This window comes from Odocoileus virginianus, unplaced genomic scaffold (assembly GCF_023699985.2).
Source record: "Odocoileus virginianus isolate 20LAN1187 ecotype Illinois unplaced genomic scaffold, Ovbor_1.2 Unplaced_Scaffold_5, whole genome shotgun sequence".
Taxonomy (NCBI): Eukaryota; Metazoa; Chordata; class Mammalia; order Artiodactyla; family Cervidae; genus Odocoileus; species Odocoileus virginianus.
Window position 1 is genome coordinate 2,184,973 of NW_027224267.1, and position 144,179 is coordinate 2,329,151.

A 144,179-nucleotide genomic window follows, 5' to 3' on the forward strand; every position below is an offset into this window, starting at 1 on the left:
CTGACCCAGGTTTCGAACCTGAGTCTCTGTGTCTCCTGCATTGGCAGGCAGATTCTTGACCACCGCACTACTTGTGAAGCGTGTAAAAACATGTCTGCACATCCCAGAAGCCAGAAGGATGGGCCGAGCACAACTCTAACCCTCTGTGCCGATGGAAGGCGAGTGCTCAGCGTCCGGAGGGTGAGAGAAAAGGACGTTTGGGTTCACACACAGGTCCACGGGACCGCGTGTCCGTGTGGATGTCCGTCCAGCGGCAGGCGTCTCGAGGGCTGGAACTGACCTCCCAGAGCCACTGCCCGGGGAGGCCCGTGGTTAAAGGTTGTCAACAGAGAAACGTGACTTAGGGTACTGAACAAACATGAGGGGAACTTTCTCCATGTTGGCAGAACTTATTAAATCCATGTAATAGAATCATAAGCTGTAAAAGTGACATAGATTGTTACTGACGTGAAAAGATCTGAGGAAAAACCTATTTCTGAAGCTACAGAAGAGCAAGCATAGTACAACCCTTACTATAAACTTCTCTTTATGTACATATATCCACAGAGACACTCAGCTGTCTAGGAAGGTGTTTCGCACAAAGCTTAGAAGCTATCCTCTTGGGGTGATGGAGGTATGGATGAGTTTTCTTTTATACTTTTAAAATAATATATTGATTTCTTAAAATGTACAGTCATCATGTTAATATAAATACACATTCCCCTAGCGCTCCCCCAGAACAAAAAGATTGTTTTTCTACCACCACAGGACAAAAAGGTGTTTTTCTTTGCAAGATTCAGGCAGTAGTTCCTAGGGGTGGGAATTGGGGGGGGGGTGGGGGGGTGGGCAGGGTCGGTTCTTTTCTCAGCAAGGCCCCACCCACTTTCTCCTCCAGCAAAGCAAATGCCAGCACTTTCAACAGTGCCCCTAGGAAGAGCTAAATAACCTTCATCTGGAATTTAACACATTATTGACTGGGGGTGATCTTTGCAGAAATTAACACCTGTGGGTGTTACCTAAGTGGGAGTTACCTAAGGTGATTTGTTACATTAAGTGAATATCCACATGATTTCTGGTCAGTAAATTGCTAAGAGGAGGCTGGTTTTCTTTTATAAAAGAATCTTTGCTACGATAAACAAAGGCAACCAACTGCTTTTTTTAAACTTTTTTATTTGGTGTTAACTCCACAAGAAAACAAAACAAAACAAAAAAAAATCGGTTACTCTGGTGTACGTGAAATCAGAACGATACAACCACGGGAAAAGAATCTCAGCCCAGGAATGGGAAACTGGTGCTTCAGTGCTAAGATGTGCAACGCGCTTCATACCACAGTGCGTTTCAGCGTTTTGCCAACTTTTTAAAGAGATGCTTTTTCTTTGTGATCACTCACTTACAAAACTGAAAACCACAACTTTCAACTCTGTCGCTGAGAGCCTCCGGGCTTCAGCCACTTAGCTACGAAAACAAATAAATACGTAATCTGTTCACTCCCTCGCCCTCGCTTGTAATCCATTCCTGTTCCCCGTGGGAGGTGCATTGCCTTCCTGCCAGTGTGAGGAAGTCTGCACCGTGACCACCTGGAGCCTTTTCATGAAAAAAAAAAAAAAAAAAAAAAAGCAGCTGTCCGAAATCACCGAGCTAAAGGTTGTGTCTGAAATCTATTTATTTGGTCTCGGCTACACAAGCAACGATTTCTAGGATGATCGTCACTGTAGTGATTTTTTTTTTTTAGGAATTTTACAACTTCCAATTCTTTTTTTGCCTTTGCTGTTAAAAATTATATTTCAGTGCAGATGCTAATCAATTTTTAGGAAGCTCTGGAAGAAAGGAAAATACATAAACCCTTATAAAGTCTGTAAATAAATAACAGCAACATAAAAACCTTACACACGCGCGCGCGCACGCGCACACACACACACACACACACACACACACAAACCCACTTTAAAGTGTCAAAGATGTGCTGTATAAAAACAAACCCTGACGTGTGGTGAGACCAAACCCCACGGCCCATCAGGTTTCCCACAGTGAGGACAGAGAGTGCCGGGGGGTGACTCCACGGCCCTGGAGGGAGTTTCCTGTGTCATCATGAAGGCAAGGCAACGAAACCCAATGCTTGAAGCAAACCACGTATTCTCTGCCAGCTCAGCTCCCAGCTAGTACATATTACGTGTCTAGTGCCTGCCAGAATCAATGGTGGTGCTGTCTCATCCAGTTAAGACTTCCCGACGTTACGGACACGCTCAACTGATCTCACACGTCGGTTAAAAAAAGAGAAAAGTAACTTTAAACGTTTAGGTTTTGCAAATATTGCTCCTTCTAACTTCAGCCTGTTGCGCAGTGATGTGAAAAGCTTGAGGAAGTGACCGCTGTGAAACGGATGGGCCTGGACGAGACGGATCGAGCCCTGGCTTCCCGACGACACGGGCGGGCAGGCCTGTGGAGCCCTCACACGGGTACGGGAGAAACCAGGACTCTGCTCTCCGACCCGCCACACACAGAACTTGCCCAGAACATTCTCTCAAACACAAAAGGAGATCTAAGCTACGCTAAGTCAGAGCCACGAGCGCAGCCAGCTGCTGCAGCCAAGGTCTCTTTGGGGTCGTGAGGTGGCCTTTGTTGCAGGTCAGACGTTTACAATCTCAAGTTCTGGGGGGGCTTGGATTCCATGTTGGTCACCGTAAGACTCTCACCTGCAACTCAGGTCCTCACCGAGTATTGCAAGACTCACCACAAACAGCCCTGACCGGTGTTTGGGCGGGGGGGGGGCAAAGAGACTGCGACACAAGAGCAGGCTGGGGTGCGCTGCCCCGCCCTCCGCCCCACCTGGCCTCACATGCCACCCCGTACCTCCAAGTCCTTGGCTGCCTCAGCTAGCGAGGAGGTCACCGACCATGGCACTGTCCATGGTACGTACTCTAGGGGAAGATCCTAAGATAGAAAACACAGTATTTTTGTTAAGTCTCTAAAAGCACACCCTTGCAGTTCCTACGTTAAATGTACATGAGATTTTTTTTACTGAATGGAGACCCGGGATGAGCTACCCGGGCTGCCCTCTGGCCTCCAGAGACAGGCACTGACCCGCTGCGGGGGTAAAGCGTTCACACCCCAGTTCAGAGAGGACAGAGCCTGCGTGTCCCCGAAGCGAGAGTCTCTGAGGAGTGGACGTGGGCGCTGACGCTGCGATGCTAGCAAGGGGGGGCGGTGACGCACTGCGGCCGGAAGGGGGCGCTGCGGCAGCGAGAGGACGCGGAAGGCAGTGATGCTTCTAAGACGAGCACATGCACACCCGTTCTAGTCTAGTTCAGAGAGCCAAGAATTTTAACAGCTTGGAAAAAGAAGGAAAAAAGAAAGGAAAGAAAGAAAATTTTCAACAGGACAGCTGTCCTCAACTCTAAAATAAGCAAGAGAATTACTGATCTGAACCAGTTAATTGAAGAAGAAACCTAAGTTGTTTTAGATTAACAGGCCTCACAAAAGGGTACTTTCCCCCTCACATAGCAATTATAAAAAAATAACTTGTACTGCTCTGCGGGGGGGCGGGGTTAGAGATGAGTTCGGGAGAAGAGCTCCTCCTCGCCGGGGTCCGCCCACTCGCCTCCACCTTCCGAGCCCGAGTCCTCCACGGCAGAGCCCGCGCTCGAGCGCGGCGTGCGGTGGAAGCCGTTGGGCTGGGCTCCGGCGTCCCGCTCCGCTGCGCACCTCGCTTCATAAACAGAAGACACCTGAGGGGAGAGGGACACGGTCACAGAAGGGGCCGGGGGAGGCGCTTTTCTCACATACAGAGATTAAGGAACAAAGTGATGGTGGATAATTTCCGGTGGAGAGTTACCAGACTCTCAAGTTCTCCTGTTTGAAAGCAAAACGAACCACCTCTCCCTCCTGACCTGTAAAGGACCCCAGACCCTGATTCTCCCTGTTCCCGTCCTCCGGAGTCTCCGAGTGCGGCCTCACCCTCCTGGGGCTCCCATTCCAGGGGCGGACAGCAAGCAGACCGATCCACCCACAGCCCTCCCAGCTTCCTGCTGCGCTGACCAGCTGGGGCGGGCAGGGGGGGCGCCGATGGGGCTCCAGACAGGAGTGGCGGGGACAGCGTTTCTTTTGAGGAGATGCTGAGGAGAGCTGGGCCACATAAAAAGCAGAGCTGGCGGGACCCCGGGGGTGGTGCTTCTGAACTGGGGGCCCGCTGGCATGGGGGACTTTTTAGAGAAACTCTCGGTTGTATGGGACTACCCCCCCGCCCCCCAGCAGACGGGCAACATCTCTGGCCCTCGGGACACTAGCTGCAAGTGGTGGCCCCTCCCCAGTCACAGCAGCCAGCAATGCTTCCCTGCACCGGTCACAGTTAATTAGCCACGTCACCCCCCCTCCCCCGACAGTGACTGGGTAATTCCTCCCACTCCCCCAGTGATAAGCAATGCCCTGTCAGTCATAGTAACAAGACCCCCCCTCCCCAGCCCCAGTGGCTAGCAAAGCCCCTCCCTCGTGGTGATCAGCACCCACTACGTACTACAGTATCTAGCAATGCCCCCGCCAATCATAGTGGCTTAGCAACACCCACCCCGCACCCCAAGCATCGGCCCCCATCCCCATCTCCAGATGGCAGTACTGTCCCTGGTTGAGAGCCCCCGGAGGAAGGAGCACACCAACAGGGGAGCGGAGAACGTGGGAGCAGAGAGGCACGCGAGGGCAGACACAAAGGCCTGGCACGGAGAGAGTGCATCCACGCCGGGCCCAAGGGCGAGAGGACATCGCGGTCCGCGGCTGGCGGGGGTCGAACTTGGGGGTGAGGGCACGGCTCGGGCAGGCACGCAGGCTCCAGCTGCGCGACTTCAGGTGTGTTCGGGAAATCTGTGATCGTGTGTACTCGGTCGTGTTGGACTCTCTGTGACCCCATGAACTGGAGCCCCCCCCACCCCCCAGCTCCTCTGTCCACAGGATTCTCCAGGCAAGGATACTGGAGTGGGCTGCCGTGCCCTCCTCCAGGGACAGGGGGTGGGTGGGGGGCATCTTCCTGACCCAGGATAGAACCTGCATCTCCTGCTTGGCAGGCGGGTTCTTTACCCTCTGAGCCACCGGGGAAGCCTCTCGGAATCTTCCCAGGTCTTTAGTTTTCTCATCTGCAGACTGGCACAACAGCACCCGCCTCCTGGGGGACTGAGTGAGGCAACAAAGCGCAGCTGCTGTGCCTTGCGGTGGGAGAGAGACTGTTGGGGGTGGAGGGGCAGGTGGAAGCAGGAAGCCCGCGGCGAAGCCCACGGCAGCAGCGGTGAGGCAAAGGGGGCGGGAGAGGCCGGAGGACTGGGGTCGGCTGAGAGGTGGGCGGGCACACGGACTGCGTGCGGAGGTGAGGAGGGACAAGAGCGAGGAGGTCTGGGTACTGAAGCTGGGGCGGCGGTCGGGCGGCAGAACGGTCACGGAGCTGGATGCAGAGAACGCTGGGGACCCCCAGATGCCTGTCTTGATGCGTTAAGTCCAGCAGGTCCACGGACACAAAGACCACGGGGGCGCTGGGGGGGGGGGGGGGGAGGACTTTCACAAGACTTCGACTGACACTGACAAATCACGCCGAGAAGCCAGAGGGGCTCCTCTGGACTCATTCAGCTGCCGGCCTAACCAGGCGAGGTCCGGGCCCTCCCTGAGCCGGCCCCACAAAGAGCTCGGGCCGGGCGGGAGTGGGGGGCCGGCGGACACACGGTGCGTTCAGCTAGCTGCTGCGGGGCCGCAGCGGAGCTCTACGCGGGCAGGGGCCGGGTAGGGCACACTCGGGGCTGTGAGTGGAGGGGCTCCTTCCTGCTGCGCATTTTGAAAGATGGAAAGGGTGTCCACCCGAGCATTTTAAGGGGGAACGACAGGGTCAGCCGTGTGTGGGGCAAACACGCTCTGGCAGGAGGGACGGACTGCAAGGAGAAAGGGGACAGGGGGAGGCCTTGGCGGTGAGTGGGAGGCGAGGCAGGCCAAAGGGCCGCAGCCGCAGAGCTCGGTGACGGGAGAGGCAGTCGCGAGACTCCCGGGTTGTGCGGGGCGCTGGCGGCCACTGCGAGTTAGTAGTAAGGAGGAGGACAGTCCACTTACCCTATTAAAATCTAACAGACGCTCTTCATTACTGGGCATTTCTTTAACGTCTGGATACTCTTCTATACCATTCTCTCCCTTGGCATTTGTATAACAGTCTTAAATCATTTTGAATGGAGAAGGGAAAAGAGGGAGAGGGAGGGAGATTTCATTAAACACAGTCATGAAACGCGCCGCTCTTGTTTGTTTCTTCTTTTTCTTTTTTTTTTTTTGCTGAACAGTCAGATCGCTAAAAGCAGACGTGGTCAGCATCAGCCAGCCAGGTGTGCGCCAGGAAAACGTTAGGCCAGTTTTAAAAAATGCTTCTAATGAATTGTTCATGGAGTAAAAAAAAAAAAGAGGCCAACATAATCTCATAGTCTTGTTAATCCCACCACAAGACACACTCTCAACACCACACTCGCATCTCTAGGTGACGGGCCCTGGGAACACAGGACAAAAAAGGCCCGCAGGCCCCGGGGCGGGACGTGGTGCGGAAGGAGACAGATGGCGCGCCGCGAACACTCTCCTGGAACAAGGGGGCAAACGCAGCTCAGAGGAGAGAAGGCTGAGGGAGGAAACGCAGGGCAACACCCTCTCTGCCCTGCCTCAGCTCAGCTCCGAGCTACGCCCTCCGAGGACGGAGGCGGAGGGGGCGCCCGGTCTGACCAGGGAGGGCTCGGGACCACACGCTGGAAGCCGAAGGCATCAAGCCCGAGTCACCTAGTCCTGCGGGTCTCAAGCCTGCTTTCGCGAGCAGATCGCCTGGGGGCCTGAAGACCAGCCTGGAAGCCCCAGTCTCAGCCATTTCCGGAGGGGCTCCCCGGCGGTCCTGACGCGGGGCCGGGGCTGAGGCTCACTTAGCCCAGGCGCCTTCACTCTGTGCGAAGGATGCAGGGCAGGGGGCCTGACGTGACGTGAGTCCGCATCCAGCCAGCCGGCAGTTACTGCGCGCGCGCGCGCGATGAGATGGAACCCAAGGGGCCCACGGCGCCAGGGCCAGCTCGAGGACCGCGCCTTCCTGCCACCCCCGGAGGAGGACCTGTGCACCCTGTGTGGCCTCCCCACGAAAGGCTGCACTGTCCAAAACCTTCAGTTCCGACAGCCTGGGGCCCTCAACCTCCCCGGTGCAGGTTCTTGAGAAACGCCAGGCTCTGTGATGAGACAGGTTGTCAGCTGACTCGGGAGGATTCTACTTAACTGTGCTGTAACTGGGGGCAAATTCCTTAAAGAGCCCCAGTGCTCTCATCTCTAGAGAGACTTCTGTGCAAGTTAAGATGGGTGCGCGGCCTCAAGTGCAAGGCTGGCACAAGCGGCAAATGTCTTCTCGAGCACTGCTACCCACAGCCCTGGCTGTGGGCCCAGCTGTCCTGGGATGGGTTAAGCTAGTTAAGACGCCCCGGCTCCACAGAGGCAGGAACCCAGCACCCGGCCTGGGCCATCAGGTTTTCTCGGCTTGCCTATCAAGCTCTCATCATCCCCGTGCCTCACGGTGCTAGGTTACCCCTTGGATGAGGTGGGATGGTGACTATGTCCTTGGCTGGGACTTGCTAGTAGGTGGAAAGGGTCTCCCCCAACCCCGCCACCGTCCCATTCTCTTCCTACTTCAGGGGTTCTATGCGGACAGAAGGGATCAGTGGATGCCACGGGTATCAGGAGAGGGTGATGCTGACTGCTGTCAGGGTTCTCCATGGTCCCCACGTTCCGGGTGACCACAGGTCAGGCCAGTTCTGGGCATTTTAGCCTTCACAACTATTCTAATTAAGAAAGCCATCACTTTCAGCCTCCTTTTACAAATACAGACTGCGGGGCACAGACAGGCCTGTCATCGCCCGAGGTCTAGCAGCTGGTGTAGGAAGCACTGGGTTCCAGCTCAGCTCTATCTGCTGAACCCCTAACCATCACGTACCCTGAGTCCCGGCAGAGCCCCCTCTCTAAGACCACACGAACACAAACACTTTTCGAACCCAGTGCGTGAGCCCCGCAGACAGAAGCCCGGGACAGCCCAGGGAGGCACCGTCTGCCCGGTCCCCGCGGTGGGCGCCCTGGGCGCAGCAGGTGCACTCCTCTCCCGCCCGGTTGGCGCCCCCGTGTGGGCCTCTGTCCGCACACGGTCTCGGCTGTCAGACGCCACCTGCCGAGGCCCCTGCGTGGACCACGCCTGCAGCTAGTCCCGGCTGTCCCATGCCTGGGTCCTGATTCCCTGGGGTCCCTGCGTTTCCAGTGCCCAGAACAGCGCCTGGCATCAGATGAGTGTGCGAGAAGGCTTTGCCAAGGGAGCGTGTGTGTGGATGCACAGCAGGGCAAGGGGGGTTCCCTCGCGGCCCTCCAGGGCCGTGCCGCCGCCCTCCGGGGCCTCCGTCTCCCGACTCGCTTGGAAAAAGGGACGCTCCTCCTCCTCCCCCACAGGGAGGCCGGGGCTCCCGGGTCAGGCCCTGACTCAGAGCTGCATGGGCTTCTTACGAGGCATGAGTGGCATCAGAAGCTTCAGGAGAGAGGGGAGTCAGCAGGCCTGGCTGCTGAGCGGGTGAGGGGCCACCTGGTCTCCGGGCTGAGCTTCTCCTGAGACTGTGCCCCACCCTCACCGCCGGCCCCCCCCCCGCCCCCTCCCTGGGCTGGAAGAACCAGGCTTTGTGACATCACCACCAGGCAACCACCAGGGGTAGCTGTGAGTGGCAGGCAGGTCATCTGAAAGCCTGGCTACCGTGCTTGTCCACTGAGAACGTTCCTGCAGGCCACACCGCAATTACAGAGAGCCCCGTGTGCCATGAGCTGCGTGCAGCATCTCCAAGGCATGGCACGGGAACCACAGGCCAAGAGCTGCAGCGGCTTCCTCGCCAGTGACAGACCAGGCTGAGGCCACCAAGATGCCCCGCGGCCCGGGATGAAGCCGCCTAGGGTGCTTGGGGGTCACCCCCATGGCCCAGGGACAAAGCCCACCCAGGGCGCTTGGGGGTCACCCCTGCGGCCGAGGTATGAAGCCCACCCAGGGTGCTTGGGGGTCACCCCCACGGCCCAGGGACGAAGCCCACCAGGGCGCTTGGGGGTCACCCCTGTAGCCGAGGTATGAAGCCCACCCAGGGTACTTGGAGGTCACCCCCACAGCCCAGGGACGAAGCCCACCCAGGGTGCTTGGGGGTCACCCCCGCCTGCCCCGCATCTCCTGGGCCTCCTGGCCCTCCCCGCCCGCATTCCCTGTGACCGCCGCTGGGGCTCGCTCAGCCAGGGCGCCAATGGGACTCAGGTCAGGGTCCAGTCTGCACTCCTATTGTCCCCGCGTCTCCCAGGCGGCGCATGTGGAGGCCGCTGGAGAGAGCATGCTTGGACCTCAGGGCTACAGCCTGCGTGCAGGCCTGGGCTGAATAGCTAGTTCTGGGTATGCCATCTGAGGCAAAACCAGGCTTTTTGTGGGTGCTGTAAAGACTGAAGCACCTTGGAAATAATGAAGAGCACCTAAATATTTTCTAATAGCAGAGGAGCTGGCCTTCAATAGAGGCTGTTAAAAAGATGCTGGAAATGAAGACTCTGCTGCCCTCATGACCCTCGGGGAAGGAGGCTGACAGGGGTGGGGAGCAGCTTCTGTGCCCACAGGGCAGAGAGGAGATGCAGACAATCCCAGGTCCCCCGGCTGGTTGAGGCCAGGCAGCGAGGGCACTGCCCTGCGGGCGGGGAGGGGAGACGGGACGCACACGTGAACACGCAAATACCAACCAGAGCCTGGCCTCCTCCCACGGCTCTGTGCGGAGAGACCATGAGGCCAGTGCTGCAGCCGGCAGAGCGCAGGCGACCACAGCAGGCTGCACAGGGTCAGCCTCGAGCTGACTGCTCAGCCACCGCCTCGGTTCTCGCCTCCCCCAGAATGGCAGAGCCGGGCCGTTTATTGCTTCCGAGGCCATCCCTACCAGGAGGTTCATGGACCTTGGCAGGTTCCTCAACCTGCTCTCCGTGTCCCTCTCCCTGGTCTGCCCGAGTGACCTCCCATGGCTCACTGTCACGGAAAGTCACTTGGTGAACTCTGGCCTCCTCCGCACAGCACCCCGGGGCTGCTCTCTGCTCTCCTTCCGCCACAGCTGCCTTTATCTTGTCACCCCAGACCACAGCTAAGAGCCCAGGAGCCCCAGCAGGTGTCCTCCAGTCTTTCCATTCCTTCCCCACTCCAATTCTGTTGCTAGAATTGCTTTAAAAAAAAAAAATGCACCCAACCTGACACCCTCCAACATGAGCTGTTGTAGGTGGCCCTCTCCTCCTCCCTGTTCAAACTCCACCTGATGTGGCAGAACTCGCGAGCCTGCTGACCAGCTCGGCTTGTCCCCTGCTGGTCTCTCCAGCCTCGGCTGGGCCCGGGGGAACCCCCGATTCCCACCCTGACTGGCCACCAACATTTAGGCCTTTGCCCCCCTCACTGGGGGCTTATGTGTCTCCACGGCCCGCCCAGCCAGAGGCTGTTGATGGGTGTAAGAGCAGGGTCCAGCCCGCGCTCACCTCTTGTGTCCCCAGTTGCCCCTGACCAATGCCCACCACACAAAAATGCTTCTGGACCAATATTCACAGCCAAAGGAACAGACTGCTCTTTAAGGAGTTAAGAGATCTGAGCGGGTGAAGGATCACGTCAGGTCTACTTACCTTCACACTCCGAGGCAGGGAAAAGAGGCGAGTACAAGGCTTTTTCCCACCAGGTTTGTTTCTCTTGACTTCGGTTCATTCCATGCACATCAGTGTTCAATACAGGGAACTGCTTAGATTAAACCAAACACAGACCAAGTTTATAAACTTTCAAGATAAAAGGGAAAATTCAGGCATTATTAATAAGTGACTGCAAACCAAGGATTTTTTTAATTGATCTTTTTTTAAAAATTTTTCTCCATTTTACGGGCTTCCCTTGTGGCTCAATTGGTAAAGAATCCACCTGCAATGCAGGAGACCCCAGTTTGATTCCTGGGTCGGGAAGATCCCTGGAGAAGGGAAAGGCTACCCACTCCAGTATTCTGGCCTGGAGAATTCCATGGACTGTATAGTCCATGGGGTTGCAAAGAGTCGGACACGACTGAACGATTTTCACTTTCACTGTTCTCCTAGACAAGGTGAACAACAGCAAAAAAGGAAGTTTTTCTTAAAAAAAGCACTGATACTGGAAATGGGAATACGAAAAATACAACAGGATTATCACAAGACAAAAACAACAGGAAATAACCTCGAGGAAAGCCAGTTTCCAGATTTTGGGACAGCGGAGCTGGAGGGGGGCGGGGTGGCCCTGAGCCCCTCCTCCCCACTCGGACTCTCTTCTTCACACACACAGGCAGGAGGGAGTCAAAGAAGCAATACCAACCTAATGGTCTTTGCAGCAGTGATAAGCTTCAGCGAGAACCAGAAGGAAGCTGAGACTAAAACCAAGTAACCAAAGGGACAGCGATTCAGATTCAAAACAGGAAACGGAGGTGGAAACGAGAGGAGGGCGGGACTCCGGAGCACAGGAGAGACCCCGCAGCCCGTGGAGGCCCCCCACCCCGGCCCCCACACAGTAGGAGGCGCCCACGCCGGGGAGGGGACCAAGTCCGAGCCTGGGCCCCACCCTTCACTGGCAGAGCTCTCTCGCTCCAGCGGGACCTGCCCACCATCCTGGGTGGCGAGGGCTAGGTGCAATGTGGCCATCACGCGTGATCAAGGAGGGCCTACGCGAGTGGTCTTTAGAAGACGGGGCGGGGCCAGTCACAGCCACCACGGGTGCACCCCGGTGTGCTGGGGACAGGGCAACCCCCGCTCCCTGCTCCTTTCCAGCTCAGCCTGACACCAGGCCCTCCAGGGTGAGGCCCGCTTTGGGCATCTCCACACCTCCCACCACCCCTCACAGCCTCAACAAGGGTCTGCTGGATCGATGCACACGCTCTATGAATGCTGCTGCATAGACCTTTGTTTCAGAAGATGTTTCATCAAGTTTAAAACCTGATCTGTTTCAGCAACCAATGATCTTCAAGTCTCTGATAGGATTTTTAAAATTCTAAACAATGTAAATCACTTCATCAAAAAGTTTTCTGACTCAGGAACGTGTGTTTATTAAACTAAATGGAAAATATATGTCAAATCTTGATTTTCATTTACCTTTGAGAAATAGTCTTCAATCAGAAACTGAAGAGAATTTTGTTGTCTGCCCAGAGCAGTCAGATAACCTTTACCATTTTCTCTTGTACCTTATTCTAACAATAATGATTAATAAAGTTATTAGACAAGCAGGTCAATTAGACAAGGTCAACTGCACCGACGAGGCCAGGGTTAATGCAAATGAAGCCAGCAACATGCCAGGTCTGAGGTTAATTCGAGGGGATGACTCTTGCATCAGGCCTGCAGCTCACAGCACGGGAAGGCCTCTCTGGAAAGCCCTGGCCTTGTCTGCAAGGCACACCTGTCTGCGTGCAGATCCTCACTGCCTCAGTGCTAAGGACGGCTCCCTGGACAAACATGTCTCCGTCACCCAAGGCACTACAGAGGGGTGACGGATTTGAAGGTAACCAGCTCCTACCTGAGAAAGAAAAACACCTGGGGCAGCTGTGGAACGACCAAGTGTTTATTCAGGTGGCTGCAGCTGGACTGCTTATCTTTTAATCCTTTCCTGGGATTCGGGGCATGGGGTCAAGAGTAGGAAAAGGGAGAGGACCCATCAGGACGGACAGGACAGGTGGGGAAGAGCAGGCTGGAGGGCGTCAAGGGACAGACAGGCAGCTGGGTCAGCAAGGACGGGAGGAGATGAGACAGACACAAGCCGACCGGATAGTGAGTGCAAAGGCAGGAGCCGTGTCTTGCTGATGGGCAGCCCCCAGGAAGAGGGCTGGCACAAAGCGGGGATGCCACGTCCACTGGCCTCGAGAGAAGCTCCCCTCCCAGCCGGAGGCCCTGGTGGTCCGGCACACTGCCCCCGCGGCCCTCCTGAGACCACCGTTAGTTAGCTCGTGCAGTTTCTGCCATCATCTTTAAGTTTTTTTTTTCCTGCATCCTTCATTCGAGTGTCAATTCCAATGGTGAGGACTTATGTCTCCTGTTTTGTTTACACAATACCTGGTCAGTGCATATGCATTACGTTATTGACATCTTTCCGCTTAGCTATTTCCAGCATTGAAGCCTGCACGCTAAAGATGACCAGGAGGCCTTGCTTGAATAATGTCTGTTTAATGTATTAATTCACTTTCTGGCGTGGCTGAGAATAAGAATGAAGACAGGCTGGAGGAGATGGAGAACAGGACCGAGTACAGCCCTGAACGATCCTGGCACATCTGTCTCAGCTCCACTCCCTCCCCTCCAGGCCGCTCCAGGCTCGCTGGCCACCCGGACACCTCTCTTCAACTGTGCCTCGGCAACGAGGCCTGCCCTGACTCGGGGGTTCACTGCGGCAAACTGCTCCGAGGAACCCCGTCCTGCCACGTCCTCCTCCGCTCAGCCTTCCCACGGCACTGGCGTTCTAATGTACGCACAGCTTCACGCTGCTCACGGAATATACCTCCACGGATGCAGGAGGCGCATCTCTCTCTGTTCCTTTACGGCCAGCACCTAGAACAGTGCCCAGACAGAGCTGGCCCTTAACAAACGTGTGACGGATGAAGGAAACAGTAAAGAGGGAAGATGTGGACACTATCCAGAAAGCCTTTATCGGAAACGTCTGTAGCAGGAGATGGAATGGTCAGTAATTCTTCAGGAGGTGAAGGTTGGGTAAACGCTCGCTGTTTTAAATCCTCACGGAACACTCCTGCTTCTGGGGATGAGAACGGAGTCTGGGGCCCCTGCTCTGGGTTCTGTTTTGCAAACAGAGCGCCGAATGGTGCCCTTGGCCACGGCCAGCTCTCGTTATTCATGTCACAAAAGGAAGAGGAAAAGAGACGCCCTGCGCCAGAGAGCCCCGCGCAGGCACGATTGTCGTAGTCCTCCTTTCCGGTTGGGAAGTGTGCGGTGGTGGAAGGAGCTCCGGCTCTGGCCCTCATGCAGGGGTCTGGGGCGAGCACCCCACCCTCCGGGCCCACATGCCCTGAGCCATCCCCAGGGGGAATGTCACTGCAGGCATTCGGTAGGGAGCTGGTGGCAATAGAGGGTACAGCGTCTGGCGCAGGTGGGCTGGGCCCTAGCGCCCTCCCATCGTCAGAGCCCCTGACCCCCACGGCACTGCTGCCTGTCCCGAGGGACGCCTTCCCCTCCTGGACTGCAAACTCCTGGAGGCACGACGAAGCCTCTTGCTGCTGCTCTGGGCCTTCAGGGCGGGCACGACAGGGAGTCAGCCATAGAGCAGACGATAGCGCGGATGCTCCTGCCACAAGGTCACATGGAGCCGGGCACCGAGGCACACGGCCGCTCACCTGTCCTCACCTTTCCCTCGCTCCTCAGCCGCCGCGACCATGTGCTGGCTGCCACCCTGCACAGGTGAGCCGCTCACCCACGCAACTGCTGCTGCTTCTGCCTGGCATGCCCCACCTCCTCCTTTCCGCCCTGGACACGCAGGTCTGTGTGCCAGCCTCCTCCGCACTCTCAGGCCAGGTCGGTCCTCCCCTGGGTTCCCACGCATCCTGTGTTCACCCTCCCCAGGCCGTCATCCCTGCCACCGCAAATTATGTGGACCTGAACACCCTCAAAGGACTTCCCTGTGGCTCAATTGGTAAAGAATCTGCCTGCGATACAGGAGACCAGGGTTTGATCCCTGGGTTGGGAAGTTCCTCTGGAGAAGGGAATGGCAATCCACTCCAGTATTCTTGCCTGGAGAATTCCATGGACAGAGAAGCCTGGCGGGCTACAGTCCATGGGGTTGCAAAGAGTTGGACATGATTGAGCGACTAACACACACAAACATCCTCAAATGTAAGGAACCAGCTAGGAAATTCTAGTACCTCCAAATGATGGAATAATATGCAGAAAATAAAGAAGGTTGATTCTAAATAAAGTGTCATTTCAGTCAAAAAAAAAAAACAACAAAAAACGGTCGGACCGAAAAAAAGTAGAGAGAACATATGTGAACACGTATGTGCTTCCACAAGCACTCAGGGTCCTCAGAGGCAACACGCTGGGACTCACACTCGTGGCTGGGAGGGGACCAGTGTGCCTCGGACACGCCCTCCTGGAACGCCCAAATTGGAACCACGGCAGAGAATGACCTGCGCGACGGAGAACAAATCAGCTGCTCACAGACTGGTCTTCAGGACCAGGCTGAATTCTCCTGGGGCAAGGACAGCCTCTGGTTCATTTAAGGCACCGGCCACAGGGATGTGGGCGATGTTTAACAACTGTTTGCTGAACTGAACTCAACTAAGGTTTTGAAGAGGATCGTTAATTCATGCCCCTGGGTACCAATTCTATCAGAAATCCTACATTCTAGACCACCTGTGCTCTAAAACAGATGGGCAACTAGTGACTTCTTAAAAAAACAGAGCCATGCCCCCTGCAAAGACTGCCCTCAATCAGGGAAGTGGGGGGAAGATGACCTGGCTGGAGACCTCCGAGACGGAAAGGCAGCGTTGAGAGTGAAGAGGCAAGATCCTGGCCCCAGCTTGGGGCCTTTTGGGCCACCCTCAACCTTTCTGCAGCTCAGATGCAGCTACGAGGTGGGAGCTGTCAGCGACACTGCTGAGACCAGGGCTGCGGGGACCGGCAATGGTGTGGGTCCTCTGAGGACTTAGCGGGTGCCCCAGACCTGTCAGGTTTGTTGGCAAAAATCGAAGGCAGGAGGAGAAGGGGACGACAGAGGATGAGATGGTTGGATGGCATCACCGACTCGATGGACACGAGTTTGAGCAAGCTCCGGGAGTTGGTGATGGACAGGGAGGCCTGGCGTGCTGCAGCCCATGGGGTCGCAAAGAGTCAGACACGACTCAGCAACTGAACTGAACAGACCTGTCAGACAAGCCAGAGCTCTGATAACACACAGAGACACCAGCACGCTAGGAGGCGGAGGCCTGTGGTGGTGGCTCTGATGCAGACTCTCCTTTGTCCCTCCTTTTCTTCCTTTCCCCATCTGGAGCCAGGCGAGACACACAGGACATGCGGGCACTTTTAAGGATGAAAGTGGGCAACCAGCAAGCAGATGGAGGCTAACAGCGTCATACTTTTTTGTTGTCCTGAGCAGCTCAGATGTCACTGTTTTGGTGGGATTCAATTCCTGGCTAAAGATCCCCACGCAAGCGCCTCAGACAGTGATTCTCAGGTCGCTGTGGGGGCTTCCCGCCACCACCTGCACTTAGGGCCACACTGAGGCGCCGACGGGACCACATGGATGAGATGTCATCTGAATCCAGGAGGAGCTCACAACTTAACAAAGAAAGGACACCGAGGACTCATGCAAAATGGCAAATGCAACTAAGAGGAAAGGCATAAAGTGCACGAAAATTAAAAGGAGGGAGAAATGATTTCTGCTGCAGGTGGAGCAGAGAGGAATGGGGGTCACCCTGTGGGTCCAGCTGGATGGAGCCACGTGAAAGGCGGGTGGGCAGAGTGTGCAGGACCACGGAGGCGAGGAAGGGTGACCCAGCTGCTCTCCAGCCACAGGTGGCCTGACTTCTTGACACCTCCACCTGACTTTTTAAAAAGTTGCCTCTGGAAAAGGACCACGGGTGCAGAGCCCCAGGCTTCTCCTTAGGAATGGGTCATCGCCTTCACTGTTACTTCTTGTACAGTTTAACCTCAGACCACTTCTCAGCAATAGTCAAATGGTACAGTGACTCCATTAACAAACATTCCTATTAACTTCATTTGACAGGCTGACCCGCACAGCTGATGTAACCTCAGGATACGTACTTTGTAATAAGCATGGGTATGCCTGCAGGGGTCAGTTATTTTGTCACGTTTGTATTGAGGGTTAATTGCTACATGTACCACAAAAACTTTCAGAGAATTCTACAGAGATGCAATTTATCTTACATGTAAAATGTAACTTTTATAAACTAATCAGTGTTGCAGAGACAGTCAGACAGGCTTCCTACTTCAAGAAACCCTTCGCTGCCACTTCTGAGGAGCAACGGGCCTTCCAAAGAGTGAACAGCCATTTCTGGATTCATCAGTTGTGAACGCTTTGCTTTAAGCATAGCACATGCACACAGCACACCCAGAAACACCTCACACTCTGATTTATTTAAAAATGTCAACTGTCTAGTTCAAATTGATAAACATCAAATCCACGTTAAGTCCTTATGTAAAAATCATACGGATGCTAAGTTTTAAGACGCTCAAGGTAAATTCCCAATAATTTAACCCTATCTTTTCTTTGCCTGAAATGGCTGTTCTTAAAGTCTGATCAAACCCTCTCACCAAGTACCGATCCCCACTGACACATACCTCTTCCAGCTGTCCTGAAGAAACTGGATTATCTTCATAAGCAGGGAACTGACAACCTGCTTTGCAGCTGCAGAAGTGATTAATTTCCTCCTCGCACTGGGCCATTATTTTACAGTTTGCTTCTGGGCTTTCCAGGCCGGTCTCCAGAGGTTCACTCATGCTGCACTCCAGACACGGGTTCCGCTCTCTTGCCGGTAGGACCCCGGCTGACTCCTCCTGGGAATCCAGGGATGTCTGGGCACTCTTCTCCATCCCAGACTTCTTTAGCCTAGGGAGGAACTTCCCAGACTCAAGCTCAGACTTCCCATAGTAATGGCCTTCTTTCTCTGCGTCCTCTTCCAGGGGTTTGAGATCTGCCTGTGGATCTTCAAATGTATCGACTTGAGAAGGAATGGGAATATTTGCTTCATCTCTCTCGGATTCAAATTCTGACTCGCTTCCTCCTCCAGGGGAGAGTTCAGACGCAGAGATGGGGCGAAAATGAGTCCTGGGGGAGATGCGGATGGCCCGGTACTGGGTTCTGTCGACATCGCATATCCTGGGGTGGAAAACTTCGCTGTCGGAATCAGAGCAGAGGATCGATTTCGGTTTGAAGCTAGGACTGAAAGATGCAATCCCTTCGGGTTCAAAGGAACACTCTACATGGAGAACTTGTGAAAACGGATTGCTTAAGTCAAAGGAAGAGAAGGGATATTCGAGTCCAGGATCTTCAACTTGAAAGTTACCACAAGCTCCTAGTAAGTCTTCATGGAAGATGAAGGAAAATCCCTTATTCAATCCGTTTTCCCCGCTCTTCGGCTGGTCGTTCTGTTCGAAGGACACAAAGGGCTTCCATAACTGCCTGTGACCAGGAGCGAAGCTGTTTCCGGGGGTCATGAAGACATCTGTCCCCGCTATGGTCACCACGTCGGAAGCGGCACACTGCAACAGACTTCCTTTGGCGTGACTGGGTGGTGCGACTGCCCACTCCCCATCGCTGTTGAAGGTTTTGAGCTCTCCGTAAACTCCTCCCAGGATGAATGAGTTCTCTTTGTCTTGGGCCACGTCCCAAGGTTTTGAGGGGGTGGTGTAGTCCCCGCCATCCACCTTGGACAGCTCGCCGGACACAAAGGCTCTCTTCTCCAGGGTCTCCTTCTGGCCCTCCCACAGACGGTATTCTGACCTCTGCACGGCCTTGTTGGGCTCCTGAAGGGGCTCCGTCGGAGCCTCAGCATCCAAACAGCAGCAGCAGTTATTTACATCTGTCGGGAACAGCTCATCCTCAGCGCTTTCTATCTCTAGCAGAGCCGCAGAGCTTCTGTCTGCCGTCTTTGTCCAAATGTCTTTAATAACCCCTGAGCGGTAGCCGTCTCCGCGTGGACTGCCTTCACTGCACACTTGCGTCGTTTCGAAGGCTTTGCTCTCTGACTTTTGTTCTAGCTGAATACCACAGACAGATTCTAGTTTAGATTTTTTTTGGAAAACTAATGTTGGGATTTCTCCTAAAGTCCTACTGTTTTGCTGGCAAGTTTCATCCTGCAAAAAATCTAGGAGTTCTTCATCTACATAATTGGACGAGACTCTAGGAACTACGTAATTAATATCCTCTGCGTTAAACTGTGTGGATTCTTCAAACTGGATATTTAACGTCTCATTGTCTGAACGTGTTTCTTCTGAATGGGACCATGGACTACAAGTTCTTGTTGAAAGATTAGAACAGTGTTCATTTTCTTCAAAGGCACTATTTTTGGTCCATATTAGTAATCTAGACTGTGTTTTCCCAAGCATGTTAGCACTAGAATCTGTATTTTCATTTCCCAAGTTGAGTGTTTCAAAAGAAAATGGTAAAACAGAATTACTGCATTGCACTTCAAACACTGAAAAACAAGAGTTTATACCAGATCCTTCATTAATATCTGAAAAGAGCTCTTGATTGCCGGCCAGCAAATGCGGATTGAGCACTGTGCTGTCTAAGGTCGGGGAGAGTCGAACCGGGGAGTCTCCCGCAAAACTCTCCCCATCGGCATCGCCAGAGCTGGACGAACAGCACTCCCAGAACTGGGCCAGGCCGCCGAGGTCTTGCAGGAGAAAGCCCTCAGCACCCACAGAGCTGGTACAGTCTGCCCATATTGCACGTTCCCCTTGCAACTCCATTCCATCTAACACTATGCAACATTCTGCCTCAAAATCTGTCTTCTCTTTGCTTTTTTGTCGAATCATATTCAAAATCCGACTTTCTCCTTGCGTGGTTTCTGAGGCACCGGGATCCAACATGGATTGGTCAATATCCACTTCGTAGAAGTGTGTTAATTCTGACAGATGAATATCATCCAAGTATTTGTCGTCCTCTGGCAGAGGACAGAATGAGGTCCCAGCGAGGTCGATATCCTCATTTATGACTGCAGGCATTTCTACAAAATGACCATCGATGAAAGTGCCTGCCGCGAGGTATGTCTTGTGAATGTCGCTGTTGCTGATGCAGAGGCCGCGCACCGACTCGGACAGCGCCTCCGCGGCGGCCGAGGCCGCGGCGCCCGCGTCCTGGCCGCTGCGGTAGGCGGTCTCCAGCTTGCTCTTCCTGCTCAGGGGCGCGAAGTACTGGGCGATGGGCTCCGTGTACCACAGCGGCTCCTCCTTGTACTGCCTGTCCGCCCCGCTCTCCAGGAGCAGGCCTCTGCCCGCGGCGGCCCCCGCCTCCTTCCTGCCCGGCTCCTTCAGCGGCCGCCTGCCCCGCTTGCACGGCTGTCTGATGGAGCCGCCGCCGCTGCTGCTGCTCCCGGCGGCGTGCGGCTGTCTCTCCGCCTTCTCCGCGTGCTTCAGCGAGAGCCGGCTCTGCGCGCTGCGCGCTCCTTTCTTGTTCCGGATCTCCCGCGCCTTGTGCCTCGCCTTCACGCACTTCGCCGACGCCTTTGGCTCCCCCTGGTTCCCGCTGGAGCTCGAGCCGGCTTCGCTGGAGCCGGAGGACCAGGAGCGCGGGCGCGGCTTCCCGTCGGGCCGGTGCCGGCTCTGCTTCTTGTAGGGCGGCGGCGCGGGCCGCTCTTCGCCGGGCCCGTTCCTGAACCTGTTCTCCTTCTCGCTGTGGCTGCGGCCGCCCTGCGTTCTCTCGTGCAGGCTGGCGGGCGCATCGCCGCTTCTCTCCCGGATGACCTCGCCTTCGCTGTTGCAGTCCTTGGGGGAGGGCGTGTCTGTGCTGGCTGGAGGGGCTGTGGACGACGAGGACGAGCTGGAGTAGGAGCCGACTGCGGACTTGTTCCACACGGTCATGATTTCCTGCAGGCAAACTGGCTTCTCGGACAGCGGTGGAAACGCTTCATAGTACCTGAAAAAACAAGAGATTTCAAAAGCGGGCGCTCAGACGTATCCGATATAGTAAAACAACATCACCCATCAGAGAAATGGGGTATCTCATTTTAACAGTCAGTGTTTACACGTCATCCATGAGTGAGCAACTTAAAGAAAAACCTGACAATACAGTAAAACCTTTAAATTTAGGTCCATGGATCAAGCACTTTCAACGTTCAACACCGGGATAAGCGCTACAGGAATACTTAGAGAATATGTTAAGATGACGACTTTAAACTTTGGATTTTCATAAAGTTACAAGTACAAATGCGATACGGTGGGCAGAATGCTAATATTCTGATAAGGACTATCTGAATGTGAATCTCAGCTCATTTACTCTGCTTGTGACGTCAAGTGACTCATGCAGTGTCACAGGCCGTTGCCTCACCTGGAAAGTGGGGGTACCGTGGCGTCTCTCACATGGCTGTCACGCGCACTAGAAACAGACGCGGGTGAGGAGCTGGAGAGCAAAGCAGCTGCAAGCACACGCCCTGAAGCCACGCTCCCCGAGCCTGAGTCTCACTCTGCCACCTGCCAGCTCCGTGACCTGAGGCACAGCTCCTAAACCTCTCTGTGGCCTAGAACACAGGCTGACCACAGTATCTATGTCACAGAGCTGTGAGGAGTACTAGGTTTATTATGCTTTTTCGGGTTATAGGAGGACTTAACATGCACAAGGAGGCAGAGGGGCACCGGCACAGACTCTCACTGCGTCTCCTTCTCAGGAGCCAAGTGCGACACCCAGCTGGTTAAGCAGGCTGTCAGAAATGGCAGCGATCATGGGATTCAAGGGTTCGGGAAAGGGGATGGATGCCGGTGAGGCCCGGAACAATCAGGTTGTGATTGTTCAAACGAGGTGGGTCACACCTGAGCCTGATGTTCCAGGCATGCTGCGGTCTGCTGAGCGCCCACTGCGCGGCGCGGGAACCCGGGTGAAGATACGAAGATGCCCCCTCCCCGTGCCTCGTGAGAGCAGCAGCTACTGCAACAAGGGGCAGGAAACCAGGGAGGCTGCCGTCGGAGGGCTTGGAAACAGGGTTTCAGTTTTCGAGAAAACTGGTAGCCACGGAGGGTTTCCGAGCCAGCCAGACCAGACTGGCAAAGGAAGACTGGGAGTCAGACCGGCTGCCAGGGTGGGGAGTCACTGCGGAGGCCAGCCAAGGTCACACACGGAGGGAGGGATGGAGGGCTGGGTTTTCACGGGCCTACGCCGGACTCTGGTTTTCTGTCTGCACCAAGCTGCCCGACGGAAACATACTGTGAGCTTTGTGAGTCATTTTTAATGTCCTCGGAGTCCCGTTAGAAGTGTAAGAAGAAACACGTGAAATTAATTTCAACAGTGTACTTTACTTAGCCAGATATGTCCACACGATCATCTCATATATACTCAATAGTAAAAACACTACTGTAATGCTTTACATTCTTTTTTATATGAAATCTTTGGACTCTGGGGGTCGGGACGCAAACAGCTCATCTCCATCTGAAACAGCCACGTGGAGCATGGGCACCAGCCACACGCGGCCACGCCTACCATGCAGGACGGCACACGCCACATGACCAATGACAGCCTGCTTTCCCCTTAAGACTTACAAGTTTGAAGATTCCCCTGACACGTATGGTAAGGAACTCTGCTTATAATGCGGCCAATTTAAATACAAACCACTTATGAAGAAAGCCGGAAAAGCATCTTCAGGAAACAAGTCTGACATGGGTTCCTGACTTGCCCACGTTCCCTCTGTAATCAGGGGGAAGCTGGCTTCCTTGTGTGTAAAACAAGGACAAACTTCATTCCCACCGTTGGCTCAAAGGACTGGCATTGAATTTCAAACGTCATATATGAACGGACCTAAATAATAACCTTGTTCGTTTGATCAGTTTCACAAATATTGATTCAATGTGTGTGGAAAAAGATAAAACCATTTTATCCACCTTTGGATTCTCTGTGTTGGGCACACAGTAAGTGCTCAATAGACTCCTGAGTTATAAAATAGCAAACTAAATAGAAGATGACAAACTAAACCTGTAAACCACGCAGCAGGGCAGTCATTAGAGTGACTTTATCATGGAACACAGTCTGACGTACATTTCCACTTGATCCTTCGCTGTGGGCGATAGTTCTGCCTCTGGAGAGGGAGACCCCTCTAACTTCTTGTGAATCTTCTCTTCTGTTAACGAAATAAAAATTCAGAAAGATCTGTCTTGTATCAAGTTGGTAAATGCTCGTGTTTCTAAAAGTTCCTCAAGTAAATTGAATCAGAAATGACACAGGCTTCTATGGCATAGAAAGAACTCTACACCAGTTATCTCTTTAATAAAAATCTATTTCTTCAGGGGCTTCCCTGGTGGCCCAGGGGTTAAGACTCCACGCTTCCAATGCAGAGGGTGTGGGTTCGATCCCTGGTCAGGGAACTAAGATCCCACATGCTCCGTGGCACGGCTGAAAAGACAGAAACCTCTTTCTTCATTAAGCCAGAGCAAACTCTGCTCAGCCATGAACACTGGGCCGAGCTCTCTCACCTCATCACTGACAGAGCGCGCTAGAGGCACACAGTTACGAGACTGAAATCCCTGGGTGCTTATTAATTATGCCGCAAGGGCAGAACATCTGTTAGGATTCCAAAAATATTTTCTCACAAGATTCTGCACTCACGGACTTTATATTGCCTCTTCCTGATTAACACTGACATGTAAAGAAAGTTACTACAATTAGCTCTGTTATTTAGCATCTAGGGGAGCAAGGGCTGTGTTTCAACTCTTGGCTCACGATCCTGCCCTCAGATTAGAAACAAACTGTGCCTTTAAAAAGGCCTGGGACTTGGGGGCGTGCAGCAAGATGACCATGAAGAGGACAAGCAAAATAAAAGCCCTTAACAGGTAATTCTTATTCTATGGGCCTGCAGAAACGCTGGGGAAAGAAGCTGTGAGCGTTCACTCGATGGGCCTGTCGAATCTGCCTTTCCGAAGCCGTCAGGACTCGAGGCAAAAGCTCCTGCGGCCAACCTGAAGTGACAGGTGATGCACCTCTGCCGGCCTCGCTGTCACCCAGACAAGTATCAGTTTGGGGTGGTGGGGAGGAGGAGGGAGGACGGAAGAGACCAGAGACGACTGCTCCAGATCCAGAGCTTCATCTCCTCTCCGGGAGTGCTCCAGCAGGTGAAGTCACTCCTCTGAGAGCAAGGGACCTCTCTGCAGAGGATGGCCATGGGCTGACCAGCAGCCACCCACAGCCAAAGATGGGGCAGGACACCGGCCTGGTGACACGCTGGGCATGAAGACTTCGGTTTGGCGCTCTTTCTTTCAGATCGGTTCTGAGGCCTGTGCCCTGCGTGGTGGACGTGGACAGCCCGTGGGGACAGCGCTCTCACCTTGCTGGCTCTGCAGGTCCTTCAGCCTGGAGCAGAGCTCCTCCACTAAAGTCTCAATGCCAGAGCTCTGCAGGGACAGAAACGCACAGTGACTGCCAGGTATGGAAGAGTCAAGCTGTTTGTACACTGTCATCTTAACAGGAAAGCTTTACAGATCTTTCATGTTTCAAAAGAAATACATTACCCATATTTAAATGAACGTAAGAGTCTAAAAACTATAGGTTTGTAGATTCAATCCAGTAGACATAGTTTACTAATAAAGCATATTCACCGGCACTTGCTGATAGAATGTGAAAATACTTATGAGACTCCCGGACTGGCCCTGTCTTCCCAGGGGTACAGCAGCTTGCTCACAGGGGAGCCTCAGGACCTAAATGCCTGTCTTACGGCTAAGAGCCCATCACTGTCAAAAACATTATTCAACATCTGTAACATCTGTGTGAGCAAAGGGCTTGTACCAGGCTCAATACAAATTAAAATCACAAAAACTGCCTTCTGGTCCTCTTAGCAGTTCACGGTCTAAAGAAAACAGGTGATTTCTTTTTCTTTTTTCCTCTTTTAAAGTGAACCACTCATGACTGGAACAGAAAGAGCAGATGGAAAACATATGTCATCACTGTGAACAAATGTGAAAGCTGCATTGCAGGGGTCATGGATAGGGTACTGACCTCTGTACAGAATCAGGGTAAAATTTAAGGAGAGGGCGTGGAAGAGTCTGAAATTGGTGGGAGGGTGGGGGGAGAATAAGAGCCTCACTTGACGGAAAAATGAATGATGCAGACAGGCGTGAGCAAACCTTTCACTACGCAGACTTTCAAACTGGTAAAATTCTGTCTCTCTCGAGGGAGGAAAAGGAAACAACCTTTCACAAGGTACTGGAAAAGTGAACACATTTCCCAGGAGCTCTGTGTTTACTCAGCAGCTGAAAAGTCCTACTTAAACTGGAACCGAGTCCCTCTAGGTGGGCATGACCCAAGCGGACGCACAGGACTCTGCTGCCCTTCGCCCTCGCAGGGCCTCGAGGGGCTAAAAATAGAACGTTACCCCATTTGCTTCCCTCAAAATGACTCAGCACGAGCAGCAGAGATATTCCAAAGGAGAAACAGCACGGTCACACAGCTGAGCGAGAAGGGTCACAATATGAACGGCTAATTGTACACACCGATTAAGTTACACGCTACCCACATCACAGCACCGCTTTCGATGGGAGACGGGACAGAAGGAGAAAAGGAGAAAATGGGCCGGGAGAGAGCTGACCTTTCCTGAAGAAGCCCTAGAAACCACGGCAGGGACTAAGTCATAAACACGGCTCCGACTACACAATTCCACCGGGGAGACTCACTTACCATAGCGTTCAAGGTGTGATGAGTATGGCCGCTTTATTCCATTTCCCCCGGACCATGAACCTAACACCAGTGTCAGCTGACTGCCGGCGGCACGCTGCTCTCTGTACAGCAAGCCTGTGTCGCTGTTTCTAAACCCGGCGCCAGCCTCCAGCGCAGAACTCCTAGCCCAGGGCATTGCTTATTCCACTCCGGTCAGTGCTCTGAGCCGGTGGGCACGTACTGTCCTCCACGGGCCAGCCGTGACCAGTCACCAGATGCTACTCGCTTTTAGGCTTTGTCTTGGAAATTCCTTCCGAGCAACTGTAAAATTCAGTGGCTCTGGACAGTAATGCAGCTTAGGAGTGTATCCATTTGCTCTCACGTGCAAATGGGAGGAGCAACACGCATCTCCACAAGGGACAGGCACTGCCATCAGGCCTGTGTGCCTGCCTTAATTCCTGCAGCATCCTAACTACAGTTTCTCAAGAGCAAAATCATTAGACCGCTGGATTATCACATGAGCAGACAGAACAAAAAAGGGTGTCAAAAGCCGCACTGGACCCTGTCATCTCCCAGCAGGCATTCTGAAGTGAGGATCTGGTGCTACTAATGAGAAATCTTATCCTTCTTCCCAATTATATTAACTAGATAATTTTAATTATCATACTTAATAGCATACCATATCCACAAGGGCATTCAAGAACACCCAGAGCCTACAGTATTTTAAGGAAGAAGTATATTATAGTCATGCTTTAGGGATAACTCAAAGGGAGAAAAATGCTGTAGATTAAAAAAAAGAAAAACAAACACTAACGTTCTACCATTTAACTCAAGAACCACTTTCCCAGCTACAAGATGGATAATAGCCATTTACCTCCCAGTATCAAACCAACATGAAAAATTTATCTGGAAACCATAGGATCACTCTAAAATGCAAGTTACAGTATCCAAATCTTTATACCAAGAAACCACACAGCCTGGTGCTTTTCAGGAGAGGTCTGGGAGGCAGTCTTCCGTAACGGTCATTCACTTGTTTATTCCTCCCTCACTCAGAACAGCCTGCGAGATGAACCCCTCGCCCCCACGGAGCTTACACTCTACTAACTCCCACGTCTCAGGAGACGGCCCGGACCGATGGACCTGGGCCTGGGTCCCCGGCCCTACCCACACTTGCTGGGCGGCCGAGTGCAGGCCTGCTCCTTGTCTCCGAACACCCTCATCTCAAGGTTCCTGAGAGTAAACTAAGGTAAGCATGCCTGTCACATTAGTCACTCGAATACTGGTGCCATCTCTAGATGGTAGGTATGATTTTCATTTTCCAGAGTCTCATTTTTGGATTCATCGCTTTTCAAACACCTTGGGATTTTTGCTCCGAGCTTGAGGTTGGACGATTCAGAATGAGAAAGCGACCTGATCCAGAGAACGCAAGGTCCTCTGGGTCCTGCCCGCGCCGCACGGTGGGGCCCTGCCGCCTTCGCTCCCCCCAGGCCACAGGGTGGACCCAGGGGCACCTCCGGGATGAGGGAGCCCAGTCAGACCCTCAGCAGCGAACCGTCCCCCGGCTTCTGGGAAAGCCTTGTCACTGGTTTCCTGACAAACTTCCATTCCCACCCCACAGCACGGGGCGTCTTCCTCCTCTCTTCCCATCCTGCTCAGCTAAGGACTTTGATCTTTAGCATCAAGGAAGCAAAGGCAGTCTGACTTGTCCTGCCTGGTTATCCCTCCTCTCCACAAGGGTTTCTGTGGGTTTCGTGTTAATCATCTCAAAGGCTAACCTTTTACGGACAACTTTTTGGACTGGACCTCCCCTAAATGCTGGACGGACAGCCCCGCACCAGCCCTGTGGTCACTGACCGGTGTGACATGCAGACACACTCAGCTGCCTGTTCCGTGCAGGACCCGGGGTGGGGGCGGGGTCACACAGGTGTGGGTCTGAATTTCGCCTCAGGGTTAGCCACAGAACCACCCGTAAGTTATTCACCTACTGAAGCCTTGCTTTCCACGTCGGGAAAATGCTAGGATACCACTTCCAAACAGCTGGGTTTTTGACTTCTTGTGTGTTAGTGGCTCAGTCGTGCCTGACTCTGCAATTCCACAGACTGTAACCCACCAGGCTCCTCCAACAGCGGAATTCTCCAGGCAAGAATACTGGAGTGGGTTGCCATTCCCTTCTCCAGGGGATCTTCCCAACCCAGGGATCGAACCTGGGTCTCCCGCATTGCAGGCAGATTCTTTACCATTTGAGCCACCGGGGAAGCTGACTTCTTGTACTGATCCCCTAACTTCTTTTATCTTTTCTATTTACTGCTGCTTCATTTTTGGGTCTACTTCTGGGAGACTTCCTCAGCTATACCTTCCCACCCTTCTTCCAGCCTTTCATTCCTATTATCACGTTTAGGATTTTCAGGAGACCATCCTGCCACGGGACTGTTTCTCTGCAGCAACCTTCCCCTCAGTGAGGAGCCCCCAGTCTTCAGAAGTGTGGCAGCCAGGGAGAGGAGAGCCACGCGGATCCACCCGTCAGCCTCCGGTTTTCACTGTGAGATCTCACGCTTCCCTGCAGAGGTGCGGGGCGCTGCACCCTGCCTGGCTCCCCCTCTGCAGAAGTACTGACGGGACGGGGGAGTCGCTCACCGTGCACTCTGGGGACCGGGTCTCGGGGACTCCTCAGTGAGACACTGGCAGGGCGACGCCTGTCCTCTGGGGATGCCGACTCCTGGCTCCATCGGCCATCAGCAGAGCCCCAGCCTCGTGCGGAGAGGGTCTCAGCACTGAGCCGGCCCTGCGGAGGCGCCGGAGGAGCCAGGAGGGCAAGCCCGGATGGTCGGGTCCCCGCTCCGTGGGCGGCAACGGGCTGACCCCTCACACAGGACCGACTCGGGGCCACCCAGCGGGGCCCAGCCCGGCCCACAGCACCGTTCATGAGAAACAGACGGGAGAGCAGGGAGCGCGCCGAGAATGTACACCAGGGCTCAGCGCCAGGCCTTCCAGTGGCTGTGGAGTCACACGAGCGCGTGGCGGGTGTCACACAGACGGTGCCACAGGAAGCAGCGGGACACACGGGCACGAGGATGAGAACGCATCCAAGGGTGCGTAACTTTAAAAAAAGCCCAAATGGCTGTCTGTCTCTGCCCTCCCGTGAGGGCTGGAGTCCCAGCCCTGAACGCAGGGGCATCCACACACGCCCGCCCACGGGCGTCCCCAGCTCTTACTGCTGTGCACTCTAGTCTGTGTTACGGAGGAGGAGAGAGGCGCCTTCCACAGGCCAAGGAGGCATGTAAGAGAAGACCGTCTTTCTGGTGAGGTCCGCAGCTTTCATCAGACACTCAGCCTGTGATGCCAGAAGACGGTGAAAAAACAGCTGACTCGAGTGCAGCAGGCTGACGACGGAGGACATCCTTGAGCAAAAGCGCTGCACGGGATGGGGACTCAGAAACAGTCCCTGCTGTGGTCTTTACCACGGTCAGAACTGGGAAGCCCCTGAAAGGGCCAGGACCCGGAGAAGAAACAGCTTTATAAGTGTTACAATGGACAGTGAGCAGTGAAAGAAATAAGGTCATACCATCAACATAGATAAAATCTCTCAAAACGTTAACTAAAAACAAGTTGTAAAATACATACAGAACGATACCATTCATTTGAAGTTTACATGCAGAACAGTCCGCCTTTGCTTATCGTCTCAGGGAACATTCAGTAGAAGGATACAGACATGCACGGGAAATGAACAGGTTCTGTGTGGCGGTGCCCAGAGAGAGAGACAGAGGGAGCGCACTCAGGGAGGGGACGTGGGGGGCTCAAGCCATGCTCACAGCTCCGTGCTTCCCCAGCCGTGTCCACAGGGGCGCAACGCTGTTCCGGGCTTCACACCGTAACCCCCTCATATGCCTCTTTTTATGCCCTCACCCTCACATTGTTATAGCAGCCCCTCTCATTTGTTTCCTTTTTCACACCCTCGCTTACAGCACTTAATAGTTCAGGAAATTTCCTATAAAAATCCCTACATTTTCCTAAAGAGACAAAAAGACCCGGCACCCCCAGGACGACGCTCCCTGCTCAGATCACCAGCCCCTGCACCCCAGACATGCGTATCCAACTGTGTTTTCAAGATCTCTGCTGGCTCTCCCAGGCACCTCACATTCAAGTCTTAGTTCATGCCCATCCACTCAGATCTAGTGTTCCTTCCCGAATTCCCTCTCCTTGGTAAGGGAAGAGTCCACTCCTGCAGTTGCTCAGGTCTGTCTTCCTTGATTCTGCCCTCCTTGCAGGGGTGGCACCCCCCAGGGCTGGGGGGCCGCAGCAGGAGGTGGGGGGGCAGAGCTTCATCTGCCCTCCCCTTGGCTCACATGACGGCCTGAACCATCCCCCGCCCCCCATCCCATCGGGGGAAAAGCTGTCTTCCGCTAAACCGTTCCCTGGTACCAAAACGGCTGGGGACCGCGGCTCCACCCCACACCCGATCTTGTCAGCTCTGCTTCCAAATATATTTAGAATCCAACCAGGCCTTATCGTCGGCGGCCTTCTGGACTCCTGTAACAGCCTCTCACCTGCTTTCTGGGTCTACCTCTGCCTGGGAACCTGCCCGGCCCATGCACTCTTCATGTAACAGCCAGCGGCACGCTATTAGCAGGTTAAGTCAAGTTGCATTACTCCTCTGCTCCAAACTCTCCAACATAAGAGGCTTCTCAGAGGAAAAGCCGGAGCCCTCCTAAGGGCCTACAGGCTTCCTTGAAGGCCCAGCTCCATCTCTGCCCAGGAAGATAAGGCCTGGGCTTCCAACGGCAGGGCTGGCTGTGAAACACAGCAACCAGGAACATCTCAGCTTTAAAGCCCACGGGCTTCTCGGGGGTCTGGCCTGTGGAGGGGGCACGGCATCACCGTGCATGGGGCACACAGGGCACCCAGATGGGCCCCGCACGTGCCGAAGGCTCAGTAAGCACCCGCTGTCATCGGATGCTCTGTTACCCAGAATGAATTAAGTCCAGATGCTGGCAGGCAAAGGAGCAATGTACCTGGTCAAAATCCACCCTGACAGTAAACCGCCATGAACAGCCTTACGTGTTTTTTATACACATCTCTGTGGAGCATATAAACAGTACATATGCAAAATACTAAGATGTACTATGAACTTTTACCGGCAAGAAGAATGTCACTGGTGAACTTAGCTCAATGAGAGAATATGAGCAACTGCAATGAGACTCCACAGTACCAAAGACATAGATTCTCTACAAGGCTCTTTAAATAACCACAGATCAAGTCAGGGACCTGCAGTAAGCAGCGTGCTGTTACTTTCAAAACTAAGTTATCCATGGCTGATTCATGTCAATGTATGACAAAAACCATTACAATATTGTAAAGTAATTAGCCTCCAACTAATAAAAATAAGTGGAAAAAAATTAAAAATATATGTTGAAAAAAAAAACAACTAAGTTAACTGAACTACCTTATAGTAAGTGATCGTTGCATTTTAACTCTTTTTCTTCCCCAAACAGGGCCCTTGTTGAGTTTCTAATATCCTAATCACTCCCCAAATGGGAGATGAAATACTAGCTTTGATTCAGTTTTAAGTAGCTCAATAAAAATGAAACAAATATAATTATTAAAGACAAAAGCAAAACGATATGGAAAGCTCTAACTCTGCAGAGAGAAAACAAAACAAAGTAAACTTGAGGATTCAAGAAACAATCGCTGGCGCAGTTCAACTATCTATGTTCTGGAAAGGGGGAAAGGGGGTCCGCGTCCACTTAACCACAGCAGGCACGTGCTGTGTCCACCGGTGACAGAAACAAGCAGCTCAGGTTGACATCACGTGCGAGAAACGCCACTGGGGGACATCCAGTGGCCACCACTGTGTCACAGCACCATTCCTCTACGGCCCCGGGACCAGCTGCACTCAGAGCGAATGCAAAATGTTATAGAAAACAATGAGTACCAGAGAATTCCATGCTATCTGCTTGTGTGAATGAAGACTAGCAAAGGCAGTTTCAGCTTGGACCTGACAAACAGCCAAGTCCATCACAGAGCAGGGTCCCCTGGAGGAGTAAGCCAACGGCTCGCACATCTTCACGGTGCTGCCAAACTGTAACCAGTGTACAAAGTTCTGACATAGCTGAACTTGCCTATGGTTCTGAACACTTCTCAGATGACTACAGAGAGGAGCAGGTCCAGAGGCCTGCTGTGATGTGGGTACACCTTGACGCCAGGGATGAAAGGGGGACAAGCATCACATCACAGGGACGCAAAGTACAGTCAGAGAAGGCCGCCGTTCTGCTTAAAGCACGACGCAGTCGAGAGTCTGAGGACGGTGGACGCTTTCACAGGAACAGCCAGCGCTGCAGCTGCAGTGGTCACGTGTGCACACAGGCAAGAAACAAGAACTCATTTCACATGCAACAGGTGACGTCACCGCTACCTATCTACCCCCCTAACAGGGTGAGAGCATCACCTGCGTCCCTGTCTCGTCATTACGTCGCTAACACTGCAATCGATCAGACTGTGAACTTGTTAGTGGCTCTGGCTCTCATTGGTTCGCAGTGACCATAGGGCGCTGCGCTGAGAAGGGCGTGCAGCTGGTATTAGACCTGCGTGGGAGCGAGCAAAGCACAGAACCGCAAATGTCACCGTCCTCGGTACTCGGGGAAGGACCCCCCCCCCCCACCCCGCATACAACATACACTGTGGCCGAAATAGAAGACATCTGTGTTGTAACTCCCCACGAAGGGCCTTCTCCACTCTTTTCTTTTCAGTGAAGCAGATTCTACAAAGAAAAACCAGGGGACTTGCAAACGGCCTACACCAAGCTCCTGGTGAATGCCTGGCGCTTCCACTTCCTCAGCCAACTTTCATTTGATAAGATTAGGGAAAAAAAAATTCCTTGTTAGGAAGAAGCAATGCAACAGTTTTTAATAAAAGAAGGAAAGAAGACATATGTGCTTCACTGGTTTTGAAAACAAAAACCCTACCTTTGACAGCCAGGCTAAAGCAACAATTCCCTGCACTGTCCTCGCTGCCTTATCTCGACCTCTGGTGGGCACGCCCAGACCCCATGGGCTCCTCACTGCAGGAGGACAGAGTCCTATACTGCACATCAGCTGTCTCTACTCCCCCTCTGCCCACTGACCTCAGCTCCTCATCTTTCGCTCCACTTCGCCATGAGTTAAAGGCTAGAGTCATTTCTCAGCAACTTTGCTCCAAAGCAGAAATAAGATCCTTTCCCAGATTGAAACTCCCTACTCAGATTTTCTTCCCAGCCATGACTCAGCAGTAGCGTCTTTGGATTTTGCCCAGAGAATTTACCTGAACTAACCTCTCACTTTTAAAAGCTATCTGCATTTTGAATTCCTTTGAAAGCTCTGAATTCCTTTCCCAATCTACTGCCCTCTTCAGGGTCACACAGGAAACACTTTTTGGGTAACTGTCCAACCACCCCCTTTTCTCTGAGGACTGCCTATCACTCAGCCCCTGCTCCAGGCAACTCTGTCCCCTTGATGCAGATTATCAAGCCAGAGGTGGACAACTGGCCCGAGTCCAGCCAATCAGATTCTCCCTCTAACTGAATGGGCTTGGGTACCAGACTCCAGGTAGAGAAGGAATGACCCAGAAACAGGGAGAGGAGCAGATGAGAAACTGTAGGTCATTAGACACAATAACTTTGGCTGTCAATCTTTTGGCTCCCAGCTCAGGCTGCTGCATTTCCAGCACTGGGTTTCAGGGAGAGACCCTTGTCTCCTTCACGTATATTTCCACTTTGTCTTAAACAAGGTTAATTATGTTTCTACGCTCTGTAATGAAAAGGTTCCTAAGACAGCCACCGGAGCGGTAATTTTCAAACTCCTACCAACAGTCTATGAGGCCACAACTTCAAGAAATCTGAAGTTAGCAATGTCGAAGGGGGAGAGGGAGAGGAAAGAGGAGGACAGGGCGAAAGCCGAACTCTTCACTCAGAGACGGGTTCATTCGGCTCAAGAGCCGGTCAGTACCTTCCACAGGACAGGCACGCACTCTGCTGGGCACCAGGAGAAGCAAAGCAGGGCAACGGGGAACTCAAGCGTCCTGGCACAGCTTCGAAGGCAAGGCGGGAACGCACAGACAGGGCTCCCACGGGCCGCTCTAGGCAGGAGAGCACACGGCTGGGGAGCGCGGAACGAGCGGGACAAGGCACGCGTGGAAGGTGGCAGTCAGACAGAATATGCGGGTTATCAAGTGTAGCAAAGCTGGCTACCCCAGCATCAGACCACTGGATAATTTAGGGAGGAAGTTCCTGAAGGCCGGAAGCCTCTCTACAGAGACCCTGTAGGAATCTTCTCACTTTAACTCTGTATTGTAAAGGCACCTAAAAGCACCTAGGTCAAATAGCATGGTAAAAACAAAATAATTTTCTAAGTAGTTATAGAGATTACTTTTTTTTTTTTAAGAGATTACATCTTACAGTGAGTAATAAAGTAAGAATTTGTAGCACGAATTTAAACAGGTGATTATACTCGACAACTATTCTATTTCAGGTTGCTGAAGGACACAAGAAATATTTTACATGAAATGTTAAAAGAGCAATAACATCATCCTACGGTATTTTCTTTAAAAACAAACAAAAAGTTATGAATCAAGCAAATATAGTGATCTTAAATGTTAGAATCATTATCACACTTTTAGCAATATATCCAAAAGAAATAATAGAGATGTGGAAAAAGCACACATGAAAACATTCTAGATAGTGTAACAAAAAATAAAAAGCCATCTAAATACCCAATAACAAAGAGCATACCAGATGGCTATTGGAATATTACTGGATAATATAACTTAGCCACTAAAAGGTAATGTAATAACAAAATGAAGTATATGTTGAGTGGGGAAAAGATATAAAATGAAGTATTCTCTAATCACAACAGTACTTAAAAAAAAAAACACATTACAGAAAGCTCAATACATAGAGAAAAATGCTATAAAGGAAAACATGATAATGTTTACATAGCAGTGGTAAGATCATGAGTACTTTATTTTTCTAAGTTGTATTTTTTTTTGGTCAAGATGTATTATTTATAAATTTTTAAGAAACACCGCCCCCTTTTTCCTCCCCTAAGTATCAGAAACCAAATGTAAACTCACTTCATCAGAAGCAGATCGAAGACACTGGACAGCAGCCTGTTTTTTCATTTCTTCTACAGTTAGATCTGAGCCCTTTTTCTTACTCTTTCCCCATTTCTTATAAGCTCCTTTTTCCCAGCCCAGGAAGATGTCATTCTCCTGAAATAAAATTAAGACCAGTTTCAATGATCAACATAAAGTTTCAAACACTTATTATTTTCCACATACTTACACACACATTTCCCCTACAAATATCTTCATTCATAAGTTGGTACACATTAATAAATAATAAGGCCATAGAATGCTGTCAATCAGAATAATCAATAATCAATCAGATTATTCAGGATAACCCATCATTTTAGAACCTATTATTGAGAATACTATTAGATTATTATTTAGGATTTATGATCTCAATAAATCTGACCCATTTGTATTAGTAAATGCTAAAAAACAACTCAGACATTCATATGCAAATTTCAGTGTTATTTAAATTTCAGTATTAAAAACTATATACACAAATGTCCTCTTTTCTGTACTTCCCACCTGTCAATAGCAAGTGTTCACATTATTAGCTTTTTTTTTTTTTTTGGCCATGCCTCGTGGCAAGGGGGATCTTCAAACCCATGAACCCCTTCAGTGGAAGGGCAAAGTCCTAACCCCTGGACAGCCAGGAAAGTCCCTTACTAACAGATTTTAACATTTAACAGTTAGATGGTTCATTCTTATTACTATATCTTGCAATCCAGAAAGCAACAGATATAAAATATTCTATGTTAGTATTCTTAGCTTATTTTTCCCTTGATTATATATGCCTGTTATAAACACTAAGGAAAATTTGAAAAATAGGAAAAAAGCAAATCTTCCATGATCCTACCACCAGTGAAAATTAGAACAATTTTCACACAAAGAGAAAAAACATGACTGAATTCACACTATCTGTGTAATTCTGCACTTAGACGGTAAACACTGCTGCTCCTGCTGCTGCGTCGCTTCAGTCGTGTCCGACTCTGTGCGACCCCACAGACGGCAGCCCACCAGGCTCCCCCCTCCCTGGGGTTCTCCAGGCAAGAACACTGGAGTGGGCTGCCATTTCCTTCTCCAACGCATGAAAGTGAAAAGTGAAACTGAAGTCGCTCAGTCGTGTCCGACTCTTCGTGACCCCGTGGACCGCAGCCCACCAGGCTCCTCTGCCCATGGGGTTTTCCAGGCAAGAGTACTGGGGTGGGTTGCCATTGCCTTCTCCATTGTAAACATTACCTGCATGTTACTACAAATTCTTTGACTACATAATATTCCAGTGGGTTTACTTCACTTCCCTAAACTGGGACTTGAATATTTTTAATTGCTCTGCTACTTCACTTTGCCTTTCATTTGGTAAATTACTATTAAAACCAATGGACATATGACAAGAGTTAGAAAAAAAGAGATTAGAAAGACTAAGGCAAATTAAGAAAACTACTCAGAAGAATATCTGGCCTACAGTAAGCCCTCAGGAAACGGATATGTATTAACAAATGAGCTGGAATAAAGAAGGAAAAGCACAATAATAATTAATTCAAAAAATCTTTAAGGATCAAATTCATATACCATCAACTGTCTATCTAGTCTTTACTTTGATCAAATACATAAAAATTACTTTTCTGCCACCAGGTAAAGAGTGGGAGGGCCCTTTTCTCCATACTCAACGCAATTAACATACTTTTTACATAACTTCTTGGGCATGTCTGAGGATCTCATGAACCCAAAAAACATTTACTGGCTGAGTGGTGTCAATTCCATTTGCCAAGGGAAAATGTGCCTGATGGCCAAGTAAGAACTCTCAGTCTGTTTTCACTTATCTACCGTGTTTGGCTAAATGACATCTAAAACCTGACACTGACATTTTTTATCAGCGATATCTTCGGGAGATAGAGCTTGTCCTTTCACAAGGATGGGAACGGAACCATGACAATGTAGAGCCAAAGCTTCTGAAGGCAGAGGATTATCGTAGTCTGGCTCCGTTGCTCACGGTGTAAACAGTAAAAGTAAAGGTAGAGACGTTCTGTGTCGTTACTCAGAAGACGGCTCCTTCCTTTCTGCCTCAGTTGCTGAGACTGGCTTTCCCTTTACTGAGCATTACGAACACGTTTCTCTACTGAAGCCATGTTTAAGCTCAGCAGGATTAACAACACATTTAAAGGTCCAAACAAAGTTTTCATAGACAGACAGAGGGACTTTCAAAGTTCACATGGACACACAGTCCTTCGGGAGGGCACTGTGACCATACACATCCAATATCTTAAACACGTATATGTACTTCTGATCAATAACTCTACTCCTGGGAATTTAGCCTAAAAAAAAAAAATCACCAAAATGTGCACAGATTTTGCTATAGTGATGTTCATCATATAGTTCTCAACAACAGCAAACATGGACAAACAACCTAAATGTCAAGGGAGGAGGACCTGGTGAGTAAGTTCTAAGTGACCAGGCAGTAAGATACAGCCATCAAGGAGATTACGAAGCACATCTATTGACGTGAGAAGCTATTTCCAACACATACAAGAGCGGTAGTTCATACAACAGTATGATCTCATTTTTGGTTCAACTACACACGCACACCTGTTAATGTGCATTCAAATGTCTGAGAGAAACGTACCAAGAGACCACCAAGGAGCCTGACTCTTGGTGAGCGGCAAGAGGAGTCTACAATTTTTCTTGTAACTAGGTCAGACTCCTTGAATGGTCAAAAGTTGTTTTTTTTTTTTTCTTCAAATGGAAAACTTGTAAGTCAAGAATAGAGAAATGAAAAGAGTTCCTATAGCTCTTCGCCTAGAACAAGTGTTTGGTACTTGCTTTGTCTGTCACATACCCCAGAATTTACTTTTTAAATATACAATTCAGGGGTTTTGGGTATAATTCACAGGGTAATGCAAAATCATCATTTTTAAAACATTTTTCATCACCGCAATTGGAAGCCCTGTGCCCAACCAGCAGTCACGTCCCATTTCCTTTCTCCCCCAGCTCACGGGTGACTACTAACCTGTTGTCTATATGGACTTTGCTGTGCTGGGTATTTCGTATAAATGAAATTACACAATCCACTTCTTTTCCCGCCTGGTTCCTCTAGGTCAGTGTAACACTTGAAAGCCTCATGCACGTTGTGGCATATTATCAGTACTTCATTCTCTTTTATGACTAATGTTTCAGTGCATGGATGTACCATATTTTGTTTATCCATTCATCCACTGATGGACATCTGAACTCTTCTCACCTTTTGGCTACTGTGAATAATACAGCTATGAACATTCAAATACAAGTTCTTCTATGGACATATACTTCCAGTCTTGCTGGGGATATATCTAGGAGTGGAACTGCTGGGTCCCATGGTTAACTCTAGGGTTCAACCTTCTGAAGAGATGCCAGGCCTGTCTATTCACTTTCCTGATGCTGTCCTTTTATGTATAAAGCTTCTCACTGTAATGAAGTCAATTTACTCATGTCCTCTGTGGTGTTTGTGCTTTGGTACCTTATCTAGAGAATCACTGCCTAACCCAAGTCATGAAGTCATAAAGATTTATGTTTTCTCCTAAGTTTTATAGTTTCAGCTCTTACATTTAAGTCTGTAATCCATTTTGAGTTAATATTTATATGTGATATGAGACAGGAGTCCAACTTCATTCTTCTACACGTGGTTACCAGCACCTTTCTCCAAAGACTATTCTTTCCCCACTGAACGGTCTAGTTGGAAATTACAATGGTTTATTTTTGAACTCTCAGTTCTGTTACCTACAGCCAGTCACGTGTAGGCCAGGATCAAACGTCTTGTTTACAGGGTCCAAGTAGTAGGTTTTAAAATTGGAAGTGTGAGTCCTCCAACTTTGTTCTTTTTCAAATTCTCTTGGCTATTCTGGGTCCCTTGCATTTTGCATGAATTTCAGGATCAGCTTGTCAATTTCTGCCACAAAGGCAGCTGGGATTCTGACAGGGGTTGCCCCGAACCTGCAGATCAGTTTAGGGAGCACTGAGACGTGACGGGTATTAAGTTTTCTGACTATGAACATGGGATGCTTTTCTACTTATTAGGTTTTCTTTGATTTCTGTCAACGATGCTTGTAACTTTTAGTGTGCAAGTCTTGACCTCTTTTGTTAAACTTATTCCTAGCAATTTAATTCTTTTTGATTCTACTGTAAATTTAATTTTTCTAATTTCCTTCTTTAGGATTTTCTATATATAACGCCACGTCATGTCAATAGAGAGTTTTTGTTTTTCCTTTCCAACCTGATTTTTTTTTCCCCCTTACCTAACTGCCCTGTTAATGCTGATTTGTAAGATTTTATGTATCTCATCTTTGAAAATGTTTTTTCACACAGATACTGCCAAATACTGGTATTAATCAACAGGCATGGGTTTAGTGGAAACTATTTGTTGCTTAGAAGGCATTTATAAAATTCTTCCTCTCTTGATATGTGCCTTTTCAATGTGTTATCACATTGCAGATCACTCCCAAGTGAAAGTGAAGTGGGAGCTCTGCATCGAACAGCTACACAGATTCCGAGATAAGACATTTTCCTCTGCCCTGCGTGAAACTGCACAGCACACCCAGTGCAGATCTGTGTGGGAATGGAGGTTTTGCCTCTTGTTTTAACTTTGGACATAATGAAAATGAATGAAGCAACCTGACATTAATTGTGACTCAAGCAACGTTAGCTGTTAGAGTGAGTCTACCTTATTAAAATTTTCATTTAAGTGCTATTTTGCCTTGTAATTTTAGGCTGAATTCATGAAGAAACAACATCAAGTCTGTAGGTAAAGCTATACGAACACTAGCACATGCGATAACTTATGTATTCTGCTCTTCCCACTTACTGTATTTGAGAGCTCCCTTTTTCTATTTTCAGGCTTCATTTACTTTGTGAATGTATTATGACTTATTAATAACCTCTAGAATTAAACTAGCAATCAGGTTTTAAAAGAACACAGTATTTTTAAAAAAGCTCTATACATCTATTGTTGTATTTTCGATGCTGCAAACTCATTAAAAGTCCACTATAACATTAAGTGTGTGCCGAATATTCACTAGGTAAACAGTGAAGCCTGGCATGCTACAGGCCACGAGGTCGCAAAAGCGTCGGACACGACTGAGCGGCTGAACAACAATGAATTCAGTAAATCAAGTTATGATTTTTCAAAGTCATAACCTTGAAGATAAAATGCAATTATTAAGTCCCCAAAGAAGCTATGGCTGAGAACCTATTATCAGGTACTTGTCCGGATACTATCGCAAGGGAACGAACTTAAGGCTAGAGTTCTGATTGACTTTGTCTTGCTGCCTTCTATCACAAAGGCAATTGAGAGCTGGAGGAAGAAAAAGAACACAACATTCTGAAACACAGCTAGGATCAGTGACGTCTGCTGTCGCCGCCCACTCCTTCCCCTTAGCAGTCCAGGAGCACCAGAACCACCAGCGCCTGAATGGGACTGTTCAGTTCAGCTCAGTTGCTCAGTCGTGTCAGACTCTTTGTGACCCCATGGACTGCAGCATGCCAGGCTTCCCTGTCCATCACCAATTCCTGGAGTTTACTCAAACTCATGTCCATTGAGTCGGTGATGCCATCCAACCATCTCATCCTGCTGTCCCCTTGTCCTCCTGCCTTCAATCTTTCCCAGCATCTGGGTCTTTTCCAGTGAGTCAGTTCTTCGCATCAGGTGGCCAAAGTACTGGAGTTTCAGCTTCAGCATCAGTTCTTCCAATGAACATTCAGGACTGATTTCCTTTAGGATGGACTGGTTGGATTCTCCTTGCTGTCCAAGGGACTCTCAAGAGTCTTCTCCAACACCACAGTTCAAAAGCATCAATTCTTCAGTGCTCAGTTTTCCTTATGGTCCAATTCTCACATCCATACATGTCCACACATAGGACAGGATGTTTGCTAAACCTGATGCTCACCTTCTTCTGCCCTCCAGCCCCAGGGAAGCTCTGCTGAACTAGGCGGGGGTGGTCCTGATTCCGGACTTCTAGATATATGACATTCCTTCCCAATTAAGCCAATGTATGCCAGATTTTTGACTGCGTGTGAATGAAAGATGCAGCTAGAATTTGAAGACAGGCCTCAGTAATAAATTCACTTCTAACAGCTCAAAGGAACTGTAAATTGCCTCTAAGTGAGTAGCACAAATTAAATGAGCATAATGTCACCTTAAGTACATCCTTTTTTTTTTTTCCTACTAGGTCATCAGCCAACATGTTCCTCATGGGCCTTCCTGCTTCCAGTTGCCCAACCCAGCTCACCCACCACAATGCTGCCATTTGGCACTGCTGACTGAATACAGTAGCAGGTCTTCTTGTTTCTGGGACTAAAATATCAATCCCCTAGTGAAACACAATGACAGGTTCTTGTGAACCAGCTTCCTGCTCACCCTTCTCGGTCTGATCTCCTCCCACCCCTCACTGCACCCCCCCTGGCTCCCAGCATCAGGCCCTCTTGTTTGTTTCCTTTCAAGGCTGTTCTGCCCCAAACTCTGCAGCCAGAGTGTGGCAGGGACCCCTAACCTGGCAGCTGTCTCCCAGGGTCCATCCCCAGTCATTGCCACCATCCCGCCATCATCAGTGCCCAGCAAGTCATGGGCACTCATATGTGGTGAGTAAAAACCTAGAGAAGTACACTAAATGCAGTATTTCTAGTCAGACCATTTTCTCTATTCCATGAAAAGATTTTTACTGAAACACCCCACCCTTTTTACTATGATATCTGAGGAAGTTTGTGGACATGAACTTGTGCACCCATCATTATTACTAACCCCTACTCCTTATATATAAAGTTAATTTAATGTCTGTTGAGTGAATGGTTGTTGAAATAAAGTATATGCAGCAAGACGCCTGAGGGACGCAGGATGGGTCAGTTGTTATTGTTAAAGATTATGGTAAAGGAAAACACTGCAGATGCTCGCCTTTCCAAGCAGTGAAATGCTAAACTAACAGGGATATACTGCAAAGTACATTACAAGTGGGCTGAAAGAACAAACAAGTTCTGCTAAATACAGACATGATCCATCTCAACAAACAATTAGTACTCGGATTATTCTTTCTTAACCTGTGGGCAAAAATAGAAAATGCAATAATCCAGCTACATTTCTAGAATGATGGACTCTGAGGGAGAAGATACAATTAATTAAGGGATTTAAAAGAAACTGCAACTGGGACTTTCCTGGAAGCCCAGTGGTCTGCTGTACTTCCAATGCAGACTCTGTTCTTCCAATGCAGGTGGCTCAAGTTTTATCCCTGGTCAGCGAACTAAGATCCCACATGCCACATGGAGCGGCCAAAAAAGAGAAAAGACACTAACAAAGCTACAGAAATCGAAACAGTGAGGTACCGGCATAAAGACAGACATACAGACCAATGACTAGAACAGACAGCCAAGTAACAGACCCTTACAGTCATGCTCAAAATGTTTTTAACAAGGGTGTCAAGGCCATTCAATGAGGAAAGGACACTCTTTTCAACAAATGATGCTGGGAAAACTAGATGTCCACCTGCAAAAGAAGGAACTTTGACTCTTAACAAACATATATAAAAGTTAATTCAAAATGGATCAAAGACCTAATACATAAAAGCTAAAACTAAGAAATGTAGGGCAAAGATTTCTTGGATATGACACCAAAGACACAGGTAACAAGAGAAAAAACAGACAAACTGGGCTCATGAAGTTTTTTAAATTTAGTGCAAGGAAAGACGATGAATAGAGTGAAAAGGCAAACTCCACAGGAGGAGGGGAAAATAGCCACAAATCACATATCTGATAAGGGGTTAGTATCCAAAACCTGTAGAGAATATCTAAAACTCAACAACAACAAAAAGAGATTCAAAAATGGGAAAAAGACTTGAGAGAGTCTCCAAAGCAGATACACGTAAATGACAAGTAAACACATGAAGAGATACTCAGCATCATTCTCATCAGGGAAAATGTAAGTGAAAACAAGGTACTGATTAGGATGACTACTATTAAAAACTAACAAACCAACAGGACAGAACAATGGTTGGTGAGGATGTGGAGAAGTGGAAGCCTACTCACTACTGGTGGGAGTGTACCACAGTGCAGCTCCACCACAGATCCAGCAGTTCCACTTCTGGACAGATGCCTCTCAAAGCTGAAACCAGCGTCTTGATGAGACATTTGCATACCTGTGTTCATACAACAGTACGGCTCACAGTAGCTTAAACATGCAAGAAACCCAAGTGTCCACTGTTGGATGGATGGATATGCAAATGTGGCATATCCGTATGACAGAAGACGACTTGGCCTTAAAAGGGAAGGAAATTCTGACACCTGCTGCAATACGGATGAACCCTGAAGAGACAATGCTCAGTGAAATAAGTCGGTCACACACACACAAAAAAACAAAAACAAGTATCATATGATTCCATTGATAAGAGGTCCTTAAGAGTAGTCAAAAATCATAAAGACAGAAAGCACTGGGTTGGCCAAAAAGTTCACTCGGGTTTATGTTAACATTTTTTTTGGGGGTGGGGGGAACAACCTCAATGAACCTTCTGGTCAACCGAGATGATGGTGGTTGCCTGCGGCTGGGGGAGGGAATTTTATAAAGCTTCCATTTTATGAGATAAAAAGGGTTCGGAGATGGATGCTGGCTGCACAACATTATGAATGCGTTTGATACCATGGAAATGTGTACACTCCAAGATGGGAGAGATGGCGGTGGTGACGAGGGAAGAGACTTCAGTGACTTCTCTGGAGGGCAGGCCCCATGTGCAGCTGTGGCCTCTCACTCACCTGCACCATGACCCCCTCCACCCAGGTCACACGCCCGAGAAAGAAGTGCACGTCTGTTCATTTCTTTAATAAATATCTGAGCCTCTCCCACATCCCACAAACTGTCTCAAGGGCTATGAGTACAGCAGAAAGCATGGCAGGCAAGGTCCCCAACTTCGTGAACTGTATACTCCAGCGGAGAAGACTTACAAATAAACAGAAAGCATGGCAGATAACCCTACAACTCTGGGTCTAAAGAGCATCATGGGCTCCCCTGGTGGCTCAGACGGTAAAGCGTCTGCCTACAGTGCGGGAGACCTGGGTTCGATCCCTGGGTCGGGAAGATCCCCTGGAGAAGGAAATGGCAACCCACTCCAGTACTCTTGCCTGGAAAATCCCATGGATGGAGGAGCCTGGTAGACTACAGTCCACAGGGTCGCAAAGAGTCGGACACAACTGAGCATCTTCACTGGTTAAACAAGTGTTATGAAGAAAAATAAAGCAGAAAAGAAGACTGAGAACGGAAGGCTTCTTTATAAATATGGTGAACAAAGAAAGACTGAGGCTAAGACAAGCCAAATAAACACCAAACCAGTAAACAAACAAATACCCTCTTTTAAAAAGTAAACCAATTCAAGATGTGGCAGGAAGCGGCCGGCGGTTCGTTCTGTACACCACAGGGGCACCAACGCTGACAAGATGAAGGCACTTGCAAGCAGAACATTGACGACTGAAGGAGCGGGGCATAACTGAGTCAGAGAAAGAATCACCGTTTCGTGACCGTCAGAGTAACAGTGGATCCAGGTGGGAGCCATCCTGGACGGTAAACTCATAAAGTCTCCCCTGGACAGGTGGCCTGGAAACCATGCAGCAAGGTGCTCAGCGTCATTGTGCAGAAACCTGGCGGCCGCCGGCAGAACCAGAGTCAGCGTCGACAAGAACCAGACAGACTGCTGTCGTGCGCTGTCCGTCACGCTGTGACGCACCAAGAAGGAAGCTCTTCGCCTGCGCGATGCTACTGCCCTAAGGCCCACGTGCACTCTAAACGGGAGGAAACAGACGCACCCATAATAGGGGACACTCTGCAAGATAACTGGTCTGTACGCCTCAAAAATGTCAACGTCATGAGACACAAAGGAAAGATGAGGAACCATTCCAGGTTAAAAAAAATTATAAAGAGACATGACCACGAAAGTCTATGCTTGATCCTAGGTGAGGGGAAAAATTACAATGGAGGACATCACTGAATCTCAACAGTATACGAGGTCATAATGTGTTGGAGTGAATTTCCCGGATTTTATAATTGTCCTATGGCTTAGAGAAAATGCAATCAACAAATCATATGCTGATTCATGTAGGAGAGACGGGCATCAAAAGGAGAGGGGAGAAATAAGCAGAAAGTGGGAAAATGTTAGCAATGAGGGGCTGACTGAAATTCTTTGCCCTATTCTAATTCTTCTGATGTTTGAAATTATTTTAAAAAATAAGTTAAAAAAAATTTTTAAGATGATTATATGATTTCTGGCATTAAACATCTTATAAATTACTGGGAAAGACACATTCAAATAACCATAATGAAGAGCAGAAATATGGTCAAGTTTGGAAAACAACAATATTGTTTTCATCAGGAATTGTCAGAAGTGCATTCACAGAGAAAGGTGACCTGGGCCTTGAGGGATGGATTAGAAAAGTGGTTTATATTTACAGGTAAAAGTGGTTACAATGAATACCTGGTTTATCTAAGCATACGTTTATCAGAATATGGTAATCTTAACCAAAAAGAAAAAAAAAAAAGAACACTTTGTGGAAGGAAAATGACTGAAGGCGGTTGTTGTCCAGGACTACACAGTCATCAGCTGATGCCCCTGCCCAGATCAGAGGCTTACACTCTGGCTGCCTGTCAGCCTCGACCTGGATGAGGGTCTGATCAGCCGCACTTCCCACCCCTTGGTCCAGGGATGCTAGGACAAGTACAGACCTGTTTCTTAGACCTCAGGAGCTCTCTGTTTCTTTTAACCCAAACTGGGAAAAGCCATGAATTCATCATGACAAATAAGGCCAGTAGTTGAAGCCAGGATCCTAAAACTAGTCACTTTCAAGGTCAGGCTAATTTCAAGGACTGAGGGATGAGAAAAGATATGAGGAAACAAACACCCCCAAAGTGGAGTCACCTGACCTCCAATGGACGGGGGAGGTGAGGCCACCCTGGGTGTGACCCAGGGACCAGGGAGGCGACACGCCCCCTCGCCTACAGCAGGCTCCCGAGCATGCCTGCTGGCCGGAGTCTGAGCCACAGGAGGTCAGCTCAGCACCTTCCCGTGGCTCCCTGCCCTGACTCCATGCCATATACTCCTCCTTGAGGCTCAGAAAAGTTACCAAGAGGCTGGCTGACCCTTGGGTCCTCTCCTGTGAAAGGGCATTTCCAATGTGACCTTCCCCATCAGCACGAGAGTTACGGCCATTGTGCAAGCCTAGGATGAGCAGGAAAGAATTTCAGGATCCCTTTGGTTCCTGGTGGATTCTCCTTGAAATTCGAGACATGCTCTGTTTCCACTGACCTCTGTCCGTCCCGTGTCCTACCTGACCTCTGTCCGTCCCGTGTCCTACCTGACCTCTGTCCGTCCCGTGTCCTACCTGACCTCTGTCTGTCCCCTGTCCTAACTGACCTCTGTCCGTCCCGTGTCCTACCTGACCTCTGTCTGTCCCCTGTCCTAACTGACCTCTGTCTGTCCCGTGTCCTAAGCACGAAGCAGAGCAGGGAGGAGCAAACATGCGGCGTGCTGACAGTGGCCAGGACCCCTGTCCCCAAGTCCCCACTCAGAGGAGGTTCACAAACAAGTCTGGCCATGTGAGTGCTCAGCTGTAATCTCAGCAGCGGTCCTAGGTTCCATTCCTTTCCATGTCCTATAGCATCTAACACTTAAATACTTTGACTTGCTTTATATGAGTATATATTTACAATTGAAGTATATGATTTCTGAGTTAACAGAAACACCTTCCTCACTTCTGGAAATAATAATTCTACTTTGGTTGTTGCTCATTGTTCAGTCGCTCAGTCAGTTCTGACTCTTTGTGACACCATGGACAGCAGCATGTCAGGCTTCCCTGTCCTTCACTGTCTCCAGAGTTTGCCCAAACTCATGTCCATTGAGTCGATAATGTCATCCAACTGTATCATTCTCTGTCAACCCCTTCTCCTCCTGCCCTCAATCTTTCCCAGCATCAGGGTCTTTTCAAATAAGTTGATTCTTTACGTCAAGTGGCCAAAGTATTGGAGCTTCAGCATCAGCATCAGCCCTTCCAATGAATATTCAGGACTGATCTCCTTTAGGATGGACTGATTGGATCTTCCCGCAGTCCAAGGGACTCTCAAGAGTCTTCTCCAACACCACAGTTCAAAAGCATAATTCTTTGGTGCTCAGCCTTCTTTATGGTCCAACTCTCACATCCATACATGACTACTGGAAAAAACCATAGCTTTAACTAGACAGACCTTTGTCAGCAAAGCAATGTCTCTGCTTTTTAAATATGCTATCTAGGTTTGTCATAGCTTTTCTTCCAAGAAGCAAGCATCTTTTAATTTCATGGCTGCAGTCACCATCCACAGTGATTCTGGAGCCCAAGAAAATAAAGTCTGTCACTGTTTCCATTGTTTCCGTATCTATTTGTCATGAAGTGATAGACCAGATGCTATGATCTTAGTTTTCTGAATACTGAGTTTTAAGCCAGCTTTTTTTTTTCCACTCTCCTCTTTCACCTTCATCAAGAGGCTCTTTAGTTCTTCTTCACTTTCTGCCATAAGCGTGGTGTCATCTGCACATCTGAGGTTATTGATGTTTCTCCCGGCAATCTTGATTCCAGCTTGTGCTTCATCTGACCCGGCATTTCACGTGATGTACTCTGCATAGAAGTTAAATAAGCAGGGTGACAATATACAGCCTTGATGTATCCTTTCCCAATTTTGAACCAGTTTGTTGTTCCATGTCTGGTTCTAACTATTGTTTCTTGACCTGCATACAAGTTTCTCAGGAGGCAAGTAAGGTAGTCTGGTATTCTCATCTCTTTAAGAATTTTCCAGTTTGTTGTGATCATACAGTCAAAGGCTTTAGTGTAGTCAATGAAGCAGAAGTAGATGTTTCTCTGGAATTCTCTAGTTTTTTTCTATGATCCAACAGATGTTGACAATTTGATCTCTGGTTCCTCTGCCTTTTCTAAATCCAGTTTGTACATCTGGAAGTTCTTGGTTCACATACTGTTGAAGCCTAGCTTGAAGGATGAGCATTACCTTGCTAGTATGTGAAATGTGTACAATTGTGCAGTGCCTTTTGTGATTGGGATGAAAACTGATCTTTTCCCATCCTGTGGCCACTGCTGAGTTTTCCAAATTTGCTGGCATATTGAGTATAGTACTTTCACAACATCATCTTTTAGGATTTGAAATCACTCCTCTGGAATTCCATTACCTGCACTAGCTTTGTACACAGTCATGCTTCCTAAGGCCCACCTGACTTCATACTCCAGGATGTCTGGCTGTAGGTGAGTGATCAAACTATCACGGTTATCTAGGTCATTAAGACCATTTTGGTACTGTTCTTCTGTGTATTCTTGCCACCTCTTAATACCTTCTGCTTTTGTTAGGTTCATACCGTTTCTGTCCTTTATTGTGCTCATCTTTGCATGAAATGTTCCCTTGGTATCTCTAACTTTCTTGAACAGATCTCCACTCTAATGGTAGATTTAACATTTTACTTGCCCCTAAAAAAGTATATTTACATTTACTGCGAAGATGAAAGAAAATAACAGAGCTTTGGCAAGAAAATTATACCAACTATTGACCACCAAAATAAAACATTTTCTGAGGATTAGGTTTTTACAGGTCAACTCCCTCTAAACCTTACTTGACCCAATTGTCACCAGACAGGCCAGTAACCAATCTGGAAGCAAGGGAAATGTAGAAAGAATGAGCAAACACCAGCAGTGAAGAATACTCTGCACAACTAACGCGTGACAAGTGTTGGGCCTGCTGTGAAACCCCCTGTATTTATAAGACTCCTCTGTGGCTCGGAACGTCCAAGCCAGTTTCTTCTGTCAATGAAACTGTTCCTGCTTTCAGAGTTCCTAACAATGGTTTAAAACAGCAACTAAAAACTGCCCACAAAACACTTGACTCTTTTTTTTGGCTTGTCTGCGCCTCGCCACATGTGGGATCTTAGCTCCCCAACCAGGGATTGAACCTGTGGCCCCTGCAATAGAAGTGCAGAGTCCTAACCACCGGAACACCAGGGAAGTCCCCAACCACTCCCTTTTAGGTGAAATCTGTGCCCCGCAGTCACTGAGAAACCACCCACTCGGTGCTGAGAGCTCTGCTTCCCTTTCAGCAAGCCTCACAGTCAGCAGCTTCTCCTGGTGAGTGAGACCAAAGTCAAGATCTTTGTCAAGAACACGAATTTGCTTGCTTTATTCACCTACACACCTAAGTCAAGTAAAGTGTATAATGGCTCACTTAAGGGCATTTTAGTCATGTCCAACTCTTTGCGACCCATGGACTACAGCACACCAGGCTCCTTTGTCCTCCACTATCTCCCAGAGTTTGCTCAAATTCATATCCACTGAGTATTTAAGGTTATATGCTTTACCAAAATTTTAATCTCCTGATTCAAAACACATACTTGGATTAATAAGCAGCTTATCGTCACTGTCGGAGATAAAATATTAAAGTTTGAAATGTTAAGGAGTGTTAATAGACACAATGATTAAAACATGTAATCATAATGTCTCATTTTCCTAAACCAACATTCTGGAGCAGTGCTACTAGAAGGTCATCTAACTACTACCATCCGTGACAAAATCCAGAGTCTGTGCCAGGACGTCGAGAAAGTCTCAGAGACAGTGACTGACCAGAGAGTATGCTCGGTGACTTGGCTCATCTGTACTCCACTATCAGCTTAAAGGTTTCTGGACCACAGCCGTCTACCTGCTCCAGATTACGAAAGCGCTCTCGGGAGGAAAACGCAGACATGCAGACACAATCACGAGCTCTCACAAAACATCTACAGTAAGTAAATACCTGTTCCTGCAGGTCGTAGTCATAGCTGTCATGCAGCAGAAGACTGAGGACGTATCGGGTATAAATCATGGCGTCAATGCCACATTTCTCTAGCTCTTGTCCCAGCCAGGTCTGCACGGGACCCAAAGCATGAAGCAGAGACATTTCAGAGACAGATACGGGGCCTGGGTAAGAGCTGGAGGAGCTTTCAGATGGTAAACCGTCCACAGCAACTGTACAGACAGGGCGCATGAACTTAGGTGGCTGACATCCTTAAAATGCGAAGCATTTTCTGCAGTGATGTTCTGTTGGTGTCTGGAGGGGATTTTCACTCCAGTAAAAAGGAGAGATGCTGGACATCTAGGGTGAGCATTTATTTCTGCTGGCAGTCAGCCATCTACAACTGAATTTCCCTCTGCAGGCATGACCAATGAATCATCAACATCCTGATATTAACATACATGTAGATACGATTTTCTACTTTAATTTCACATCGAGGCCAAATGTAAGTCTCCAGCAGAACCTACAAAAATAAGAGAGAAAAAAGGTAGCATTATGTATAGATATAAATTATTGATCTTTTGAACAAAAAAATCCAAGTGAACCATTCCTCTTTGACTCTCTGACCACTTGTGACACATTCCACTCTTTTAATAGCTTTTCCCACTGAATTAACACTTTCAACACGTCAAACTAACCTAACGGTGGCTTTATTAAGTCATAATATTCTTTATGCTAGAGCTCTGACTAATTTATGCCACTGGAAAATGAAAACTAACAGTGATAGGTAAATCTCACTGGATCAGCTTTTATATGAGTTTTAGCAGATAATCAGAGGGCTACCAAAAATGACTTTTAAAAAATGTATGAACAGTTATTTCTAGTAAGAGCATCAAGCCAGAAAGACAGACACTCCTTACCAAAAATTTAAGACTCAGCTTTCTGCATTTTATCTAGAACTACATATTAGATGCTACATACATTAAATACAAACAAAATATGCTTAAATCCACCACAGGACGATGTCACTAGCTTAATGTACCACTAAGTTAATGTATTCTAGGCTTCCCAGGTGGCACAGTGGTAAAGAATCCACCTGCCAACACAGGAGACACGAGAGATGCAGGTTTGATCTATGGGCCAGGAAGATCCTCTAGAGCAGGAAATGATAATGCACTCCAGTATTCTTCCCTGGAAAATTCCATGGACAGAGGAGCCTAGCAGGCTACAGTCCACGGGGTCACAAAGAGTTGGACACGACTGACCGTGCACACACAGTCATATGTCTTCTGCGACTTTCTAAAATCTTCTCTACCATACTATCTTTTCTGAATTATAAAAACTAGATAAAGCAAAGATTTTCTATGTTTTTACTTGCTAAAATTTTCCAGCTGACTCTCAAAATTAAAACATCTTCCACAATTCTTTTAACACGTTTGGATCTCAGGATGCCAGGCGGATCATCAATTAAACAATACGTTCAACTCAGGACACCACTTGAAGCAGGTGGACAAGTCAGTACTCATTCAATGAAGGTACCCCAAGACGATGCAGAGACTTGAGGCAGTGGCTCTAGGAAGTAGGTGAGAGAAGGTAAGGCAGCTGAAGATACAGGGAAAATGTACCAGAGAGGGGAACGCTGCCCAGAGGAAAACATCAGACACGGGCAAAGGGCTGCTCCTGCACCTTCAGCAGAGTGTAATCGGGGCATGCAGGCGAGGACCCAGCTGGTGCACAGGAAAGGATCATCACGGAGGGAAGGCAGAGACAGGCGCAGGGCTCAGCAGGGCCGGGCTCGCTGCTGGCTGCCGCCAACCAGGGTTCAGGCCACGTCTGAGGGCTCAGGGGGTCTCGACTGTAACGGGGAGTCACCTGCCCTACAGGAAACACTGCTCTGGATTTGCCTAGTACATCTTAAAATTCAAGGCCCCACAGATCACACTGCTTCCAATTATTTTCACTAAGGTCCCAGAACACAGTTCAAGGAATTTACAGGAATGCAAAAATATCCACCGCCCAAGAAGATAAAATTTACAACATTTGGCACCTAATCAAAATTAGCAGACATGTGGGAATTCCCTGGCAGTCCAGAGGTTAGGGACTCTGCACTCTCACTGCTGAGGGTCCAGGTTCAATCCCTGGTCAGGGAACTAAGATCCAACAAGCTGCACAGTGTGGCCAAGCAATAAAAAAATCAGCAGGCATGCAGAGAAATGGAACACAAAGGGAGTGGAAATGAGGAGGAGAATTAACTGAATCCAATCCAGAATTGACACAACAGTTACAATAAGGAGAAAAAGACTTTAAAACAGAAGTTATGACTATATTCCATAAGTTCAAAAAGATAAAAATCAAATATCTAAAGATAAAAACTACAATGTTTGAGATTAAAAATATAGGCTGGAACTAATGGCAGATTAGACATTTGAGGAGAAAAGATTACTGAATCTTAAACCACACACATATACAAAAACTATATAAAATGAAATATGGAGAGGAAGAGAATTTTTAAAAATTAACAGTTTTAGCAAGCCATGTGATAACTTTAAGAAAACTATATTGGAAGAGAGAGTTGTTACATATTACAATTACATACTGGAAAAGAGAGAAGGACAGAAAAAAAGTTTTTGAAGAAATAATGGCCAAAAATTTTCCAAATTTGATCAAAACCAAAACATGTAGACCCACAAAGTTCAATAAACTCTAAGCACAAGAAACACATAGACATCAACACATTAATGAAACTATTCAAACAGTGACAAAAATCTTAGTGGTGGAGGGTGCAGAGCATATTAGGGAGAACAGAACAAAGATAAGAATGACATCAGATTGTTGGAAACAATGCAAATGAGAAGATAACGGGGCAGAAACTTTAAAGTACTGAAAACAACAACAAAAAAAGCTGTCAACTGAGAATTCTCAACAAAAGCGTATTTCAAAGTGAAGTTGAAAATAAGACTTCTTCAGACATGAAAAAGATGAAAGACAGCATCACCAGCAATCCTGCCCTATGAGAAATGTTAAAGGAAGTCTTTTGGGCAGAAGGAAAAAGAACAGAACAAATGTGAATGCACACAAACGAACAAGAGCACCACAGACAGGAACTTAAAATTGTCTTGTTACTCAAATATCTTTAAAAGATATTTAAACATTATTAAGATATTATTAAGATATTTAAAACAGAGGAGGACTTCCCCAGTGGTCCGGCGGTTAAGCATCCGCCCGCCAGCGCAGGGGACACAGGTGTGATCCCTGGTCTGGGAAGATCCCACACGTCGCGGGACCACTAAGTCTATGCACAGAACTAAGTCTGTGCTCTAGAACCCATGCTCCGCAGCGAGGAGCCAGCGCCCCGAAACCAGGGACTAGCCTCCACTCACTGCAACTAGAGAAAAGCCCACACAGTGATGCAGCGAAAAAGGAAAAAAAAAAGGTAACTGAGGGACTTTTCTGGGAGTCCAGTGGTCAGGACTCCGTGCTTCCATTGCTGGGGGCCCAGGTTCATTCCTGGTCAGGGATATAGATAACGGGATGGTTAACAGAAACAAAGGTAAGGACACGTTGTGAGCCTTATAACATATGCGTAAGTAAAATGTATGACAGTAATGGCATAAAGACCAAGAGTGGGGAAATGGAACAGTATTATAAGGTACTTATACATCACATGAAATGGTATAATATCTCTTGAAGACAGACTGTGATAAGATAGCTGTTAACAACTATAATAGATTTAAATGGCATAAACAACCAATTAAAAGGCAGAGATGGTCAGATGGGATTTTAAAACAGCAAGACCCAACTATAAAAAAAATATGTTAAAAATGCTGGATTAAGAGTAAAGACACAAATAGGTTACAAGTACAAGGGCGGGAAAAGACATACCATGCCAACACGAATGAAAAGGAAACCAGAGTGTTTACATTAATATCTGACACACTAGATCTCATAATGATTACTGTGTCAATTCATCAAAATATTTCTAATAGCAGAATTCCAAAATACACGAATAAAACTGACAGAACTACAAAGAGAAACAGACAAATCCATAAGTACGCTAGATTTCAGTATCCCTTTTCTCAGTCTCTGAAAGAAGCAGGAGACAGGAAATCAGGAAGGCCCTCTACAGAGGACTCAAGAAACATTACCAACCACCTTGACCTCAGTTCAGTTCAGTTGCTCAGTCGTGTCCAACTCTTTGCGACCCCATGAACTGCAGCATGCCAGGCCTCCCTGTCCATCACCAACTCCCGGAGTTCACCCAAACCCATGTCCATCAAGTCAGTGATGCCATCCAACCATCTCATCCTCTGTCGTCCCCTTCTCCTCCTGCCCTCAATCCTTCCCAGCATCAGGGTCTTTTCAAATGAGTCAGCTCTTCGCATCAGGTGGCCAAAGTATTGGAGTTTCAGCTTCAATATCAGTCCTTCCAGTGAACACCCAGGACTGATCTCCTTTAGGATGGACTAAGACAGGCTATATCTTGGACCACAGAAAAAGTTGCAACAAAAGGATTCAACTCATATAAAGTATATTCTCTGACCACATGGGATTAAATTACAAATTAATAATAGAAAGATGCCTGAAAAATTCCCCAAATATTTGAGAACTAAAGAACATATTTCTAAATAACCAAGAGGGTAAACAAGAAATCAAAGGAGAAATTAGAAAGTATGTTAAATTGAATGAAAATAAAAACACAGCATATCAATATTTTTAGGTTGCCACTAACGCAGTATTTAGGGGAAGTATTTTTAGCACAAAGAGCTTATATCAGAAAAGGTCTCAAATTGATTATCTCAATTCTCATCTTAAGAAATTAGAAAAAGAAGAGCAAATGAAACCTAAACTAAGCAGACGAGAGAAATAAAAGATGGGAGCAGAAATAAAAGATGAGGGCAGAAACGAAAGAAACAGAAAATGGAAAAAGAACGAAATCAAAAGCTGGTTGTTTTAGACAACAAAATGGACCTTCAGCCAGACTGCTCAGGAAAAGAGGGAAGACATAACTACCAATATCAAGAACGAGGGCGGTGAGGTCCCTGCAGACTCCACAGACTTAAGAAAGATAACAAGACGATGTGAGAAAAAAACTTCACACCAACAAACGAAATAAAATGCGTGCAGATGAAATGGACAAATTCCTTGAAAACACAAAGCACGAAAGCTCACCCAAGGAGAAACAGAATGAATAGCCCTGTACCTATTAAAGGAACTGGTTTTACGGTTTAAAACTCTCCCACAAACAAACTTCCAGGCCCAGCTGGCTTCAAAGGTAAATTCTACCAGATATTTAAGGAAAGTACAATGCCAAATCTATATAAACTGTTCTCAAAAACTGAAGAGGAGATATTACTTTCCAAATCACATTAGAGGCCAGCATTATTCTCAAACCCAGACTAAGACACTGTAACTAAATTACAGACCACTATGGCTCATGAACACAGATGCAAAAAATTCTAAACAAAAGTTCAGGAAACTGAATCCAACAATATATATCAGATCCATAGTACAGTGGAATCAGAAGAACATCATTAATGAACGGTACGTTAATTGTCTTGGCCAGAGAACTTCTAAAAATCTGTTTCACTGTGAACAACTTAGTGGAAGGCTTTTCCCCATTACTTAAACGCATAAAGACTTTAAAAATTCACACGACACACTCGGTTCACTGTAAAGACCGATTAAAACAAAAAACCATTTTGGTGCACTGTGTTTACTTGAAAACATGGTTGTGGGATTCTCTCTGTTATCGTTAAGAGAGTTAGCCAGGGGGAAGGAACCAGGAAGGAGGTGAGAGACAAAATAAAGCAAAACACACTGAGTGCTCAGAATCTCATCAAAGCCAGTTGAAACCTTGCATCATTACCCCTAAGAGATTTTTGCTATAATGTGTTCAATAGTTGATTTCATAGAAATTTTAAATTGCCCATATCCTTACAGTCACTAGGGGTTATAGTTTGCTTTTACTGTCTACACAGAACAGACTCAGAGGACTGAAGGAGAGAGGGGAAAGGCTGGCGTGTCGGGGGAGGAGGGGCATCAGACTACGTGGTCATGTGGGCTGCGCCGGGGAGAGGACCTTAACAACAAGGGTCTGAGACAGAAGCACACCAGTACCACGACGGCAGGTCTGAACGTTCCCGAAGCGCCTCACTGTGAACCTGAACTGTTAACAGGTGACCCAGGCATAAACACTGGGCTGTTAACTAAGCTTCCCTTCTCCTAAGCTGCAAGCCTTTGGCAGAGGAGCAAACATTTGACCCAATGGAAGCCTTTATATTCTAGTGCTGAACTGAAAGTTACCTGTTTAACCACCTGTTTATGGCTTTTTATGCCCGAAGCTAACAAGCATATGCAAAATCCACTTATCATTCACCTGGCAAGTTCAAGAACACAGCTGGCAAACACCAAAATGCCAAACTGTCTATTCACCTTTACACTCATTCGAGAACATGAAGGTTAGTTAGTGTGAAGGTAAATTGCATTTAGTTAAAATTCTCTAAAAAAAAGAAAAAACACAACAATATATATTCAAAGGATGTTTTGTCCCATTTTCCCAACTTTTTCTTCTACAAAGGTTTACACTGACAAAAAAAGAACCTTCAAATTATCTTGAGCATCTTTCTCCCACACAAAATTAACCTAAACCATCCAGTGGTCATGTATGGATGTGAGAGTTGGATTATAAAGAAAGCTGAGTGCCGAAGAATTGATGCTTTTGAGCTGTGGTGTTGGAGAAGACTCTTGAGAGTCCCTTGGACTGCAAGGAGATCCAACCAGTCCATCCTAAAGGAGATCAGTCCTGGGTGTTCGTTGGAAGGATGCTGAAGTTGAAACTCCAATACTTTGGCAACCTGGTAACGAAGAGCTGACTCATTTGAAAAGACCCTGATGGTGGGAAAGATTGAGGGCAGGAGGAGAAGGGGACGACAGAGGATGAGATGCTTGGATGGCATCACTGACTCAATGGACATGGGTTTGGGGGTGAACTCCAGGAGTTGGTGATGGACAGGGAGGCCTGGCGTGCTGTGGTTCATGGGGTCGCAAAGAGTCGGACACGACTGAGCAACTGAACTGAACTGAACTGATCCTAAAGAGTGGGCTGAATAAATGATAATTTTAAAGGTCCAACAATGATAGTCTCATTTTAGAATTTGTCTTTTTTTACTTTAAATTTTAAATGAATTGAAACCAATAATATATATAATATATATTAATATATAATATTAATAATAATATATTAATATATAATAATATATAGCTAATCAAATGTCCATGGAAGGATGTGCCTTCTTTAATTCTCAAAGGCAAGACAGACGAGTGCAAAGAGCACCAACGTAGATTTGGGGCCCATAACTTATCTGTAAAGAGAACAGTAAATCCTTGGTCTCCCGACCTCTTGACTTCTCAGAAGGTTGCTGCAGTGAGCCAGTGAGAAACGCCTCCAAGCACTTGTGGCCTCTGCATTTCACAAAATGTCCTGCCAAGGGAAGGTGGTATTATTGTAAACTCCCCTTGTCAACTGTCTGCTTACGCTTACAGGACTCTTCACTAATACGATTATCTGAAGAGCAGTAATAATGTAAAATACGTCAGGCTTTTAGTACAAAAAATACTCAATTTCCTATCCTTAAAAAAAAAAAATATGAAATCACCTTCATTTACAGTAACCTAGTTCTAGTCATAACAGAGTCTTTTGCTTTTGTGAGGAACAGTTTGGTCTCTAGCACAACTTCCAATGGGACTGCCAAGAGCTCAGGTGGCATAGTGCAGAGGATGGACGCAGAAGCGCCATGGACCCGTCTGCCCCGTCTCCCGTGTTCTGGACTGTATGCATCCGCAGAAGCGCCATGGACCCCTCGGCCGGGTTCCCGTGGTCTGGACCGCGCGAAGATGCACTGTTAGGCCACACTGTCCCCAACAGGACAGAAGCAGGCGCTCAGCACACACCACTTTCCTTGTGCGGCCTACTGTACTGTTTCCACGTGTTTCAAGGGCTCTAGAATTAAGAATAGTCCTGGGAGTGAATGAACACCACCCTCCAAAGACTTGGGGGTTGACGAGAGCCTCCAGGCCAAGTTATTAATATGAGCCTGGTGGAGTGTGTGTTGGGGGCAGCAGGGGGGGGGGGGGGTCCGTCAAGCCTCGCTCACTCCCATGCCACCCCCGCCCCCCACACAAGAAAACCCGCGTCACCCTCCAGCAGTCTCCAGCAGTCAGGGCCCTGGGGCCTGTGACACCTACGGGAACTAGAACAACAAACTGACTCCTAAAAATGAACGCATTTAATTCTTTAATTATCTGGTCCAAGTGTTTTCAGAGTGATATAATTAGCCCCAAATGATTTCTCTATCTAGGAGAAAGGAAAACACATCTAAGTACCTAAGTCATTACGTAAGAACTTTTTCAACAAACTGCCAGACAAAACTTGGTAATGCCACAATCTTCAAATGAGTAATTTAATGATGAAGCAGGGGTTTTTTTTCCCCCTGCAGGGCTGGCGGTGCTGAGGGGGTGGGTCTGAAGAAGTCCACTGACCTTTCAAAATTTCCTCCCCTATGTAACAATGCTGTAAGAAACAGTGGCCGTCGTCTCACACGCTTTGTACCACCACCAACAGTGATGAGAACAATTCAAACAGCAGCTCCCGTCAGGGTTCCTAGACAGCTACAGGAGACACTCTGCAGATCAGCCTCCTCAGGCTCAAGCAGAAAAGACCCCTGGCAGAAACTAAAACATACCAAGGTCCTTCCCCCCACTCCCTTCTTTTTTTGGTGACACAGGTATTTTTAGGTTTGCTCAAAAACTCATAAAAATTATTTCAAAAAGCACACTCTCTTTCTGACACGGAACATTCGTGTTACTTGTGGGCTGTCTTCTCAGTTGACCTGTGTCACAGCACAGCCGATCAGAGAGCAGCAGACCGTAAACAGTCGTAAACCCGGCTTCTTCAGGGCCAAGTGTAAATCTTGCGCAGCTCTGCTCAAGCAAATATTCAGTTGCTGAAGCGTTCTTTTAAGGTCTCAGAACCCTTTTCTTTACGTGCAAATTTACAATACATATTTTTTGCTATAAAGTTTTTTTAAAGGATTTTTTTAAAATATGGAAACAGAAGAGCAGACATATACAACTTCTCTAGTACAGTTCACTGTTAATATAGTGGTATGATCGTCAGTGTTTGTGTGACTCTTTTCACATAGAACTTAAAAGCTTTCATTACCTCTACACATTAAATATGAATATAAACTTTCACATCCTGCATTTTTCACCCAACATTACGTCACCCCAGTGTTGCTCTAGAGCCTTACTGCGTTGTCTAATACAGTGGCCTCTAGTCACACTGGCTATTTAAATTCAAAAATCAGTTCCTCAGCCGCATTTCAAGTGCTCTAATAGCCACATGTGCCTAGCAGTGACCCTGCAAATATGAAACACAGGACATTTCTCTCATCACAGAAGTTCTACTGGACAAGGCTGGCTTTGACGTTCTTCAGCAGATGACTGTGTTGGGCTAAATGAGAACTGTCGGCTCTTTCTTCAAGAGTGCCCACGCCCCTCCTCACGTGCCTGCACACCGCACAGATACTCCTCCTCATGCCAGAAGATGGGATGCCTACCTGCGCCCCAGAGGAACTGTGTGAGGGAACTGGCAAAGCTTCATCCTCAGGTCTGAGAGGCCTCAAACGTCTCAACAAGTCAGATTTCATTACAGCAGAACATATTCACACAATTATGACTGTGGAACAAAGCCAGACTGTAGAGAATGGTAAGAAGAGACACAGTGAACTGTGGTGTTGGAGAAGACTCTTGAGAGTCCCTTGGACAGCAAGGAGATCCAACCAGTCCATCCTAAAGATCAGTCTCGAGTGTTCATTGGAAGGACTGATGCTGAAGCTGAAACTCAATACTTTGGCCACCTGATGTGAAGAACTGACTCATTGGGAAAGACCCTGATGCTGGGAAAGATTGAAGGTGGGAGGAGAAGGGGACGACAGAGGATGAGATGGTTGGATGGCATCACCGACTCAATGGACATGAGTTTGAGTAGGCTCTGGGATATAGTCCCTGGGGTCGCAGAGTTGGACACAACTGAGCGACTGAACTGAATTGAATTGAAAAGAGCAAAAATAAATGACAAAAGAAAACTGACAATAAACAGGACAGGGGGCCAAGGGCAACATTTGGGAGGAAGGTTATTTAGTCCAAGACAGTGGGTGTGCTGCAGAAACCACTCCCAATCACTGGAGACGAATGCAAATGCCAGTATCTCGCTTGTGCTACATGTCCATCCTGGACGGGTAGGGACGCCTGGCACAATCACTGAGCAGAACCACCCTGGGAGATAGGATGACCCTGGCCGCCAGCCCTGAACCCTGCCAGTCCACAAGTGAGAGAGAAAAAAAAAAAGACTATCTGAACCCAAGTGTGTACCCAAGCTCTGAACGCTTCTCCTGGAGCGAGTCACTCCCCCCTCGTCAACCAAAGCAAGTCTCAGGGGCTCACTTCATTTACACAAGGGGTATGTGTATGGGGGGGGATGCCGGGGAGGAGAAGGAAGGGCAGCAACAGACGTCAGCAGCCCCGGTCCTCACAGTCACTTCAGGGGGCAACGAACAGAGGGCTCAAGAGGCCGCAGCTCTGCGTCTGACGTGCAGAATCTAACGCTGGACCCAGCCATCTGGGAAACTCAGACGGAACAGTCAAAGCCACGGATGAATTAAAACACTGCGAAAAGAAAAAGAATCCATACAGAAGAGACTCATCTTAATGCTCAGAAAGGATTCTGGAAGGCAGCAACGCTGCAGAGGTAAGAAGGGCTCGGCAGTCGCGGAGTGGAGTCCTGCCGCGGGCCCTCTAGGCAGCCTTCACACGAGGCCGCCCTGTGCTCTCCGGCAACACTGAGGGCTCTCGCTGTCCTCAGCAGCCTCGTCCTTCAGTGACCCCCGTCCACATGCTTCTCCAACCGCCTCCAGTGCAGGGGCTCCCTCCAAACGAGGCTGGTCTTCAGGGCCTGGCCGTGACACGGTCCAGGTGCTGTGCGGCAGAGAGCTGAGTCCTTTAGCAGGTGATCAAAACTGAGTCTAGCCAAATACTCCCAATCCAACAGGGGGAATGAAGTCTGAAGAAGAAAGTCTGGGAGATAAAACAATATTCATACACTGGCATGGGAGGGGGGTGTTGGGGGGGGCCACCTGGGAAGCCCCAAACACACACGCCTCCCGGAGGCTTCCCGAGTCCTAGGCACAATACAGACTTCTTCCCATGGAACCCACCGCCCTCCCTGTGACCTGGTACGGGGGAATTTATGCCTTCACCCTATTTTTAATGGGTCCTTCTTCGCTCCCAGTTTCATCAAAAAATTGTTAAAAGTGCTCAGTATTCATCAAAGGCCTATACTACCTGCGACTATCTTTTCATAATTTTTCAATTTGGGTGTCCATAGGATTTTCACATAAAGAAAAGCCTTTGAAGGGAAAGGGTAAAGGGTATAAAACAGAAAAAAGAACACAGAAAAGAGAATAAAGAGACAGATGTTTGAAACACTATGACTGTTCATATTCTACTACTTTCACAAACTTCCTAAATAACTTTTGCCAGGAAACCAGAGAGGGCACTCACATAATGAGGGGGTTAAGCACATACATGTAACCCTTGCCTATTATTTTCAGATCTCAGTACACCGATTTGGAACACAACATACTGCTTATTCTCTTTAGTAGGTAGCCTGGCTCCAGGGCCAATGTATGGCTAGAAGAGAAAACCCACAGAGAACTATGGATCCTACCCCACAGCTGTATCACTGAGGACAGGATCAGGGGCTAAAAGATGGTCATGTACACCTGTTTAGCCATGTAACTGGAAAACTGTATAGAAATGGACAATCAGACTTATAGTCTCTTCCCCATCGAGAAGTGTGTCTAGACCTAGAAAATGAATAGCGCTGCATTATAAAATAATGCAATCAACAAATCTAGTGTGGGACATGAGTTCCTTCTGTGCAAACAGGAAGAACTGCATAACAGATTAAGAAGTTCCACTTTTACTAGCCAGGTAATCAGAAATGATCAGTGTATATTCTCCAGGGACAAACAAAATGGATTTTTTTCATGAATGTAGGACAGTTCTTATAGATAAATAAGACTACTACCTGACAATAAAAGTAACTAGCAAATGCCTTAATAAACCACTGCTGTGTAACAGACCTTGGTTAGTATCTGTTTAGAAGGAAGAACCGACTGTATGAAGGTAAAAAACAGGAGAAAGTGCTCAGTTCTACCTGAGAATCAAAGTACTAAACAGACTCCCATTAAAGCAAAACAGATGAGACGCAGATCAAGTGTGAGATGGGAATGAATAAAAGAGAAGAACTTGTCCAACTGGGATGAATTCTCCTCTACTGACCGTGCTGTTGTCAAATGCTTGTAGAAATCACAGTCCAGACCAGCCTTTACATTCTGATAGCTTTAACTGGGCTGAACATGAAGCAGATGAACTGCTTGCGTCCGGTAACCCCGCTTTATTTCTAAGTCTTACCTGACTGGCAGGCACTTGCTGATTCACTACTCACCACTTAATACTTCTGGTCTGAAAAGCTGAACTGCTTTTTCAAAGATTATAATTTATTTGCAGGTTGTCACAGTACAGTAACCAATGAAGTGTTTAGCTTAGACGTCAGAATTCTTTAGCAGGGCTGTAAAATGGTAGTTTTTATGCCTTTAAAAAAGTCTTTACAGATATTTAGAAAAATGCCCCTTTTTTCCCCTAAAAGGGGCAAATTTCATGTCATACAGTTTACAGGATAAAAAAACATACCTGAAGCCATCTGGGTCAAAAGGGAGACAGAAACGTATATACCTGTATCTGAAGTGAAGTAGTAGTCTAAGAGATTACAATGCAGCTATCAAAGAAAATCCCCAAACTGAAACAAAGGTCACTACTATGAAATTCTGGAAAGCTTTTAGAAAAAATGTTGGAAAAGAGATGGAACAACTAAATTTTAGGAACCTAAAAAATTGTTAGGAGCAAGTTAAATTGATCTTACTTTAAGAAATGCATATTTTCATGAACCCAAAGCGAGTTTATTAGTTTTGTTTTCACAGGGAGCTTCCCTGACCAGGGATGGCAACTGTGCCCCTGCAGTGGAGTGCAGATTCCTAACCACTGGGCCGCTGGGGAAGTTTCAAAAGCAAGTTTATTTGGAAACAAAACAAACTAGGAAGATTTTTGGAATTTCTGAAAATGCAAAAAGCTCCAACATACTGAAAACTACTCTGTCAAGGATGAAACATTCTATCAAGTAAAAGAGTAGATGACTATGAATTACAGTAAGTTTTCAAAGCGATACTGCTGCCCATCAAAATGTCTTACGTACAAAAATTTTACAGCTTTCAACTACTCATCTCAAAACTACAAAGTAATCTATCTTCTGAGTTTCAATGAGTGGGAGAAAAATGGCCGGAAATCCTACAACTCACTGGTAAGATAGTGAGCCAATTTTTTTGTAGTTACTATTAAAAGCCACTGTATTACTTAATACGTATTGTTGTTGTTCGGTCACTAAGTCATGTCCAACTCTTTGTGACCCCGTGGAATGCACCATGCCAGGCTCCCCTGTCATGGATCACAGCCTTGTCATGAAAGAAGCACTTGTATTAACTCAACGAGCTATGAAATATGCCGTGTAGGGCCACCCAAGATGGACAGGTCACAGTGAAGAGTTCTGAAAAAATGTGGTCCACTGGAGAAGGAAATGGCAAACCACTCCAGTATTCTTGCTGCGAGAACCCCATGAACAGTATGGAAAGTAATATTAATAATACATATTACAGTTCTCTAAAATGAACCTAGGTCAGAAGCACTATTTTGGGTAATGTTTTAGGTCTGTCAATGAGAGGTACCTAATTCAGCATGAAAATTTTATACATATTATCTGACTTGTATCTTACTAGTCAGAAATTTTCAAAAATCGAAATAAAATCCTCTATTTGATTTTGCAAAATGATACAGATTTGAAAAGTCAGAACAGGTTTGCTATACATATTTTCACTCTGCATCCATTAATTACATGCTTCAAAGATTAAATCAAGTTTTTAGATGCAACTCTTAAGATAACCATGTATAGCCTCTAGGAAGCTATTTAAATGAACAGTGTCAAGGTTTAAAAGAGAGCCTGCTAGTTTCTCCAAGGTGTATTCCAGGTGACATAAAAATGTATCACTTCTGTTATAGAACTACTTCCTTTTTGCATGAGTTAGGAAAATACCAGGGCTGAAATAAAAAGTTTTTTCTTTTTTAATTTTAGGACATCTTGAAACTTTTTAATATGGTAATAATATGCCGGTGGAACCTCCAGGAAGGAAACAAAGTAGCATTTCCATACTTGCTCAAGACCTGTTTTGTGTTCCTCAGAATATGCTTTGGTAAATATAATCTTCTAACCAGAAAGAATTAACATTTTCTCTAAGGCCCACACTGACATAGACATAGATCACCTAAGGTCCTTACAGCCTCAATTTTCACAGGACTGAAAAGTTAACCTGGGACTTCCCTGGTGGTCCAGTGGTTAAGAATCCACCTGCCAATGGAGGGGACCAGGGTTCAATCCCTGGTCCGGGAAGATCCCGCATGCTGCGGGACAGTTCAGTTTGTGCTCCAGAGCCTGTGGTCTGCAGCAGGAGACGCCCCCACGAGGAGAAGGCCCATGAGAAGCCCCGCACAGCCCAACCAGAGAGCCCTCCCCACTCTCCACAACCAGAGAAAGCAGCTACAAAGACTCAGCGTGGCCAAAAAATCATAAGGTTTTAATTTTAAAAAATTAAAAAAAAAAAAACTGAAGACTAATTTAGGAATAATATCACTAGATATATCCTTCTCCTTTTCTATAAATAATCTGAATAAACTGTACTATTCTATTTACTAAAGTCAATCAGTACTCTTTCTTTGTGGTATCGGAAGCTTCCAGAGTCTCCCTTTTCCCCAGGGCATGCCTGGGTTCTCATTTACTATCTTTGATGACAGACAGGTAGAGGCTACTGGCTGGTGCCCACATCCTCCGTGCTGTGACTATCTACCGGTGCACACGACAAGCACCGCGGGAAGTCAGGCACCTGAACACCGTGGGGGTGTCTGCAGCCACGGAAACAGTCTCGAGTCTGTTTCTATTTCACACAACCACCAAGCTATTTTTTAGGGGATCAAGGCAGACACCCAATGTTAACACAGGATGTTAAGGGCAGAACCACTGCCAAGAGCAAATCCAGCTGGCCAATGGATCCACACTGGAGGAAAAAGGATGGCGCTCAGGGGGTCGACTCTGGGGCTGGTGGAGATGCAGGCAAGAAGCACAGTGCCTGATCTAACAAACGTGTTGAAAACCTCAGAAATGCTACCAAGTGTACTCTGAGGCATTCCTGAATTTGGGAAACAACACTGAGAAGCCCTATGACCCTTGGAGCCCAAGTGACTACCTGTCTTATATAATTCTCCTTAGATCAATGAAACAGATTTACTTTTCAAAACCCAAAATATGAGACAGGCTTAAAGACAGGCTAACAGTGCAACATTCCTAAAAAGTGTATCTAAAATACCATACTCAGCCCTTTCCGGCGGTGACGACCTGCTCATGAGAACATGCCTCTCGCAAAGGATCTCCTTTATCCTCTCCGGAAGAGGAGAGGAGGACACACAAGCAGCGCCTGGTGCAGAGCCCCAATTCCTGTTTCACGGATGTAAAGTGCCCAGGATGCTCTGAAACCACCGCCGTCCTTAGCCACGCACAAACAGTAGTGTTGGGTGTTGGTTTCTCTCCTGTCCTCTGCCAGACTACAGGAGGAAAAGCAAGGCTTACAGAAGGATGCTCTTTCAGACGGAAGCAGCACTAAAAGCACCCTGTATCAAGATGAACGGGAAACCATCCCAATAAACAAGTTTTGGATACAAAAAAAAAACCAAGAAACTAAAAAACCACACTCAGCAAAGTGTGATACTCAACAAAGGTGATACATTATGGATTGGAATTTTACACTAATTAAAACTCTCCGGGATTTCCTTGGTGGTCCAGGGGTTAAGACTCAGCTCCCAATGCAAGGGGTGTGGGTTTGATCCCTGGTTGGGGAACTAAGATCCCACGTGCCACGAGGTGCAGCAAAAAAAAAAAAAAAAAAAAAAAAAATTATTGAAAAAACAAAACCAAGTAACTCCTTCCCTCAAAAGACAGAGTGAAATGATTTATATAAAGGACCCCAATACAGGTCAAAACTCTTTTAAATTTCATGGATGTGTTCAAATCCTAAGCTTTTTACACGGACCGTGGCTGTTAGCTTTATTCCCAGATACCAGGTTCCAAATGCTCCTAGGTCTTCTCCACAGTCGTCATCTGCGCAGGCCGACGGCTCTGTTCCCCGCATCCCACCCCCACTGACGCACGGGCTGGGCTGCTGAGCGCGGGGAAGGGCAGCAGCACCAGCGGGGCGGCCTGCGTCGGGTACATGATTATACAGGAGACGTTTCCACACTTCCTCACTAAGAGGATGTCTCTCTAGGTTTTCCGCAGACATTCTTTACTGGTTAAGCACATTTCCTGCTAGTTGACATCTAAGATCATAGGTACAGCTCAGTCACCTGAATCCAGAATGAGTGAGCAAAGATCCTTTCTCTTCCTTATAACAGAAGCTGTGGTTTTCTTCTGGCAACAGCAGAAGCAGCTTATGCTTACTGAAGCCTTACCATCTAAGCGTTCCCTTTTTTTTCAGATGAGGAAACTGAAACTGAGGAAATGAATTTCCCCAGACAGAAAGAAAAGAGGAAGAATTGGGATTTGAAAGCAGGCTGAGCTGACACCAAAGTCAAGCTCCTCACCGCTGCAGACCATCCCGTAACGACTCACAACAACCCAGAAAGCTCCTTCTGGTCCCAAACGGGACAACCTCAGCAGCACTGGTCTGCATCTAAGTCTGGCTTTCCAGGGATTCCGTCCTGCTTGAACACAGCACAACTGGACCATGGATTCTGTAAGAGATCCTACCATCATCAAAGCAGGATGAATCAGCAGGGGAAAGAGAGAGGCAGGATTAAATGAGATGAGAATTTAATTCACATTATACAGGGTTTCAAATTTTTGAGATGCTGTTGCTCCAAGGAGCTCCATGCGACTGATAAATATTTGAAAACACGCAGAAAATCAAGGAAGTCTAGACCACACCAAGAAAACAGCAGGTCAGCATAGATAACACGTGAAGTAATGTAAGTTTCAGGAAGCCAGTGTGTTTAATCTGAGAAAGAAAAGCTTAATGTGCAGTATCACTCTGTTCACCATCGAACCCCTCCACACGTGCATGTTACACACTCGGTGGGGGTGTCAGCACCCCACATGTGCACATTACATACACGGTGAGGGGAGCCACTCCCACACACATGCATATGTTACATACGGTGGGGGTGTCACCCCCACACGTACATATTACATATATGGCAGGGTGTCACCCACACACATGCACATGTTACACACGGTGGGGGTGTAGCCCCTCTCACACATGTACATGTTACATATACAGTGGGGGTATCACCCCACACACATGTACATGTTACATGCAGAGGGTGTCACCCCTGCACACACATGTACACATTACATACACAGAGGGTGTCACCCCCCACATACACATGTACGAATTACATACACGGGGGTGTCACCCCCCACACACGTACACATTACATACACAGAGGGTATCACCCCTGCACACACATATGTACATATTACATACACGGGGGTGTCACCCCCACACACACATGTACGAATTACATACACAGGGGTGTCACCCCCCACACACGTACACATTACATACACAGAGGGTGTCACCCCTGCACACACATATGTACATATTACATACACAGGGGTGTCACCCCCCACACACGTACACATTACATACACAGAGGGTGTCACCCCTGCACACACATATGTACATATTACATAGACAGGGGTGTCACCCCCCCCCCCACACACACATATGTACATATTACATAGACAGTGGAGGGGTGTTGAGTGGAGTCAGAGACAAACGGGAACAGCCCTATCCTGTATTTCTCCAGAAGGTCAACCAGTAAACCAAGTCACTCAAAAACATTCTAAGAAAAACGCCGCCCCACTGGCCGCCCCATGCCCCTTCCCAGGACTGCCCCACGTGGTGAGTGGCTGGCGCGCACACGGCTCCAATCTGGGGTAACCGGAGCTCCGCGGCTCCCTGTGGCGGGAAGGGAGCAAGGCTGGGCTGGGCTGGGCCTGCCGGGCGGCCCAACAGCTCCCTTCCGCGTGCAGGTGCGGTCCCCTCGGGCACATCCGAATCCCCACGCTGCAGGCTACACTGTCCGCACCTGCTTTCCAGAGCACCCACCCACCAAAGGACTCAGAAAGGAACCGACGGCCCCATCAGAGTCACAGGCCCCTTAGCTGAAACAGCCGCCACTTGGGGTACGTCTACTTCGTGCGAGACACCGTGGGGGACACAGGCAGCCTCACCCGGAAGGCAGTGATGGAGTGCTGCGCAGCAATTTAAAAGCCACGAGAAGTGACTTCAGCACATGCATGAAATGATCATGCCTGCACATCGTTCGCTCTGCAGAAGAGGCCGAGCCCACGATCCCACTCTGCGGAAACGTGTTTTAAGAACATGAGCGCACTAATCAAAGTCCTAGGCGATGGACTCACCCTCAGTCAGTCATTCCTCTTCACCCTCTTACAACCACTATTCATTTTACCATCTACCTCTGCTCAGACCCTGTGTCAGCGACTGATGTCCTCAGAAGGAAGAGGAAATCTAGGCAGACACACTCAAAGGGCGTCACATGAAGACGGAGGCAGGGACCAGACTGGTGCGCCTGCACACTGAGAAATGCAGCCCCAGAGGTCACGGGAGGGGCACGGAGCGGGTCTTCCCACAGCATCTCCAGGAGCCAACCCTGCCGACGCCAGGGGACCTGCTGACTCCAGGACCGAGCGAGAACGTCTGTGGTCCGCAGCCGCCGGGGCAGCGGGGCCCTATTTCTCGGACCTAGCTGTCTGCAGCACGGCCCACCCTACGTGTGACTCCAACCGTGTTTATTCTCCAGCAACTTTTATCCCGGTAAAAGGTGTCCAGGGAGGTGACATGTTCAGAGAGGGGTCACCTAATCCAGGGTTGTTCAAACATTTCTCAAAGTGGTAGATCCCAGGACTAAACCTGAGAGGGGCTGAAGGGGCACAGGTGAGGGAGGGGTGGGGGGCCTGCCCGTCACCCCAGCCCCTGCCTCACGCAGGAAGTCACCTGGGCTAAGAATTCTTCTACCCATTCATTCATTCAGCAAACATCTGAGCCCCTAGGTTGTGCAGATCCTGCCTTCACAGCCTCAGCAAGCACTGAGGTCAGCCAAACCTCCTCGTCTCACGGGTTAAGAAACTGAAGCGTGCACTCAAGGTCCCGGGTCAGGATCGGGGTCACTGCGGGCCCAGGTCCAAAGCTTGTGTCCTCTCCGCCATACCGTTCACCCCTCATGTGACTTGCAGCCTTGCTGGCAGACGATTCTGAAGAGTCAAAGACAAGCCTCTTTACTTCGCATCTAGCCCGTCCTTCTTTTTACTAATCCGCTCATTTGGTTGTGCTGGACCTCCACTGTTGCACCCGGGCTTTCTCTAAGTTGAGGCAGGCGAGGGCTCCTCTCGCTCAGGTGCTCAGGTTTCTCATTGCAGTGGCTTCTCCCGTTGCGGAGCACAGGCTCTAGGGCTGTGGTTTAGGTGGTTGTGGCGAACAGGCTTAGTCGCTCCAAGACAGGTGCAACCTTCCTGGACCAGGGGTCGAACCTGTGTCCCCTGCATTGGCAGGCAGATTCTTACCCCACCTCCCCCGCTAGCATATCCTTCTTAACTATGGTTTCTGGATACAGTGCACTGTCCCCACAGGTCTCGAGGCATCTTGAGAAGCTGGGAGACCTGAGGCCCGAGCCAGACAGAAAGCGAGATGGGCCCTGCTCCAGGGCAGCCGTACAGACGGCAGGGTGCTCCCTGAGCCCTTTCAAGGGTACGGCCGGCCTGCACAAGTAGGGCCCCAATATGTCCCACTTAAGACGCGTTTCGGTTCTGTGACACTGTCTACCGCGTGGTCAGTGAAAAAGCCTAGAAACACTGTTCTTCCACTTGCACGTGTGCTTGTCTGGAGACAAGAAAACGAAATGAAGGGGGGAAAAAGTGTAATATCTAAGAGCAAAAACACTCGCCTGATATAAGTTGTCATATAATTGCTAAGTCATGTCTGACTCTTGGCAACCCCACGGACTGCAGCACACTGGGCCTCCCTGTCTTTCACCATCTCCCTGGAGTTTGCTCAAACTTATGTCCATTGAGTTGGTGATACCATCCAACCATCTCATCCTCTGTTGCCCCCTTCTCCTCCTGCCCTCAATCTTTCCCAGCATCAGGGTCTTTTCCAATGAACTGGCTCTTTGCATCAGGTGGCCAAAATATTGGAGCTGAAGCATCAGTCCTTCTAATGAATATTCAGAGTTGATTTCTTCTGGAGTGACTGGTTTGATCTCCTTGCAGTCCAACGGGCTTTCAAGAGTTTTATCCAGCACCACAGTTTGAAAGCATCAATTTTTCAGTGCTCAGCCTTCTTTACGGTTCTACTCTCACATCCATACATGACTACTGGAAAAACTATATGGTTGTCTAGGTTTGTCAATAACTTTCCTTCCAAGGAGCAAGTGTCTTTTAATTTCATGGCTGAAGTCACCATCCACAGTGATTTTGGAGCCCAAGAAAATAAAATCTGTCACTTCTACTTTTCCCCCATCTATTTGCCACAAATTTATGGGACCAGATGCCATAATCTTAGTTTTTTGAATGTTGAGTTTCAAGCCAGCTTTTTCACTCTCCTCTTTCACCCTCATCAAGAGGCTCTTTAGTTCCTCTTCACTTTCTGCCATTAGAGTGGTATCATCTGCATATCTGAGGTTGTTGATATTTCTCCTGGCAATCTTGATTCCAGCTTGTGAGTCATCCAGCCTGGCATTTTGCATGATGTACTCTCTTTCGAGTTAAATAAACAGGGTGCCAGTACACAGCTTTGACGTACTCCTTTCCCAATTTTGAACCAGTCCGTTGTTCCATGTCTGGTTCTAACTGTTGCTTCTTATCCTGCATACAGGTTTCTCAGGAGACAGGTAAGGTGGTCTGGTATTCCCATCTTTAAGAATTTTCCACAGTTTGTTGTGATCTACACAGTCAAAGGCTTTAGTGTAGTCAGTGAAGCAGATGTTTTTCTGGAATTCCCTTGTTTTCTCTATGATCAATAGATGCTGGGAATTTGATCTCTGACTCCTCTGCCTTTTCTAAACCCAGCTTGTACATCTGGAAGTTCTCAGTTCACAAACTGCTGAAACCTAGCTTGAAGGATTTTGAACATAACCTTACTAGCATGTGAAATGAGTGCAATTGTGCAGTAGTTTGAACATTCTTTGGCACTGCCCTTCTTTGGGATTGGGATGAAAACTGACCTTTTTCAGTCCTGTGGCCATTGATGAGTTTTCCAAATTTGCTGGCATATTGAGTGCAGCACTTTCACAGCATCATCTTTTAGGATTTGAAATAGCTTAGCTGGAATTCTATCACTTCCACTAGCTTTGTTTGTAGTGATGCTTCCTAAGGTCCACTTGACTTCACACTCCAGGATGTCTGGCTCTAGGTGAGTGACCACACCATCATGGTTATCTGGGTCATTAAGACCTTTTTTGTATAACTCTTCATGTATTCTTGCCACCTCTTTTTTTTTTGGATGTCAAGCATTTAATTTTCCATTGAAAGTTTACCAAAACAGCAAATCCAAAGTTAAGGAAAATAGCTACATAAGACGAGCTTAATTTAGATTAAATATGTTGAGGTAGACACACCCATACCTCTTTTTAATCTCTTCTGTTTCTGTTAGGTCCTTACTGTTTCTGTCCTTTACTATACCCATCTTTGCATGAAGTTCCCTTGATACCTCCAATTTTCTTGAAGAGATCTCTAGTCTTTCCCATTCTACTGTTTTCCTCTATTTCTTTGCACTGATCACTGAGGACGGCCTTCTTATCTCTCCTTGCTCTTCTCTAGAACTCTGCATTCAGTTGGGTATATCTTTCCCTTTCTCCCTTACTTTTTGCTTCTCTTTTCTCAACTATTTGTAAAGCCTCCTCAGTTCAGTTACTCAGTCATGTCTGACTCCTCCTCAGAACACCACTTTACCTTCTTTCATTTTTTTCCTTTCGGATGGTTTTGGTCACCGCCTCCTGTACAATGTTACAAGCCAGGCTCCTCCGTCCATGGAATTCTCCAGGCAAGAACACTGGAATGGGTTGCCATTCCCTTCTCCAGGGGATCTTCCTGACCCAGGGACTGAACCCAGGTCTCCTGCATTGCAGGCAGATTCTTTCCTCTCTGAGTCCCCAGGGAAGCCTGGGACACCTACTGACCTACTAAAAAGAAGCCCCTGCGCGGCGCCAGGGGGTCCTCAGCCCGCCTGCTGCCAGCGAGGCCCAGGCATGCTCCTCAGCTCCAGAGCCCTGGGCAGGCCGGAAGTGGACCTGGGGGTGGGGGCTGAGGGGTGGGTGGGAATCACGCCGAGGAGGTGCCAGCCACCTGAGCTACCTGTAAACCAGAAAACCAGAGGCTTAGGCAGCGGACGGTAACACGGTAGCGAGGTTCAGTCCGGGGCTGAGAACGGGAAAAGGAAGGCAACGGATTCTCACGGTCGTTTCATCAGGGGAAGGTTACAAGGTGAGAGGAAGCTTTGGCAGCAAGACTTTGAGGGTTACAGTCACCTGCCTGCGTGAACTGCGTCCAGTCCTCTGAATGTGGGCTCCTTCCTACTGCCGAGGGCTGCGTCCGCAGAGGCCACGTTATAACTCTTGTGGGAAAGGCTGCCTTTTTGTCTTGATGAGACTCACTTAAAACACAAAAACAAAACAGGGTAGGGAGAGAGCCCGCTCGACAGCCCAGCTCCAAGCCTCGCTCACTCCCGGACTCATGCCCGGCTGGAAGAGGGGCTCAGGGCGCCCCGCTCTCCGGCACTATTCTTTCCCTCCAGCTGCAGAGACTACGACCATGCCCACCCCCGCCCCGCCCCTCCTCTGCCCTGGCCTCCCTGGCACTTCTCTATTTACACTCACTTCCTCCTTGGGCACCATCCAGCAGCAAAACCCGAGTCACACCAATGTAATTTAAAATTTCCTAGCAGCCATATTAAAGAAGAGAAACAGATGAAATTCATTTTAATAATACATTTATAACTTGAGAGACCCCAAATTTAAGCACTCCAAATATAATCAAGGTAAAAGTCATTAGTGACCTATTTTACATTCTTTCCCCCCACACTAAGTCTTTGAAATCTGGTGCACAGTTGACACGGGACATCTCAAGTCAATCTAGACCCATTTCCTGCACTCTGAAGCCACATGTGGCTGCGGCGGCTACCTTACTCAATGGCCAGGCCTAGCTGGTCTCCACTCCCATGACTGTAAACACGTCCACAAAGAGATCTTTCCACACTTCCTCTCACCTCCTCCTCTCTCTTGAATCCCAAAATTATAGAACCATCAAGCTACCGGACAGGTGTCTAATCGGTATCTCAACTCACAACGTCTCTTAAAAAAAAAACAAAAAGCCCACAAATTCTTCACCAGCACCACCACCACCAGCAGCATCTTGCTCTGGCCTTCCCAACATCGATCGAGCTCAAGTCCATGCTCCCACTGCTCAAGCCAAAGGCTCTGGAGTCAGCCTGACTCCTCCGGCCCCTCTCACAGTCCACCGGCCCGTCAGCCAATCCTCCTGGCCCTGCCTTCGTGATGACCTAGGACGGGGGCCTTCCACTTGCTCTGCCCCTCAGACGGCTCCCCGCCTGTCTCCCACGTTTCCCCCAGGTCTCCGCTCTAGGGTCCTCTTGCGAGAGAGCCATTCCCTGTCCACCCTAAAAACACAGCAGCCCTCTGGCCTAAGTCTTCACGTGGCCCGTGTATCCATCTGCTGACTCTCCCCCACCCCCAGCACGGGACGGTGTGGTGGGCCACGGGCGGTCAGACAGTCCCGAGACCGCCTGCCATGGGGGGCCCAGCTGACAACCACCTCCGGCCGCTGCACATGCAGCGTCACCAGGGCAAACAGCAGGCCACGTGTCCCCGGGCTGCTCGCTGCCAGCAGTGCTGACCAGGAGGGGGTGCCAGCCCTTGTCTTCCAACAAAGCCCGAAGCCTGGCCAAGGCTGCCTCCAGACTGCCCAGCTCCGCCACCTCTTCTTCCTGCGTGAGCAGGATTGCACGGGGCACGGGGAGCCGAGGGGAAGCCGAGGGCGCCTCCCAGCACCCCTGCTCCCTCCCTTGCCCCCTCGTGGTCGTCTCCCACACGTCTAACCATCCTGGCATCTACGCCTGGGACACTGTGAGCGCAGCCAAGTACTGTGGAAACGAATGAATCTCCAGGAAGAGCCGGGCCATGGAAAGGATGTCCATTTTTAAGTTACAAAGACAGACAGTGGGGCTCCTGCTCTGCCATGCGTCGTGTTAACTTTGGGGAAGTGTCCTGAGACCTCTGGGCTCCAGCTTCCTCATCAGTACAATGAAGACACCGCCACCTGTCTCGAGAGCTGTCACGAGTACAGCAGACAGTTCACCTGAGGCCCCAACAACAGGCCTCACGTGCAGGAAGCACTTTGCCAAGTGTGAGCTCACTCTCCTCTGTAGCTGCTTCTAAGAGTCCCTCGCCTTCCGACTTCACCACCGACTCCGACCACTTGTCAACTAAATAAAGCCCCAAATGACCCTGCGCACCTTCAGGACTGCCACCCTCAGTGACAGACTTTATTTTTTTGGGCTCCAAAATCACTGCAGATAGTGACTGCAGCCACGAAATTAAAAGATGCTTGCTGCTTGAAAGAAAAGCTATGACCAACCTAAACAGCATATTAAAAAGCAGAGACATTACTTTGCCAACAAAAGTCCATCTAGTCAAAGCTATGGTTTTTCCAGTGGTCATGCATGGATGTGAGAGTTGGACTATAAAGAAAGCTGAGCGTCAAAGAATTGATGCTTTTGAACTGTGGTTTTGGAAAAGACTCTTGAGAGTCCCTTGGACTGCAAGGAGATCAAACCAGTCAGTCCTAAAGGAAATCAGTCCTGAATATTCATTGGAAGGACTGATGCTGAAGCTGAAATTCCAATACTTTGGCCACCTGATGTGAAGAACTGACTCACTAGAAAAGACCCTGATGCTGGGAAAGATTAAAGGCAGGGAGAGAAGGGGACAACAGAGGATGAGATGGTTGGATGGCATCACCGACTCAATGGACATGAGTTTGAGCAAGCTCCGGGAGTTGGTGATGGACAGGGAAACCTGGCGTGCTGCAGTCCATGGGACTGCGAAGAGTCAGACATGACTGAGCGAATGAACTGAATTCTCAGGACTACTTCAAAGAAGAAAATGCCCAGGCTAATGTCTAAAATTATTAAAGCTAATAAAGCCACCAAGAAAATGTTTAAAATATGATCATTTAATTGATCATATTATTAATATCATAATCATTAATACTATAATTATGATAATCACTAATATGATCATAATCACTAATATTATCAATGATAATTTAAAGAAATTAGAAGCTTGCTGGTTAGTTTTCTTTTTTCAGGCTGCCTAGAGTAAGAGGGTTTCTCAAGAAAGTTCACCAAAACATTATGTACAAAAATGTTCACAGTGTTACAATAACAACTTGGAAGTCCACTCCATCAACTAAATTCTGGCACATCCACACCATAGAAAACTAGGCACATCAAAGAAAACACAGTGAAGTAGATATATACAAGTGGTAAAGATACAGATGCTGATATGGAAAGCACTCCAGATACAAAGTGTTTGTTTACACATGACATTCTCCACTATGACTCCACAAGTTTCAAGTAGACACAATTTTTTTTCTATGACAGCCAAGAAGTTTATTGGTCATTTTTCAAAATGAGTACAGGATGGGCAGGGGGTGAAAGAGATTTTTCTGATCAACTTAAACTTACTGCTTTTTTAGATTTAACATGTACTTTAAAAAAAAATAGGCTTAAAAAAGTAAGTAAATAAACAGGTTTTAAAAGAGTTGCCTGTATTCAAGACAGGGGCTTCCCAGGTGGCTCAGTGAGTAAAGAATCCACCTGCAAGGCCGGATAAGCAGGAGACATAGATTCAATCCCTGGGTCGGGAAGATCCCCTGGAGGAGGGCATGGCAACCCACTCCAGTATTCTTGCCTGGAGAATCCCATGGACAGGGGAGCCTGGCGGGCTACAGTCCATGGGGTCACAAAGAGTCGGACACAACTTAGCGACTGAGCACACACACATATTCAAAACAATGTTTTGGTAAATCATAGTTTTAATAAATTAAGTTTTATATTTTATAAAAATAAGAAACAGCTTTGATGATACTAACAAAAAATTAACAATATGATCAGTAATCATTATCTATGGGGGTAATCAAAGGAAGTAGTGGCAAGTCATGACCACCACCACCACCAAATAAAGGACCACAAATGCGTCTGTTCAATTTCAGCTTTCTCCTGGTGACATTCTGTCGATGTGTAAAAATAACTGAATCACTATGTTGTGAGACCAAACCTAATACAGTTTTGTAAGTCGACTGTACTTCAATGAAGTATTGTTTTCAACTTTCTCACCATTAAAATCTTCAAGGAAGATGCTAACGAGGAGCAAAAGGTTATCAGACACCTAAGAAAAGGCTTGTAACTGAAGGAAAAATAAATAAATAAAGAGCTTGACTAAAGGCCCAAACTTGGGCAAACAATTTTGAAACAGTTCTGCCCTGGCTATTAAGATACCACAGGTACTTTGGGAAATGTAACTGGGCTAGAAAACAGACTCCTGGCTGGAAGGGAAAACACATCCCGCCCCGCTTCCTACCTCTCCCTGTTGCTGAGGTTAACGACCGTTACCACCAAAGAAGAACCCTGAAGACGCGCCGGGGCCCGCCGCTGCCCCCACACGCCACTGGCTCGGGGGTACGCTGGGCACTGAGCGACCATTGCCTGTGCCGGCACGACAGAGACCGCACGCACACGCACGCCCGCACACCCGCACACACACGGTGTCTGGTCTCGCCTCCTGTCACATAGCCACAGACACATACACACACGTATGCACACACACAGAACTCACATTCTCTCTCCACTCCGTTAGCGAAGAACACAGACACAGAGCAACACGATCGCCAGTGTTTTCTGCAGTTGTTCACCTTCTAAACTGTCCTAGTGCTTTCAGTTCTAACTCTTACTAGGTTCATCCCCTGGGATAGATCACCCTCAATTCTCTGGGGTGGGTTTCAATATAGAGATTTCCAATGTTTTTTTTTTTTTTAAAGCTCATAATCACAAAGAAGGTCAGCAAAGCAGCAATTGAAACACACTCTTATGTGGCTGCAAGTTTAGGGAATTTCATATACGTTAGAACCAGATACCATGCTGGATACAGCCTGTCAATCAGTAATGCATATCATCTTAAGAACAGTAACTCAATGTTTAATTAAAAGTTTCAGAATTACAGCTGGTTTTCAGCACCAAGCTTCTCCCTCTCCAGCCTGGGAGCAAGACTGCTGAGCAGACATAGGGAGACAGAGAACTCCAGAGAAGGCCTGGGGAAAGGAAGAAGCTTCGGAGATGATGTCAGAAACAGAACTTCGAGTCATTACAGATACTGCGTAAGGACGGCCCTCTGGCTCAGTGGCGAAGAAGCTGCCTCTCAGTGCCGGGCCGTGGGTTCAACCCCTCGGCTGCGAAGGGGCCACATGCCGAGAGGCAGACAAGCCCGGGCGCCACAGCGACCAAAGCCGCAGCCCGCGAGCCCCCGCTCCCAGGAGGAGCCCCCGCAGTGAGACGCCTGCGCACTGCGACTACAGTGGCCCCCACGCGCTGCAACCAGACAAAACCCTCGCGCAGCAGCGAGACCCCGCGCAGCAGGAAAGGAAAATAAAATGAGAAACATATATGTAAGATTCTGCCACCAGATTACAACAGAAACACGTGCTTTACTTAAAAAAAAACCAAGGAGAAAATGTGACAATCCCTTTTCCACTTTCCTAAGCTCACTTACAGAAAAACTTACTCGTCTTCAGAATAATTCCGGACCACCACCGTGCATCTGCTTGTGCAAACGCTCCCTCCAACCCAACACTCACTTTTTTGCTTATTCCCAAAACCAGTGGAACAGTGAAGGTGGGGAGACCAGATGATTATTCTTTTTCCTTTACACAGGAGCCAGAAATAAATCTGGGAACACTGTGACAGTAACCAACGTTTACACTCAATCGACACACCGACCCAACCACTAGTGCTCTCTACACCTGCTGCAATTACCAGCTCAAGGCTGCCACTCCCTGAGCGCTGACTGCACGCTGGGCCCTGATCTGAGTGGCACATGGATTCATGAAGCTCACACATGCAGCCGTTCCAACCCCACTCCCCTTCTGCCAAATTCAGAGAACGCAGACTGCTCGAGTTAACTCAGCCCAGCATTCAAACCAGTAAGAACTGCGTGAAAGACTGTATTACACAGTAGCGGGACAGTCAGCCATGGTCAAGAATTTCCTCTCTTTTCTTAAGGAGTTTATAATCCATGGAACGAATAAACTGAAAAGTCAGAAAGAAAAAACAGCTGAGTGGGGGCAGCCTCAAGCACCGTGTGGGCGGATAGTGAGGAGTTGATTCTGAAAGTCAGAGGAAGCTTCTTTCATAGACGCAGCGGCACTGAAGTCAAGCCTTCAGTATTAAGGATTCTGCTAAGAAGGGGAAAAAAAGGCAGAAAATCCATTCCAGAGTAAAGAAGTCGGACAAATAACCATGGAAGTGGCCAGAGGTCTAAGTGCTGAAATACCAGGTGGTGAGAGATGAAGCTAAAAGTTACAATGATGCCAGATGGCATAGGTCTCAATGATTTCCTAACCCTTTAACACTAATTCTCAGCTGGCCAGGTGGTGATGCCTCCAAGGGGAAAATCTTTGTGGGAGTAAGCCTACCAACAGAACTAGGTCATAACCCTCAGGTGTGATAGAATGGAGGGAGATGTTGAGAACCTCTGCTATATACCTGCGGCAGAGTTGGGGGGGGGGGGGCAGGTGTGATATGATCTGACTTTACATACTGAATAATTCTGGTAACAAAACACAGAAGCACTAGAGAAAGGGAGGCCAGTCAGCAGGCCTACCTACAGGAACAACCTCCACAAGGACAGACAGGAGCCAGGGACGGCAGGGACAGAGGAACTGCTGAGGCGGGGGGGAGGTTGATGGAAAAGACACATGGAGACAGACTTGGTAAAAATCTCGTCAAGAAAAGGAAGACTCAGAAAGTTTCCAGCCTGGGGAACGGGGAGGACGAGCGTCCTGTGACGTTATGCCATCCTTCTTACCTGTGCACTGAACGAGGGCGCGCAGTGCACAAAGAACAGCCACTTTAAGTGACACCACAAGGCAAAAATAGCACAGACTTCTCACAAAATAAAGAAACAAGTTCAAGAGAGATTTAGCTAACTTGCCCACAGTGACCCAGGGGTGAGGGATGAGCCGAGACACAAACCTGAGTCTTCCAAATTCGGACCTGACGGATTTTAAACAAGCACCCTCAAAAAGAGTTTACTTTTTATGAGCACAAAAATCTCCAAAAAATAAACCCACCAAAAATGTTTTAAACAAAATGCTGGTAATCTGCTGGGAATGCAATTATATTTCAAAGGTAAGGAATGTTTTAAAACGTGTGCTCTGATCCCCTCTCCCAAGAGACTGACTTCAGTCAGCAGTGCTGGCTTGTGGACCCTGAAAGTTTCAACACACAGGGCAGAGGTGGTTTGTTTGTTATTTTTGTATAAAAATACCACTTGGTGTTTTATGAGAGATCAGAAATAATTGAAAATAAATATTCTCAGTATTAACTATCTTCAACATCCTAAACCTCATTCCCAGATTCCCAGTGCCGTGGTTGGTACTGATGTTTGTTATTAAAATACTTTATAATAATAATATTCTTCATAAGGTGGATTACAGACTTTGACTTTATTCAGCAAACATTTAGACATTTTCATGTTGGGGATAAAACAATGACACGGTCACCACAGCCAGAGTTTAACAAACACAACACGTGATACAGGCAATAATGAAAGTAAAAAAGAGGACTGTGACTGCAGAAATGAATAATTCACTTTGATAGGATTTCCAAAGGGCTCCAGAGAGGACCTAAAATCAGATGTGGACTTTTAAAAAAGTGGAGTGGGTGGAAGTAAGACAGGGCATTCCAACTGGAGAAAAAGATTACAAAAGGGATTGAAGCAGCTAGGCTGATCAGAGAACCAAGAGCCCTCTGGAGGGGCAGTGTGAGAAGGGAACCAAGACGACAGGTGAGGTTCAGAGCGGCTGGGGCCAGACTGCAGGGTCTGGATTGCGGTCTCCACACAACAGGCAGGGTTAGAAGCTTTCTGAGCCAGAGACTGACAAGATCCAATCTGTGCTTAGGAAAGATGACCTGACAGCCGGTCAAAGTGCAGACAGGAAGGGTTGGGGAGGAGCCTAGGAAAAGCTATCAGCCAGGACAGGAATCAAAAGCTTTGACACATTAGCACCAGCTCATATTTTAAAAGGGACTGAAGGCTGACAGAACGACTTCACATCTTCCCTCACCTGATCATTCCAACCATCCTGTGAGACAAGTATCATTACGCTCCCCATTTTACAGATGAGAAAACTGGCTCAGAGGGCCATTAACTGCTCCAAGTCAAATGCTGCTACAATAGGGAGAACCTAGGCTCCGCACTTCCCCACACAAGGCAAAATCAATCTTACTGCTTTTGAAAATGCTACTGCAAAATAAAGCAGAGTGATCTATGACATCTTTAAAAGAGTTTCTAAAATTCCATTTACTTTTCTTAAATGGTTACAACTTGTGTAACAAATAAGCTAATTACCCTTAAAATAGTTAGATTTGCCTTGTGTTGGCCTCATGGTAAAGACCTGTACTTTTCCTGAAAAACAATGCATCTGTACCTCTACTTCTATCTTCTGCAATATTAAATACTTAAGAGTAATATTCTCTACTTCTTTCAATGTTTCAGTGGCCAAACTAGATGACACCGGTTTATGTAAAAACTGTTATACATGTGCCCAAACTGAAACAGTAAATATTTTTGAATTACTAAAAATTATTTAGCAAGTACAGTAACTGAATATAGAACACAATAAGTATGCATTGCAAGAAGCTTACATATAAGTATAAACGTTAGTCATTCAGTTGGGTCCAACTCTTTGGGACCCCATGGACTGTAGCCCACCAGGCTCCTCTTGTCCATGGGATTCTCCAGGCAAGAATACTGGAGTGAGTAGCCATTCCCTTCTCCAGGGGATCGTCCCAACCCAGGGATCGAACCAGGTCTCCTGCATTGCAGGCAGATGCTTTACCATTGAGTCACCAGGGAAGCCCCAAAAGTGTATACCTACGCATAAATATAGGTGTGCAAAGACACAATTTCAGGAATCATTTCTGTCGCAAAGAAATGTCATCAAGAGCCTAAGAACCACCTATGAATGGATCAATCCAAAATAACCGATGGGAGAATATTTGACCTTCAGGCTGCAAAGTGGGAGAACTCCCCACGTCGGATTCAAAGTCTTATGAAATAGTCAAGGTGCTCTGGCACCTAGCTAGCACTAGGATTTGACTGTGTAGTTAGTTTTACCCAGGACGTCATCTATTATCAAAACTGCTTGCCCCCAACTCTTCACCGATCTCCTACCACTGTTTGGTGGTGGTTGTTTTTTTTTTAAACATGGAAAGACCCAGACGTATAAAGCTCACTCTTACGAACCTGGACGAAATATCCGATATCCAAGTATCCTAGATATCCAGGGGGCTTCCCTGGTGGCTCAGTCGGTAAAGAATCCCCCTGCAATGCGGGAAACCCGGGTTCGATCCCTGGATCGGGAAGATCCCCTGAAGGAGGGCATGTCAACGCCACTCCAATGTTTTCACCTGGAGAATTCCATGGAGAGAGCCTGGCGGGCTACAGTCCATTGCGGGTGGGGGGTCGCAAAGCGTCGGACACACGACTGACCACAGCACACACGCACGGGCTAGACATCCAAGCACTCACCCGCAAGTGATTAGCAGAAACCATACTTAGTTCTGTCCCCCCGACCCGCTAAATCTCCTACAGTTTTTTGGGTTTTTTTTTTTTTTGGCCAGGTTGGCTCTCCTGAGCTTGCCTCTAGAGGACAAAAAATGAAAGGTGGCGAAGGAGAGAAATCGAAAACCCGGGTTCTGCCACGATTTTGATGGTTTGCCCCAGCAGGCCCGAGTACAAGCGCGCGCCGCCCCGCTCTGTCCCGGGGCGCAGGCATCTATCTCTCCGGTGATCACCCCGCTGCTCAGGGCGCCGGGGGTGCCGGGGCGGAGGCAATTCTCCCCGGCGACCACCCCACTCCTCGGTGGCGCCGGGGGGTACGCTCGCGCTGGCGGCCAGAGCAGGAGGCCGGCTCCGGCCCTTCGGAGCGCGCGCGCGCGCGGCCGTATAACCTTCGCCGGACCTGGCGCCGCAGGGCCCGCCCCGCGCGCGCAGAGAGCCACAGGCCCGCGCGCCCGCCCGCCCCCGCCGGCCGCTTCCCTCCACCGGGGTCGGAGGGGAGCCCCTAAAGGACAATGCAGGACGGGAGGGTGCAGCGCCGCCGCGAGCGCCCACCCCGCCGGCCCGGCCCGGCCCTCGGGGTCCCGCGCGCTCCGCCTCGACTCCCGGAGAGCCGCTCCCAGCGCGGCCCATTGTGCGCACTCATCGTCCGGCCCGCGCGCCGCCGCCGCCCGCGCCCCCCAGGCGCCGGGGTCCCCGCGCCCGGAGCGTACCACACGCCCGGGGCCCGGCCCCGCCCGCCCCGGCCCAGCCCCGGGCGGGCCCCAGCCCAGCCCCGTGGTACCTGCCGAGCGAGCGGCCGGGCGGCGCGGCGGCCGCGGCGGGGGCGCCTCCTCGCTCCGCGGGCTCCGAGCGGCTGCCGAGCGCCGGGCGGGCCGGGGCGGGCGCCTGACGTAAAGCGGCGGCGGCAGCGGCGGCGGCGGCGCCACTCGGCGGAGGGCGGGGGGGGCGGTGCACCGCGGCCGCTCCGCTCCGTTACCCGGCAACCGGCCTCAGCGCCCCGCCAGCCGGCTGCGCTCCATATCCTTCCGCCCAGGCGCCGGGATTACATCAGCGCCGCCGCCCCGCCCCGGCCCCGCCCCTCCGGCCGACTCCAGGGCGCCTCCGGGGCCGCGCGCGTGCCCGCGCGCGGAGGGGCCTGCTGGCTGGCGGGAGCGTTACAGCGGCGGGTGGGTGCTGGGGTCGCAGGCGGGGAGGGGGTTGGAGGACTGCAGGCGGGAGCCCCACCACCACCACCCGCGGTGTGCGGGGCGTCGGAGCGGAGGCGCACCCGCCTCCTGCCCCCGGGTGCAGGGGCGCGTGGGGCTCCTGAACTCCGTCACCGCCCCTCCCCGCCCCCGGGCCGCCGCCCGGGTCCCCGCCTTCGCGGGCACACGCTCCACCTGTCTGTGCACTCCTCCTCTCCCACCACCTCCTCGCCGCGTCCTGGGATGGCTGCAGTGGGCGGTTTAAAATACCGGTTAAAAAAAAAAAAAAGAAAAAAATCCAGAAGACAAGCTAAGGAAATGCGACAGGGCTCTTTTTATTAAGGAGGCAAAAATAAATTCTGGAAGATTCGGAAGTGGGAACAAAAATAGGCACTAACCTTTGAAGCAGAGTCTCTTCACACCCACTTACTTTTCCTAAATGTGATTCCTAGACCTGTCCTGAAAAAAGGCACCAGACAGGAAGGAGGAGCCCGAGAGGTTACCTACTTAACTTTGGAGGGAGGGGGACCTGCCTGGATGTCATGGTGCCCTGATGGATTTGTTGAGCGCCTACTGGGTGCCGGGTTCTGAGCTTTGCTGTTCAGAACTTGCAAGGCCAGGTTCCCGAACCAGCTCCTGGTGGGGGAGAAGCTGACCTGAGGGCTGGGATGGGGGAAACTGGACACTATGAGCTGCAGGTGCTGGAGAAATGGCCATGAGCTATTGATACCTGCACAGTATCTACCAAGTCCTTCTCTGTACATCTGTCTTTTGTTCTTGAGAAGAATGCTGGACCAAGGCATGATCATCCCTCAACCTGAGGCTCTGAGAAAGTAAAGGGTTCCACCTCGACTTATGGCTTCCCTGATAGCTCAGTTGGTAAAGAATCTGCCTGCAATGCAGGAGACCCTGGTTCGATTCCTGGGTTGGGAAGATCCCCTGGAGAAGGGAACGGCTACCCACTCCAGTATTCTGGCCTGGAGAATTCCATGGACTCTATAGTCCATGGGGTTGCAAAGAGTCGGACACGACTGAGCAACTCTCCCTTTTACTGTTCCTGAGTAGGTGAGGAGATCTGGCTCCCTTGAACTGCACTCTCTTGCAGGATTTGAACCCAGGAGCCTGGCTCTAAGGTCTGGGGTCTGTCTGCTCCTTTACACAGCTCCCTCCCTTCACCGGTTGCGCCCCCCCCCCCCCAGTTTATTTCAGCATCTCCACATGAATCAGTGCATTTAGCCAGTGTCTTCTCAGCGCCAGTTCTGGGTCTGGCTGGAGGCCGAGCCAGGTGGATCTGCCCTCTTGGAGATTACACTCTGGGAAGAGGCTGTGGGAAATCCAGGATGGCTTGGGTACAAAGAAGGGGCAAATAATGGAGTCTAGTTCTCAGGTGCCCCCAGACCTGGGATTTCACAGACCTCTGAAATTCCCCACCAATATAAGGGATTGGCAAAGAGTGGTCAGCTTTTAATTTTTGCCACATTGTTAACTTTGTTGTCATCTATACTTATTATCATCGACTCAGTGGACATGAATCTGAGCATACTCTGGGAGATAGTGGAGAACAGGGGAGCCTGGCATGAGGCAGGGGTCAAAGAATTGGACATGACTCAGCAACTGAACAGCAACGACATGCTCAGTACTTAATGAAAAGGACTTGTTAACAGTAAAAAAATAAAAATACAGTTGACCCTATGTATCCATGGGTCTGCATCTATAGATTTAACCAACTGTGGGTCAAAAATATTTAGGAAAAAAAAAATCCAAAAAGTTTCAAAAAGCAAGATTTGAATTTGCCACAACTATTTACATAACATTTACATTGTAATAACTATTTACATTGCATTAAGGGCTATAGGTAATCTAGAGATGATTTAAGGAGAAGGAAATGGCAACCCACTCCAGTGTTCTTGCCTGGAGAATCCCAGGGATGGGGGAGCCTGGTGGTCTGCCATCTATGGGGTCACACAGAGTCAGACATGACTGAAGCGACTTAGCAGCAGCAGCAGAGATGACTTAAAGTATGGAGGAGGGAAATATGCATAGGTTATATGCAAATACTGTGCCATTTTATATAAGGGACTTGAGTATCCTCCAGTTTTGTTATAGAAAGGGTTCTGGAACCAACCCTGGCTGAACAGAGGGATGACTGTAGTAACAATAAATCACATTTTCAGAAGAAAGGTAGCATGATTGTCAACTTTGTACACACACACACACACACACACACACACACACACACGGTTTACTGACCTTTTTCTCATTTTGCCACAGACAAGTTTTTATAAACCATGAACTAGTGGAACCAGAAGTCTTCTTTGGTGGAAGAGGTATTTAAGTTGAGTAGGGATGAACTAGGACTGAGTATGATTTTGAGGTGGTGGGGGAAGATTACAGGTGAGCGAATGAAAGCATCTTGTTTACTTTGTTTCCTTAACACAAGTGCCCCCTTGCCTTCAGATCATTGGTTTTAATAAAGGCCCTAGAAGACTTGGGTGACTCCAGCCTCGGACCTTACCACTTGCTGATTCCTTGTCACAGAACCCTGTCTTCCCAGATGTTTGCACAGCTGGCTCCTCCTTGCTCAAGGCTCAGCTACAATGTCACCTAGGCCTTTATACTTGCTGATTCATCATCAAAAAACCCTCCTCTCTCCTCCTGTTCAAGGCTCACCTGCTCAGAAACACCTTCCCTGTTCCCCACTTTAGAGAACCCAGCTTCCCAGGCACGATGCCACCATCCTGTTGCATTTGGGTTTTTCTTCACAGCGCTCATCAGTATCTGAAACTATCTTGGTTGTATGTGTGTTCACTCCTTAACTCAGCCTCCTTTCCACCCAAGACCCGTATCCTCGGAGAGCAGTCAGGTTGTCCGTGGTGCTCACTGACACGCCACCAGCTCTCCAGGTTTGTAGATGAAGGACTGAACGATCATCTCTAATGTGGTCCAAGCGGACATACGTGAGAAAACAGCCCTGTGTTCCTGGGCGCGGTCGGGAACGGTGTTCCCAAGCACGAAGCCACATTTTCATGTGCCAGCCCGCCCTGGACATTCCTGGGTAGAAATCAGCCTGGACAGACTGGGGATTACCATGGCTTCTCCGCTCTTGTGGGCTGAGGTCCCCAGGGAGTGCAGAGGGGGCCCAAGGACTCTGGCATTAACGCACAGTTGGTGTGGAGACGGACGGGTCCCACTGCAGGCCTCTGTGTCTGGCTGCCATCATTCATTTCGCCAGCCTCAGAACCACCTGCCTGGGCTCTGTGACCCCTGTGTGAGGACAAGGCAGCGAGAGTGGAATGTGACAACTCCAAGTGCCCTCTGACTTGGATGTTCAGGATGCCAGCAAGGATTCCCGCGGATGCCAGCTGGGGCGGCGTTTCTGCAGCCCGGTGCCTGCGTGGGACCAGGCTGAGCCCAGAGTACTTGGCGATGCTCTGCCACCCCACGTTGATGGACTGAGAGCAGGGGCCAGCCCTCCTCTGCTCTGTGACCTTGTGTGTGTAATCCCCCGCTCTGGGCCTCAGTTTCCCCTTCCCAGGGGACTTACGCAGGAAGGTTTCAAAAGTCTCCTTTTTTTTTTTAACTTTTTTTCTGTGAACTTTGGAAACAAGGGCTTCCCTGGTGGCTCAGCTGGTAAAGAATCTGCCTGCAACACGGGAGACCTGGGTTCAATTCCTGGGTTGGGAAGATCCGCTGAAGAAGGGACAGGCTACCCACTCCAGTATTCTTGGGCTTGCCTGGTGGCTCAGCTGGTAAAGAATCTGCCTGCCATGTGGGAGACCTGGGTTTAATCCCTGGGTTGGGCAGATCCCCTGGAGAAGGGAAAGGCTACCCACTCCAGTATTCTGGCCTGGAGAATGCTATGGGCTGTATAATCCACGGGGTTGCAAAGAGCCAGACACGACTGAGCAACTTTCACTTTTGTAAACAAAATTTGAACGAAGTTACCCTTTGATGAAAGCAGGAGGCTGGGGAGGAGTGGCCGGAGCTGTATGGGAAATTTCTGTCCTTCCACTCAGTTTTGCTCTGAAGCTTCAATTGCTCTGGGAAATAAAGCCTGGTTTTATAAATGAAGGAATGTGTACACACTTCAGCTGGGTCCAGCCCTGACACGAGCAGTCCCTTCGCTGACACGCCTCCCCGCCCCCGGCCGTGTATCAGGTGCCTGCCTCACACCATCCTGACCCCCACCCCAGCGGCAGAGGAAGGTGCAGTTAGAGACGGGGCTGTGAGGGGTTAGGTGGCCGCAGGCCACGCTGCTGCGGTGTGGTGAGCACCGGAATTTGCTTGTAGCCTGCTCTCTGCCTCGTGCTTCACTCTGTCCTGCGAGTCCACCCCAAGCCAGAGTTTATTTACTTTTCAAAATTTAATTTCTCAGTTGGGACATCCAGGGTCTAGTTCCCTGCCGAGGGATTGAACCCGGGGCCTCCTGCATTGGGAGTGCAGGGTCTTAGCCACTGGACCACTAGGGAAGTCCCCAGAGTCAGCTTTTGACTGAATATGATCTCTGACCAGAGAAGCTCCCCGGGGACTGCCCCTTGGGTCCCTTCCCCTCCTATAAGATTCTCAGCTCGGACACTGTCAGTCAAGGAGACCCACGGGGCCTACAGCCCCTCCTGACCAGCCACCCCTCCTCTCAGTGGCCCTGCTTTCCTCTTAGGGGTGGCAGACACCCTTCCAGCGTCTGGAGAGTTCAGATTAAGCCTCTGACGCAGCCTCCCGGTATGACCTTGAGGAGCCCCCTGGCCTTCGCTGGGCTTCCATTTCCGTGAGAAGATGGACGGGTCATGGACCTGCCTCGCTCAGCTGTTAGTTGTGTTCAAAGCCAAACAGAATCCGCGGTGTGCTGTCCTCTGCGGACTCTAAGATACCGTACAAATGTCGAGGCCTGCCATTATGCTTGCAAATTTGTCCCGAGGGCTGCTGGCTTTTCCCTCATTCCTACCCCTCCGCCCCTATCCACTGGGAACCTCAGCAGCGGCACCAGGGACTGTCCAGGGTGGATGTCGGGGAGCACGATGGTTAAGCCCCCTGGGTTGAAGCCGTGCTCCACCGCTTAGTGGAGTTTTCTGACATTCATCAGCTGTTTAGCCTCACCAATTTGCTCGTCTGTAAGATGGTCTCGTAATAAAATACCCAGTTGAGAGGGCTGTTGTGTGGGGGATGCTCGAATCCATGGAGAGGGTCAGGATAGTGCCCGGAGCACAGGAAACACTCTCTCCACGCTGGCCCTTTTACTTCCTGCCAGCCTGTCCCAGCTCTGACCTCTTCTTTCTCTGCTCCCCCCACCCCGCCCCATCTACCACTTCACCCCATCACTCAGCACACCCCTGGGGCAGTTTTATGGAGATGAAGGACTCCTGTGTCTCCCTCCTCACCCTGATCTCTGCCCGAGGCCTCAGACTTGCACCCTGAACTTGTCGCCTTGCTGGTGGGGCCCCCACCCCAGTGTGTCCCCAGCGGCTGACTCATCGCCTTCCCCACTCAACCAGCGCCTCTTCCCCCCGCCAATCACGGTTCTATTAAATTTGCTCTGGCAATGACCTTGCATCTGGCTCTGAGGTCCAGCAGACCAGAGTGGAGGTCCAGTGCTGCCGTTTGGCCGCGATGCAACCTTGAGCGAGTTACTTTCTCTCGCTGAGCTGGCTTTCAAACCTCGAAAATAGAAGCACCCTCTTGGAGCAAGCACCAGTCTCTTGATGGGGCTGCCCGGGATGTGAAGCCCCTCCTGAGATTGGGCAGTCCCCCGCCTTGTGAGTCTGGGTGGAAAGAAAGGCTGATGTCTCTCTCCAGGAGCCTGGAGGCTGGACACTGACCGCACTCCCGGGCCCAGCACCGACAGTTTACTGTTATTAATAATGGGGGCTTCCTCTGCACCGGTTTGCTCTTCCGTGCTCAGCAGGACCCTGCATCTGGGCAACTGAGATGCAAAGGGCTTGGGGTGAGTCTTAATCAAGGGATTAGCTCAGCAGTTAGGAATCCGCCTGCAATGCAGGAGACCTGGGTTGGATCCCTGTGTCAGGAAGCTCCCCTGGAGAAGGAAATTAGCCACCCACTCCAGTATTCTTGCCTGGAAGATTCCATGGGCAGAGGAGCCTGGCGGGCTACAGGCTGTGGGGTTGCAAAGAGTCAGACACGACTTAGCGACTAAATAGCAATTAAACTGTGAGTATAGCCTACCAGCACCTTGTCAGCAACCAGGTCTTATATAGGAGAGGATGCTCCATCCAGGTGATATTTAAGAGCTTGGAGCAGGTGAGCAGGAAGACAATCATCTCATCAGAGGGGCTCCCCAGCTGCTGTACCAGGGGAGAAGCTGGGAAGGCATAAGAGAGGATGCTGTTCAGAAGAGCAGGTCCCACCCTGGGAAGTCTGTGCAAATCCAAATTTTCTCCGTTGACCTCCAGGTCTTGGGCTGGCCCAGCTCTGCACCATTATTGTCGGTGCACAATGGGGAGGTGGTTCCCAGCCAGGCAAGCCCGACAGGACATGGGCCCTTGACCTCCCCGCCCTCAGGGCACAGGGCCCCTACGAGGGCACTGACGTGCTTGACCCCCACTTCCTGACTCTCGGGTCAGAGCCGCGCGACGAGGATCAGACACTAAGACGCTTTGAGGACTGCACCCTCTCCCTGGGACTCCATGTACGTAACAGAACATGACAGAGTGAGAAAGGAGGAAGGCATGTTGACCTGGCACTGGGTGAGCGCCTACTGTATCCATCTCCTAGCGCTGCTGTAGAAAGTACAGCAGAAATCTATTGTCTTGCAGCAGTGGAAGCTGGAAGTCTGAAAGCGAGGTGTTGCAGGGCCGTGTCCTTTCAAAGGCCCTGGGGGAGAATCCTCTCTTGCCTCCTCCAGCCGCTGTCGTTATCCAGCCATCCTTGGTGTTCCATGGCTTGCAGACCCATCAATCCAGTCTCTGCTTTGGACATCACGTGGCCATCTTCTCCACATCTCTCTCTTCTTATAAGGATGCCAATCATATTAGAGTAGGGCCCCAGCCTGCTGCAGTGTGAGCTCCTCTTTACTAAATATATCTGCAAAGACTACTTCCAAATCAGGTCACTGAGGGGCTGAGAATAAGGATCTCAATCTATCTTTTTTAGGGAACACACTTCAACCCGTAACATGGATTAGTGTATTACTCACACTGGGCATGTGTGCATGCTCAGGGGTGTCTGACTGTTTGCGACCCCGTGGACTGTAGCCCACCAGGCTCCTCTGTCCATGGGATTTTCCAGGCAAGAATACTGGAGTGAGTTGCCATTTCCTTCTTCCAGGGATCTTCCCGACCCAGGGATGGAACCCACATCTCCTGTGGCTCCTGCGTTGCAGGCAGATTCTCTACCGCTGTGCCACCTGGGAAGCCCATTACACACACTATCTCATTTAATTCTCGTAAGAAAGGAGGAACTATTATTATCTTTGTTTTAAAGATGGGGAAACTGAGGCTCAGGGAATTGAAGTAATTCTCACAAGTTTACTGGTCTGCTGGTTCAGGTTCAGGACCAGGAAATAGCAGGTCCCTATCAACCCAAATCTAGTTCTCTTCCCTTTCATCTCTCTGTCCACTGAGTCAACAAACTTGGCAGGCATTGATGGTAGGCACTGGTAGGTAAAGCGAGCTTGGTTCCATGAAGCCTACAATCTAAGGATAGAGATCAACCAACTATAAAAAAAAAATACATAAATATATCATTACTAACCTGGACAATAGAAAAAGCTGACAGCTGAAGAACTGATGCCTTCAAACTGTGGTGCTGGAGAAGACTCTTGAGAGTCCCTTGAACTGCAAGGAGATCAAACCAGTCAGTCCTAAAGGAAATCAATCCTGAATATTCATTGGAAGGACTGATGCTGAAGCCAAAGCTCCAATACTTTGGCCACTGATGTGAAGAGCTGACTCACTGGAAAAGACACTGATGCTGGAAAGATTGAGGAGGAGAAGGGGGCAACAGAGGATGAGATGATTAGATAGCATCACCAACTCAATGGACATGAGTTTGAGCAAACTCCGGGAGATGGTGAAGGACAGGGAAGCCTGGCGTGCTGCAGTCCATGAGTCGCAAAGAGTTGGACACAACTGAGCGACTAAACAACAACAACATGATAAATGTGACAAGAAGAGACCAACATGGGGAACCTACTTAGCCTTTGTCAGCAAAAGGCTTCTATGAGGAAGTGATATATAGCTTGAGGTTTGGAAAATGAAGAGGACCCAGGTCTTTGTGATCAGTATGGGAAGGTAGGTTGAAGGGAACATTCCCAGAAGAGAAATAGCAAATACAAAGGTCATGATGCAAGGCAGGTCATAGTGCACTGAGAAAGTGAAAGCAGTTTGGCATGGCTGGAGGATTCCAGAAGACACTGGAGATGGGTGTGTGTGTGTGTGTGTGTGTGTGTGAAGGAAGTGCAGGTCAAACGTGGCCTTGTAAGCTATGGCAAAGAGTTTGGAATTTATTCACAGTGCAAATGGGAGTCATGACTCTATGATGAGTGTGCTATGGAATAAGTCATTCATCTTTTCAACACGTTCAGATTGAGCGCGTATTAAATGCTTCATGCTATGGTTGGTTTAAAGCAGAGAAAGACTGGTGCTTGGGTTTGTGAGGAGTTTCCAATCTCCCAGATGCCAGTTCAAGTATCAGTTCAAAAATGCCCCCAAGACAGGGCCACCATTCGGAGCTGTGTGTTGGGAGAAAGAGCCAGGCGTCCGGGCCTCACCTGCTGGTGATCCTGGGTGAGTTACGTCCCTTCCTGGGGCTCCTGCCTCCTCCCTTGCAGAGCTGTCTGTGGAGGGTGTGTTCCTAGAACCTCTGAAAGAGAAAGACAAGCTTCCTCTCAGTGATCCTCTGCCCTTGACTTCTATCCGTATCTCAGACTCCTGTCAAGTGGCAAGTGTGTATCATGCCAAGGGCCACACTGCGGCCAATGCTGTCTGGGTGACCGCTGAGCCTCAGTTTCCTCTTCTGTAAGCGAGGCTTAATAACACGTGCGGGGTGCAGAGAATGAGCAGTCAGAACGCCTGCTGCGCCTGGAAGTACCTCCAGGAAGGCTGCACACATTTGGACTGTTGGCGATGGAGGCTTTTACTGAGCACCTACTCTGTGCACGTTCTGTGCACAGACCTTTCGCCTGTACTGTTTCCTTTCAGTCTCTCCCACTGCCCCACAAAAGCCCCATTTTACAGGTGAGGACACTGAGGCTCAGAAAGACAAAGTGACTGGTCCCAGGTGACTGGACCAAGCATCATAACCCATCTTCCCCCTCCTGGCGTTCCGTTCACTTTAAATAGCCATGGGGGACTTCCCTGGTGATCCAGCGGCTAAAACTCCACGCTCCTAATGCAGGGGGCCCGGGTTTGATCACTGGTCAGGGAACTAGATCCTGCATGCCACAGCCAAAGATCCTGCCTGCTGCACCTCAGACCCAGCACAGCCAAAAAAACAAAACACAGAAAAAAGCAGCATGGGTGTCCCAAGATGGGACTGACCTTCTGAGGATTGGTGAGAAACTTCTAAGTGGAGTATCTGTGTGTGGTCTGATCACTCAGCTGAGATCCCACAGGAGGAGCTACCGAAGCACTTGGTATGGGGTCTGGTGAGAATGAGCTCCAAGGACTCCTTCAATCCTGCAAATTTGGGACAATAGGATTGAAGACTGGCTAAAGAGAGCATCAATTAAGCTATAGCCTGGGGAGGAGGCAGAGAGGGTGGTGGTTACATCTGGAGTCTGGAGGCCTGAGTCCCAATCAACTGGGATATAGCCAGAGGCCTGGAAACTTCTGACACCAGAGAGGTCAGTGTTGAGTCTCCTGGTCGCACCTGGTCACTTCCAAGGCTGCCTTGAAAACTCAGTGAGAAGGGTGGCGGGTGGATGCCTTTGCCAGTTCATGCCTGTGCAAATACGTATTGACGCTTCCCCACCTCTGTCCAGTTGAAGCTAAATTGACACTCTTGCCCAGGTTCAAAGGACTGACTCCTCTCTTTGTCCCTGCCCCTCTCTGAGCCTTAGCTTTCTCATCTGTAAAATAGGTATGAGGGTTGTTGTTTCCACTTTCTAGAGTGTTGTGAGTTTGGAGGGAGACGGATAATCTACCTAACTGCTTGCTCACAGTCTGGCTCCCCATCTGAACCATAAGCAGATAATGTTGACAATGATAATTGGGAAGGCTGGAGTCATTTCCCCGGGGGTTTGCAGGAGGCTTTGTTTGGCCGTAAGAGACTTTGGAGTGAGGGAGATCCAGTAGTTTGTAAGGGAAGCTCAGAAAGGAATTGAGACGTATAAGGAGGAAGGTAGACAGCATTGCTGGGCGCTGTGCCGCGTAACTGCCCTTCTGTTTTCCCATCAAACCTTCCGTAAACCATAAGGCCTTGACAATGCTTTTGGAGTTGTATTTGATTCAGAGCTCGCATCAAGGGGTGTCCACGGCCCCTTTCCTTCAGTGTCCCCTCATCTCAGCTGCCAGAGTGAGCTGATTACAAATCACGTCAGCTCATGTTACCCCTCCTACCCCGAACTCCCCAGCAGCTTCTCACGTCACACAGAGTAAATCTCAGTCCTTTCCCCACCAGGCCCTCACCCCCCAGGCCGCTTCTGACCTGCTCTCACGGCCCCCGCTGCCCCTACAGCCCCCTGCTGTAGCCATATCGGCTTTTTGCTGTTCCCTGATTCTGCACAGTCAGCCTCAGGGCCTTTGCACTTGCTGTTCCTTTGACCTGTTATGCTTTTCTTCCACACACTTGCACGATTACTTCTTCACTGCTTTAGAGCCTCAGTCAGAAATTATGTGTGTCCCTCTGCTGTCTTTGAAATGGATGACCAACAAGGTCCTGCTATATATAGCACAGGGAACTCTGCCCAGTGTCATCGCCTGGATGGGAGGGGAGTTTGGGGGAGAATGGATACATGTATATCCATGTATATACATGTTCCTTTGTTCACCTGAAGGTATCACAACGTGGTTCATCAGCTAAACGCCAATATAAAATAAAAGGTTAAAAAAAGAGAATTAATTACATCAAGAACATACGCACACACACAAGTATATATAGCTGAATCACTTTGTTGTACACCTGAAACTAACACAACTTTATAAATAAACTACAGTTCAATAGAGGAAAAAAACTTTTAAGGAAAAAAAAAAAAGAAATGATGTGTGTTTATTTCCTGAGGCTTCTGTGACAAATGGTCACAGACTGGGTGGCTTTAAACAATAGGAATTGGTTCTCCCACAGTTCCAGAAGCCAGAAGTCCAAAGTCAAGGTGTCATCAGGGCCACGCCCCCTCCGAGGCCTCTGAGGACAAGTGCCTTGTCTCTTCCAGCTTCTGGGCCGCCAGGCATCCCTTGGCCTGTGGCCACATCGCTCCAATCTCTGCCTTTGTGGTCACATGGGGTCTTCACACGGCCTTCTCTGTCTTCTCTTCTTCTTAAAAGGACACTTGTCAACAGCTTTAGGGCTCACCTGGATAAACCAGGATGAACTCATGTGGAGATTTGTATTACTAATTTAATTCCATTGGCAAAGACCCTTTTCCCAAATACGGTCGTATTCACAGGTTCTAGATGGACATATCTTTGGGGAGCACCATTGAACCGACTACACTATGGCCCTAAAAATCCTTCATGGTCACGAAATAGCACAGCCCCTTGTCTTTCTGGGCGTGTTGTCTGGTTTTGTTCTTCACAGCGCTAATCATACCTGCTTTCCTGCATATGGATACGTGTGTCTCTCCTTTTTTTTTTTTTAATTTTTGGCTGGCTCGCGGGGATCTTAGTTCCCCGACCGGGGATTGAACCCGTGCCCCTGCAGGGTCCGCATGGATCCCTTACCACGCTACCTCCAGGGAAGTCCCCAGGGCTCTGTCTATGTTGAGCACAGCTGCATTCCCAGCCCCTAGCAAAGGGCCTCACACACAGCAGGTGCTCAAAATAAATACCAGTTGAATGAATATATAAAGATCAGAGGATGCCAAAGATTTACAGTCCAGTTCGGGTCATTCCTAAGAGACAGAGTTGTTCCTCACAGACCATGATACTATGGTGTTTACAGGGGAAACAGGTGTAATTGATGCCTATTAAAATGGATACGATATTATGGTTTGTGTGCCATAATTATGTCACAGTCTAATGACAATGCTTAAGTGCCCTTAGCAGAAGCTGGCATCTTCCAGAAAGTGGTGACCTGAGGTGAGAAGACACGTCAGGTAAGGTGCTTGGCACGGAGCCTGCCGCAGAGCAAGCCGCCAGCGGCAGGGGGCTCTGCGTCTCGGAGCCTCTGCTTCCCACGTGGGCAAGTTAAGCTGGGCGGCAGATCCCCGAGGCCCCTTCCGCTCAGCCTGGGAGACCTCAGTGGTAGGAGGTCCATCGGCCCTGCCTGTCCTGACCCCAAGCCTGGGGGAGGGCACTTCTCAGCTCTGATGAACACATCCATCCTCCAAAGCTCAGGTCACGTGTCTGTTTGCCCAGGAAGATCTCCCATCAGACGGTCCGCCGCCTCCCCCGTTCCCGCCCGGTAGTTCTGCGGCACTGTTTGCTGCCATGTCTGTCTGCCCGCAAGACTGGGCCCCCGACTTCTTTTATCTCTCGTGCGTCTGGTTGGCTGGCATGGTCCGTGCTCAGTGTGGGCTTATGGAACCAGGTTCAAAGTCGGGGGTCCAAATGCCCCCTCCTCCTGAGCGCCTCCGTGGGGCCCCGGGGAGGGCCGCTTCCCTCCCCAGCAGCTCTGCTGGCCCCGCCAATGAAGACTCCCTGCCGTCTCATTCACCTCTATTGTTCATAGACTCGATTTCTGCTTATTTGGTTATCTAGCGCCTGTCCTCCCCAATAGGACATCAGTCCCAGGGCAGGGACCTGGCCCAGAATGAAGCTTGATATTAATGCATGGTAGGTGCTCAGAGGAGACGGCAGTGATTCTTCCAGGGGAGAAGGTCCGGCACCCAGCAGGGACCTTCAGGTTGGGGGGTGGGCACTCAGGTCTGCTGGATCTGTCAGTATGTCCCTGGGTGTCTCATCCCTAGACCCTAGACCTTAGAGCTGGAAACATCCGGATGCCCTCTGACCTAACCCAGGAGCGCAGAGGGGGTGAGTGGTGTGCCCAAGCTCACGCAAAACTTGCCTGACACCCCACCCTCCTGATAGCACGCCCCCAGACGGCTCCTCCCTCCCAAGTCGCCTTTTTCATATCTTTCCTCAGTAACATATCCAGCAGTCCGTCTGGGCACTACCCTCTTCCCCTGAATTGTACCCACTGACAGACTTTCGGCAGGGAGGTTTGTCTTGGGGAGCCACTGGCTGGGGAGGCGGGTCACTCTGTCCTGAGTCCAAACCCTGCGTCTCACACTTCTCAGAAGAGGGAGGGACCTGGGCAAGTTGGGTCATTTCTTTTTCTTTTCTTTAAAAAAATTCTGGACGCTCAAATGGTAAAGAATCTGTGTGTAATATGGGAGACCTGGGTTCCATCCCTGGGTCGGGGAGGTCCTCTGGAAGAGGGAATGGCAACCTGCTCCAGTATTTGTGCCAGAAAAACCCCTTGGATAGAGGAGTCAGGCGAGCTACAGTTTTAAAAATATTTTTAACTGTAGTAAAATACACATAACATAAATTATATTGTCTTAACCATTTCTAAATATACAGTTCGATGGTATTAAATACATTCATAATGTTGTGCAACCTTCACCACCAACCATCTCCATAATCTTCACCTTGCAAAACCGAAACTGTATGCAACAATAACTTGCATCCCCCACCCCTGGCCCCTGAGCCTTTGGCAACCAGCCCACTTTCTGTTTCTATGAGGGTGACTACTCTAGGGACCTCGTGGAAGTGAAATCATAGAGAGTTTCTCTTTTGGGCGCTGGATTATTTCAGTTAGCAAAATGGCCTCAAGTTCCATCCATGGAGCCAGCGTCAGAATTTCCCTCCTTTTTAAGGTTCCGTAGGATTCCATTGTACAGATCCACTTTGTTTATCCGTTCATCCTCAATGGACTGTTGATGGGGTTCTCCTTGGCAGGAAAGTTATGACAAATCTAGAGTGCATATTAAAAAACAAAGACATCATTTTGCTGACAAAGGTCATACAGTCAAAGCTGTGGTTTTTTCAGTGGTCATGTACAGATGTGAGAGCTGGACCATAAAGAAGGCTGACAGCTGAATAATCGATGCTTTCAAAATGTGGTGTTAGAGAAGATCCTTGAGAGTCCTTTGGACTGCAAGGAGATCCAACCAGTCCATCCTAAAGGAAATCAACCCTGAATATTCATTGGAAGGACTGATGCTGAAGCTGAAGCTCCAATATTTTGGCCACCTGATGTGAAGAACTGATTCATTGGAAAAGACCTTGATGCTGGGAAAGATTGAAGGCAGGAGGAGAAGGGGACAACAGAGGATGAGATGATTGGATGGCATCACCAACTCAATGGACATGAGTTTGAGCAAATTCTGGGAGATAGTGAAGGACAGGGAAGCCTGGCGTGCTGCAGTCCATGGGGCTGCAAAGAGTCAGACACAACTGAGCAACTGAACAGCAAACAACTCAGTGGGCCCTTGGGTTGCTCCCCACTTTAGGCTGCTATGAATAGTGGTTCACTTCTTTTTAAGCCTCTTTCCTCATTTGGAAAATGGTGTCCCTGTCCTGATATTTTAGATGAATTAATTTCCTCGACATTTGCTTAATAAGCCACGGAGGTCTCATAAATGGGGTAAAAATGCTTGCATTTGCCGAGCACTCTCTGCCTGCCCGGTGCCCTTCTGGACTTTATGTGTGCTGACTCATCAAATTCTTACAGCCCTGTGAGGCAGGTGCCCTTGTTATCCCATTTTACCGAAGCAGGGAGAAGCAGTGACCTTGCCCAAGGTCGCAGCAAGGAAGTGGCCGAACTGAGACAGTAAGTCACAGGCTCCAAAGTCCAGTATCTGTCAATTACATGTTCTCCCAAGTGACTAGGTTTTTCCCGTCCACGGTGCCGAGGGCAGCGTGTTCACCAATTCACAGGGAACCATCCTTACCACCCCTGGCTGCTGACTCCCTGGCTCATCCCAAGCATTCCTGGTGGCGGGGAGCCAGTCACCGAGGGGTTCAGTCCTGGGAAGGAAGATGGAGAGAAGCACCAGAGGTCTCTGCGGACAGTGTAGTTGGCAGAAGCACACCCAGATCTTCCTGAGAGTAGAAATAGTATGGACCTAACAGAAGCAGAAGATACTAAGATACTCCTTTAACCCAACTTTTTTTTTTTTAATTTAAAATTAAAAAGAAATTTTTTGCTACTCCATGTGGCATGTGGGATCTTAATTCCCCGATGAGGGATTGAACCCTCCCCCCTGTGTTGGAAATGCAGGGTCTTAGCCACTGGATCACCAGGAAGTCCCTCAACTTTTGAAAAGCAAAACAACAAAAAAACACACTTCTGTAGAAACTCCTATTTCACACATCTCCTTTGAACAAAACACTAAAAACTACATTCCATCTAGTTGACATCATCAAGGGGAATATCTAACAATATTCTTAGGGAATAGCACATTAATTTAATGCCAAGAAACATAAGACTCCATCATCTAACTTTATTTCCACTGTCAAATGGGAGGAAGAATACACATGTTTCCAGGGGAGACTCACCTGAAGGGGAAAGCTGATGTACAGTCAGACATCCTTCCCATCGGGGGCTTCATACAGCATTTTGAAGAGGTTTGGGATTTCTCCCTCAATACCATCCGGCCTGATTACTCTGCTGACTGGCACAGGGCCCACTTCGACAGCAAAGGTGCTTGTGGGTCCTCTGAAAAGCCCTTTCCTTCTCCTGGGTCAGCCCAATATTTCAGCTACCTTCCGACCTGTTCTGGGATAATTGTCAGTTTCACCAGCCTTGAAGAAATCAGCTGGTTCTTGGCATCCAGGAAAACTAACACACTTCCTCAGCCCCCTAATCGGATTGGCAGTTCAGGCTGGTAGCGAAGCAGCTGTTTGTTTATCATCGCTATTTCCTGTGGAGGGGATGGTAACCACCTAGGGCTAGAACCACCTGGTCCCTGACTAGGCTCTTGCTTTCCGAGAGCCCGCTGCGCCCCGGGCACTCCCACTCTCTGACCTGCCTAGTGGCCCCTTGAGACCTCTCCTCCTCTGCCCTGAGGACCAGCCACCCTCCCAAGGCCACTTGACTTGAAGCAGGACTTGAACCTAGCTCTGGCAGTGGGAAAGAATCCACCGGCAATTCAGGGGACATGGGTTCAAGCCTTCGGTCAGGAAGACCCCCTGGAGGAGGACATGGCAACCCACTCCAGTACTCTTGCCTGGAGAATCCCATGGGCAGAGGAGCCCCGAGGGCTACAGACCATGGGGCTGCAAAAGAGTCGGGCACACAACAGCTGGCTGTGACCAACCCTGAGCCCTTTTCTCATCCCAGGTGTGACTCCAATTCTCTGCCTGGCTTTTCACCTTGGATGTCCTAGATTAAGAGACTCCAAGGGCTGTGGGCGAGGCCTTGTTCAGGGGGTGTGGGCTTGGAGGAGGCCAGCTAAGCCCAGTGCCTGTTGGAGCTGACCTGCCAAGATTCTCAGAGAAGGGGGAGCAGTGCCAACTAGAGCTGGGGTACGAGGAAAGGGGCCCGGGGCCTACGAGTAAGGTTTGGGGTTCTTAGTTTAGGGCCCCCATCAGCCCTTGGGGCAGGAGTTAAGTGCACGCGGCTTAGTATCTAGGTGGGTCAGTAGAATAATGGGTCCCAAAGCTGTCCACTCGCTCCCTGCAGGAACCTGCGAGTGTGTTACGTCACACGACAAAAGGAACTTTGCAGATGTGAATAAAGTGCGGATCTTGAGAGGGGGAGATTATCCTGGATTATCTGGCCAATAACCTAGTCACATGAGTCCTAAAATAGTGCAAGAGGGAGGGGGCTTCCCTGGTGGTCCTGTGTTTAAGACTCCTGAGCTCCCAATGCAGGGGGCCTGGGTCCAATCCCTGGTCAGGGAACTAGATCCCACGTGCCACAACGAAGCGTTCACATTGCTACAAAGAAAGATCCCGTGTGCTGAAACGCAGCTGGAAGACTCCGCATGCTGCAGCTAGGACCCCGCGGCGGCCAAAGAAATAAATAAAAATAAATATTTCCTTTAAAAAGTGGAAGAGGGAGCACAGAAGAGTAGGTCAGTGAGAGGAACTTGACCCGCTGGCTTTGAAGACAGAGGGAGGGGCCACGAGGCAAGGAATTCAGGAAGCCTCTGAAAGAAAAGTGAAACTGTTAGTGGCTGAGTCGTGTCGACTCTTTGTGACCCCATGGACTGCAGCCCGCCAGGGTCCTCTGTCCCTGGGATTCTCCAGGCAAGAACACTGGAGAGGGTTGCCATGCCCTCCTCCAGGGGATCTTCCCGACCCAGGGGTCGAACCCCTGTCTCTTATGTCTCCTGCATTGGCAGGTGGGTTCTTTACCACTGGTGCCATCTGGGAAGCCTAAAGAGCTGCAGGTGCCGGGAACCAGAAGGGGCCTCTGTAGTGCCTGGAGCAGGTACACCAAGGATGGGAGGAGGATGGTGGAGTCTCAGCCTCTGTGAGGCTGCCTCACTGAACTCGGGAGCCCACAGCCTTCCTAAGATGCTGATCTGACGTCTCCTCCCCTGGCTGCACGTCCTCCCGAGACTCCCCACACCCCCACAGTCCCGTTTGGCCCCTGTCGTGGGGCCCCCCACCCCCAGCAGGCCCCCCACCCTCTAGACCTCGTGGCTAAGAGCACTTCTGGCCTTTGCAGGCGCTGTTCCCACTGCCTGGAACGCGCCCCCAGTCCACACACCTCTCCTTAATCCCCGCGTTCACCCACATGACCTACTTCTGGAAGCCTTCCCGCCCCACCCCCGGGGCTGGGCCAGAGGCCTCTCTTGCACAGTCTACTGCACCCGGCCAATGCCGGCCCCTCCCGGGCCCCCGCCCCACCCCAGGGCGCTGCCCCGGACGTGGCCCGCCCCCGGGCAGCTGGGCCTGACTCAGCGCGGGCCCTGGGGCCTGGCACGCAGCAGCCTCGGGGAAGGACTCTGCTCTGCAGAGCCCAAGTCATGGGAAAGGCATGCCTTGCTGCCCGCAGCCCGGTGGCTGGCCGCTCGGCCCGGCTATTTTTACTTCTTCCCCTGCAGAGCTGAGGCCGGCGGGGCAGGTTCTCAAACAGAACCCGTGAGACCTGCCAGACCCAGCGAAGACACTGCCCCCGCCGCCGGGGAGGCCCCTCCCCGGGACGGAGCGCCGCCCCACGACCAACCCGAGCAACCGGCAGAGCTGAAGGCTCCGAGCCGCCCATCCGAGGCCCCAGGAGAGCCCTGTAACAGGGAGCTGGGTTCCGGGCCTGGATCAGCCATGCCCTCCCTGAACGACCTTGAGCAAGTCATGGCACCGCCCTCGCCTGTCAGGTGGGCGAGAGCCTAGCTCTGTCTCTCTTGCAGGTCATCCCGAGGACAGAATGATCAGTATGATAAACAGATACGTCTAATTTGAATGAGATTTTAAATAGGCAAAATGATCACATGATTCAAAATTCAAAATATAGAAAGAGCTATTTATTTACTCCCAAGTCCAGACCTTGTGCCCAGACACACAGCTACCCTCCCTAGAGTCCTCCTTCCCTGCCTCCCTGTCTCCTTTTTTCTCTCTCTCTACAGATATACAGATATAGCTAGATAGAGAAATATAGATAGGTAGGTAGATAGATAGAAAGACACAGAGAGAGAGACTTCCCTGGTGGTCCAGTGGTTACGACTCTGCACTTCCACTGCAGGGGACAAGGGTTCGAGCCTCGGTTGGGGAAATAAGATCCCACATGCTGTACCGGGTGGCCGAAAAGAGGGAAAACAAGGGACAGAGAGAGTGAGCCAGAGGTTGTTATGAGAATCCACGTGTTTATATTTATACACAGGTAAACAAGCCCCAACGGGGGTGCTGGAGAAGACTCTTGAGAGTTCCTTGGACTGCAAGGAGATCAAACCAGTCAGTCCTAAAGGAAATCAATCCTGAATATTCATTGGAAGGACTGATGCTGAAGCTGAAGCTCCAATACTTTGGCCACCTGATGCAAAGAACTGACTCATTTGAAAAGACCCTGATGCTGGGAAAGATTGAAGGTGGGAGGAGAAGGGGATGACAGAGGATGAGATGGTTGGATGGCATCACCGACTCAGTGGACATGAGTTTGGGCAGGCTCTGAGAGATGGTGAAGGATAGGGAGGCCTGGCGTGCTACAGTCCTTGGGGTCACAGAGTTGAACACTACTGAGCTACTCAACATCAATGACAGGCACGCCTTGTTATTGGAGCAGCTGTTCTGTGCTACACGCTTTGGCACATAGTTGTGCTCATAAGTGTTAGCTTTGATGCTTCACCCTCTGTCATCACCAGCTTCATAACTGTCAGTGTCGGCTACTGTTTATTGACTGAGCACCTACCAGGCACTGTGCAGGGTTCCCTGAAAATATTCCCATTTTATGGATGAGGAAACCGAGGCTCAGGGAGGCTGGGTGACTTGACCAAAGTCACACAGCTGGCTGATGGCAGAGCCAGGAATCAGCCCTGGCTTTCGACTCCAAAACCTAGTGCTCAGAGCCACTTGGCTTCTGATGACCTGGCTCCAGGCAAGTGTCCCAGGTTCCAACAGTGTCAGGCACACCCAGGCTGTCCCTGTGAGGGCCCCACGTCTCTGGACAAACTTTAGGGAGGAATGTGTCTGCCCAGCCACCCACACATCTAGTGGGGCCCCACCTTCCTCCTGTAGTCACCAGTGTCAGGCCGGAGGGCCCCGTGCCAGGCAGCCCACACCCTTGTGGTGCCCAAACGTCCCGAGATGACAAAGCCTCACCCCAAGTCACATAGCAAGGGAATGACAAGCCCAGAACTAGGTTGCAGGGCAGGCCCTGCACAGCCCTGTCATGAGGGAAGTGTTTAATCAACACCAGCGTGGAAAGCTGTTCACCCATGCTTTATCAGAGCACCCCAAAGCATCACTGGGACTCTGGTTCCCATCTAAGGTGCCCTCATTAAACCCTGAGCTTCTGGAAGGCAGGGCCACCCACAGCTTATTCCTCATGGTGGGTGTCCATCCCCACCCTGCCCATCCCAGGACTCCTGGGACGGGGCCTAGAACCTGGCTGGATGGGTGCATGAGAGAATTCTCCTACTCCCCTGACATTAGGTATCACTGATTTGAATCTTACACTCATAAAATAAGAACTCTCAGTGAATTTAAATCCTGTAACATCGTGTTCCCTCCACAATAGGACATCCCGGACTTAGAATCAGGGAGCTTCTGTGAATTCAAGTTGTCCCATTTATCAGCTGCGTGGCATTGGGCAAGTTGCTTAACCTCTCTGTGCCTTGGTTCCCCACCTGCAAGATGCAATTAATAAAATCTACTGGACGGGTTGTGGGGAGGGCAAAATCAGATGGTACAGGTAAAAAGCACCTGGCAGATAAGGCTAAAATCGTATTAACCACAACAACCCTGATACACATTGGGCCCCATTTCTGAGCAGATATTGTGGTGGGCTCTCGATATCCTTTCTGTGGAGGATGAGGTCATTCATAGAAACTTTGCGGTTTGCTCTGACGCTTTCTAACTGTGGTGCTATAGAGGACTCTTGAGAGGCCCTTGGGCAGCAAGGAGATGAAACCAGTCAATCCTAAAGGAAACCAACCCTGAATGTTCATTGGAAGGACTGAAGCTCCAATATTTTGACCACCTGATGTGGAGAGCCAGACTCATTGGAAAAGACCCTGATGCCAGGAAAGACTGAAGGCAGGAGGAGAAGGCGGGCGACAGAGGATGAGATGGTGGGATGGCCTCACGGACTAAGTGGAGGTGAATTTGTGCAAATTCCAGGAGATAGTGAAGGACAGAGGAGCCTGGAGTGCTGCAGTCCATGGGGTCACAAAGAGTCAGACACGACTTATTCACTGAACAACACAATGAGTATTTGCACCACAGACATTGTCAGATGCTGCGAATTAGGGCTTCTGCCACCTGGCCCCCGTCCTGCCTGCTCACTGGTACACCACTGGCTGTAAGAATACAAGGGACCTACTTAGATTAGGGGCCGGGGGGACTCAAGGAAGGCTTCTCAGAGTGACTGGCATCTGAGTGAGGCCCGAAGACAAACTGGGACTAAACTAGGTAGGGAGTGAAGGGAAGCGCAACTGGGCAGAGGAAATAGCATATGAGGAGACTCTGAGATGAGAAAGAGCTTCCTTGTCTCATCACCATCTCTCTCATCTGCATTTCCCTCCAGACTGGAGACCCCTGGCAGGGGCGGGGACCCTGCGGTGCCCAGCTGGGCCATGCTAAACTAGGTGACCTTGGTCTCATCATCACACCCAGTTTCCTTGTCTGAAACCTGGGGGAGAATGGCAGGAGCTGAGGGTGGAAAGGTCAGCTTGAAAGAAAGAAAGTAAAAGTCGCTTAGTCATGTCCGACTCTTTGCAACTCCATGGACTGTACAGTCCATGGAATTCTCAGGCCAGAATACTGGAGTGGGTAGCCTTTCCCTTCTCCAGGGGATCTTCCCAACCCAGGGATTGAACCAGGTCTCCCGCATTGCAGGCAGATTCTTTACCAGCTGAGCCACCAGGGAAACCCAAGATCAGCTTGAGGTCAAGGTAAGGAGTGCAGGTTCTTTCCAAGGTCAGTGGGAAATCACAAGGCAGAGACGTGATCTGATTAATATTTGTAAAGCACCACTGAGGCAGCCGGGAGGGGAGTGGGAGCCAGGTGAGCAGCTAAGAGACTTGTCGCATCCCAGGGGGGAGGAGCAGCGACCTGGTTGGATGAATAATGATGGGAAAGAAGAGAAGTGGTTGTATTAGGAACTTATTAACAGGACTGCTTGTGGGGCTCATAGATGAGAAAGAGTGGGTGGAGGATGCCACCCGTTATTGGCATAAGAAACTGAGGGATGCTGGTATATTGACAGAGATGGGGAAGGTGTGAGGGGATATCAGATGGGCATCAAGAGTTCTGAATAAGCTGGGCAAAGCGGAATTCTTTTCTGCTTGAGGCAGATAAAGGGTTAAGCCACCAGTCTGCCAGACAGCCTTGGACTGCTGGCCACTGGCTTGGGATCAGGAACAACTGACATGTCTCTTTGCTCTGCTCACCTGAGTCCTGGTCTCTAGCTTGGGTGTCACCTCAGGGTCCAAAATAGCTGTTGGAGTGCCAACCATCACATCTTCATCCCAGGTGTGAAGCAGGAGAAAGAGGAGATGGGCAAAAATAAGCCTTTACAAGTTCTCTGCCCCCTTTTCAATGAGATTTCTGCAGAGCCCTGGCCAAATTCTCCTGTGGCTCACTGGTCAGAACTAGGTCACAGGCCACACCTGGATGCAAGGGAGGCTGGGAAGTGTAGTTTTTGGTGGGACAGATTTAAATCAGGGTTTCATTGGAAGGAAGAAAAAGGATGCAGATGTCTCTGCCACACTGTCTTTCTCCCACAGCCCTCCCACTCCCTGGCTGAACCATCCCCCCTGCCTCTTGTGTGGACACGTAAAACTCAGACTTCTTGCTCAGACCTGCAAGCCCTTCACCATCGGGCTTCTACTGCCATGCCCCACCTCTCCGTAGGACTTTCCTTTCCTTGTCCCCGGGCCTGATTTTCATCCCCAGGTGAAAGCCCTGTGGTGGTCACTCCGTGTTATCTTCAGTGTCCTGATCTGGCGCTGGCAGCAGGCCAAGGCCAAGGCACACAGCAGGAACAGTGTGGAGGTGCTTTCTGGGGCAGTGCACGCTCCCGGGGTTATTGGTGATGTGGAAGAACCAGTTCCCTTCACTGTGGGGGAGTTGTCACCACGGTCCCCTCAGGTGCCCCCCACCCCGCCCCTTGCAGATGGAAGCAGCCGAAGGACTCTGAGAGATGGGAGTGGGTGACTGAGCCATGAGCCCTGGACCGAGGAGGAGTTGCCGGCTGCACGGTCCCAGGAGCTGAACACGGCTCAGCTGTGGATAGCTCTGAACTGCAAAGGGCACGTGGAGCGCGAACAAGGACTGTTCTCCGGGTTGATGTGGCCGGGGCAGGCGGCGGGATGTAGAGGCTGGTTTGGGGCAGATGCTCCTTGCAGAGCCTGCGGGGGCCTCTCTCAGCTGCCATCAGCCCCTTGTCCCCGTTCCCGGTGAGGAGGGCGTGGTTCAGAGCGGAGGGGAGGGAGGCGCCCCTGGGCACCACGCTCGGTGCGGAGATAAGGTCTGGATGTAGCAGCCGGGGTTCAGAAAGGTTAAAGGGCCTAGCTGAGGTCACGAGGCTGACTCCTTCCGTTTCTTTCTCTTTTACTTACTCATCTATGTTCGGCTCGGCTGGGTCTTCGTCGCGGCCCGGACCCTCCTCTGGCTGGGGGGAAGCGGGGCCCGCTCTGGCTGCGGGGTGCAGGCTTCTCGCTGTGCTGGCCTCTCTGGCTGTGCAGCGTGGGCTCCAGGCACCCGGGCTTTAGTAGTCGTGGTGTGTGGACTCGGCGTCTGAGGCTCCCGGGCTCTGGGACGCAGGCCCGATAGTCGTGACCCACGGGCTTAGGTGCTCCGTGGCATGTGGGATCTTTCCAGGTCCGGGATTGAACCCGCGTCTCCTGCATTGGCGGGTGGAGTCTTACCTCCTGAGCCACCAGGGAGGCCCCTATTTCGTTTTTCTGATACTTCATCTCACGTTACCTGATTACTGCCTTTTTCTTCCCTCCCTCCCACCTTCCGTCTCTCCTTTCTCTCTCCCATCCTTCTCCCTCTCCCCTTCCATCTCTCTCTGTTTTTTTTTTTTGCTTTTAATTAACTTATTTTCACTTGGAGGATAGTTGCTTCACACCATCGCGTTGGTTTCTGCCATACATCAGCATGATTCAGCCGTAGGCATACACGCGTTCCCTCCCTCTCGAACCTCCCCACCCCCGCCCCGCGCTGTCTTTTTGTAGGAGTAACATCATACGTGCACAGAACTTAACCATTTGACGAGTCTCTCCAAACAGATGCACCCTGTAACCTCTGCTCCCAAGAGAAAGAGTGTTTCTACCACCTGAATGAATCCGTTGCCCTCACACCCCTTTCTAATGGACTCCCCTCCTTTTCCAGAAGCAATCCCTGTTGCGATCCCTGCTCCGTGGGTTTGGTTTTGTCTGTTTGTGGACTTCACATGCATGGATGCAGACTGGCTCTTCTTTTGTTTCCTGGCCAAAGCCATGGGGAATAGCGGGCTGTCTGTGGAGGGGCTGTGGTCAGGCATGGTCAGCTAAGGGCACCACGCGGTCTGCCCAGCGCATCCTTCAGGCCTGGCTCCCCCAGCAGGACCGCGTGTCCACAACACGCCTCTGCCTCCCTGCCAGCTGGGCTCCTGGCCTCCGCACAGCACACTGCCCCACTTTTTCTCTGAGAAGCGTTCCCTGACCGCCCGCTGGCTGCTGTATGCTCCCCTCACCCAGAACTTTCCTTCAGGGCCCTCAGCACAATCATGGTGACATCACTGTGTTTGTTTTTTTTTGAACACCTGTGTCCCCCACGTGGGGTCAGATGTGTGCTGGTCACATCACCTGCCCAGGTGGAGCTTGCCCCGGTGTTCACACATGCTCGGTGAAGATTCATCGAACAGTTGATTGTAGGACAAGGTGTGTATGTGCGTAAGGGCCATTCCCATGTCATCATCATTGTTGAGTCACTCGGTCGCGTCTGTTTGCAACCCCACGGACTGCATCCTGCCAGGCTTCCCTGTCCTTCACCATCTCCCAGAGTTTGCTCAAATTCACGTCCTTTCATTTGGTGATGCCATCCAGCCATCTCATCCGCTGTTCCCATGGGAGGCAGGAAAAGAGGATGTGGGTAAGTGTGGGTGAGGAGCAGAGAGGGGCACGGCAGGCCTGCCTATGGATGCTACAGGGCAGCATCCCGGGGAGATGCCCGTTGAGCCTGGCACTGACCCATGCATCAGTTCAGCTCAGTTCAGTTCAGTCTCTCTGTTGTGTCTGACTCTTTGCGACCCCATGGACTGCAGCACGCCAGGCCTCCCTGTCCATCACCAACTCCCAGAGTCTACTCAAACTCATGTCCATTGAGTCGGTGATGCCATCCAACCATCTCATCCTCTGTCGTCCCCTTCTCCTCCCACCTTCAATACGCTTTATCCTCTGAGCCACCAGGGAAGCCCTACTGTACATTAAATTGCTGAAAAAATATCCAAAATTGCATTGCATGCCTACTCCGAGGCAGGCAGTGGGCTAAATCTACTTACACAGCTCATGTGATATAATGTGTACCTCTATATTTGACATTTAAAATAAATGTAATGAGGGTAAAATCTGCAAAAATACTGAATCACTATGCCGCACACCTGAAATTAATATTGCTGTACCCTTGAAACCAGTGTAATGCTGCAAATCAACTATATTTCCAAAAAAAAGTAAACAAATATAAAAGAAAATCACGCATATAAAAATTACAGCAGCTGGGCTTCCCTGGTGGTTCGGTGGTAAAGAATCTGCCGATGCAGGAACCTCAGGAGACATGGATTTGATTGCTGGTTTGGGAGGATCCCGTGTGCCGAGGAGCCACCAAAGTCGTGAGCCACAACTTCTGAGCCTGTGCTCTAGAGCCGAGAACCACAGCTGCTGAACCCTCGTGCCCTGGGGCCTGTGGTCTGCAGCCAGAGAAGCCACTGCTGTGAGAAGCCAGTTCAGCGCAAGCAGAGAGCAGACCCCGCTCTCCACAGCTAGAGGAAAAGCCCGTGAAGCAATGAAGACCCAGCGGCACAGCCAAAAATAAACAAATGAATACAATTATTTTTAAAAAATGATAGGAACCACGCTTCCTCTACTGGACAAGCTGGTCATGGTGACACAGTGTTTGGGGAACCTTCTGGTCCTCCTGTGTCCGGGGCCGCCCAGCTCAGCCCAGCCCAGCCCCGCCCTGCAGGACACTCTATTTCGGGTGGGCTGCCCAGCTCTTGATGAATCAGAGCCTCAAGCCCCCAGCCTATGTGTCCGTCTCCTGGCCCCTCTCCCCGCTGACTGCCAGGCCCGGCTCAGAAAGACTCTGAAGGCTCTCGGTGCATTCCTGATGCAGGAAATGGGTCAGCTGCCCGAGTTCGAGGCTCAGCCCAACCTCGAGGCCTGGAGGTGGGAACTGGGGGCTGGGTGGTGAGAGGTCAGGGCTGTGCGGTGAAGCCGAGTAGCCGCTGGGCTGGGGGACAGAGCGGCCTGTGTCCTCGGCCTGCCAGGAGATGCCGCCCCTCGGAGGCTGGAGGGCAGGGTGCAGGTCAGGGTGACATTTCCCTGTTCCCAAAGTGGAGAGGGTGGGGACAGTGGGGTGGTAAGAACCACAGGGAGGTTATGAGCCACTACAGTAACCACAGGGCAGGTCAGTGACAAGAAGGAGTCACGGCCACCTGGGTGTGCCTTGGAGTGGGTGTGGGCGGAGAACCCTTCAGCCATACTTAGGTACATCCAGCATCATCTACCCCAGCCTCCCTACTAGCCATGAAATTTAAAGAGGCTGGTCTTTGGAAGAAAAGCAATGACAAACCTAGAGAGGGTATTAAAAAGCAGAGACATTACCTTGCCAACAAAGGTCCGTCTAGTCAAAGCTATGGTTTTTCCAGTAGTCATGTATTGATGTGAGAGTTGGACTATAAAGAAAGCTGAGTGCTGAAGAACTGATGCTTTTGAACTGTGGTATTGGAGAAGACTCTTGAGAGTCCCTTGGACTGCAGGGAGATCAAACCAGTCAGTCCTAAAGGAAATCAGTTCTGAATATTCACTGCAAGGACTGATGCTGAAACTCCAATATTTTGGCCACTTGATGCGGGGAGCCAACTCATTAGGAAAGACCCTGAGGCTGGGAAAGATTGAGGGCAGGAGGAGAAGGGGACGACAGAGGATGAGATGGTTGGATGGCATCACTGACACAATGGACATGAGTTTGAGCAAACTCTGGGAGACAGTGAAGGACAAAGAAGCCCGGCATGCTGCAGTTCACGGTGTTGAAGAGTCAGGCACAACCGAGTGACTGAACCGCAACAGTTCTGCTTTGGAAAAGGAGAAGTTGAGGTCCACCGAGAAAAAAGTCTTTTCTGGGCTCACACACCAGTGGTTTCCGGGATCGAGTCCAGGCTGCCGTACACTGGGTCTGGTCTACCCTTCAGAGACCTTGTGCTGTTTGAATTGTCTTCCTTTTTATCAGCCTGCCGATTCAAGGCGCAAAGCAGGGGTTGGCAGGGTGGGAACAGTCCTTGGCTGAGGGAGGAGGATGTGAACTCTGACCACATCCCAGCACTCTGAAAAGTGAAAGTGAACATGAAAGTCGCTCCCTTGTGTCTGGCTTTTTGCGACCCTATGGACTACATTCAGTCCATAGAATTCTTCAGCCCAGAACACTGCAGTGGGTAGCTGTTCCCTTCTCCAGGGGATCTTCCCAACTCAGGGACTGAACCCAGGTCTCCTGCATTGCAGGCGGATTCTTTACCAGGTGAGCTACCAGGCAAGCACAATGGCCATGTACTCAATCAATTCTTTAAACAGAAAAAAAAAATTTATTTATTTAGCTGCACTGGGTCTTAGTTGCAGCACTGGGATCTTTAGTTGCAGCATGCAGAATCTCTAGTTGTGGCACGTGAATTTTAGTTGTGGCGTGTGGGATCTAGCTCCCTGACCAGGGATCGAACCCAGGCCCCTTGCATTGGGAGCACAGAGTCTTGGCTGCTGGACCGCCAGGGAAGTCCCACTTACTCAGCTCTAACAACAACCTGACGATGGACCCATTTCACAGATGCAGACTGAGGGTGAGTTGCAATCACTTAGGTGCAGGGAATGTGCAGCGTGAGGCGGGAGCTGGCGGCAGGCGGGACCAGAGCACAGATGGCTGCTGCTGTTCAGTCGCTCAGTGTCCGACTCTTTGCGACCCCATGGACTGCAGCACGCCAGTCCATCTCCCGGAGTTTGCTCAAACTCATGTCCATTGAGTCATCCAACCATCTCATCCTCTGTCATCCCCTTCTCCTCCTGCCCTCAATCTTTCCCAGCATCAGGGTCTTTTCCAATGAGTTGACTCTTTGCATCAGGTGGCCAAAGTATTGGAGCTTCAGCTTCAGCATCAGTCCTTCCAATGAATATTGCAGGGCTGATTTCCTTTAGGATTGACTGCTTTGATTTCCTTGCAGTCCAAGGGATTCTCAAGAGTCTTCTCTAACACCACAGTTCGAAAACATCAATTCTTCAGTGCTCAGCTTTCTTTATGGTCCAACTCTCACATCCATACATGACTACTGGAAAGACCATAGTTTGACTATATGGGCCTTTGTTACCAAAGTGACGTCTTTGCTTTTTAATACACTGTCTAGGTTTGTCACAGCTTTCCTCATTTCCATGATTATATCTATGACTACAAAAAAGAGAAATAAAACCTACCTTGAAACATGTTTCACTTTAACTATAAGCAATATTCACCCATGGATATCATGAGCTAATTTAGCCTTAGCAAATTTCAAGCAAAATTTTACTTTTATGTTCAGTAATTATTTATCAAAATGTATCACATAAGAAATTTTTATTAAACATTTTGGTAATGATAACTCAAAAGTAAGTTTCTTTTAAGCCCGTAGAGTTTTGGAGTGAAAGGAAATTAATTTCAATTTATATAAGGATTTTTGTTAGAGAAAAAATAATGATTGGATAACAGTAAATTACTGTAAGCATGCAAACATCGTCTATTAAATTAGGATAAAATTCTGGAGGGAGTAGGATGAAAATATAAAGTCACAGAGGAAAAGAAACAAAGTTATACGTTTGGTTTTCAAAGAGCTTGTTGCAGATTTTTAAGTGGATGATAAGTAGGTATCAAAGAGCTGTGGAATTTAGGCTCCACTGATTATGTTTGAGTGATGTAACAATTTTATTTTAAAATGTCAATATTGTCAATACTTTGGAAGTTACATTATTTGTAAATAGAGGACTAGAAAACTGAGAGAGTCAAATTTACAAAGGAGGACATTGAAAGGAGGGGGGGTCCCTCCTCCAAAATTTTTAAGGCGTTATATGAGCAAAAAAAAAAAATTTGAATCATGACTCGAAGGATAACTCTTCAAAAGTCAACTACAGAAGGATGAGCTTATTTCCTTGAAATCTCTTCAGTCAAGACTGTGATCTGTGCTTCGTGGGTCTCTGTTTTAAAGTGCCCAGATGAGGGAGTCTCCTGGTGGTCCAGTGGCTAAGATTCTGTGCTCCCAATGCAGGGGACCCAGGTTTGATCCCTGATTGGGGAACTAAACCCCACGCATGGCAACTGAATTCTCATGCCGCCAACTAAAAACCCTGAATGCCATAACTTAGACCCGGAGCAGCCAAATAAAAAAACAGTCAGGGCGGTGGGGGGCAGATGATGCTTGCCGGTGGGAGAGAGTCAGCTGCTAAGCACAGTGGGAGGCTGGAGTCAGCCTGCTCTGGACAGGCCAGGCTCTCTGGCAGCGCTGATGGACCAGGGCCGGCTGTTGGCCTTTGGCCAGGCAGGCCGGTCGCCAGCCAGGCCAGGTGCTGCTCCTGAGATGGGCGGAGCCCCTGAAGAGCTCATGCCCTTCTGGGCAGAGTTGGAGGATGGTGCGGCTCAGCTGGTAAAGAATCTTCCTGCAGTGTGGGAAATCTGGGTTCAATCCCTGGGTTGGGAAGATCCCCTGGAGAAGGGAAAGGCTGCCCACTCCAGTATTCAGGCCTGTAGGATTCCATGGACTGTACAGTCCTTGAGGTCACAAAGAGTGGGACACAACTGAGTGACTTTCACTCTCCCAACTTTAGCTGCAATGGGGGGGTGAGATGTCAATTTTCCCAAAGGGCAGATGAGCAGATGCTGCGAAGGTCACCAGGAAGGACACACGGACCCCAGCTTCTGTCTCTGCGCCCACAGCCACCGGCTTCCTCTAAGCCGGGCACTGAGCGGACTGCTTGTATCGAATCCTCCCACAGCCTGTAAGTGAGGAGTGATTGGAGACCCAGGCAGCACGACTCCAGGAACATTGTGTATGAGGTTCTGGCGTGAACCCAGACACGTTCTGGACTCTGAAGGGTCAGTTTGAGTCTTTTCTCCTCTACTTACAACTCTGTGATCTGCAAGTGAGGCATTAACCCTCTCTGCCTCAGTTTCCTCATCAGCAAAATGGTCCAGGCTAGGGCAACGTCTCTGCCTGGGAAGTGAAAGGGGAAAAGTGAAATGAAAGTGTTATTTGCTGTCTTGTCTGCCTCTGCGATCCCATGGACTGTAGCCTGCCAGGCTTCTCTGTCCATGAGATTCTTCAGGCAAGAATACTGGAGTGGATTGCTATTCCTTTCTCCAGGGGGATCCTTCCAATCCAGGGATCAAACCCAGGTCTCCTGCACTGCAGTCAGATTCTTTACCAACTGATTCTCCCCACTAGTGAAGCCCAAGAAAGGACTCTGCTAAATCAGAGAGGTTTGAGCTGAGACTTCCCTGGTGGTCCAGTGGCTAAGACTGTGCAGGGGGCCTGGGTCCGATCCCTGGTTGGGGAGCTAGATTCCACATGCCACAACCAAAGATCTGCACTGCCGTAAGTAAAGCTCCTACATGCTGCAACTAAGACCCAGCACAGCCAGATAAACAAATACAAATAAACATAAAAAAAAAATTAGAGTGAAAAGTTTGTACCTAAATTTAGAAGGCTGAAATCTCAGTTTTGAAGTGTCAGATAATACAACATAGGAGGACAGATCACCCTTGTTTATGTGGCTTTTCTACTTGGCTCTGCTCAGAGCAAAGTCTGGCATTTTCCACACCCGGGGCATCCCCAGGTGCCTCTCAGGGCCTGAGCAGCCTTTCTTCCCAAATCCCAAATATCGCAGCAGCTGCACCAGGGCTGGTGGCGATTTGGATGATTCCCAGGCATCCTCTTTGGGACACTTATGGTGAGTGGGCAGGAGCTGCGTTCCTACAACCTGGAGGATGAGGCTGTCTCAGAGACATGAGGGTGTGTGTGTGTGTGGTGGGGGGCGGTGGAACCCAAGTCCAGAGACCTGGGTCTCACCTGACAAAACCACTCGCTGTGTCATCTCGGGCAGATGCCTTAACCTTTCAGAGCCTCATCCCGTCACTCAACTATACTTAAGGTTGGGCCCTGGGGACGCAGGCGTGAGTCACACAGGCCTTCCCCTGCAGGTCCTCCCAGTCTCACTGGGGAGGCTGCCAAGGAAATAGACTGTGACAGGCAGTGGGATCCTTCCCAGGCTGAGAGGCAGCATATCTGGACACCAGGAGGACTTCTTGGAGGAGGTGAGTTTGGGGCACCATTTTCCTCTTCTGTTAATTGAGAAGACAAGAAGAAGTGGCAAGAACACACAGAAGAACTGTACAAAAAAGATCTTCACGACCCAGATAATCACCATGGTGTGATCACTCACCTAGAGCCAGACATCCTGGAATGTGAAGTCAAGTGGGCCTTAGAAAGCATCACTATGAACAAAGCTAGTGGAGGTGATGGAATTCCAGTTGAGCTATTTCAAATCCTGAAAGATGATGCTGTGAAAGTGCTGCACTCAATATGCCATCAGTCCTGGGTGTTCATTGAAAGGACTGATGCTGAAGCTGAAACTCCAATACTTTGGCCACTTCATGCGAAGAGTTGAGTCATTGGAAAAGACCCTGATGCTTGGAGGGATTGGGGGCAGGAGGAGAAGGAGACGATAGAGGATGAGATGGCTGGATGGCATCACCGACTGGATGGGCATGAGTTTGAGCAAACTCCGGGAGTTGGTGATGGACAGGGAGGCCTGGCGTGCTGCAATTCATGGGGTCGCAAAGAGTCGGACACGACTGAGTGACTGAACTGAACTGAAAATAACTAACATTTTTAAAGTCTGGAGAATACTTTTGTTTTAAACTGTTTTACCGTAAACGTCACGCATGGACTTCCCTGGTGGCCCAGTGGTAAAGAGTCCGCCTGCCAGAGCAGGCAGGATGGGCTTGATCCCCGACCAGGGAAGGTCCCACATGCCTCGGGGCAACTATGCCTGAGCACCACAACTAGTGAGCCTGTGCACCCTCGGGCCCATGCTCCCCAGAAAGAGAAGGCACTGCAGTGAGAAGCCTGAGCCCGCACCGGGAGAGCAGTCCGTGCTCGCTGCAACTAGCGAGAGCCAGAGCAGCGCGATGAAAACCCAGTGCAGCAAAGACAAACAGAGAAACGTGATACAAGCTCCCGACGAAAACTCTCCAGAGAGCAGAAAGGTATTGGGTGCAAAGCCTCCTTCCCTGCTCATTCTAGAGGGAAGTGAGTAGCGTCCACAGTTCCTTATGTAGCCGTCCAGAAATGCTCTGTGTGCGTGGAAACCTGTGCGGGCAAAACATTAAAAACCCAAAGGGCTCAGTGGTAGAGAGTCCACCTGCCGATGCAGGAGACGCCAGAGATGCAGGTTCGATCCACGGGACAGGAAGATCTTCTGGAGAAGGAAATGGCAACCCACTCCAGTATTCCTGCCTGGGAAATTCCATGGACAGAGGAGCCTGGCGGGCTACAGTCCCTGGGGTCGCAGAGTCAGACACGACTGAGTGCACAGGCTCAAATGATAATAACAGCTCCTACTTGTTGCATATTTCTCAGGTGCCGGGCTCAACGATGATGCTTGCTTACTCTTATCAATTAACATCTCTCAGACATATTCCCTCATCCATAACCAGCTCTTCAAGATATTGGAGAAGTATGGGGCTCTGGGCTTCCCACTACAGGGGGCGTGGGTTTGATCTCTGGTCAGGGGTCAGGGAACTGAGACGGTGCAGGCAGAGTGGTATAGCCAAAAAAAAAAAAAAAAAGAACATTTCTCATGACCTTTTCCAGAATTGCCTGAATCCCACTGAAACCTTCCTATGGTTGAGTTATTGTTTTCAGAGGGGGCACCTATGCTCAGAAACGCACAGTGAGGATTTGAGTCCTCACGGCGACCAGAGGCAACTCCACGTCCTGATTAACCACGTGGGGCTCTGGGGGCAGTGGGAGGCCACCCTGTCCTCAAGTCCTGGTGTCTGCATGAGAGCAGGGTTAGAGACAACCCCGGCAGGTAGAAGTTGAGTGTCCAGAGCCCCGGCTTCACCAGAAGTGCAAGCCAGAGGGCCGGCCCGTCCCCCACCCTCCCAGCTCTGGCATCACCTGCACTGGCCAAGCTCTCGGGGTCCAGGTTGGTGTCCCTCGCTCCAGCCCGCCCAGGTGCCCACACAGGTCACTCTGCATCTTTGACCCCCTGACTCTGCTGGAAATCAGGGTCAGGGTGATGGGTGTGAATCTTGATAAACTGCAAGTGGGTCCCGCAGGAGAATCGTCTTGTCTGCTTTGACTGTCACTGGCTGCATGACCCTGAGCCTGGGTGTGTCACTGGCTTTTCTTTTTTTCCTTTCTTCCCTTTGTTTTTAAAAATGGAGGTGAGGATTCTTTGGCGGTCCAGTGGTTAGGACACCAGACTTACACTGCAGAGGGCAGGGTTTCGATCCCTGGGCAGGAAACTAAGATCCACACCTCTCTTGGTGTGGCAAAAAAAAAGTTGAGGTGAAATTCTTCCAACACCAAACTCACTGTTTTCAAGTGTCCAGTCCAGTGGAATTCAGCTCATTTACAATGTGCAGCTGCCCCTCCATCTGCTTCCAGAACATTTTCAGCCCCAAGGGAGACTTGAGCCCGTGGAGCAGTCACTCCTTGCACCGCCCGCCCCCAGCCCCTGTCTGTGTTCCGTGTCTGTGGCTTTGCCTCTCCTGGTTGTTTCATATAAATGGAATCACAGGGCTTCCCAGGTGGCACAGAATCTACCTGTGGCTTCTTTCACTAAGCTTCATGTTCTCAAAGTCCATCCACATCGTAGTGAGTGTCAGCGGCTCATTCCTTATAAGGGAAGAACATCACTCCACTGTACCAATAGATCATCACTGTCTACAGACAGTAGGGCTGTTCCCACCTTTTGGAGACTGCGGATGGTGCTGCGATGACGTGGCCTTGTCTCAGCCTCTGTTCTCACATCTGGAACATTGAGGTAACGAGAGCCCACCCCGCCCCGTCCCTCTCCCCACTGCGGTGGGGGGGGGGGTCATATAGGGGTATGGAGGTAAGAGGTACAAAGTATTAGGTATGAAATAGCTATAAGCTGGGGCTTCCCTGATAGCTCAGAGGGTAAAGAATCCGCCTGTAATACAGGAGACCAGAGTCCAATCTCTAGGTCGGGAAGGTCCCCAGAAGAAGGAAATGGTGGTGGTGGTTTAGTTGCTAAGTCGTGTCTGACTCTTGCAACCCTATGGACTGTAGCCCGCCAGGCTCCTCTGTCCGTGGGATTCTCCAGGCAAGAATACTGGAGTGGGTTGCCATTTCCTTCTCCAGGGGATCTTCCTGACCCAAGAATCGAACCTGGGTCTCCTGCATTGCAGGCAGATTCTTTACTGACTGAGCTACGCGGGAAGCCCCTGAAGAAGGAAATGACTATACAGTATTCTTGCCTGGAGAATGCCATGGACAGAGGAGCCTGGGGGCTACAGTCCATGGGGTTGCAAAGAGTCGGACACGACTGAGCGACCAACACACACACACACACGCTATAAGCTACACAGTATATTGTGCAACACAAGGAATGTAGGCAGTGTTTTATAATAACTATAAATGGAGTATCACGTTTGAAAACTGTGAATCACTACATTGCACACCTGAAACTTATATAACATTCTACTGCAACTATACTTCAATTAAAAAAAAATTTTTTTAATGTATCTACTGTGTGGGGGTTCTGGGAAGATAAAATGAGTTACGGATGTAAAGTTATTACCTGGCAGGCCGTGACATGCGGCTTCTGTTGGGTGTTTGCTGCACAAACTGACATTGATTGAGCACTTACTGTGTACTCTTCTAAGCACTTACCTGCTGTCAGTAATTTATGGAAATATTTTTCATTCATTCGTTAATTCCTCCAGCAACCTTATGGGGTGGGTCTCTCTGATCAATTCTACTTTACAAAACAGTGCGCCCAGAGGGGTCAGTAACGAGCTGCCTGTGGCAGAGGGGTCTGAACCCAGCCGCCCTGATCCTGAAGCCACTGCTGGTCTACACTGGTGGGGGCAGTTTACACAGCTATCCGTTCTGACTTTCCAGGGAGTCGCCTCCTGGCCGGAGACTGTGGGGGCACTTTCACTTTCTCTCTTCCACGGACTTTCTCTGCTCCACATCTCTGACAGTGCCTGATCTGTTTGTTTTTGCCATGAGCAGATTGCAGTTTTGTGATTGGGAAGAAGCTGTAATGATTTTAGATGCTAGCATGTTCTATGTTATGTGAGAAGAGCTGAACACAGAATTCCAGGTACAGCTTGATCCCAACGATGTTGAAAATCATACAGAAATGCCCAGGGTGGGCTGACCGACCACATATTCATATGGTTTGTCACTAGAGGCCGGATCAAGTGAGTACATGATTTTTTGGGATAAGTTTGGTGTCTTTCTAGCTTTTCCAACTGAAGTTTGACATCAAACAAGTATCCCCCCCCCCCGCCTTTTTTTAATGTGTGTGTGCACGCTCAGGTGTGTCTGACTGTGACCCTATGAACTGTAGCCTGCCAAGCTCCTCGGTCCTTGGAATTCTCCAGGCATGAACACTGGAGTCAGTTGCCATTTGCTTCTCCAGGGGATCTGGAGGATCCCACCTAGAGACTGAACCTGATTCCCCTGTGTCTCCTGTCTTGTAGGTGGATTCTTTACTGTTGAGCCACTATGGAAATGCTTTTTAAAAAATATTTATTTTTATTGATTTAGTGGGCCATGCCAGGTCCTCGTTCTGGCACTCAGGATCTTCGATCTTTGTTGCAGCATGTGGGATCTTTAGCTGTGGCACGTGGGATCTAGTTCCCTGATCAGGGATGAAACTCAGGCCCCTGCATTGGGAACATGGAGCCTCCACTGGTCACGGGACCACCAGGGAAGTCCCCAGTGTATCACTTTTGTATTCAGAGAGAAAGTGATTCTAAAAGCAAAGGACAGAAGTTCTTAGCTGGGACTCACGGGTGTTTCTGCTTTGGACCCGTGCAGCCAGGTGGGTTTGACTGGTGACAGGCCCGGGAGCTCCTGGGGCAGCTGTCAGATCGGGGTTCCTGCAAAGAGCGACATGTCCAGGGGTTGCCAGCCTGACTGCATTTGTCAGCTCCTCCCCCTCCTGCCCAGGGTTGCCGTGAGGCCACGCCCACCCCAGGGCTCCCGGCACAGCCCCCAGAGGAGGGGCACCTCGGCCCTGGACTGCCCTGTGCTGCCCGCTGTCCAGCCGCCTTCCTCTGCCTCCGCGCCGCCTCCCAGCTGGAGTCCCCCTCCCCCTGGGGCGCACCTCCCAAATCCTCTGTCCTCGGGCACAATCAGCAGGGCCCTGAGGAGTCTCGGTGTCCGTGGTGAAGAATCTGCCTGTGATGCAGGAGACACCAGAGACGCGGGTTCCGTCCCTGGTGGGGGATGATCCCCTGGAGAAGAGAATGGCTACCCGTTCTTGCCTGGAGAAGCCCCACAGAGGAGTCTGGTGGGCTACGGTCCATGCGGACGCAAAGGGTCGGACACGATGGAGCACGTCCACTTCTGTGGAGCGTTAAACAGGGCCGCGCCCCTCCGAGTGTGTGTCCTGGCTGGGGTGGACGGGCTTGTCCCCGTGGTCTTCCTCACCTCTTCAGGAGGCAGGCCTGCCCTCATCCCACCTGTGTTCCCAGTGCTGGAACAGGGCTTGGCACAGAAGAGGTGCTCGGTACAAGCCGAGTGCATGGTATCGCCTCCTTCTTACTCTAGAATGCAGACAGCTGAGGCCCAGAGAGGTTAAGCAACTTGCCTAGAGCCACACAGCCAGCAGGACGCTGGATCATGGAGGCCGGATTGTCAGCTTCAACACCACTGCTCCAGGCCCCACGCCAGCCCTCCCTGCTCTGGGTTCTGATTCCAGGCTGAGTTGGTCCTCGGTGATGAGCAAAGGGCTTGGGGAAGGAGCCGGGCAGCAGTACATGGACTTGGCACCAGATGGCCTGTTGCCACCCCAGTTCTGCCAAACCAGCAGGGTGACTTTGAGGAAGCTTCCTTACCTCTCTGCGCCCCCAGTTCCCGCATCTATAAAATGGGCTTCATTGGTTTGTTGTTAAGTGACTAAGTTGTGTCTGACTCTTTTGTGACCCCATGGACTGCAGCCCCCGCTCTGTCCATGGGGTTTCCCAGCCAAGAATACTAGAATGGGTTGCAATTCCCTTCTCCAGGGAGCTCCCTGACCCAAGGATTGAACCCAGGTCTCCTACATTGCAAGGAAGCCCTAGGGGGTCACTTTAAATCAGGACATGTGAGGCATGGGGATTCCAGACTTGTGTGGGTCAGGCAGTGAGAGGGGGCTCTGGAGATGTCCAGTGAGGGGACACAGTGGTCACTTCAAGATGGGAGGAGGCCTGGCTGCCACCACACCGCCCAAATCCAACAGCCTCTGCTGCGAGGGGTCAGGGTGCCCTGTTCTTCCCAGCAGCTCAGCTGACCCCTCAGAAGCTCAATTTCCTTTAATCAGCAAGCATCAAACTTACCGTGGACCAGGCACGGTTGGAGTACTCCTCACGGCAGTCATGTAAGGAGGGTGACACCACGGTACCCATTTTACAGGTCCCCCCGGTGGCCTCATTTCTTGTGTTTCCTACTTTGGCAGGCAGATTCTTTATCACTGGTACCACTGGGAAGTAGAGATGCAGGCTTGATCCCTGGGTTGGGAAGGTCCTCTGGAGTAAAAGATGGCAAACGGATTCAGTATTCTTGCCTGGAGAATTCTATGGACAGAGGAGCCTGGTGGGCTACAGTTCATGGGGTCACAAAAGAATCAGACACTGATTTGCACCTACATCTACCTGCCTGATGGCGCCTGCGGTAAAGAACCCACCTGCTAATGCAGGTGACACAAGAGGCAAGGGTTCCATCCCTGGGCTGGGAAGATTCCTTAAAGAAGGAAACGGGCAGCCCATTCCAGTATTCTTGCCTGGGAAACCTCACGCGCAGAGGAGCCTGGCGGGCTACAGTCCATGAGGTCGCAAAAGAGCAGGATAGGACTGAGGGCCTAGCACTTTCACTTCACTTTTTCTCTTTCACTTTTCCCCCTCTCCTAGGAGAAAGAATCCCTGACAGGGTCAGACCGGCTGTAGCCAGGATGGTCAGAGAGGGAGGCTAACCCATAATGACCGTCCAGCAGGGGCTGAGTGGCCAGACGGATTCCGTCTGGGGGCAGTCCAGAAGATTCCTGGGGGCGGTGATGTTCCCGCAGGGTCCTGATGACAGCTGGCTGGGGAATTTGACAAGAGAGACCAGGATGGGAGACTTCTCAGCCGCGGAAGGGGCGGCTGTGCGCCCCGGCCGGGAGGGCAGAGGCCCGCGGCTCTGACCGCTGGGCACCTCTGCTGTGGCAGGACACCCAGGGCTGGCCTGACCCAGCCCTGCCGGCGGCTGCCAGGAAAACAGGTCAGAGCGGTTCGGACCCTGGCGGCTTCACAGCGAGCTCGGCGGGGACACACTCCACCTGAGCGGGAGGAGGGGGCGGGCCGGGAGGGGGGCCCCGGCTGCCCCGCCGGGCCCTCCCGCCTCCCTGGGGCGGTCACTCCCACCCGGCTGTCCAGCCCACCCAGGGAGCCGGGGCTGGCCGGCCGGGGCGGAAAGAGCGCCGGCAGCGGGGGAGGGAGCCGGTTCCCACGCTGGAAGGCGGCCCAGCCTCGCGGGGGGCCGGGTCCGCCCCCTCCCACGGCGGGGACCTGGCCGAACGCGCAGCCCCGCGGGCCCGCACCGCTCTGCAGGGAGGCAGCTCGTCTACACGCGGGGGAGCCTGGTTGCGGCTGCTCCTCTGCCTACAAGGAGGCGGCTCCAAACGCTGGGAGGTCAGCCGCAGCTGGATTCCAGGTCCCCGTGGCTCCTGAGAAGCTATGGACCTGCAGGGACTTCTTCTTTGAACCTGAGTTTCCCCTCTGCCTCGGAACACCTCCTGGGGAGGGGGTGGGGGGGAAGGGGGGTGCGTCCCTAGGCTCTGCCGGTGGGGCGCGGGGTGGCCGGCCTCCAGGAAAGGCCAAGGTCACCCCGGAGGGCAGGGCCCCCCGCTGGGACCGCTCCCAGCCCAGGCCACTGCCCAGGCCTCCTGACGCCACCCCTCCCGCCCCCACCCGTCTGAAGCGTGCTCACAACCGGTCACCTCTGCGTGAACCCTCCCTGTTTACAAGGCGGTTCACCTAAAAGACGCTGTCGTCACCCCTTACACAAACAGCACCATTGAGCTGCTGCCGAGGGGCGGGGTGGGGGGGGGGGAGAGCAGGCCCCCCTGCTGCGCCCTCAAGGCCATGGGCCAGGGGCACGGACAGACAGCGGGAGCTGGTGCCCTCCGCCAGAAGGAAGGCACCAGGGGTGGGGGCTTGGGGAGGGGTCAGGCAAGGCATTTAGAAAGCAGCAGCCTTGGGCTGGGCCTTGGAGGGTCCCACGCCCAGGGCTGCTTCTCACTTGACAGGCCAGTAGGGCCCTCCACCACCCAGACAACCCACGGGCAGGGAAGTCCTGGCTGCCGGAGCTTTTACTGAGCTGTGTGGCCTCAGTCTTCCCATCCATGAGATGGGCTGTGACCGCGGTGTCCTCCCCCAGCGCTGGGTGTGGCTGCAAGCAGTTGGCAAGTCTCCATTCCTGCAGGTGGATGGTCTAGGCTCTCTGGCGCACCAGGCTCCATGAACAGGCTCAAGGGGGTGTCCAGAGCAGGCAGCTCCTCTCTGCATTCCTGCTCCCGGGCACCCTGGTGCCAGCCATGCTGGCTGCTGGCACCCTCTGTGATTATCCCACCAGTCCCAGACCTGGCACAGCCTGTCCACCTGAATGCACACACTGAGGCCCCGTAAAATTGATGCAGACAATCAGCCGCATCAGACGTGAGGAGAGACAGCTCCCCAGGCACCAGGAGGGGATGTGAGGCTCCGAGGCTTGTGTCTGCCAGAAAGCCTGGTGGGGCCTGAGCCAGCCCTTCCTTCCCAGGGGAGGTAAGTGGGAGAGGCAGAGAGAGACAGACAGAGGGAGGGGAGAGACAGATGGAAGCCCGCAAATGGAGCTGGAGACAGAGACACGAGGACGCAGAGCCCAGAGGATGCGGGGAGAGGCGGGAGGGCAGTGGGGAAGGGGGCAATCTTGAGAGAGGCAGCCTGGACCGAGTCGCCTGGCCACTGAGGGTTGGCAGCCCTGCAGAGTCGGCAGAAGCCTGGGCAGCGGCTGGAGAGGAGAAGGGCCCCCGCAGCCCGCCAGCAGGCCTCCCCTCTCTGTTCCCAGCCCTGGACAAGCTGTACACTCTCCCCCTCCCCACGGACACCCCTTTGTGCACCCCCAGCAGTCACCCCGTCACACGCACTCAGCATCACTCACGATTACACGTGTCCGTCCCCATGCTCGACTCAGCCTCGTGCACACAGTGGCTGGCAGGACCCAGGGGCTCCTGGTCTGCCAGGGAGGTGAGACAGACTGGGGATGCCTCCATGTCTGGGACCCTGTCCCCTGCGGCTGCTGGGGCCGCAGCCACCACACCCCTGGGGCACCTGGATCTTCAGCAGCATGGACGTTTCCGTGGAACCACTGCTTCAGCGTGGATTCTCTCCCCCACCCTCCCTGTCCTTCCCATACCCCAGATGGCAGCCAGGACCCTGCCCCTCAGAGAGCCTCTCCTCGGGGTTTCCTGCCAGGTATGACCGACTGCTCCCCGCTGGTCCCAGTGTGACATGCAGCTTCCGGTTCACACTGGACCCCAGGAATCCACTCCCACCAGCGCCGTGGACAGAGGCTCCTCGGCCAGAGCGGGACGCAGGGAATCCGGGGAGGGGCAGGCAGAACGGGCAGCGCCGACACGGCCCATACCAGCACAGCCCAGCAGCCTCGCTGAAGACATCTGGACATGGACGGCCACCTGAGTGCACAGCCACTGTGGTCGGCGCCTGGCCCACCCCGTCTGCCCTCCGCCCGAGGTCAGGGCAGACCACACACCCTGGGTCGACCCCACCGCAGCAGTCCTTGATCCCTGACAGCTCAGAATATTCTGCTTTCAGTGGACAAGTGAGCTCTCTCACTTCTTATATATATATTTGGTCACATCATGCAGCGTGTGGGATCTTAGTTCCCTGACCAGGGATCAAACCCACGTCTCCTGCATTGGAAGCTCGGAATCTTAACCGCTGGACTGCCAGGGAAGTTCCCTCACTTCTCTTTCGATAAAGTCATCTCTGTGAAAATGGATTTGTAACAGTTACAAATCCAAGCAGCAGAAGGACTCAAGATGTGGTCAATTGAAGAAGGTTTCCGTGTGTTGGAAAAAGTGATGAAAATGAAAGCCGCTCAGTCGTGCCCGACTCTTTGCGACCCCATGGACTGTCCACGGAATTCTCCAGGCCAGAATACTGGAGTGGGTAGCCTTTCCCTTCTCCAGGGGATCTTCCCAACCCAAGGATGGAACCCAGGTCTCCCGCATTGCAGGTGGGTTCTTTACCAGCTCAGCCACCAGGGGAGCCCAGGAACACTGGAGTGGGTTCCCAGGCCCAGAGGATCACAGAATAACTCACAGTGGTCATCTCAGTACATTCACAAACTGTTTTCCTATATTTACTCCTTTAAGCTGCACGTTTACAGTCCATGGGGTCGCAAAGAGTGGGACATGACTGAGCTTTCATGAAGATCTATTAATAATTCTGGAACCTTTTCCTCACCTTCAGGAGAAACCTTGTACCCATTAGCAGTCACTCCCCATTCCTTCCTCCCCCAGCCCCTGGCAACCATCCATCTACTTTTTGTTTCTGTCTATTTGCCTACTTCGGACGTTGCTGATAAATGGAGTCCTGCAGGATGTGGCCCTGGGTGTCTGACCACTTTCACTGACTATTAGCCCCTTCTTTTGAGGGCTCCTCCGGTGGCTCAGACGGTAAAGAATGCATCTGCAATGCGGGAGACCTGGGTTCGATCCCTGGGTCGGGAAGATCCCCTGGAGGAGGGCATGGCAACCCACTCCAGTACTCCTGCCTGGAGAATCCTGTGGACAGAGGAACCTGGGTGGCCAGTTCATGGAGTCACAAAAAGTCAGACACAACTAAGCATATTGGCACACATCTTCATGTATATCAGGGTTTTGACGGAATAGTTCCATGGTATGGTGATGGCACATTTTGTTTACCCATTCATCTTGGGTTGTTTCAAAGAAACTTTTTTTTTTTAACTTTTAATTGAAGGATAATTGCTTTACAATGTTGTGTTGGTTTCTGCCACATATCAACATGAATCAGCCACAGGGATACACATGTCCCCTCCCGCTTCGGCCTCCCGCCCACCCCATCCCACCCCTCTAGGTTTGTCACAGAGCACAAGTTTGAGCTCCCTGAGTCATAAGGCAGATGCCCACTGGCTGTCTATTTTACATACACTCTGGCCCCCTGATGCAAAGAGCTGACTCATTGGAAAAGTCCTTGATGCTGGGAAAGATCGAGGGCGGGAGGAGAAGGGGACGACAGAGGATTAGATGGTTGGATGGCATCATCCACTCGATGGACATGGGTTTGGGTGGACTCCGGGAGTTGGTGATGGACAGGGAGGTCTGGGGTGCTGCAGCCCACGGGGTCGCAAAGAGTTGGACACGACTGAGCGTCTGAACTGAACTAAATGTGTAAATTTCAATGCTACTCTATTCATCCCACCCTCTCCTCTCCTTCCTCCACTGTGTCCACAAGTCTGTTCTCTATGTCTGTATCTCCCCTGAGGCCCTGCAAATAGGTTCATCAGTACCATCTTTCTAGATTCTCTATATAAGTATTAATATTCAAAACTTGTTTTTCTCTTTGTGACTTACTTCACGCTGTATTATAGGCTTTAGGTTCATCCACCTCATTAGAACTGACTCAAATGCATTCTTTTTTATGGTGAATAATATTCTATTGTGTACATGTGCCACGACTTCTTTATCCATTCATCTGTCGATGGACATCTAGGTTGCTTCCACGTCCTAGCTATTGTAAATAGTGCTGCAGTGAACACTGGGGTGCATGTATCTTTTTCAATTATGGTTTTCTCAGGGTATGTGCCCAGTAGTGGGATTGTTGGGTCATATGATAGTTTCATTCCTAATTTTTAAAGGAATTTCCATACTGTGTTCCATAGTGGCTATATTGATTCACATTCCCACCAACAGTGCAAGAGGGTTTTTCTTTTCTCCCTTTTCTTTCCCTTTTCTCCACACTCTCTCCAGCATTTCTTGTTTTTAGGTTTTTTGATGATGGCCATTCTGACTATTTCAAACAAACTTTTAAGATACTTTTTTCGAAAATTATTTTGGAAACAGCAGTGTGCAGCTGACAACTCTTCTTTCTTATTTTCCCTATTCTGAGGTTCAGTTCAGTTCAGTTCATTCACTCAGTCGTGTCCAACTCTGGGACCCCATGGACTGCAGCACGCCAGGCCTCCCTGACCATCACCAACTCCTGGAGTTTACTCAAATTCATGTCCATCGAGTCGGTGATGCCATCCAACCATCTCATCCTCTGTTGTCCCCTTCTCCTCCCACCTTCAATCTTTCCCAGCATCAGGGTCTTTTCCAGTGAGTCAGTTCTTCGCCTCAGGTGGCCAGAGTGTTGGAGTTTCAGCTTCAGCATCAGTCTGAGGTTAAATCCCTCCTATTTATATAAATGCTTTTTTCTTTTAGGAAATGGGGGTGAATCTAGATGAAAGTTTTTTTTTTTTTTTTTTTTTTTGCTTTGGTTTTATTTTGACCTCACCGCATGGCAAGGTGGCCTGCGGGATCTTAGTTCCCTGACCAGGACTGAACCTGTGCCCCCTGCAGTGGGAGCACAGAGTCCTAACCACTGGACTGCCGGGGAAGTTCCTAGAGGAAAATCTTAAACAGAATGTCTTTGGTGGGGAGAAACAGGCTGAGAGCTCTAAGTGGATTCCCAAACCTTTTCTCGTCCCCTGATCTGGAAGCCGTGGGCCTGATGAGCCGGTAGGTCTTGCTGGGCTGTGACATTACCAGTGATGCACACCGGGTGCCTTCCCGTTTCATCAGGGTGGCCTGAATATGCATCTGGGTGGAGAAGGTGACTCGGAGCCTGTGAGGAAACAAGCATTCTTTGCGCTCCTCCTCCCCACCCTGGGGGCAGCTCTGCACGGGGCAGGGGCTGGGAGGAGGCATGGTGATCACAGCCACTGAGTCACTGAGATGTGGGGTGAGGGTGTGTGTCAAGCCTGCCGGTCTCACCTGTGTGCCCTGTTCCCGGTCTTGACTCAGAATAACAGGAAAAGACAGCTGTCAGTTGCCTGCTGTGGTCCCCAGATAAGTGTAGGTCCCAGGCATCCGGGCTTGGGGCGGATGGTGGGAAGGTGATTGGGCAAGGGGCTTCATTGGATGCTGGCAATTATGTGCACATGGAGTTTATTGTAACAGTAATACAATGAAGCACATCAATGTTTTTAAAACAGCAAAAAAGGGGGGATCAGGATGAGGAATACATGTAACTCCATGGCTGATTCATGTCAATGTATGACAAAACCCACTGAAATGTTGTGAAGTAATTAGCCTCCAACTAATAAAAATAAATGAAAAAAAATTAAAAAATAAAACCAGCAAAAAAGTCACCTTTAATCTCACCCGCAACAGGAGCACACTGACTTGCATTTTGATGAACTTTCAATTTGCCTAAGAGAAAAAAAAGATGTAAGGAAACACTGTAGGGAGTTCCCTGGCAGTCTGGCGGTTGAGAACCTGCCTTGCAATACAGAGGACATGGGTTCGATCCCTGGTCTGAGAAGATTCCATGTGCCACAGGGCAACTAAGCCCAGGCACCACAGCTACCAAGCCCGTGCTCTAGCACCCCTGAGCCGAAGCAAGAGGAGCCGCTGCAATGAGAAGCCCTGCCACTGAACCCTGCTGGCCGCGACGGGAGAAAGCCCAGGTGCAGCAGTGAAGACCCAGCACAGCCAAAAAGAAAACATTAATTGATTAATAAAAAATAAAGTTAGGGGCTTCCCTGGTGGCTCAGTGCTAAAGGATCCCCCTGCCGATGCAGGATTCGCGGGTTCGATCCTTGATCTGGGAAGATCTTAGCGGAGCAGCTAAGTCTAAGCGCCACAAGGACTGAATCTGTGCTCTGGAGCTTCGGAGCCACAACTACAGAAGTCCACGCGTCCTCGAGCCTGTGCTCCGCAACGAGAGGAAAAGCCCTCGAGGCAACAACAATCCAGCACAGCCAAAAATAAATAAACACAATTTTTTAAGTTAAAAATTATAATAGCTGTACAGGCTGATGCTCTGTAACCATCACCATTATTTATTTATGGCACTTTTTCCATCATCCCAAACGCAAACTCCGACCCGTTGAATAACAATTCCCCACTCCTCTCTGCCCCCCACCCCACGTAACCTCTATTCTACTTTCTGTCTCTGTGATTTTGTCTATTACAGGTACTTCGTATAAGTAGGATCATGCAGTATTTATTCTTTTGTACCTGGTTTATGTCACATGGCATGATGTTTTCAAGATGCGTTCATGTTGCAGCATGTGTCAGCAGCTCATTCCTTTTTATGGATGGATAATATTTATCATACACCTTTCCCAATTTGGAATCAGTCCTGAATATTCATTGGAAGGACTGATGCTGAAGCTGAAACTCCAATACTTTGGCCACCTGATGCGAAGAACTGACTCATTTGAAAAGACCCTGATGCTGGGAAAGATGGAAGGCGGGAGGAGAAGGGGACGACAGAGGATGAGATGGTTGGATGGCATCACCGACTCGATGGACATGAGTTTGAGTAAACTCCGGGAGTTGGTGATGGACAGGGAGGTCTGGCATGCTGCAGTCCATGGGATCACAAAGAGTCAGACACAACTGAGTGACTGAACTGAACTGAATATTCCATCATAGGGATGGATCATGTTTCATTTACTTACTCATCTGTGGATGCACAATTGGGCTGCTTCCATCTTTCTGACTGTTGTGAATAATGCTGAACACTGGTATACAAGTATCTGAGTCCTGCTTTCATTTTTCTGGGTACATACCTAGGAGTGGAATTACCGGGTCACCTGGCAATTCTATGTGTCACCTTCTGAGGAACTGCCAAACTGTTTTCCACAACAGATGCATGATTAAACACTATTTAAAAATTTTATCTTTAATATTGTTAAGATGTCAATACTGAAAAAAAAAGATAATATTGGACTTGCCTGGTGGCCCAGTGGTCGAGAATCCTCCTGCTGATGCAGGGGACGTGGGTTCCACTCCCTGTTCCAGGAAGACTCCACATCCTGTGGGGTAACTGAGGCCATGTGCCTAGAGCCTATGCTCTGTGACGGGAGAAGCCACTGCAATGAGAAGCCCGAGTGTGGCGACTAGAGAGGAGCCCCCACTTGCCACAGCGGGAGAAGGCCTACGTGCAGCAGCAGAGACCCAGTGCTGGCAGAAATAATGAGCCAACTAAGTAAACATTTTAAGAAGTCAATCCTCCCTAAAGTGATTTACAGATTCAGTGGGATCCCCATAAAAACCCCAATGACATTTATTGTAGAAATAGAAAAAAATCCTAAAATTCATATAGAATCTCAAGGGACCCTGGATAGTGAAAACAATCTTGAAAGAGAACAAAGAAGTCTCACACGTCCTGATTTCAAAACTTTCATAAAGCTACAGTTATCAAAACAGTGGTAACGGCTTGAAGACAGGCATGTAGACCACTGGAAGATAATAGAGAGCCTAGAAATAAAACCCCTCATACATGGGCAAATGATTTTCAATAAGTGTCAAGATCATTTAAAGGGGAAAGGACAGTCATTTAAACCCAAATGGTGTTGGGGAAACTGACTATCCACATACAAATGAATTAAGCTGGACCCTTACTAACAACCATATACAAAATTTAACTAAAAATGGATCTCAACATAAGGACTAAAAGTGTAAAACGCTTAGAAGAAATCTTGGGAAAAGCTTTATGACATTGGATTTTGCAATCATTTCTTAGATATGATGACACCAAAAGCACAGGAAACAAAAAGATAAAATAGATACACTGGACTTTATGAGGATTAAGAACTTTATGCACCAAAGAATACTATCAACAGAGGGAAGAGCAACCCATGGAATGGCAGAAAATATTTGGAGAACATACATCTAATAAGAGGTTGAGATCCAGACTATGTAAAGAGCTCCTGCAACTCAACAACCAAATGTCCCCAAACAACAAGATTTAAAAATAGACAAAGGGCTTGAATTGACATCGGTAGGTCTGATCTGGTCCCACCTGTCTCTGCGCACCCTGGATTTTCCAGTGATGGAGGCTTCCTCCAAGGAGGGAGAAGCTGGCAAGAAGCAGGTGTGAGCCCACCTTGCCCCCTGGGGGATGGGCTGGAGGCTTTGAACGAAAAGCAAGAACCTAGAGAGAGCGAGTGGGCTCTTCTGCCTGCCTCCCCTTGATGGGTCTGGCACCAGACACCCCTGGAGGACTCTGCCCTGCCCCAGCTGTGGGAATGGCTCACCCACTGGGGGCTCACCCCCAGCAGCAGTCGCCCTGCTGGGGAAACCAGCCCTGGGATCCGAGCAGGGTGCAGCAGACCCCACTGGGTGGCCACCCCAGCCTCCCTCCACATGGGGTGCTGGCTCCCTGAGAAGCCACTTCCTCAAGAGCAGGGACACCAAGTCAGGGCGAATGAGGAGCTTATGGAGGTGAGAAAGATGCGGGGTCCTTCCTGAGGTCCCTTCTGGTCACTAGCACTTCAGGTTTAAGCCAACAGGAGAGCCTGTCTCTTGGATTCGATGTCAAGAAAGTGGCAGGTGGCTTTGGAGAAGAGCCTTGGGATGGCGGTCCTCGGGGTGGCCGGAGAGAAGCTGCAGCAGGAGCAGGAGTGATGATGAGATGCTCACTGGCCTGCAAGCACTGCGCCTTTGACACCATCTGTTGCTAGTCTCCTTCCCAGACTTCTGCAGGGTCCTGTTGCCAGAATCTTGGCTGCCTGATCACCAGTGCCAAATTAAAAAAAAAAAGACTGGGAGACAGCTTGGAGGAAATATCTTTATTTCCTTTGCTTTATCTTTGCTTGGCAAAGGGGAAAACACAGCAGGCTAGTGCCTTAAGAACTGCCCCCTCCCCAGGGGAATGGTGGTGGTGGTACTTAAGTCACTCAGTCGTGTCTGACTCTTGCGACCCCATGGACTGTAGCCCGCCAGGCTCCTCTGTCCATGGGATTCTCCAGGCAAGAACACTGGAGTGGGTTGCCATTTCCTTCTCCAGGGGATCTTCCCGACCCAGGAATCAAACCCAGGTCTCCTGCACTGCAGGCAGATTCTTTACCAACTGAGCTATGAGGGAAGCCCAGGGGAATAGGGAGAGATTTTATATCCTCATGAAGGTCTTGTACATTTTTTTTTTCCTGTAAGTTTACAGCCAAAATCTGGGGTCAGGTGGCTCGGCAACCCCGTCTGGTGTCCTTGAGGTTATATGCCGTTTCTTCCTTTTGAGATGCCAGCATCCAAGGGAGTCAGGGGGCGGGTGTGGGTGGGGTGGTGAAGAATGCCAGGTGCAGAGTGGAATGCATACGGAGTCAGAGAGTAATTAGCTTTGTGAAGGATGAGTCCAACTACAAGTGTTTGCCAGTTATACCAGCTGAGGAATAACCAAGATTGTTCAACTCTTGCAGGCCTGTGTGGCTGGTATGTGCCAAAGGCTGTTCACTCATTTCTGTGTTGGCTACAACTCTGCAGAGAGGCCACCCTGACCATGTGGTGGCATTCCCCCCATCCCCGTGGGTCCTTCACTAGAGTGATAGATAGATCTGTTCCCTCATCTTTCCTCAGTACCTACAGCAGCACCTGGTGCTTTGTAGCTGCTCAGGAAATATATAGCTGAAGAATAAATGCATCCTGGGAAGAAAGTTCGCTTTCAACATTTTTTTTTTTCAGAGAGGTCATGTAACTTCTCAATAGCACACAGCCAGAAAGGGGGAGGGCTGGGATTTGAACTGGGCCTCCTCGTGGCTCAGATGGTAAAGAATCCACCTGCCAATACAGGAGACCTGGGTTCGATCCCTGGGTCAGGAAGATCCTCTGGAGAAGGAAATGGAAACCCCACTCCAGTATTCTTGCCTGGAGAATCCCATGGACAGAGGAGCCTGGCGGGCTACAGTCCATGGGGTCACAAAGAGCTGGGCACGATGTAGCGACAAAACCACTACCACCACCACCTCTAGGAAGGCTTCCCTGGGTCCCCCCCTTCCTCTTCTAAAAAATGCTAGAATCTCATACAAATGACTACCCAGTGACCATCATGGCAAACTACAGGTCCGGCAGGAAGGCTTGGGGCAGGCCCGCCTGGACTGGAATCTGGACTTGCTGGTGGCAATGGGACCCTGGGCGTTTCCCTTAGCCCCTCTGAGTGCAGCTTTCTCACTGGAACAGCCGAGACACTGGTACCCACCCTGCCAGGGCTGCCAGAACAGAGGGCCAGAGACGGAGCTTACACAAAGGAACTTATGGCCTTAGAGTTCTGGAGGCTGCAAGTCCGAGATCAGGGTGAGGGTGGCTTGGTCTCCTGCAGCCTCTCTGCTTGGCTTGCAATGGCGCTCTTCCCCTTGGGTGCCCGCGTCACCTTCTCTGTGTGCATGTACATCCTGATCTGACCTTCTCATGAGGACACCAGTCCTGATGGATTTCGGGCCCAGTTCAGTGACCTCATCTTAACTTGATCGCCTCCTTAAAGGCACATTTCCAAATACAGTCACATTCTGGGGCATGGGGTCTAGGGCTCCACCATGTGGATTTGTTGTTCAGTTACTGAGTCGTGTCTGACTCTTTGTGACCCCGTGGACTGCAGCACATCCAGGCTTCCCTGTCCTTCACCATCTCCTGGAGTTTGTTAAAACCTGTGATCATTGAGTCGGTGATGCCATCCAACCATCTCATTCTCTGTTGCCCCCTTCTCCTCCTGCCCTCAATCTTTCCCAGCATCAGGGTCTTTTCCAGTGAGTTGGCTCTTCACATCAGGTGGCCAAAGTATTGGAGCTTCAGCTTCAGCATCAGTCCTTTCAATGAATATTCAGGGTTGATTTCCTTTAGCATTGACTGGTTTGAATTTCCTTGCAGTCCAAGGGACTCTCAATATGGATTTTGGGGGAACCCTATTCAGTTCTTGGCACTGCCCCTAACCTGACCCTAGAATTCCCCACATAATGCCCCCAACAAGGGGTCTCCCTGTCTTGGCTTCACACGGACAGTGTCAAGGAGTTGTGTACCTTCCCAGGTGATAGATGATGATGATGATGTCTAGTGGGTGGCCGCCATTCTTCTGAGCAGCCCTACGTGAAGGCTAATTTTCCTTTGGTCATGGAGAAATGGAGAGGACCATCTCACAGTCTTGAACAATTCAAAACAGGCTGGTTTCTCCCCAGTGGTGAGAGAGCTTGCTTGTTCTGGAAGACCAGTTCAAAGGCAGATTCCTGTCAGTGGAGCTATCTGTGTTTTGTTATCGTCCTTGAGCAGAAGTGCTTGGGAACACCCAAAGAGCCTGGATGCCTTGTTTCACAGATAAATGTCAAGTCTGCACCCAAAGGAAGTTGCAGAAGAGCCACCCTGGGAGGAGGGGATGGCTTTAGGGGTGGCCGCTGCAAAACTGGAATTTATTTCTTTTCCCACCCTGCAGAGTTGGACTGTTCCTGTGTCATCCTAGCCAGATGGCAAAAGGCTGCCACTGGGGACTTTCTGATAGCCTTACACGATTCAGTTTGGCTTTAAAAATCCATTCTCAGAGTTTAGCAAATCAAGCTCCCTCCCTCTCTCTCTCTTTCTTTTTTACCCTGATGTCATTGTATTTTTTCTTAAAAAATTTTCACACTCTAAGCATAATACATTTTTTGGTAGATAGTACAACAAAGAAGAAAATAAACATTACCTTTAATTCCATCTCCCAGAAACAGTCACTGTTAACATTGATGTATCTCTTGCATTTCTCTAGACTCTCCCCGTTCTTGTTATTAAAAAATACAAAAAAAAAAAAAAAAAATGTGCCCTGTATCTGGTTTACCCGCTAGATCTGACAGATAGAGCAGTGAAGAGGATAGACAAGGGTCCACCCTCTTGGAGCTAAAGTTACAGGGAGCCAGAAAATAAACATAATAAATGCACTTCCAGACCATCTCCAAATTTTCTGTTACAAATAACATTGCATTGAGCATTCTTAAAGCTGAGGGAGAAATATCCACAACCTCAGATATGCAGATTGTGGCTGCTGTTTTTCAGAAGCTACATGTCCAGCTCTTTGCAACCCCATGAACTACAGCACTCCAGGCTTCCCTGTCCTTCACTATCTCCCAGAGTTTGCTCAAACTCATGTCCATTGAGTCAGTGATGCCATCCAACCATCTCATCCTCTGTCACCCCCTTCTCCTCCTGCCTTCAATCTTTCCCAGCATCAGGGTCTTTTCCAACAAGTCAGCTCTTCACATCACATGGCCAAAGTATTGGAACTTCAGCTTCAGTATCAGTTCTTCCAATGATTATTCAGGGTGGATTTCCTTTAAGATTGAGTGGTTTGATCTCCTTGTAGTTTAAGGGACACTCAAGAGTTTTCTCCTGCACCATAGTTCAAAAGCATCAATTCTTTGGCCCCCAGCCTTCTTTATGGAGGGCTTCCCTGATAGCTCAGTAGGTAAAGAATCCACCTGCCAATGCAGGAGATATGGATTCCATCCCTGGGTCAGAAAATCCACTGGGGAAGGAAATGGCAACCCGCTCCAGTATTCTTGCTTGGGAAATTCCATGGACAGAGCAGCCTGGTGGGCTACAGTCCACGGGGTCGCAAAGAGTCAAACATGACTTAGTGACTCAACAACACCAATCATGCTTTTCATTATTAAAAAAAAAAAACACTGTGATGATCATCTATATGCATATTGATACTGGTAGTACATGCATATTGCCTGATAAATAGATACCTTCTCTGCCTGTGTAGACAATTTTCTCTAACAGATCTCTAGGTTCTCTGGATTGAAGAGATTTTGCTGCTTTCAATTCTCATCTAGCCCCTCATTCCTCTCCTTATGAAGCGTACATCCCATCATGGACAGGGAACTCATTTCTTCCTCGGGTGGTTCATTCTGAGGCCGAGCAGGGCCCTGCGGGGCTCAAGGCACAGAGGCCTTTGGTCCCCCATTCCTTGTAGGCAAGACTCTAGCTTCCAGGTCCTTCTCTGAGTTCCAAAGAGCAGAGCAGTTGCTGATCAGAGGAGAAAGTGAAAGTGTTAGTCGCTCAGTTGTGTCCAACTCTTTGTGATCCCGTGGACAGTCTCCTCTGTCCACGGGGATTCTCCAGTCAAGAATACTGGAGTGGGTAGCCATTCCCTTCTTCAGGGGATCTTCCCGACCCAGGGATCAAACCCAGGTCTCCTGCATTGCAGCCATTCTTTACCAACTGAGTCCCCAGGGAAGCCCAGTCAGAGGAGAAGCAGTCACGAAACCCCCGGAGCAGGGGCTCATCAGGGGTAGGAGACAGACCACCTAGGACCCTGCACGCACCCTCATCTCATCAGCAACCCCGCCCTTTTCAAACTGCAGAGGAAAGAATGTAAGACGGTTTACTGCCTTGATCTTCATCACACGCCACTGCCCGACTATGTGTGTGTGCTTAGTCGCTCAGTGGTGTCCGACTCTTTGCAACCCCATGGACTGCAGCCCGCCAGGCTCCTCTGTCCATGGGATTCTCCAGGCAGGAATCCTGGAGTGGGCTGCCATCTTGAGGCACTAGCCTACTGTGTTCCCCCTTTTATGGCAAAGTAATAAAGCCTCTCCTTCCTTCTCCTCCATGCCTCTGCCTCTGCATCTCTGTTTGGCATTGGTGCACAAAGAGCCATGATATTGCCAACAATTCATCTTTGCATGGCTCTGCCCTGGGACACATTCCCCTGAACTGAAAGGAAATCGATCCTCCTGGGCTTCCATCCCGACCCTGGCTCTCAAGACTGTGCAGAGGAAACACAGATCTCATTCTTGCAGCAATCCTTGGAGCCCCAGGCTAGCCCCACGTCCGTTTAGAGGGCTGCTCACGTGGCTCCCACTCTCTGTGGCCTGGCAGTTCCTTTCTTGGGACTCCACCCAGGTGTGGAGTCTCACCACCCCCAGGGAGCCTTCCCTGACCAGTTCTGCCCAAGAGAGCCTGTCCCAGTCCCCTCACCATGGGAGCACTGGCCTCTTTCCTGTCTGTCTCCTTCACTCTGGGCTTTAGCTCCACCTGTGCATCCCCTTGCCCCACCACTGCCCTGGAAGGGCTTAGAGGTGAGTGGGGAGGATTGGATGGTTAAAGATAGACATATTAGGTAAGGATTCCTGCCTGTGCACCCGCCCTTATCTCATGAACCCGGTAACTGATCCATTGACTCACGGCCTCCCTGACTCACAGGTTGATTTCTCAATAGGGCGGTTGGTTTATTCATTGCTTCATCTAGCAAATCTTGATTGTGGCCTTCTTTTTAAAAATTTTATCGAAATATAGTTTGGAAAGACTGGTGAAGCTGAAGCTTCATCAATACTTTGGCCACCTGATGCAAAAAGCTGACTTATTGGAAAAGACTCTGATGCTGGGAAAGACTGAGGGCAGGAGGAGAAGGGGAGTGACAGAGGATGAGATGGTTGGATGGCATCACTGACTCAATGGACATGAGTTTGAGCAAACTCCAGGAGACAGTGAAGGACAGGGAAGTCTGGCGTGCTGCAGTCCATGGGGTCGCAAAGAGTCCAACATGACTTGGTGACTAAACAACAAGAATAGTTGATGTCAATGTTGTGTTAATTTCTGCTCTCCTGCAGAGTGATTCAGTTATATGATATATATATATATATATATATATATATATATTCTTTTTCATATTCTTTTCCATTATGGTTTACCACAGGATAGTGAATCATAGTTCCCTGTACTGTACAGTAGGACCTCTTGTTTATCTATTCTATACGCACCAGTTTGCACCTGCTAACCCCAGCTCCCACTTCATTCCTCCCCAATCCCCCTCCCTCTTGGTGGCCACAAGTCTAATCTCTATGTCTGTGAGAGTGCTTCTGTTTCATGAAAAGTGAAAGCGTTAGTCACTCAGTCATGTCTGACTCTTTGCGACCCCATGGACTGTAGCCCGCCAGCCTCCTCTGTCCATAGAATTCTCCAAGCAAGAATACTGGAGTGGGTAGCCATTCCCTTCTCCAGGGGATCTTCCCGACCCAGGGATCGAATCCGGGTCTCCTGCATTGCAGGCAGATTCTTTACCAGCTAAGCCACCAGGGAAGCCCTCTGTTTCATAGATAAGTTCATTCGTGTCATATTTTAGGTTCAACTGTGGCCTTCTTGATCCAGGCACTGTGCTGGACTTTGGGGCCCAGGCATGAAAAAGATAGCTCTTTGACCCATGAAGCTTACCCTCTCAAGGGACAAGACAGATGCTAAATACACATGGAAAATCAAACAGGGCTGAAAGATAGCAGTCAGTGATGGCAGATCCCAGCTCCAGGAGGAACCGCTTAAGCTCAGACTTGCAGGTGAGGAGGAAGAGCCCCAGGAAGATCAGAGAGAAACAGCCTGCACAAGGGCCCAGAGCCGGAGTGGACTCAGCGTGTTCCAGGCTCAGACGGGAAGCCTGCTCTCAAGCGAGTGGACAGCAGCCCTGCCTGATGAACAGGGGTTTTGCCCTTAACAAACCACCCCTAATTCTAAGGGCTGCCGGCGAGGAGGTGCCCCCGTCCCCGGCCACACACTGTGTGCGTGTCTTCCTGGAAGCCAGTGAAGGCAGCCTCCCTGCAGCTGGCACGGGCTCCTCCCGGAGCGGCTGGCGGAGGGGAGAACAGGGCCGCATTGTGAGCATCCCACAGTGGGGCGTGGGGCAGACAGAAGGCCCGAGTGTGTCCAGGGCGGGCGGGCAGGAGCTCCGAATTGCCCGCTGAGCCCTTAGTCTCTAGGCCAAGCGTGCGGCCAGGAAGAAACAGGTCTTTATTACGGGAGGCCCGGCACGGCCTGAACCGGAGCACGCTCTGGGCTGTCCATCTGCAGGCTTCCAGAGGCTTCCAGGGACTGGGGACTGGACACAGAGTCACGGGCGTGTGCAGACAAGGCGAGTCTAATCTGTGGTCCATGGGGGGCTCACACACACACACACACACACACACACACACACACACAGACACACACAGAGTCTTTCTCATGGGTGCCCGGCCCCCTTTCCTTCTCTCCTCTCCTTTAGCACAGAGACATTTTAAAAAGTTCTTATGCGAAGGTGCTGGCTGGTGCCACTGGAGGGCCCATATGCCGGGGTTCAGGGATCCTCAACAGTCCAGTGGAGCAGGTGCCTTAGTGATCCCCATGCTGCAGCTGAGGAAGCCGAGGGTCAGAGGGTGTCGAGGGCTCAGCCAGGTTCACGGCTGGAAACAGATGGACGTGGATGGGGCCAAGGCCTGTCTGAGCCCAGCACCCGTGTCATCTTACCACCCTGCGCGTGTGTGTGTGTGAAGTCTGGGTGTTCTTTCGGAAATCTGACTTGGTCAGGACACCCAGCGTGGGCTTAGTCACTGCAACTGTCAGGGAAAAGCACCCTCAAAATGCCCTCTGCCGGTGACCAGAACAGAGTGCCCACTTCAGGCTGCGGCATTTCCTTCAGGGGTCAGAGTTCTGGGGAGCTGGGTCAGGCCCTGGACCGATCTGCCCACCTGGTAACGGAAACGGAGCACTAGAGAGAGGGGAGGAGGGGGAGGAGGGGGAGGGGGGGAGGGAGAGGGGAGGGGGAGGGGAAGAGAGGGGAGAAGGAGGGGAGAGGGAAGGGGGAAGGAAGGGGAGGGGAGGAGGGGAGAGGGGAGGGGGAAGGAGGGGGAGGGGAGGAGGGGAGAGGGGAGAGGGAAGGAGGGGGAGGGGAGGAGGGGAGGCCGTCTGCGGAACCTCCCACCGATTCAATGCTTTTGGGGATGTGACCTCCTCATGGTACACCAGCCTCTGACCCACCCCCATTCCCACCTCACCCCTCCCATTCCCCATCCTCGGAGAGTCTTTCGGTCAAATCCACCTGCCCTTCCTCCGGTGCCGGTTCAGAGCTGTCTGAGGACAGACTCCAAGGCCGCTGGGCCTGCCCTTTGGCTCCCCAGCCTCCCGCCTCCCCTGACTGTGGACTCGGCATTCAGGGCATCCTCCAAGCACAGGGCCCAGCCTCCCTGCCTGTGCTCCTGGGGTGCTCTGCGGGCGTCCTCACCCTGACAGCCCCCCTGGCAGGGCCTCTCCCCTCCTCCAAGGCTCCTGCAGACTCCGTCCCGGCTTCCTGGCCCTTGCACTTCCCCTGCCCAGCTCTGGTCACCGTGGAGAGGAGTGACCACCCCCGATCTGCTCCCCTCTCAAGGGTAAGGTGGGGGGGCCACTACTCCGGCAAGTTACAACCACATGTTGAGCTTACAGGTTTCATGGGCTGGGGGCCTGGGCTCTTTTGGGGCCTCAGCCAGAGCCGGAGTGCCCTGAAAGTTTGTTCAGGTCGAGAGGCTAGCTGTCTAGTGGCTGCTCCGTCCCTCTCCAAGCAGGCCTTTGGTGTGGGCCAGCAGGGGGGCCAGCTTCCCCCAGGGTGAGCACCCCAAAGATGGAGGCAGGTGGAGGGGTGCTCCCAGGGGTGGCGGGCTCCCCACCGCTTGGTGGGAGCCGTGTAGGGAGGGTCCTTTAGGAAGACACAGGGCCCCCCAGCAGGTTCTCTGGATGTTTTTGTTACTCTGTTGAGCCCACATACTGGGAAAGACCCTGATGCTGGGAAAGATTGAGGGCAGGAGGAGAAGGGGATGGCAGAGGATGAGGTGGTTGGATGGCATCACCGACTCGATGGACATGAGTTTGAACAAACTCCTGGAGAGGGTGAGGACAGGGAAGCCTGGTGTGCTGCAGTCTGTGGGGTCGCAAGGAGTCTGACAGGACTGAGCTACTGAACAACAAGCCCACATAGTCCCTTCCAGAAAAGGGAGCCGCGGCCCCGGGAACCTGCTGAGGGCCCTCAGCTCTGAGGACGCTGGTTCAGCTGCAGGACACCGCCGTCTAGTGATGGTGGCATGTCCCTTAGCCGAGGCCTGAGAACCTGTGTGGATGGCTGGGGTGGGGGTGGGGGGGCTGGCCCTGCCCTTCCTGGACAAGTAGGCAGACTCGTGAATCTTGGCTGTTTCTGCACAGAGTGGGGTCAGTGTACATTTACGTCATCAGGCTTGGTCCAGCCAGTGACCCGAACTCCCATCAGTGACACCCTTAGAGATCTCCACTAGGGGGCAGTGTGGTACAGACTGGATCTGCTGCTGCGGAGTGGCCAGCCGGCCACAGGGTTAAAGTTCACGCTTAACTTATCTGGTGAAAGTGAAAGTGTTAGTCGCTCAGTAATGTCCGACTCTTTGCAATTCCAGGGACTGTAGCCCGCCAGGCTCCTCTGTCCGTGGGATTTCCCAGGCAAGAATACCAGAGTGGGTTGCCATTTCCTTCTCCAGAGGATCTTCCTGACCCAGGGATGGAACCCGGGTCTCCTGCATTGCAGGCAAATTCTTTACCGTCTGAGCCACCGGGGAGAAACCGTCAATGACGCCCATGGTCCCCAGGGTAAAGGCTACAGTCTTCTAAACGCCCTGGGAGGCCTCACCCAGTCCCGGCCCCGCCCACCACCACAGACCCAAACTGTCAGCCCTCAGAGTTTCCCACCAATTAAGTCCACTGTCCGCAGAGACCCAAGCTCTGCAAGCCCGTGGGAGTCAGACCAGCAGCCCAGCTGTGGGTTCCTTGCTCCCATCGCATGCTTAGCCGGTTTTTCTTTTCTTTAAAAAAAAAAGAAAAAAATCAGTTTGCCCAGCTGAATTTTCTGTAAGTTAATTGCACCATGCTGACCCCACTTTATTTTCTGCTGTCTGTCTGTGTGTTTGCACATGCTGCTCCTTCTGCCAGGAGTGCCCTGCCCCTCAAATCTCTCTCTGGCAAACTTCAACTCATCCTGCAAGGTTCAGCTCAGTCATCACCTCCTCCAGGGAGTCATCCCTAACTGCCCACTCCAATCCCAGACTTCATGCAGAAGGGCAAGGCTTTTTCTCATGACCACTAGATGACTCTTTAGCAGTCTCTGCCCCCTGCTGTACCTTGAGGTCAGGGACTGGATCTTATTCACCTTTGAATTCTCCATGTCCAGACCGGTACCCAACATGTGTTATGAACTCAAAAACAGTGTTGGTGAATGAATCAAGAATTTCAGGTATAAGTGAGGCTATCCAGGGGTGTGGTCAAGGGCTCAGATGCTGGAACCAGGCTGCCTGGGTCCACCTTCCGTTTTCCACCACTTATAGGCTGTGTGACTTAGGTAGTTTCCTTGGCTTCTCTGGGTCTCAGTCATCTCAAAGGCTGGGAGAATTGGAAAGGAGTTGGCCAGGTTCTACACAGGCATTTTCATCAAGCAGTGAGTATTTTTTTTGATCCCAGCTGATTCTAAGACTGGGAGGAAACATGAAAATGTATAAAGTACAATGGGAACACCGAGATAGAGAAAGAAAGAGCACTGGAGTTGGAGCCCAACAAAGATGGGTGTGATCAAGGCCATGTCCACACCCTGCCTGTTCCCTTCCCGGAAATGAGGATGCTGCCCGTCTGAAATGAAATGATCTCACTGAATCCTCAAGTGATCCTTTATGAGTATGATCATCGACCTATTGATGGGGAAACTGTTTCCCACAGTAAGACAGCTGCAAAGTGATGGAGCTGGGATTTGAACCCACATACTCTGGCCCTTTTCCAGTGAGACAGCTCTTCCCATTAGGTGGCCAAAGTATTAGAATTTAAGCATCAGTCCTTCCAATGAGTCCTTCCGACTCACTGGAAAAGACCCTGATGCTGGGAAAGATTGAAGGCAAAAGGAGAAAAGGGTGGCAGAGGATGAGATGGTTAGGTAGCATTACTGACAGACATGAATTTGAGCAAACTGGGAGATAGTGCAGGACAGGGAGCCGTCGTGTGCTGCGGTCCACGGGGTTGCAAAGAGTCGGACACGACTTAGCAACTGAACAAGTCTGGCCCTTGAACCAGTCACTCAGCCTCTTCGCGACCACCCTTTGTTTGCCGTTCCCTGTCTTCTGGAGATTCAGCCTCTCACCCCCCACGGCTGAGGTCTCCGGAAGTCCCCACACTCCTCTCTACATCGGTAAGCAGTGGACTGTGTCTCTACATGCGCACGTGTGCAAGCATCTCTGCTTGAAAGAGTGTGGCTTTCCGTCCTTTCTCTGTGCAACGGTCCTGGGTGAGCTCCACCGTCACTGGCCCAGGTTCATCCAGCCAGAGTCGGGATGAACGGCCAGGAAGTGGAATCCCCACCTCACCGAGACTGTGGGTGCCACAGCTGCTCTGCTCCTGATCCGGTCGGGCTGCCGCCCTCTCCTGGCTCAGGTCTCAGGGTGGATGACACCTCCAGCCAGAGGTCTTCATCCTGGACTATCCTGGGGATGGAAATAGAGAGCATCCCGCATGGGGAGTGGGCTGGCGTGGGGGTCTGTGGGCGGGCGGGGCTGGGTTTCCTGCGTGCAGGGTGCCTCTGCTCACAGCCAGATTCGAAGCAAATGACAGGGACTTCCCTGGTGGCACAGTGGATAAGAATCCACCTGCCAATGCAGGGGACACGGGTTCGATCCCTGGTCTGGGAAGATTCCACATGCCACGGAGCAACTAAGCCCGTGCGCCACAATGACTGAAGCCTGTCCTCTCCTGCAAAAGGAGCCACCGCAATGAGAAGCCCGGGCACCGCGATGAAGAGTGGCCCTGCCGGCTGCAACGAGAGAAAGCCCCCGAGCAGCAGCAAAGACTCAATGCAACAAAACAGGTTACACAAACACACAACACAGGTCACACAAACACACAACACAGATCACACAAACACACAACACAGATCACACAAACACAACACAGATCACACAAACACACAACACAGATCACACAAACACACAACACAGATCACACAAACACAACACAGATCACACAAACACACAACACAGATCACACAAACACAACACAGATCACACAAACACACAACACAGATCACACAAACACACAACACAGGTCACACAAACACACAACACAGATCACACAAATACACAACACAGATCACACAAACACACAACACAGATCACACAAACACACAACACAGGTCACACAAAGACAACACAGATCACACAAACACACAACACAGATCACACAAACACAACACAGATCACACAAACACACAACACAGATCACACAAACACACAACACAGATCACACAAACACACAACACAGATCACACAAACACACAACACAGATCACACAAACACACAACACAGATCACACAAATACACAACACAGATCACACAAACACACAACACAGGTCACACAAACACACAACACAGATCACACAAACACACAACACAGATCACACAAAAACAACACAGATCACACAAACACACAACACAGATCACACAAACACACAAAACAGGTTACACAAACACACAACACAGATTACACAAATACACAACACAGATCACACAAACACAACACAGATCACACAAATACACAACACAGATTACACAAACACAACACAGATCACACAAATACACAACAGATTACACAAACACACAACACAGATCACACAAACACACAACACAGGTCACACAAACACACAACACAGGTCACACAAACACACAACACAGATCACACAAACACACAACACAGATTACACAAACACACACACAACACAGATTACACAAACACACAACACAGATTACACAAACACACAACACAGATCACACAAATGCACAAAGTAGATGATTAAAAAATGACATCTCCTCTGTGCTTCTGCTCCCCATCTGAGACGTGGGGGTCAACTCTGGGTCCTCACCTAGTAGCGTCTATGCTGGCTGTGGAATGTGGAGACAGGTCGAGGGGAATCACTGCCCAAGGGTCCCTGGGAGCTCAGGGTCCTGCTGCCTGGAGCAGAGCATCCAGCTTGCATGAAGCCTGGAACCTCGGGGAGAGGAAAGGGGTCAAGGCCTCTTCCCAAGGAGGGAACAGAGACAGCAAAAGACCAAAAGGAATGAATCCTGGATTCAGCCTGGATGGAGCTCAGGCGCTTGTGCTGTGTGGACAATGCCACTCTCAAAAGATGACATGCTATGATTCCATTTGCATAAGACTCTCAACATTAAAACAAAATTATATATATATATATATATTTGGAGAAGGAAATGGCAACCCACTCCAGTATTCTTGCCTAGAGAATCCCATGGACAAAGAAGCCTCACAGGCTACAGTCCATGGGGTCACAAGAGTTGGACACGACTTGGCAACTAAAGATATATACATACATATGTAAATAACTGTGAAGAGCAGATCAGTGGTTTCCAGGGGCTGGGATGGGGAGGTGGATGGTCATAGGAAATAGCACAAGGGAATTTTTTAGAATGGTGGGACAGCTCTGTATCCTGATTGGGTACATGGTTACACAAATCTGTGTGCAATGAAATTCACAGCAGTATAATACAAAGAGAAAAATTCAGTGTATGGAGAAGTAGGAGAAATCCAAAT

At 49.9% G+C, this 144,179-nt stretch overlaps 1 protein-coding gene and 1 pseudogene across 4 annotated transcripts; one reads left to right on the forward strand and one right to left on the reverse strand.

Annotated features, from left to right (window-relative positions):
- Positions 1–1,624: 1,624 nt before the first annotated feature.
- Positions 1,625–82,339, reverse strand: KIAA0232 (KIAA0232 ortholog). 4 transcript variants are annotated; one of them, XM_070462442.1, is made up of 10 exons: positions 82,210–82,338; positions 56,614–56,697; positions 49,239–49,740; positions 34,439–34,576; positions 24,015–24,081; positions 22,733–22,814; positions 17,329–20,626; positions 10,657–10,768; positions 6,055–6,152; positions 1,625–3,704 (listed from the first exon to the last, which is right to left on the reverse strand). In XM_070462442.1, the coding sequence occupies exons 3-10, from the start codon at positions 49,467–49,469 to the stop codon at positions 3,525–3,527; spliced, it is 4,206 nt and encodes a 1,401-aa protein (XP_070318543.1). In that variant the 5' UTR covers positions 49,470–49,740; positions 56,614–56,697; positions 82,210–82,338; the 3' UTR covers positions 1,625–3,524. The 4 variants fall into 4 exon arrangements, with proteins under 4 accessions (XP_070318543.1, XP_070318542.1, XP_070318544.1 ...); XM_070462441.1 differs by lacking the exon at positions 56,614–56,697; XM_070462443.1 differs by lacking the exon at positions 56,614–56,697 and having other exon boundaries at positions 10,657–10,765; positions 82,210–82,337.
- LOC110129164 (small ribosomal subunit protein eS27-like) lies at positions 64,848–65,158 on the forward strand (annotated as a pseudogene).
- Positions 82,340–144,179: the final 61,840 nt, after the last annotated feature.

Excerpts from the sequence above, each read along its gene's own strand:
- KIAA0232 (XM_070462441.1), bottom strand. The coding sequence starts at position 49,469 with ATGCGCCCTGTCTGTACAGTTGCTGTGGACGGTTTACCATCTGAAAGC. Across the intron at positions 22,815-24,014 it reads GGACCTGCAGAGCCAGCAAG|AAGAGAAGATTCACAAGAAG; the intron begins GTGAGAGCGCTG and ends TTTCGTTAACAG. Across the intron at positions 6,153-10,656 it reads CCCTGCCTCGGAGTGTGAAG|ACTGTTATACAAATGCCAAG; the intron begins GTAAGTAGACCT and ends AAATGATTTAAG.